Raw genomic sequence first — 144,179 nt, forward strand, 5'->3', positions numbered from 1 at the left:
TTTTCCAATTAGGCTGTGGCTCACCAGGAGATCAGTGCTGGGGTAATCCTCATACTGGATGTGTTTCCAGTATATACGGCCTGACTATGTGATGGAGAGCCAGCCTGAAGATACAAGGCTGACAAATGAGAGTGTCATTGTGAGTGATAGAGAGAGTGTGAAATTAAAAAAGGGGGGAGATGAGATGAAACATAGCGTGAGATAAAGTGTATGTGTAAGAAGAGAATGAAGGCAAGAGGAGAGAGAGAGGTGGGTTTACTAGTATGTGACGTCAGCGCCTCGTTGGATTGAGCTCCTGTGTCCTCCTGATTTTAATCCCGGCTGATTAGGTAACAGAGAGCAAGCGCCTGTGCAACCCCTCTGGGGGAAGAGAGAGAGAGAGGGAAGTCAAGCATTTAGACTGAGGGAGGTTGTTAAAGCAGGGAAATTTTGCGCCTGGAGAGAAGAGAAAGGGGCACACTTCCCCCTCTACCCTCCCCCTCGTTCATCCTTAAGCTTTCCACTCCAGACCTCTGCGTGTGTGTGTGTGTGTCTATGGACAACGGATCGACGATGCCCACGAATGGAATTAACAAAGCCTTGAAGCTGCAGTTTGGTCTCATCAACCACGAGAGCCGTTACCTAACGGCCGAGGCCTTCGGCTTCAAGGTGAACGCCTCGGCCTCCAGCATGAAGAAGAAGCAGATCTGGACTCTGGAGCAAGAGGACCAGGACACCCAGGTAGTGTTCCTTCGCAGCCACCTGGGCCGCTACCTGGCCTCCGACAAGGATGGTAAGGTGAGCTGCGGGGCAGAGCAGCCTGACTCGCCTGGCTGCCGCTTCCTGATCGTGGCCCAGTCGGACGGCCGCTGGGCGCTGCAGTCGGAGACATACCTGCGCTTCTTCGGAGGCTCGGCTGACTACCTGTCCTGCTTCGCCCAGGCCATCGGGGAGCCCGAGCTGTGGGCCGTCCACCTGGCCCTCCACCCGCAAGCTAGCCTGCTCAGCGTGGCGCGCAAACGCTACGCCCACCTGTTCGCCCGGGAAGGAGAGATCTCGGTGGACAGCAACATCCCCTGGGGCTCGGACTCCCTGGTCACCCTGGTCTACCTGGAAGGAAAGTACTTCCTGAAGACGTGCGACAGCCGCTTCCTCAGCAACGATGGGAAGCTGGTCAAAGAGAACACCCCCACCACCAGCTTCACCCTGGAGCTCAAGTCGGGCAAGCTGGCCTTCAAGGACTGCGATGGGAAGTACCTGACGCCCATGGGCCCAACCGGCACGCTACGCTCAGGCAGGTGCTCCAAGCCTGGCAAGGATGAGCTGTTTGATCTAGAGGAGAGCCACCCACAAGTCATTTTCCAGGCAGCCAACAAAAGATTTGTCTCCGTCAAACAAGGTAATTATCCAGCCAATGTATATATTTATTGCTATAATGCCCATTATTTAAGTGTTTTTGTATAGTCTCTACTGAGATGAAAAATGTGAACTAATTTGATGTTTGGACAATATTTTGGGTTGGAAATGTCTTGGCTGATACATTCAATATCCTCTGTGAAGGTGCACATCTAGCTGCAGAAGAATTGAAAAGAATAATGTCAGCAGAACCCCATTAGGCTCACTGTAGTGTTTCCAGGAGATTGCTATCAAATTGACCTGCTATTCTTTCCTTGGAATCCACCCAGAACTGAGGAAACTAATGTTCTACACTGATTTCTATTTTCCATTTAGTCTGGAAATGGACTAACCAGGGAGGTTCTGCCTGCTCTATTTTGAGAAAAGAAAGGGGTGGAGAAAATAGAGTAGGTAGGCCAGCTGTGAACCCATTGGGGAAAAAACAAGTGACATTCTCAGGGAGCTTTAGAATTGCTGAACTTTTGAAAGTATTTTATTTTTTGTTCGACGCTTGTAATTGCTAAAAACCTGACATTACATTAAACACACTGCTCTGAGAAGAGTAGAGTACAAATCCATTTTGTTCAGAAAATAATGTCTTATTGTACTGTGCTCAGCACGATCAACCTCCAGTGTAAATGACCTGCAAATCCACACTTGCGTTATAGTTGACGTCAAGAAATTCAAAGTAGGAAAATGTTCATGTTTGCATAATTTCCCTGTAGAGGTTGGTTGGTTCTATCACAACAAATGGCAGTCCAATATAATCCCCATTAGTTAGCTCAGTGCTGAAGCTCACTTTGTTTTTAGTTACACTCCTTAGCAATTAGATGAAAAGTTAATGCTGTTGAAAGACTCCTCACATCTCAACAATTAGAATCAGAAAATGTGTCTCGGCGCGACAGGATGATGGCATGGTCTTGTGTGCTGCTCTACTCCAGTGGAGACGGCTGAGGAGAGGACGGCTCATAGTAATGGCTGGAATGGAGTCAATGGAATGGTATCAACCACATAGAAACCACGTGTTTGATACCATTCCATTGACTCCATTCCAGACATTATTATGAGCTGTCCTCCCCTCATCGGCAGCGTAGCCTAGTGGTTAGAGTGTTGGACTCGTAACCGAAAGGTTGCAAGATTGAATCCCCGAGCTGACAAGGTACAAATCTGTCATTCTGCCCCTGAACAAGGCAGTTCCATTTAGTCTGAAACTGTTCCTAGGCTGTCATAGAAATAAGAATTTGTTCTTAATTGACTTGCCTAGTTAAATAAAGGTAAAATAAATAAAAATCAGCCTCCACTGCTCTACTCCCTTAGTGAAGCCTGTGGGTCTGTCTGTCAATAGCAGGCAGTATATTGAATTCTAATCACAGGTAGGCTCAGTTCAGTCATATTTGTCATTTTCAGAAACCATTCACTCAATTGAGTGAGCATTGAGACATATCTCAAAATACAGTAAGCATGCAGTGTAGCAGCCCACTAGGAATGCTAGCCCACATTGGGGAAGGTTCTCTACTCAACGAGAATCAGAAATATAGTCATCAATTAGGGGATCCAAAAAGATTGTCAGAGACTCTCTTCTGGAAATGTTCAGAAAGAACATTGTGAAACCATGTGACAAGTGTCAAGTACGGTACAACTGAAGGGCAGCCATGCTTGTCTCCCCTCTCCTCGCTCTGCACGGTGCATATGGTCAGTCAGCCATTGGGCGCCATTACGCGTGTCATCCGGGTCATCATGGTAATGGGCTTTGTCATTTCCACTGTGTGTCCCATAGAAGAGATTAGGGAGAGTGCAGGCCGATGACTCCAGGGAGGCAGAGGGGTCCTGCTGGTGCTATCAACTAATTCCCATCAATGGGCATTTCAGTATCACAACCATTCTATTATCAAACTGAAACTACCAGATGCTTTATCTGTGGAGTGAGAGTGAGGAGAGTGAGTGGTTGTAATTGTAATGGGGGCTGAGGTTGTTTGATTGTGGCAGGTACAGGAAGTCATCTATTAGTCTGGACAGGCAGTGAAAGAGCAGTTAAAATAGGAGAACTGGTCAGACTGATCAGTAACCTACACCCATCAGTAGCTCTCGGCAGAGGCTTTCCCTGAGAGAGGACCGAAGGTGGAGAGATTGCCTCTGCTGACAGTGACATACTCAGAGACAGGCCAGCAGGCATGGAGGACAGGTTACAAAGAGACTGAAGGGACTTTGGCTGTTTCTGGTCACAGGTTTGGATGAAGTTCCAATCAACGACTAGTAAGGTGTCATTCAGTGAGGGTATCACCCTGCCACAGCTACATTCACAATGACATAACCTACAAGTACCAAGATGATTTTTTGTAGGGAGATGCATTCTTCCCTCCCTCCCCTGCACAGGCCTCCCCTGGTATGCTATGTTCTTACGATTTGGTCAAAATACGGATGATTTTACAGATCAACAAAACAAATATGAAATAGTGCAGCGGTCTAAGGCACTGCATCTCAGTGCAAGAGGCGGGCAAGAGGCTAGAGTCCCTGGTAGCCTCTTGCACAGTCCCTGGTTCGAATCCAGGGACTTTGCCTGGGGTGTATTCACTAGGAAACAGACTGAAGCAAACGGGACGAAACTGGGAGAGACTAACCTGAACTTGTCCACTAAGAAAATCTCATTTTCGTTTTGCTACACTAATGAATACACCACTGGTGTCTCCTCTCCCCCGACATTTGCTTTAGGAACGAGGCAGGCACCAGAAAGCTGCTTAGTGGGCCCTGTGGTGCAGATTTGCATTGCACCACCGAGGGAATTACAGCAGGCGAATGAGCAGGATGGGTGGAGGGGTGTGTGTATGGGATTAGGGTGGTAACAGGCTTAAGAGAAAGGTTGAGGGATATTTCTGTGGTATCTAATTTGAACTCCAGCAGACACGATCTGCTATATACAGTGCATTCGGAAAGTATTCAGTCAAAAATTCCCTGTCTTAGGTTAGTTAGGATCACCACTTTATTTTAAGAATGTGAAATGTCAGAATAATAATAAAGTGATTTATTTCAGTTTTTATTTATTTCGTCACATTCCAAGTGGGTCAGAAGTTTGCATACACTCAATTAGTATTTGGTAGCATTGCCTTTAAATTGTTTAACTTGGGTCAAACGTTTTGGGTTAGCCTTCCACAAGCTTCCCACAATAAGTTGGATGAGTTTTGGCCCATTCCTTCAGACAGAGCTGGTGTAACGGAGTCAGGTTTGTAGGCCTCCTTGCTCACACACACCTTTTCAGTTCTGCCCACAAATGATCTATATGATTGAGGTCAAGGCTTTGTGATGGCCACTCCAGTACCTTGACTTTGTTGTCCTTAAGCCCTTTTGCCACAACTTTGGAAGTATGCTTGCGACCAAGCTTGAACTTCCTGACTGATGTCTTGAGATGTTGCTTCAATATATCCACATAATTTTCCTGCCTCATGATGCCATCTATTTTGTGAAGTGCACCAGTCCCTCCTGCAGCAAAGCACTCCCACAACATGATGCTGCCACCCCCGTGCTTCACGGTTGGGATGGTGTTCTTCGGCTTGCAAGCCTCCCCCGTTTTCCTCCAAACATAACAATGGTCATTATGGCCAAATAGTTATATTTTTGTTTCATCAGACCAAAGGACATTTCTCCAAAAAGTATGATCTTTGTCCCCATGTGCAATTGCAAACCGTAGTCTGGCTTTTTTAATGGCAGTTTTGGAGCAATGGCTACTTCCTTGCTGAGTGGCCTTTCGGGTTATGTCGATATAGGACTTGTTTTACTGTGGATATAGATACTTTTGTACCTGTTTCCTCCAGCATCTTCACACGGTCCTTTGCTGTTGTTCTGGGATTGATTTGCACTTTTCGCACCAAAGTACGTTAAACTCTAAGGGGACAGAGTGCGTCTCCTTCCTGACCGGTATGACGGCTACATGGTCCCATGGTGTTTATACTTGCGTGCTATTATTTGTACAGATGAATGTTGTACCTTCAGGCGTTTGGAAATTGCTCCCAAGGATGAACCAGACTTGTGGAGGTCTGCAATTATTTTTCTGAGGTCTTGGCTGATCTTCTGATTTTCCCATGATGTCAAGCAGAGGCACTGAGTTTGAAGGTAGGCCTTGAAATACATCCACAGGTTCACCTCCAATTGACTCAAATGATGTCACTTAGCCTATCAGAAGCTTCTAAAGCCATGACATCATTTTCTGGAATTTTCCAAGCTGTTTAAAGGCAGTCAACTTAGTGTATGTAAACTTCTGACCCACTGGAATTGTGATACAGTGAATTTTAAGTGAAATAATCTGTCTGTAAACAATTCTTGGAAAAATTACTTGTGTCATGCACAAAGTAGATGTCCTAACCGACTTGCCAAAACTATAGTTCGTTAACAAGAAATTTGTGGAGTGGTTGAAAACGAGTTTTAATGACTCCAACCTAAATGTATGTAAACTTCCGTCTTCAACTGTACATTGTGAAATTCGTATGATATGTTATGATTTTATTGTGCTTTAGATCCTGGAGTGCATCTTTAATGATGTCATTGGTGCTTACTTGTTATCTATTCTGAATGCTGTGCTTTTCAAACATATTTGTATCCTCAGTCAATATCTATGCCTTTTGGATGATAGGCCATTCCCAACAGTTATTTGGTCGCATCAGGTTTCTCCAAATATATTTCCAGTCCTTCATTTGAGTATTTCTAGAACTTTTGCAGTAGCTGTGCTTCCCTACAGTACCACATGGGGGAGATAATTATATTACACAGTGATATTACACCACTATGGGTGGAGTGAGGGGTCAGTGGTGAAAAGCAAGAGCTGGATTCAGTATGTATTTTCTATCAAATACTTTGGGCTGCGCTTGATTAAGCTTAAGCAAAAGTACAAACCCTGCCCATCTGGCACTCAAGGCAGACTCAATCAAACACTCAAAGCATTTAAAAGCTTTCAAACAGATATGATTTGAACCCAGGTCTGGAAACATCTGAAGGAACTGAGGGGACACTGGCAAACACATACATACAGTGCCTTCAGAAGGTATTCACTCCCCCTGACTTTTTCCACATTTTGTTGTGTTACAGGCACAATTTAAAATTGATTATATTGAGATTTTTTGTCAGTGACCTACACACAATACCCCATAATGCCAAAGTGGAATTATGTTTTTCGAAATGTTTACAAATTAATAAAAAATTAAACGCTGAAATGTCTTGAGTCAATAAGTATTGAACCCCTTTGTCATGGCAAACCTAAATAAGTTTAGGATTAAAAATATGCTGAACAAGTCACATAACTACACTCTTGTTGCATCCTTTTTGCAACAAGGCACTAAAGTTATACTGCCAAGAAAATATGGCAATACATTTTTTGCCTGAGTACAAAAATATTTGGGGCAAATCCAATACAACACATTACGGAGTATCACTCTCCATATTTTGAAGCATATTGGTGGCTGCATCATGTTATGGGTATGCTTGTAATCGTTAAGAACTGGGGAGTTTTTCAGGATGAAAACAAACGGAATGGAGCTAAGCACAGGCAAAATCCTAGGGGAAAACCTGGCTTAGAGTGCTTTCCACCTGACACTAGGAGATGAACCCCAGTATCTCTTCTTGCACATCATCATCTGCACATATATCACTCCAGTATTAATGCTAAATTGTAGTTATTTTCACCTCTATGGCATATTTATTGCCTACCTCCCTACTCTTCTACATTTGCACACACTGTACATAGATCTTTCTATTTTTATTTTATTTTGTGTTATTGACTGTACATTTGTTGATGTGTAACTCTGTGTTGTTATTTTTGTCGCACTGCTATGCTTTATCTTGGCCAGGTCACAGTTGTAAATGAGAACTTGTTCTCAACTGGCCTACCTGGTTAAATAAAGGTGAAATAAAAAATGTTGCACAATCCAGGTGTGGAAAGCACTTAGAGACTTACTCAGAAAGCCTCACAGCTGTAATCGATGCTTCTACAAAGAATTGACTCAGGGGTGTGAATACTTATGTAAATTAGATATTTCTGTATTTCATTTTCAGTAAATTTTCAAAAATGTCCAAAAATATGTTTTCACTTAGCCATTATGGGGTATTGTGTGTAGATGGGTGAGAAAATGTTTAATGCATTTCAAATTCAGGCTGTAACATAACAAATTGTGGAATATGTTGAGGGATGTGAATAAGTTCTGAAGGCGCTGTACATAGGCCTACAGTACATGTGTTACCCAACATGTCATCTTGGCACCCAGAACCTAATCCCCCATGTGCACTACTTCATCTGTCACAACACAACCAGACATGTTCATTTAATCATTTTTTATCACAATGTAAGTGTCACAACTTGCGGTCACCTCGGGACACGTGTAATCTGCTGTGTGAGATAAACTGGCAGGATAAGACAGGACGTGCAAATGACAGGCTCATCCGAGCAGCGGGATACCTCGGGGCAAGGCGGTGCCAAGGTCAACTCTCACACCACCTCTCCTATGGTCGTGTTCCTTAGGGCATGCAATGCAATGTTTCATTCAGTTTTATCCCGTTTAGTGCCTAATGAACACCACCCTGGTACTCTCACCTCCAGGGACTTCCTCTTTGGTTTGCATGACGTTCAAACTTCAGGGAGATCCCAAATCAGGGGGAAATGCATGCTGTGTATAGAGGCCAGGAGTTTTTCCTGTCCAGATTACCTAATTAGAAGATAACTCTTGGTCCTAGTTTTAGGCTATACCTAGGGCCCAGAGTTTTAGGCTATATCTATGGCCCAGAGTTTTAGGCTATACCTATGGCCCAGAGTTTTGGGCTATTCCTAGGGCCCAGAGTTTTTCCTGGCCAGGTCACATAGTCAGGAAAAACTCCTGCCCCTTTTCTTGCACCAAAACCAATAACACACGATACAGCTGAACCTACAACCAATAACACACGATACAGCTGAACCCCAAACCAATAACACACAATACAGCTGAACCCACAACCAATAACACACAATACAGCTGAACCCAAAACCAATAAGACACAATACAGCTGAACCCAAAACCAATAACACACAATACAGCTGAACCCAAAACCAATAACACACGATACAGCTGAACCCAAAACCAATAACACACAATACAGCTGAACCCAAAACCAATAACAAACTATACAGCTGAACCCAAAACCAATAACACACGATACAGCTGAACCCACAACCAATAACACACAATGCAGCTGAACCCAAAACCAATAACACACTATACAGCTGAACCTACAACCAATAACACACGATACAGCTGAACCCAAAACCAATAACACACGATACAGCTGAACCCAAAACCAATAACACACGATACAGCTGAACCCAAAACCAATAACACACAATACAGCTGAACCCAAAACTAATAACACACGATACAGCTGAACCCAAAACTAATAACACACGATACAGCTGAACCTACAACCAATAACACACGATACAGCTGAACCCAAAACCAATAACACACGATACAGCTGAACCCAAAACCAATAACACACGATACAGCTGAACCAAAAACTAATAACAAACTATACAGCTGAACCCACAACCAATAACAAACTATACAGCTGAACCCACAACCAATAACACACTATACAGCTGAACCCACAACCAATAACACACGATACAGCTGAACCCAAAACCAATAACACATGATACAGCTGAACCCAAAACCAATAACAAACTATACAGCTGAACCCAAAACCTATAAAATATTATACAGCTCAACCCAAAACCAATAACACATGATGCAGCTGAACTCAAAACCAATAACACACTATACAGCTGAACCCTAAACCTATAAAATATTATACAGCTGAACGCTATAGTGATCCAGCCTGGTCTCAGAGCAAAAAGTATTATACAAGTGCATTTGGAAAGTATTCATAACCCTTTACTTTTTCCACATTTTATTATGTTACAACCTTATTACAACCAGTGGGGCTCCCGAGTGGTGCAGCCGTCTAAGGCACTGCATCTCAGTGCTAGAGGTGTCACTACAGACACTGGTTTGATTCCAGGCTGTATCACAACCAGCCATGATTGGGAGTCCCATAGGGCGGCGCACAATTGGCCCAACATTGTCCGGTTTAGGGTTTGGCCTGGGGTAGGCCGTCATTGTAAATAAGAATTTGTTCTTAACTGACTTGCCTAGTTAAATAAAGGTTAAATAAAACATTTAAAAAACATTTCCTAAATGGATTAAATAAATAAAAATCCTCATCAATCTACACACAATAACCCATAATGGCAAGTGGAAACAGGTTTTTAGACATTTTGCAAATGTTTGAAACAACAATATTTGACACCTTATTTACTTAAGTTTTCAGAGCCTTTGCTATGATCCTCAAAATTGAGCTCAGGTGCATCCTGTTACCATTCATCACCCGTGAGATGTTTCTACAACTTGTTTGGAGTCCACCTGTGATAAATTCAACTGATTGGACATGATTTGGAAAGGCACACACCCGCCTATATAAGGTCCCACAGTTGACAGTGCATATCAGAGCAAAAACCAAGCCATGTCAAAGGAATTGTCCATAGAGCTCCAAGACAGGATTGTGTTGAGGCACAGATCTGGGGAAGGGCACCAAAAAATGTCTGCAGCATTGAAGGTCCCCAAGGACACAGTGGCCTCCATCATTCTTAAATGGAAGGAGTTTGGAACCACAAAGACTCTTCCTAGAGCTGGCCGCCTGGCCAAACTGAACAATCATGGGAGAAGGGCCTCGGTCATTGAGCTCCAGAGTTCCTCTGTGGAGATGGGAGAACCTTCCAGAAGGACAACCATCTTTGCAACACTCCACCAATCAGGCCTTTGTGGTAGCCACTCCTCAGTAAAAGGCACATGACAGCCCGCTTGGAGTTTGCCAAAAGGCACCTGAACTCTTTGCCCTGAATATCAAGCGTCACATCTGGAGGAAACCTTGCAAATCCCTAAAGTGAAGTATGGTGGTGGTAGCATCATGCTGTGGGGATGTTTTTCAGCGGCAGGGGTTGGGAGACTATTCAGGGTTGAGGGAAATATGAACAAAGCAAGGTACAGAAAGATCCTTCATTAAAAACCTGCTCCATAGCGCTCAGGATGTCAGACTGGGGTGAAGGTTCACCTTCCAACAGGACCACAACCCTAAGCACACAGCCAAGACAGCGCAGGAGTGGCTTCGGGACAAGTCTCTGACTGTCTTTGAGTGGCCCAGCCAGAGCCCGGACTTGAACTCGATCGAACATCTCTGGAGATACCTGAAAATAGCTGTGCAGCGACGCCTCAAATCCATCCTAACAGAGCTTGAGAGGATCTGCAAAGAAGAATGGGACAAACTCCCAAAATACAGGTTGGCCAAGCTTGTAGCGTCATACCCAAGAAGACTCAAGGCTGTAATCTCTGCCAAAGGTGCTTCAACAAAGTACTGAATAAAGGGTCTGAATACTTATGCAAATGCACTGTATTTGACTAAAATCTGTGCCACTCCATTTAGTATGATATGTTGCTTTACATTAGGTTACATTACATTGGCCCATGTAAATCCGATACACTCATATTAGTATCATATGATACGTTTGTGGTGACAGTAGGTTACTTAAGGCAAAAACGAAAGGAGGGTGATTGGTTGGGGTGGATGGGTGGGTGTATTACACCAACATCTAGCAACCCAAATGTTGTGTGTTTGAATCTTATCACAGACAACTTTAGCATTTTAGCAACTTTGCAACTACTTACAACATTTTAGTTACTTTGTAACTACTTAGCATGTTAACTAACCATAACCCTTAACCCTATAACCCAACTCCTAACCCTAATATCATACTACAGCAGTTGAAGATAATATATCATACTGTACTAAACGGGTTAAAGCAAACTGGTGCGATCAAGACGTAGGATACTATACGTCCTACAATTCATATTATGTTATATTGTATGGCCGCTATTACATTGTAGGCCAATGTAAAGTAACATATCACTCTAAATGGAACGGCTCGGATTTTGGTCAAATTTAATACGTTTTCGTCTGAGACAAGGTTGCAGTGGCTATGCCTCGGTAATTCACATTCAGATTGTTGGTGCAGTGTGTTTATGTCCTCATAATTTTTTATTTAGGTACTGTGTGTGTTTTATGAGCTCACAGTCCTGGAGTAGCGGTGTTTGCATACTGTAATATCCTCCCTGTTCACAACATGAGGGTATACTTGCAGAGTTACACACCGAGAAGCCCAGGACTATTATACTGTTTGACATGACACGTTGGCAATGTTCTGTCCTGACAGTCCTGCACTAAAAAGGAGCAGAGTGCACTTATGAGTGGAAGGGCTAAAAAGATGTGGGCTTGTATCAAGGGAGGAAATGTGGATGATTAGAAGGAGCTCATATTTGGAGTTGGATGATACAGAAGTGCAAGAGATAAAAATTTTTTTAAAAAACCATTAAAATCACAAAATGAAAAGGATCATAAATCTGTTGACTTTGTGTGTGAACCTACCCTGTTTTTTCTGATCCTTTATATCCTATCTATGTCGGTGGAGGTCGGTGCCCTACTCCTTTAAAAAGAGAGAGATATACTCCAGAATAGTCAGCTTTCAGAGAAGCTCTATAAGGAAGAACTCATCATCCTAAATGAATAGGATGTCTAAAGCTTCGGCCTACAAGACATGAACCAGCGTACCTACCCGTAACCACACAGCCCATTTAGACAAGGCCAGGGATATAAGAATAGCACTGTCTTCTGACCAGGTTTTGTGCTGTGAGTCCCTGAGCTGTGTAACACTAGAGGAGAAGAGACGAGAGACAGACAGTTCTTTAATGAGCTGTCACATCACTGCTGTGTCCATGGTTCTCCTACAAATCACCTTTGAGTGTAAATGGCTTGTGAGAAGAGCTTGTAATCATCGTCATTGTAATGCCCTTCGACTCCGAGCCATGGCATTCTATTCTCAACTGTCTTTTTCTCTTTTATTTCCCCTTTGTTGTTGTCTCGGTATAATGGATCAATAAAGTTTTATTTGTTGTCTCTGTATAATGGAGCAATGAAGTTTTGTTGTTGTCTCTGTATAATGGATAAATAAAGTTTTGTTGTCTCTGTATAATGGAGCAATGAAGTTTTGTTGTTGTCTCTGTATAATGGATAAATAAAGTTTTGTTGTCTCTGTATAATGGATCAATAAAGTTTGTTGTGTTGTATCATTATAGGTGTGAGCATCTCAGCCAACCAGGATGTGGAGACAGACATGGAGACCTTCCAGATGGAGATTGATAAGGAGAGCAAGAAGTGCATGTTTAGGACCAACGGCGGTAACTACTGGACACTGGTCTCCCACGGAGGGATCCAGTCCACAGCCACGGAGGTGTAAGTAGATCTATTTTATACTCACTAGTTTGTCATGAGAATGCACACCACAGAGTTGGCAACAGACGGCTTCCCAATTCATTCTTTTGGACATTCTTGCTAACATGCTAACATTATCTGTTGGACATTCAGATGTTGTTTTGCCAGAACAAGCACACCTGATTGAACTTGTCAACGAATAAACCAAATGAATTTAATCTTATTGAGCTTGTTCTGGAATAGAACAAATATGTGCCACAGTTTAGGGTGCCTGAAGAACGGATAGGGAAACACCTCTACTAAAACAGATCTGCTACCAGAGGATATGAACAGTTTTATGTAATGTCGCATATGAGCGCATAAATCAAAACACTTTGGTTTAAACAATTATACTAGATTTAAACAACCTTCCATTAAATTATTTTCAACTTAACCCCCCCTCTTTTCATTCTTCTCTTTCATCCCCTTATCCGGACAACCACAGGGAGGCCAACACAATGTTTGACATTGAGTGGCTCGGCCGCAGTGTAGCACTGAAGGCAAGCAATGGGAAGTACGTGTGCACCAAAAAGAATGGGCAGCTTTCAGCCATCAGCGATTCCGTAGGTAAGTGCTTCGAGATCCAAATCTCTGATGTGATTCAGTTAGCATAGAGATCACGTTGAATGTGTCACATGGAATGTGCTCAACACGACTGAGGGACGAATGAGCACGTCATGTGTAAAGAGAATTGGCATGTGATCAGAGGACAAAAGAGAAGAAGAATAGAAGATCAATGGTGATCAAAGGACAGGGATGGACTGGGACCAGACATCAGCCCAGGAATTTCTCACATTGGCCCATTTTTTTCCCTTTAGGGCCCCATTACAAAAAAGGACTTAGGAAAATTGCAATTGGCTCAGAACAAGGCAGGACGGCTGGACCTTGGATGTACACAGAGCTAATTTTAATAATATGCATGTCAATCTCTCCTGGCTCAAAGTGGAGGAGAGATTGATGTCATCACTACTTTTATTTATGAGAGGTATTGACATGTTGAATGCACCGAGCTGTCTGTCTAAACTACTGGCACACAGCTCGGACACCCATGCATACCCCACAAGACATGGCACAAGAGGACTCTTCACAGTCCCCAAGTTCAGAACAGGCTATGGGAGGCAAACAGTACTACATAGAGCCATGACTGCATGGAACTCTATTCCACATCAAGTAACTGACGCAAGCAGTAAAATTAGATTTCAAAAACAGATTAAAAAACACCTTATGGAACAGCGGGGACTGTGAAGCAACACAAACATTGGCACAGACACACACACGCACACACACGATAACATACGCACTATACATACACATGGATTTAGTACTGTAGATATGTGGTAGTGGTGGAGTAGGGGCCTGAGGGCACACAATGTCTTGTGAAATCTGTGAATGTATTGTAATGTTTTAAAATTGTATAAACTGCCTTAGTTTTGCTGGACCCCAGGAAGAGGAGCTGCTGCTTTGGCAGCAGCTAATGGGGATCCATAATAAATACAAATAAAAAATACTAGCTCAAAAAATATAATTCTGACAGGTCCACTGGGCTAAAATCCAGAGTCCCATCTGGCATTTGGCCCTACTGCCCTATGGCCTTACTGCCCTATGTCCTTACCGCCCTATGTCCGCCCTATGTCTCTACCCCTTTGTCTCTACCGCCCTATGTCTGCTCTATAGCCCTATGTTTCTGCTGCCCTTCGTCCCACCCGCCCTACAGTGAGGGGAAAAAGTATTTGATCCCCTGCTGATTTTGTACTTTTGCCCACTGACAAAGAAATGATCAGTCTATAATTTTAATGGTAGGTTTATTTGAACAGTGAGAGACAGAATAACAACAAAAATCCAGAAAAACGCATGACAAAAATGTTATGAATTGATTTGAATTTTAATGAGGGAAATAAGTATTTGACCCCCTCTCAATCAGAAAGATTTCTGGCTCCCAGGTGTCTTTTATACAGGTAACGAGCTGAGATTAGGAGCACACTTAAAGGGAATGCTCCTAATCTCCGTTTGTTACCTGTATAAAAGACACCTGTCCACAGAAGCAATCAGTCAATCAGATTCCAAACTCTCCACCATGGCCAAGACCAAAGAGCTCTCCAAGGATGTCAGGGACAAGATTGTAGACCTACACAAGGCTGGAATGGGCTACAAGACCATCACCAAGCAGCTTGGTAAGAAGGTGACAACAGTTGGTGCGATTATTCGCAAATGGAAAAAACACAAAAGAACTGTCAATCTCCCTCGGCCTGGGGCTCCATGCAAGATCTCACCTCGTGGAGTTGCAATGATCATGAGAACGGTGAGGAATCAGCCCAGAACTACACTGGAGGATCTTGTCAATGATCTCAAGGCAGCTGGGACCATAGTCACCAAGAAAACAATTGGTAACACACTACGCCGTGAAGGACTGAAATCCTGCAGCGCCCGCAAGGTCCCCCTGCTCAAGAAAGCACATATACATGCCCGTCTGAAGTTTGCCAATGAACATCTGAATGATTCAGAGGACAACTGAGTGAAAGTGTTGTGGTCAGATGAGACCAAAATGGAGCTCTTTGGCATCAACTCAACTCGCCGTGTTTGAAGGAGGAGGAATGCTGCCTATGACCCCAAGAACACCATCCCCACCATCAGACATGGAGGTGGAAACATTATGCTTTGGGGGTGTGTTTCTGCTAAGGGGATAGGACAACTTCACCGCATCAATGGGACAATGGACAGGGCCATGTACCGTCAAATCTTGGGTGAGAACCTCCTTCCCTCAGCCAGGGCATTGAAAATGGGTCGTGGATGGGTATTCCAGCATGACAATGACCCAAAACACACCGCCAAGGCAACAAAGGAGTGGCTCAAGAAGAAGGACATTAAGGTCCTGGAGTGGCCTAGCCAGTCTCCAGACCTTAAACCCATAGAAAATCTGTGGAGGGAGCTGAAGGTTCGAGTTGCCAAACCTCAGTCTCGAAACCTTAATGACTTGGAGAAGATCTGCAAAGAAGAGTGGGACAAAATCCCTCCTGAGATGTGTGCAAACCTGGTGGCCAACTACAAGAAACGTCTGACCTCTGTGATTGCCAACAAGGGTTTTGCCACCAAGTACTAAGTCATGTTTTGCAGAGGGGTCAAATACTTATTTCCCTCATTAAAATGCAAATCAATTTATAACATTTTTGACATGTGTTTTTCTGGATTTTTTTGTTGTTATTCTGTCTCTCACTGTTCAAATAAACCTACCATTAAAATTATAGACTGATCATTTCTTTGTCAGTGCAAATGTACAAAATCAGCAGGGGATCAAATACTTTTTTTCCCTCACTGTATGTCTCTACCGCCCTATGTCTCTACCACCCCATGTCTCTACCCCTTTATGTCTCTACCGCCCTATGTCTCTACCCCTTTATATCTCTACCGCCCTATGTCCGCTCTATAGCCCTATGTCCCACCCGCCCTATGGCTCTACCGCCCTACCCCTTTTTCTCTACCCTCTATATCCGCCCTATAGCCCTATGTCCGCCCTATAGCCCTATGTTTCTACCACCCTATGTCTCTACCGCCCTATGGCCCTACCGCCCTATGTCCCTACCGTACTATGGCCATACCGTACTATGGCCAGTCCGTTTCTGTCAAAAGAATGTGTTATTAAAGCCTAACCTGGCCGTGACCCCACTGTCAGGGGGAGTTGGGGTATGCAAAAACCTAATTTCCCACTGGGCAAAAAACGGCTGAATCAACGTTGTTTGCATTTCATTTCAACAAACAAATTCATGGTGATGACGTTGAATCATCATGGAAAACTGATTGGATTTGCAAAAAGTCATCAACGTAAATGTATTTTGTCATTTTTTTCTCAACTTTTAAACTAAATTCAATGTCATGGTGACATTTTTTGTTGATTTCAAGTTGAATTCATGTTAGTCAACCAAATGTAAATCAAAAATAGATGTTGAACTGACGTCTGTGCCCAGTGGGTTCCAATTCACACATGCGTATTAACACACTTGTAGATGTGTGAAATAGGACAAATATAAGCACCCACCAAATTATTATTAATTTTGTCATTATTATTTCTTGTTATTATTATTATTATTTATTATTATTATTGTCCTTATGATAGTTATTATTATTGTCATTATTATGTATTATTATTGTTATTATTTTATTATTGTTATTTTATTGTCATTATTGTTATTGTCATTATTAATTTTATTGTCATTATTATTATTGTCATTATTGTTATTCTACCTTCCTGTCGTTGTGTTGCAGGTGATGATGAGCTCTTCCTGATGAAGCTTATTAATCGGCCCATGTTGATCCTGCGAGGGGAGAATGGTTTTGTGTGTCATCACAAGAGCTCCAACACGCTGGATGCCAACCGATCCGTCTATGACATCTTCTCACTGCTCTTCAGCGATGGCGCCTACCACATAAAAAGTCAGTGTGTGTGTGTGTGTGCTTGCATGGATGCATGTTTGCAATTGTGTGCATGTCTACATGTACCATGTATGTGTAAATGTTCTATCTGCATGTGTTCTACTGTCTTAGAGTAAAATGCGGCATAGTTCTATCAGTATTATTGTGTTCTACTGTCTTAGAGTAAAAGGTGGTATAGTGCTATCAGTATTACTACAAAGTACACCAAACCAAGTATGTCACTCTTTATCTCTAACTAACAATAACGTTGTCCACTCAGGCGTGGGTGGAAAGTTCTGGTATGTCTCCTGCAGCGGCCTGGTGTGCTCAGACGGAGACAAGCCTGAGGACTTCTTCCTGGAGTTCCTGGAGCACGGGCGGGTGGGCATCAAGGGCAAGAACGGCAAGTACCTGCGCGGGGACAGCGGCACGCTGAAAGGCGACGCTGCAACCGTGGACCCCTCCTGTCTCTGGGAGTACTAACCTGACGCGACCTCCGACGACCCCTGAAGCCCGTGGAGGGGTGGAGGGAGAAGGAGAGAGGGAGGACCTGGTTCCCACCTGGGTTCACAGCTTAACCAACAACGATACAGTACACAGACTGACTCGGGAACATTTTCACTACTCTCTTTTCTACTTTAGCTGCAAAGGAGAGGCCGCTCCCACTTCTTTGTTTTGGCAAAAAGTGAAAATGTATAGAAAGTTATTTCTTTGTGTTTATTTTATTATATTTTATTTGTTTTCCAAAAAAAGCATTGGTTACCTAAATGTAGTTTTTTTCCAAGTGACATTGCCAACATCAACAACAGCGAATACTTAATGAAATCTATTAATTTTGGTCACTCACACAGCCTATACAAAAAAACATCTGATATTGTATACCGGTACTTAAATTATTATCTGGATGCCTGAATAAAGGCAGCTTTTCACGTCAATATGTCTTTGTTGTGATGTTTACTGTTGTCTTTAACAACAGTGTATCAGTACAATGATTGCCCAACACTGCTCCCAAACATACTCACTGCTTCCAAAGAGGACATGAATCAGCTTCCAAAATGCCCAAATTAATGGTGTAGAATACCAGACCCAGAGTAGCCCAAATGGCCCTGTTTGAGTAGCCCAAATGGCCCTGTTTGAGTAGCCCAGAGTAGTCCAAATGGCCCTGTTTGAGTAGCCCAGAGTAGTCCAAATGGCCCTGTTCGAGTAGCCCAAATGGCCCTGTTCGAGTAGCCCAGAGTAGCCCAAATGGCCCTGTTGGAATCATCTTACAATGCAATACGATCCTTCTTCCCTTCCTTGAAGTAATCACTGATTTGACATGACTGATGTAAGCAACCATGCATGTCAGATCAGTGATTACTTGGAGGATGTATTTAAAGAGTAGTCTAGCAGGGCCAATGTCTGGTCCCGCTACAGATTATATAGCTAATTTGAATTAATTATAACAAAGACAGGAAAACATCAGTTGTCCACTATGTGGGAGCATTCAGTAGTATCACAGTACTAGAAAGTTGTAAGATATCAACATGAGGGAAAAGCAAGAGATCAACATTGTTTGCGAGGGGAGCGTACTATAAGGGCCATTTGAAATGTTCTAATCCCGTCAAATTCAACTCTGGACCTCGAAGCCAGTTCCACTGCATTTTTTTCATTGTTCGCCTCTAATCAGGGACTGATTTAGACCTGGGACACCAGGTTTGTGCAATGAATTATCAGGTAGAACAGAAAAGCAGCAGGCTCCGGACCTCGTAGGGTTAGAGTTGACTACACCTGTTCTAACCCTTTCTGACTCTATGTGTGGGTAACTGTATGGGCTGTACTCTATCATGTCAGTCTACAAGTCTGCAGTCACAAGACGATAAAACTAGCGGGAAAAACTGTGTTTCAGGGAATCCGTTTGACCAAGGCAAAGCACAAAATCATAATTATTTAGGATGCTATTTAGATCAGTGATTCTGGCAGACTGACTGCAATGTTGTTAAACTCAAACACGCACGACATTATCAAGTGCTGCTCTGATTTCCTGCCTTGGGACTTTAAAAAAATATTTCATGGTGCACCCATTGAGTTGCAAAGAGGGCCCACCCCCATTTGCCGTTTTACCATCTGTGACAGCATGGATAGCGCCACTGAGGGCTATCTCCATTTTAAAGTGGTCAATTTCTTCTTCTACAAGTGTATCGGTGGTGCGTAGACAAACTGAAAAGGTGCATACCACCTACTAAAGTGCAGTGTGTGTCACGCCCTGACCATAGAGAGCCCTTGGTTCTCTATGGTGTAATATGCCAGGGTGTGACTAGGGGGTGATCTAGTATGTCTATTTCTATGTTGGTGCTAATATGGTTCCCAATTAGAGGCAGCTGTTTATCATTGCCTCTGAGTGGGGAACATATTTATGTACCTGTGTTTTGTGGGATATTGATTGATTGTTTTGTGTTTGTGCATGTGCACCACGTAGTCATGTTTCGGTGTTCGTTTATTGATTTATTTGCTTTTGCTTAAAGTTTCACTTTGTAATAAATATGTGGAACTCAACATCCGCTGCGCCTTGGTCCGCTCATTTCCAAGACCGTGACCGAATATCCCACCAAACCAGGACCAAGCAGCGTGTTCACCAGGTAAAGGAGTTTTGGACATGGGAAGAAGTGATGGGTGGATGCGAAACCCTTCCTTGGCGGCAGATGGAAGGTAATAATGGAGGACAGCGACGACGCCAGGGTTCACGGCCACAGAAAGTCCAAGGACAACCCCAAGATTTTTTTCGGGGGGGGCACAAGGGGTGGCTGGTCGAGCCGAGGAGAGTGCCAGAGCCCGAATGGCAAACTCTGGAGGAGCGTGTTGTCAGACCACGGCCACAGAAACCACAAGATTTTTTGGGGGGGGGCACATGGAGCTGAGCCGCGGGAAGAGCTAGAGACTGTCAGGGAGGCAATGAAGAAGTTGGAAGAGAGAAAGAGATGAGAGAGATGTTGTGCAAGTGTGTTCTGCTCAACATTCGACCAGAAGATCCGGTTAGCAGTCTGGTGAAACCTGTGTCGGCTCCACGCATCTGGCCTCCAGGGCGCCTCCCCAGTCCGGTACGTCCTGTGCCTGCTCCTCACACTCGCCCTGAAGTGCGTGTCCCCAGTCCGGTACGTCCTGTGCCTGCTCCTCGCACTAGCCCTGAAGTGCGTGTGCCCAGTCCGGTACGTCCTGTGCCTGCTCCTCGCACTCGTCCTGAAGTGTGTGTCACCAGTCCGGTGCCCCCTGTACCGACTCCACGCACTAGGCCTCCAGTGCGCATTCACAGTCCAGAGCTTCCGGCGATGTTTCCCAGTCCGGAGCTTCCGGCGACGTTTCCCAGTCCGGAGCTTCCGGCGACGTTTCCCAGTCCGGAACCTCCCGCGACGGTCCACGGTCCGGAACCTCCCGCGACGGTCCACGGTCCGGAACCTCCCGCGACGGTCCACGGTCCGGAACCTCCCGCGACGGTCCACGGTCCGGAACCTCCCGCGACGGTCCACGGTCCGGAACCTCCTGCGACGGTCCATGGTCCGGAACCTCCAGCGACGGTCAACGTTGTCCAGTCCAGCTCCAAGGCCGTAGCCTTCCTCTGCGCCGATGCCCAGCCAGGCACGGCGTCCAGCCTTGCTCCATGGCCAGAGCCTTCTTCTGCGCCGGTGCTCAATCCAGGCGCGGCGTCCAGTCCAGCTCCAGGGCGGGAGCCTTCCTCTGCGCCGGTGCCCAGTCCAGGCACGGCGTCCAGTCCAGCTCCAAGGCCAGAGCCTTCCTCTGCGCTGGTGCCCAGTCCAGGCACGGCGTCCAACCCAGCTCCATGGCCGAAGTCTTCATTTGTGCCGATGCCCAGTCCAGGCACGGCGTTCAGCCCGGCGTGATGGCCGGATCCGTCTGGGCGGGGGCTATGACCTGCACCGGAGCCGGCACCGACACTAATCACCCCCCTACACTCCCCATTAGGTTTCAGGTTTTGCGGCCAGAGTCCGCACCTTTGGGGGGGGTACTGTCACGCCCTGACCATAGAGAGCCCTTGGTTCTCTATGGTGTAGTAGGTCAGGATGTGACTAGGGGGTGATCTAGTATGTCTATTTCTATGTTGGTGCTAATGTGGTTCCCAATTAGAGGCAGCTGTTTATCGTTGCCTCTGATTGGGGAACATTTTTACGTAGCTATTTCCCCACCTGTGTTTTGTGGGATATTGATTGATTGTTTTGTGTTTGTGCATGTGCACCACGTAGTCACGTTTTGTTGTTCGTTTATTGATTTATTTGATTTTGCTTAAAGTTTCACTTTGTAATAAATATGTGGAACTCAACATCCGCTGCACCTTGGTCCGCTCATTTCCAAGACCGTGACAGTGTGTATAGTCTAAACAGGAATAATGCCAAGGTTAGTGATGTTTGCTGAGGAGTATCATTCATTGGCTGATTCCTCCTGCTGCCCTGGATGGAATTCTGTTATCTCCCTTAACCCATTGGAAGTCCCACCCATTTGACTACTTAAAGATTGTTAAAACCTTCAGTGGTGCTACCCATGCTAAACTGGCTTTGTGGCAAGTGTGCCCTCTATCCGTCTCTATGGATGCCCTCAAGTGTGCCCTCTCTCCCATCCTATACCCTCTCCGTCAGCCTCTGTCCTGCAATCAACTCGCCCCAAAGTCTTCCAAATCTACCATTGAGGTACCACATCTGCAACAGTTTACAGTCTGAACCAATGAAGACCAACGGTTCTGTGACGTGTGAGTTGGTGATCAACTGTCTCCAAAGCATACAGCCCTATCAGCTGAAGAGGAGCCACGGATCTAGTTTTAAACACACAACAACAATGATGTAATGTCGGTCAAGAATATTTATTTTTGTCTGTAAAAGTGTTTACGATAATAAAAATCAACAAAGCCCATATACGTTGTTTGTTTAGCTGCTTTAACTGTACAACTCCACAGTCTAGTGACTGACAGACCAGCTGATGTTGTCAGAGTAACCACACCTTCTTAGTGTTGTCGGGCCATAGTGTCTATTGAACTATGACTCATGCTCTCTAATCCAGTCTATCAGTTAGTGTTGATCACCTGAAAAGTGATGCAGCACTTGTTATAAGCCAAAGACTGCAGGTAATTAGGGTAGGATTTACAACTAGGACTAACTGATCCACACTAGCAGCACAGTCCATCCAGTAGGTAGTAGTAGTAGTAGTGTATCACTCCAGCAGCACAGTCCATCCAGTAGGTAGTAGTAGTGTCACACTCTAGCAGCACAGTCCATCCAGTAGGTAGTAGTAGTGTGTCACACTCTAGCAGCACAGTCCATCCAGTAGGATGTAGTAGTGTGTCACACTCTAGCAGCACAGTCCATCCAGTAGGTAGTAGTAGTAGTGTCACACTCTAGCAGCACAGTCCATCCAGTAGGATGTAGTAGTGTGTCACACTCTAGCAGCACAGTCCATCCAGTAGGTAGTAGTAGTGTCACACTCTAGCAGCACAGTCCATCCAGTAGGTAGTAGTAGTAGTGTCACACTCTAGCAGCACAGTCCATCCAGTAGGTAGTAGTAGTAGTGTATCACTCTAGCAGCACAGTCCATCCAGTAGGTAGTAATAGTGTCACACTCTAGCAGCACAGTCCATCCAGTAGGTAGTAGTAGTAGTGTCACACTCTAGCAGCACAGTCCATCCAGTAGGTAGTAGTAGTAGTAGTGTCACACTCTAGCAGCACGGTCCATCCAGTAGGTAGTAGTAGTAGTGTCACACTCTAGCAGCACAGTCCATCCAGTAGGTAGTAGTAGTGTCACACTATAGCAGCACAGTCCATCCAGTAGGTAGTAGTAGTGTCACACTGTATCAGCACAGTCCATCAAGTAGGTAGTAGTAGTAGTGTCACACTCTAGCAGCACAGTCCATCCAGTAGGTAGTAGTAGTAGTGTGTCACTCTAGCAGCACAGTCCATCCAGTAGGTAGTAGTAGTGTAACACTATAGCAGCACAGTCCATCCAGTAGGTAGTAGTAGTAGTGTCACACTATAGCAGCACAGTCCATCCAGTAGGTAGTAGTAGAGTCACACTATAGCAGCACAGTCCATCCAGTAGGTAGTAGTAGTGTCACACTATAGCAGCACAGTCCATCCAGTAGGTAGTAGTAGTAGTGTCACACTATAGCAGCACAGTCCATCCAGTAGGTAGTAGTAGTGTCACACTATAGCAGCACAGTCCATCCAGTAGGTAGTAGTAGTGTCACACTCTAGCAGCACAGTCCATCCAGTAGGTAGTAGTAGTGTCACACTATAGCAGCACAGTCCATCCAGTAGGTAGTAGTAGTAGTGTCACACTCTAGCAGCACAGTCCATCCAGTAGGTAGTAGTAGTGTCACACTATAGCAGCACAGTCCATCCAGTAGGTAGTAGTAGTAGTGTTACACTATAACAGCACAGTCCATCCAGTAGGTAGTAGTAGTGTCACACTCTAGCAGCACAGTCCATGCAGTAGGAAGTAGTAGTGTGTCACACTCTAGCAGCACAGTCCCTCCAGAAGGTAGTAGTAGTGTCACACTCTAGCAGCACAGTCCATCCAGTAGGTAGTAGTAGTAGTGTATCACTCTAGCAGCACAGTCCATCCAGTAGGTAGTAGTAGTGTGTCACACTCTAGCAGCACAGTCCATCCAGTAGGATGTAGTAGTGTGTCACACTCTAGCAGCACAGTCCATCCAGTTGGTAGTAGTAGTGTGTCACACTCTAGCAGCACAGTCCATCCAGTAGGATGTAGTAGTGTGTCACACTCTAGCAGCACAGTCCATCCAGTAGGTAGTAGTAGTAGTGTCACACTCTAGCAGCACAGTCCATCCAGTAGGATGTAGTAGTGTGTCACACTCTAGCAGCACAGTCCATCCAGTAGGTAGTAGTAGTGTCACACTCTAGCAGCACAGTCCATCCAGTAGGTAGTAATAGTGTCACACTCTAGCAGCACAGTCCATCCAGTAGGTAGTAGTAGTGTCACACTCTAGCAGCACAGTCCATCCAGTAGGTAGTAGTAGTAGTGTCACACTCTAGCAGCACAGTCCATCCAGTAGGTAGTAGTAGTAGTGTATCACTCTAGCAGCACAGTCCATCCAGTAGGTAGTAATAGTGTCACACTCTAGCAGCACAGTCCATCCAGTAGGTAGAAGTAGTAGTGTCACACTCTAGCAGCACAGTCCATTCCGGTAGGTAGTAGTAGTGTATCACTCTAGCAGCACAGTCCATCCAGTAGGTACTAGTAGTAGTGTCACACTATAGCAGCACAGTCCATCCAGTAGGTAGTAGTTGTGTCACACTGTATCAGCACAGTCCATCCAGTAGGTAGTAGTAGTAGTAGTGTCACACTCTAGCAGCACCGTCCATCCAGTAGGTAGTAGTAGTGTCACACTATAGCAGCACAGTCCATCCAGTAGGTAGTAGTAGTAGTGTTACACTATAGCAGCATAGTCCATCCAGTAGGTAGTAGTAGTGTGTCACACTCTAGCAGCACAGTCCATCCAGAAGATAGTAGTAGTGTCACACTCTAGCAGCACAGTCCATCCAGTAGGTAGTAGTAGTGTCACACTCTAGCAGCACAGTCCATCCAGTAGGTAGTAGTAGTAGTGTATCACTCTAGCAGCACAGTCCATCCAGTAGGTACTAGTAGTGTATCACTCTAGCAGCACAGTCCATCCAGTAGGTAGTAGTAGTGTGTCACACTCTAGCAGAACAGTCCATCCAGTAGGATGTAGTAGTGTGTCACACTCTAGCAGCACAGTCCATCCAGTTGGTAGTAGTAGTGTGTCACACTCTAGCAGCACAGTCCATCCAGTAGGATGTAGTAGTGTGTCACACTCTAGCAGCACAGTCCATCCAGTAGGTAGTAGTAGTAGTGTCACATTCTAGCAGCACAGTCCATCCAGTAGGATGTAGTAGTGTGTCACACTCTAGCAGCACAGTCCATCCAGTAGGTAGTAGTAGTGTCACACTCTAGCAGCACAGTCCATCCAGTAGGTAGTAATAGTGACACACTCTAGCAGCACAGTCCATCCAGTAGGTAGTAGTAGTGTCACACTCTAGCAGCACAGTCCATCCAGTAGGTAGTAGTAGTAGTGTCACACTCTAGCAGCACAGTCCATCCAGTAGGTAGTAGTAGTAGTGAATCACTCTAGCAGCACAGTCCATCCAGTAGGTAGTAATAGTGTCACACTCTAGCAGCACAGTCCATCCAGTAGGTAGTATTAGTAGTGTCACACTCTAGCAGCACAGTCCATCCAGTAGGTAGTATTAGTAGTGTCACACTCTAGCAGCACAGTCCATCCAGTAGGTAGTATTAGTAGTGTATCACTCTAGCAGCACAGTCCATCCAGTAGGTAGTAGTAGTGTCACACTCTAGCAGCACAGTCCATCCAGTAGGTATGTAGTAGTGTATCACTCTAGCAGCACAGTCCATCCAGTAGGTAGTAGTAGTAGTGTCACACTCTAGCAGCACAGTCCATCCAGTAGGTAGTAGTAGTTGTCACACTCTAGCAGCACAGTCCATCCAGTAGGTAGTAGTAGTGTCACACTATAGCAGCACAGTCCATCCAGTAGGTAGTAGTAGTGTCACACTATAGCAGCACAGTCCATCCAGTAGGTAGTAGTAGTGTGTCACACTCTAGCAGCACAGTCCATCCAGTAGGTAGTAGTAGTGTCACACTCTAGCAGCACAGTCCATCCAGTAGGTAGTAGTAGTGTGTCACACTCTAGCAGCACAGTCCATCCAGTAGGTAGTAGTAGTGTCACACTCTAGCAGCACAGTCCATCCAGTAGGTAGTAGTAGTGTGTCACACTCTAGCAGCACAGTCCATCCAGTAGGTAGTAGTAGTGTATCACTCTAGCAGCACCGTCCATCCAGTAGGTAGTAGTAGTGTCTCACTCTAGCAGCACAGTCCATCCAGTAGGTAGTAGTAGTGTGTCACACTCTAGCAGCACAGTCCATCCAGTAGGTAGTAGTAGTGTCACACTCTAGCAGCACAGTCCATCCAGTAGGTAGTAGTAGTGTGTCACACTCTAGCAGCACAGTCCATCCAGTAGGTAGTAGTAGTAGTCACACTCTAGCAGCACAGTCCATCCAGTAGGTAGTAGTAGTAGTGTCACACTCTAGCAGCACAGTCCATCCAGTAGGTGTAGTAGTAGTGTCACACTCTAGCAGCACAGTCCATCCAGTAGGTAGTAGTAGTGTCACACTCTAGCAGCACAGTCCATCCAGTAGGTAGTAGTAGTGTCACACTCTAGCAGCACAGTCCATCCAGTAGGTAGTAGTAGTGTCACACTCTAGCAGCACAGTCCATCCAGTAGGTAGTAGTAGTAGTGTCACATCTAGCAGCACAGTCCATCCAGTAGGTAGTAGTAGTGTCACACTCTAGCAGCACAGTCCATCCAGTAGGTAGTAGTAGTGTCACACTCTAGCAGCACAGTCCATCCAGTAGGTAGTAGTAGTGTCACACTCTAGCAGCACAGTCCATCCAGTAGGTAGTAGTAGTGTATCACTCTAGCAGCACAGTCCATCCAGTAGGTAGTAGTAGTGTATCACTCTAGCAGCACAGTCCATCCAGTAGGTACTAGTAGTGTCACACTGTATCAGCACAGTCCATCCAGTAGGTGTAGTAGTAGTAGTAGTGTCACACTCTAGCAGCACATTCCATCCAGTAGGTAGTAGTAGTAGTGTCACACTCTAGCAGCACAGTCCATCCTGTAGGTAGTAGTAGTGTCACACTATAGCAGCACAGTCCATCCTGTAGGTAGTAGTAGTGTCACACTCTATCAGCACAGTCCATCCAGTAGGTAGTAGTAGTGTCACACTCTAGCAGCACAGTCCATCCAGTAGGTAGTAGTAGTGGTGTCACACTCTAGCAGCACAGTCCATCCAGTAGGTGTAGTAGTAGTGTATCACTCTAGCAGCACAGTCCATCCAGTAGGATGTAGTAGTAGTGTATCACTCTAGCAGCACAGTCCATCCAGTAGGTACTAGTAGTGTCACACTGTAGCAGCACAGTCCATCCAGTAGGTTGTAGTAGTAGTGTGTCACACTCTAGCACATTCCATCCAGTAGGTAGTAGTAGTGTCACACTCTAGCAGCACAGTCCATCCTGTAGGTAGTAGTAGTGTCACACTATAGCAGCACAGTCCATCCAGTAGGTAGTAATAGTGTCACACTATAGCAGCACAGTCCATCCAGTAGGTTTTAGTAGTAGTAGTGTCACACTCTAGCAGCACAGTCCATCCAGTAGGTAGCAGTAGTGGTGTCACACTCTAGCAGCACAGTCCATCCAGTAGGTAGCAGTAGTGGTGTCACACTCTAGCAGCACAGTCCATCCAGTAGGTACTAGTAGTAGTGTCACACTGTAGCAGCACAGTCCATCCAGTAGGTAGTAGTAGTGTGTCACACTCTAGCAGCACAGTCCATCCAGTAGGATGTAGTAGTGTGTCACACTCTAGCAGCACAGTCCATCCAGTAGGTAGTAGTAGTAGTGTCACATTCTAGCAGCACAGTCCATCCAGTAGGATGTAGTAGTGTGTCACACTCTAGCAGCACAGTCCATCCAGTAGGTAGTAGTAGTGTCACACTCTAGCAGCACAGTCCATCCAGTAGGTAGTAATAGTGACACACTCTAGCAGCACAGTCCATCCAGTAGGTAGTAGTAGTGTCACACTCTAGCAGCACAGTCCATCCAGTAGGTAGTAGTAGTAGTGTCACACTCTAGCAGCACAGTCCATCCAGTAGGTAGTAGTAGTAGTGAATCACTCTAGCAGCACAGTCCATCCAGTAGGTAGTAATAGTGTCACACTTCTAGCAGCACAGTCCATCCAGTAGGTAGTATTAGTAGTGTCACACTCTAGCAGCACAGTCCATCCAGTAGGTAGTATTAGTAGTGTCACACTCTAGCAGCACAGTCCATCCAGTAGGTAGTAAGTAGTGTCACACTCTAGCAGCACAGTCCATTCCGGTAGGTAGTAGTAGTGTCTCACTCTAGCAGCACAGTCCATCCAGTAGGTAGTAGTAGTAGTGTCACACTCTAGCAGCACAGTCCATCCAGTAGGTAGTAGTAGTAGTGAATCACTCTAGCAGCACAGTCCATCCAGTAGGTAGTAATAGTGTCACACTCTAGCAGCACAGTCCATCCAGTAGGTAGTATTAGTAGTGTCACACTCTAGCAGCACAGTCCATCCAGTAGGTAGTATTAGTAGTGTCACACTCTAGCAGCACAGTCCATCCAGTAGGTAGTATTAGTAGTGTCACACTCTAGCAGCACAGTCCATTCCGGTAGGTAGTAGTAGTGTATCACTCTAGCAGCACAGTCCATCCAGTAGGTACTAGTAGTAGTGTCACACTATAGCAGCACAGTCCATCCAGTAGGTAGTAGTAGTGTCACACTGTATCAGCACAGTCCATCCAGTAGGTAGTAGTAGTAGTAGTGTCACACTCTAGCAGCACCGTCCATCCAGTAGGTAGTAGTAGTGTCACACTATAGCAGCACAGTCCATCCAGTAGGTAGTAGTAGTAGTGTTACACTATAGCAGCATAGTCCATCCAGTAGGTAGTAGTAGAGTCACACTCTAGCAGCACAGTCCATCCAGTAGGTAGTAGTAGTGTGTCACACTCTAGCAGCACAGTCCATCCAGAAGATAGTAGTAGTGTCACACTCTAGCAGCACAGTCCATCCAGTAGGTAGTAGTAGTGTCACACTCTAGCAGCACAGTCCATCCAGTAGGTAGTAGTAGTAGTGTATCACTCTAGCAGCACAGTCCATCCAGTAGGTACTAGTAGTGTATCACTCTAGCAGCACAGTCCATCCAGTAGGTAGTAGTAGTGTGTCACACTCTAGCAGCACAGTCCATCCAGTAGGATGTAGTAGTGTGTCACACTCTAGCAGCACAGTCCATCCAGTTGGTAGTAGTAGTGTGTCACACTCTAGCAGCACAGTCCATCCAGTAGTATGTAGTAGTGTGTCACACTCTAGCAGCACAGTCCATCCAGTAGGTAGTAGTAGTAGTGTCACACTCTAGCAGCACAGTCCATCCAGTAGGATGTAGTAGTGTGTCACACTCTAGCAGCACAGTCCATGCAGTAGGTAGTAGTAGTGTCACACTCTAGCAGCACAGTCCATCCAGTAGGTAGTAATAGTGTCACACTCTAGCAGCGCAGTCCATCCAGTAGGTAGTAGTAGTGTCACACTCTAGCAGCACAGTCCATCCAGTAGGTAGTAGTAGTAGTGTCACACTCTAGCAGCACAAATCATCCAGTAGGTAGTAGTAGTAGTGTATCACTCTAGCAGCACAGTCCATCCAGTAGGTAGTAATAGTGTCACACTCTAGCAGCACAGTCCATCCAGTAGGTAGAAGTAGTGTCACACTCTAGCAGCACAGTCCATCCAGTAGGTAGTAGTAGTAGTGTCACACTCGAGCAGCACAGTCCATCCAGTAGGTAGTAGTAGTGTATCACTCTAGCAGCAAAGTCCATCCAGTAGGTACTAGTAGGAGTGTCACACTATAGCAGCACAGTCCATCCAGTAGGTAGTAGTAGTGTCACACTGTATCAGCACAGTCCATCCAGTAGGTAGTAGTAGTAGTAGTGTCACACTCTAGCAGCACAGTCCATCCAGTAGGTAGTAGTAGTAGTGTCACACTCTAGCAGCACAGTCCATCCAGTAGGTAGTAGTAGTGTCACACTATAGCAGCACAGTCCATCCAGTAGGTAGTAGTAGTGTCACACTGTATCAGCACAGTCCATCCAGTAGGTAGTAGTAGTAGTAGTCACACTCTAGCAGCACAGTCCATCCAGTAGGTAGTAGTAGTGTCACACTCTAGCAGCACAGTCCATTCCGTTAGGTAGTAGTAGTGTATCACTCTAGCAGCACAGTCCATCCAGTAGGTACTAGTAGTAGTGTCACACTCTGGCAGCACAGTCCATCCAGTAGGTAGTAGTAATAGTGTGTCACACTCTAGCAGCACAGTCCATCCAGTAGGTAGTAGTAGTGTATCACTCTAGTAGCACAGTCCATCCAGTAGCTAGTAGTAGTGTATCACTCTAGCAGCACAGTCCATCCAGTAGGTAGTAGTAGTGTATCACTCTAGTAGCACAGTCCATCCAGTAGGTAGTAGTAGTGTATCACTCTAGCAGCACAGTCCATCCAGTAGGTGGTGGTAGTGTCAAACTCTAGCAGCACAGTCCATCCAGTAGGTAGTAGTAGTACTGTCATACTCTAGCAGCACAGTCCATCCAGTAGGTAGTAGTAGTAGTGTGTCACACTCTAGCAGCACAGTCCTTCCAGTAGGTAGTAGTAGTGTCACACTCTAGCAGCACAGTCCATCCAGTAGGTAGTAGTAGTGTCACACTATAGCAGCACAGTCCATCCAGGAGGTTGTTGTAGTAGTATGTCACACTCTAGCAGCACAGTCCATCCAGTAGGTAGTAATAGTGTCACACTCTAGCAGCACGGTCCATCCAGTAGGTAGTAGTAGTGTATCACTCTAGCAGCACAGTCCATCCAGTAGGAAGTAGTAGTGGTGTCACACTCCTGCAGCACAGTCCATCCAGTAGGTAGTAGTAGTGTGTCACACTATAGCAGCACAGTCCATCCAGTAGGTAGTAGTAGTGTGTCACACTCTAGCAGCACAGTCCATCCAGTAGGATGTAGTAGTACTGTATCACTCTAGCAGCACAGTCCATCCAGTAGGATGTAGTAGTAGTGTATCACTCTAGCAGCACAGTCCATCCAGTAGGTACTAGTAGTGTCACACTGTAGCAGCACAGTCCATCCAGTAGGTTGTAGTAGTAGTGTGTCACACTCTAGCACATTCCATCCAGTAGGTAGTAGTAGTAGTGTCACACTCTAGCAGCACAGTCCATCCTGTAGGTAGTAGTAGTGTCACACTCTAGCAGCACAGTCCATCCTGTAGGTAGTAGTAGTGTCACACTCTAGCAGCACAGTCCATCCAGTAGGTAGCAGTAGTGGTGTCACACTCTAGCAGCACAGTCCATCCAGTAGGATGTAGTAGTACTGTATCACTCTAGCAGCACAGTCCATCCAGTAGGATGTAGTAGTAGTGTATCACTCTAGCAGCACAGTCCATCCAGTAGGTACTAGTAGTGTCACATTGTAGCAGCACAGTCCATCCAGTAGGTTGTAGTAGTAGTGTGTCACACTCTAGCACATTCCATCCAGTAGGTAGTAGTAGTGTCACACTCTAGCAGCACAGTCCATCCTGTAGGTAGTAGTAGTGTCACACTATAGCAGCACAGTCCATCCAGTAGGTAGTAATAGTGTCACACTATAGCAGCACAGTCCATCCAGTAGGTTTTAGTAGTAGTAGTGTCACACTCTAGCAGCACAGTCCATCCAGTAGGTAGCAGTAGTGGTGTCACACTCTAGCAGCACAGTCCATCCAGTAGGTAGCAGTAGTGGTGTCACACTCTAGCAGCACAGTCCATCCAGTAGGTACTAGTAGTAGTGTCACACTGTAGCAGCACAGTCCATCCAGTAGGTAGCAGTAGTGGTGTCACACTCTAGCAGCACAGTCCATTCAGTAGGTAGTAGTAGTGTCACACTCTAGCAACACAGTCCATCCAGTCGTTAGTAGTAGTAGTGTCACACACTAGCAGCACAGTCCAGGGGGGGTGTAGCACAAGAACCGTCGGTGACGGTGGCCACCCTCCCTTCCCTCCCTTTAGTTTGGGATAATTTTTTTGTTTTGGGGTTTATTTTTTGGTTTGAGATGCATCTGGGGTCTGCACCTTTGGGGGGGGTAAAGGGGTTATTTGTTATTGTAAGTTTGGTCAGGACGTGTCAGGACGTGTTTGTTTTATGTGTTTCGTTTTTTGTTGTTGTTAATGTTCTATGTTAGTCTATTTCTATGTCTGTGTCTAGTTATTCTATTTCTATGTTTAGTTTTTTGGGTTGACCTTCAATTGGAGGCAGCTGTTCCTCGTTGCCTCTAATTGAAGGTCCTATTTAGTAGGGGTGTTTTTCCATGGGTTTTTGTGGGTAGTTGTTCCATGTGTAGCTGTATGTCTCACAGGACTGTTTTTCCGTCGTTGTTTTGATTAAGTGTTTTGTTTCGTTTTCTTCTCAATAAACAAGAAGATGAACATATACATTCCCACTCCGCCTTGTTACCATCTTTACGACGTACGTGACAGTGAGTTGGACCATTTTCCTGTCCTGCTAAGCATTCAAAATGTAACGAGTACTTTTCGGTGTCAGAGAAAATGTAAAAAGTACATTATTTTATTTAGGAATGTAGTGAAGTAAAAGTTGTCAAAAATATAAATAGTAAAGTACAGATACCCCAAAAAACTACTTAAGTAGTACTTTAAAGTAGTTTTACTGAAATACTTTACACCACTGATCTGCAGGCTTGGTTTAAAGTGTCACCGGAGGCACATCTGTCCAGCACGTTCTAGAAGCTCACACTAATGAGTCCAGTTGATTGTGTTTTTAAGGAGAGTGGATTTCCAATATATTTCAACAGATTTAACAACTCAGAGGCTTTGTGGTTAGTGTCCGCCCTGAGATTGGAAGGTTGGTGGTTTGATTTGATACTCAGCATTAAGGAGATGAATTGCGGATAAGGCCTTGCGACAGACGAGCATCCTGGGGGTTGTACATCAAGCTGCATCAACCTACAGAAACAGGTAACAGGCTGCTGCACTAGGGCCATTCTGGCTCAGAGAAGGCTTACTTCTTTCTCCTTAGACAGATATGATTTACAGGGGGATATAGATGAGAATGGAAGGCACAGTAGAAAAAGGTAGACAGGGATTGAACCCTGGTTCATTTTGTGTCAAGAGTGTTATCATTTGACATGGCTCTGCACCAGTTGGTTGTTAATGTAGTTTGAATTGGCTATACACTCTTAGAGAAAGAGGTGGAACCTAAAAGGGTTCTTTGGCTGTCCCCATAGGACCCTCTAACTCAACTCTGGACCTCAAAGCCAGTTCCACAGCTTTTTTTTTATTGTTGCCCTCTAATCAGGGACTGATTTACACCTGGGACAACAGGTGGGTGCAATTAATTACCAGATAGAACAGAAAACCAGCAGGCTCCAGACCTCGTAGGTTAAGAGTTGAATACCCTTGCCATAGGAGAACCCTTTGAAGAACTATTTTTGGTTCCATGTAGAACCCTTTACACAGAGCGGTCTACATGGAACCCAAAATAGTTTTACCTGGAACCAAAGGGGGTTCTACCTGGAACCAAAAAGGGTTGTCCTATGGGGACAGCCGAATGAACCCTTTTGGAATCCTTTATTCTAAGAATGTACTAGTTCATCAAACAAGGCTGTACTGGTACATCTACACTGCTGCGACAGAACTGACCACTGTAGGAGCTATTGAAGTTTCTTCATCCATTATCTGTAGACCAATTGAAATCAACAGGGACTTGTAGTAACACTTGATGTTAAAGCCTAAAGGGTATAATGCATTGTAAGACTTGCCATGGGCACATATGATCCCCTTACAATCATCTCATAATAAATCCTGACTGAATACCTTCCATTTTGAGTCAGTTGACACAAAGGAAGACAAAACATTATTATAAGCCTTGTTATAATGCTCATTCATGTTAATACCATGTTATAAAGCACTATATCTGCAGGCTATATTTAAATTGTTACCAGACTTGCTACTCTTATTTAGTTATTTTTTAAACCTAACATGGCTGTTTGGTTGAGGTTTGTCTTTGAGAGTCACACACCATGTAATTCCTTTTTGATCATGGCCCTGAGCTCTACAATCTCCATTAAACAGAATGTTTCTGCAGATTAGGGTTTTGACCACGCTTCTGTGATCATCAAATGGAACACATTCTGACACTGAAAGTTAATTAAAAATTGTAAGTGAAACATCCTATTGACCTTCTTATTCTTTATGTAGTACTTTAGTATCTATAAATCCAATGCACAGTTGAAGTCAGAGGTTTACATACACCTTAGCCAAATACATTTAAACTCCGTTTTTCACAATTCCTGCCATTTAATCCTAGTAAAAATCCCTGTTTTAGGTCAGTTAGGATCACCACTTCATTTTAAGAATGTGAAATGTCAGAATAATAGTAGAGAGAATGATTTATTTCAGTTTTTATTTCATTCATCACATTCCCAGTGGGTCAGAAGTTTACATACACTTAATTAGTATTTGGTAGCATTGCCTTTAAATTGTTTAACGTGGGTCAAACGTTTCGGGTAGCCTTCCACAAGCTTCTCACAATAAGTTGGGTGAATTTTGGCCCATTCCTCCTGACTGATCTGGTGTAACTGAGTCAGGTTTGTAGGTCTCCTTGCTCACACACGCTTTTTCAGTTCTGCCCACAAATTTTCTATAGGATTGAGGTCAGGGCTTTGTGATGGCCACTCCAATACCTTGACATTGTTGTCCTTAAGCCATTTTGCCACAACTTCGGAAGTATGCATGGGGTCATTGTCCATTTGGAAGACCCAGTTGCGACCAAGCTTGAACTTCCTGACTGATGTCTTGAGATGTTGCTTCAATATATCCACATAATTTTCCTCCCTCATGATGCCATCTATTTTGTGAAGTGCACCAGTCCCTCCTGCAGCAAAGCACCCCCACAACATGATGCTGCCTCCCCCGTGCTTCACGGTTGGGATGGTGTTCTTCGGCTTGCAAGCGTCTCCATTTTTCCTCCAAACATAACGATGGTCATTATGGCCAAACAGTTCTATTTTTGTTTCATCAGACCAGAGGACATTTCTCCAAAAATAATGATCTTTGTCCCCATGTGCAGTTGCAAACCGTAGTCTGGCTTTTTTATGGTGGTTTTGGAGCAGTGGCTTCTTCCTTGCTGAATGGCTTTTCAGGTTATGTCGATATAGGACTCGTTTAACTGTGGATATAGATACTTTTGTACCTGTTTCCTCCAGCATCTTCACAAGGTCCTTTGCTGTTGTTCTGGGATTGAATTTGCACTTTTCGCACCAAAGTACGTTCATCTCTAGGAGACAGAACGCGTCACCTTCCTGAGCGGTATGACGTCTGCGTGGTCCCATGGTGTTTATACTTGCGTACTATTGTCTGTACAGATGAATGTGGTACCTTCAGGTGTTTGGAAATTGCTCCCAAGGAAGAACCAGACTTGTGGGGGTCTACAATTTTATTTCTGAGGTCTAGGCTGATTTCTTTTGATTTTCCCATGATGTCAAGCAAAGAGGCACTGAGTTTGAAGGTAGGCCTTGAAATACATCCACAGGTACACCCCCAATTGACTCAAATGATGTAAATTAGCCTATCAGAAGCTTCTAAAGCCATGGCATCATTTTCTGGAATTTTCCAAGCTGTTTAAAGGCACAGTAAACTTCTGACCCACTGGAATTGTGATACAGTGAATTATAAGGGAAATAATATGTCTGTAAACAATTGTTGGAAAGATTACTTGTGTCATGCACAAAGTAGATGTCCTAACCGACTTGCCAAAACTATAGTTTCTTAACAAGAAATTTGTGGAGTGGTTGAAAAACGAGTTTTAATAACTCCAACCTAAGTGTATGTAAACTTCCGACTTCAACTGTATGTATAAAGCCCTTTTTACATCAGCAGATGTCACAAAGTGCTTATACAGAAACCCAGCCTAAAACCCCCCATCTGGGTGGTAGCTTGACTAGGAAACGTGTTGTCATCTCCCCAATCTAGTGCATAGGCTTTTGCTCAGTGGGCTACAGCCTTGACATGCACAAGAGCCTCATGCAACCCAGGGATCACTCCATGTCAATTAGGGACATGAGGACATGAGAGGGTGCTGAATACAATTTAATCCAATACAATAATTGTGGACCCAGCTGGTTGTTGAAGTAGCCTACTACTAATACAACATTCCTCCATTCCAGGTAACCTGACTGATTTCTTGACTGGCCATTCTAAGAAATTGTCACAATATTATTAAAAGTTCCGAAATGGAGCTCTTCATTCATTAAGTGTTTAGTGTAATGGATCAGCTGTTCCAAAATAGGCTCACTACTGAAATACAACATATATTAGCATTGCCACTCCGCATCAAAAACGTTATAAGACAATTGAGTAGGACTGGGCTGCAGCGTCATAGCCAATGCTACAAGTACCCGGTTAGGTGTAACCCATTGCTTAAATTGAGTACATATTAAGCTAATAGTTTACTAGATTTCAGTTGAGCAAGTAGTTTATCAATACTGCACCTTCCTTTGTTCTATTGGGTTTCCCATTGACAGTCCCGCCCTCTGATTGACAGCTCTCAGATGAGAACCTTCTGTTTAACCTGCTCGAGATGGACAAAATAAGTGCGTTTTGAGTCATCATCAGCATCTGAACAGAAAGTTTCCATTTTGAGTTTGAAGCTAGAAAAGTTTCTCAAAGTAAAGTATTTCTCTATTGTGATTTATCTTCATATTGCTACTAAAGCCGGCTATTTTCTATAAAAATGATTTCCTGGTGTCCTGCTCATTTTACTTATAGGGCCTAATGTTTACTCTCACTACTCCTACGAACTAGCGTTGGTGTACTTACCCAGGAGTGAGGAGTGGGTTACATAAGCAGCGGACCCTCTCAATAGTGTCTAATAATACATCGGTCGGCTACTCTCTCTCCCGTTATTTACTATTTCAAAGCGCAGTTGTCTTTTATGATTCGTTCCATTATATTTGACAATATCACAACAGAACCCTCTTGACCAGATGTTGCCGAGGATAATTTGACAAGTCAGCACTAGATGGCGGGAGAAGAATGGAGAGCATGTTGGAGAGCTTTGCGTATTTATCCATCTCGGGTGCCCGGTCCAGAACGTTGTGTGATACGGATTTCTTTGTGACCATGACGTTCATTTGAATTGCTCACGGATTTGTTTTTAACCAAGTTTAAAAGACAATGAAGTACGGAATGGTTGTTATCACGGCTGGCTTTTCAGGTTTACTCAGCTTCAGCTTTCTTGCAGTGGCTATTGGCAGCGACTATTGGTACATCATCGATGTGAACAAGGCGAACCAGTCGGACTTGGAGGACCTGAGTTCGCATTCCGGTCTCTGGAGGATCCGTGAAGGTATGTCCACGTAATTATTATAATTTTTTAAGCACCCCAAATTAAATGCCATAGCCTAGCACACTTTGTTATTGCGGTTCAATATTGCGCTGTGTTTTCTGGTAGCTTGTCATATAACTTCAAATACATATGCCTAATTTAAACAATGGAGGCCACCTGTTTCAACACCCGTGTCAGCCTGCTTCCACGACCCACTGGCCACAGACGTCCGTTCAACGTCTAATTTTAATGTATATTTGGTTGAGTTGTCAACTAACGTGAATTCAACGTGACCTCAACCAAAAATGTCCTTTAGGTTAAAAGTTGGATGAAAAAAATAAGAAATTCCCATAAATGAATTACTTTTTGCAAATCCAATCATTTTTCAATGTTGATTCAACCTCATCCGATTTTTGCTTTCTTTACTTTATATTAGATTACATTTAATTAAATTCAACTACAAAAACTGAATCGAGTTTCACCTTCAAAATGCTACCCCTTTCAGAATGGACCCAATACTGGTCCATAGCCATCTCTGTTGTATGCCAGCTAATCTCTTCCCCACCCGAGACTCATTTGCATGCACAGGACATTGCAATAAACAGGTGCACTTTAGAAGCATTTTTCCCACATCTGTTTTATTGCACTCCTGCTTATTTACATTTTGCATATACATTATTATTATTGTTATTATTATTAATAATATTATTATGATTGTTATTAATATTATCATTATTATTGTTATTATTATTAATCATGTTATTATTTATTATTATTATTATTATTAATAATAATAATAATAATAGTATTATTGTTATTGTTATTGTTATTATAAAAAATATTAATATTATTATTATTATTCACATAGCTCACCTGTATCTTTCTGGCTGTTTTTTTAACTGCATCTCTGTCAGCCTAGAGCATATTTCCTGTTGCAGACAGCGTGTGTTCCAAATCACACCCTATTCCCTATTCCCATAGAGCTCCGGTCAAAAGTAGTGCACTACATAGGAAATAAGATGCTATTTGGGATGCAGACATAGGGGAGCGACACATTAAGCAGGGAGCGCCTGCAGTGTCTGTTAGTGTATCAAGGCAAGTGCTACACCACACTACTGCAGTACAGTGTGTCAACAGTATCACTGCTATAGATTTGTTGATTTATGGACTGTAAAGATTTCTGTCTGAGAGCTCAGCGGTGAAGCAGCTGTTGATGTTAGGCACACACTTAGTAACCGGATATTAGCAACCATATAGGTCTTATACAGCCATAGGTGTGTTGTGTCATAGGCCTACCTTTTGACTGGTATTTTAACATTGTCATGTATGTCTACCAGTCTGAGCGGTCCAATATAATATGCAATATCTGCCATTTAGCAGAAGCTTTTATCCAAAGCGACGTACAGCCATGCATGCCATTTTACGTATCATCTACCAGTCTGAAAGGTCAGCACATATCTTCTGTTTGCTCTTTTTACAGGGAAAAATGCCACCTCTTGGCCAATCCAGTCCTTCTTTGTGGATACCTCCAACAAAACTGAGATAGAGAAGCACCTTATCAGTGAGTATATGGCCTCTGCTATGTGGCTTCCGACGCCTTCTACATGAAGACTATATTTGAGTCCCAAATGGCACCCTATTCCCTACATAGTGCATAACGTTTAACCAGAGTCCCATGAGCCCTGGTAAAAAGTAGCAGTATTGGAAAAATGAACCAATTGTCATACTTGAGTAAAAGTAAAGATACCTTAATGGAAAATAACTCAAGTTAAAGTATAAATGACAAAAAAAATCTTATTTTAAGCAAACCAGGCAGCACCATTTTCTTGTTATTTTGATATTTACAGATAGCCAGGGGTACACACCAACACTCAGACATCATTTACAGATAGCCAGGGGTACACACCAACACTCAGACATCATTTACAGATAGCCAGGGGTACACACCAACACTCAGACATCATTTACAGATAGCCAGGGGTACACACCAACACTCAGACATCATTTACAGATAGCCAGGGGTACACACCAACACTCAGACATCATTTACAAATGACGCATGTGTGTTTAGTGAGTCTGCCAGATCAGATGCTGTAGGGATGACTCATGATAAGTGTGTGAATTTGACCATTTTGCTGTTCTGCTAAGTATTGAAAATGTAACGGGTACTTTTGGTTGTCAGGGAAAATGTATGGAGTAAAAAGTAAATTATTTTCTTTTGGAATGTAGTGGAGTAAAAATAATCAAAAATATAAATAGTAAAGTACAGATGCCCCAAAAAACGATTTAAGTAGTAATTAAAGTATTTTTACTTAAGTACTTTAAACCATTGAAAAGTAGTGCACTATATGCCATTTAGGGCACAGGTGTAGTTAGTTCTAGCTCTGTCACACCCACATACAACAGCACAGGTTGTTGAGTCTGTACGATGGGATCAGTGTTTACCAAGTGAATCAACATCATTGCACTCCACTTTGACAATACAATATAGACCCCATAAAATGAAAAGGTTCATTACTAAACATGTACAGTTGAAGTTTGAAGTTTACATACACCTTAGCCAAATACATTTAAACTCAGTTTTTCACAATTCCTGACATTTAATCCTAGTAAAAATTCCCTGTCTTAGGTCAGTTAGGATCACCACTTTATTTTAAGAATGTGAAATGTCAGAATGATATTAGAGAGAATGCTTAATTTCAGCTTTTATTTCTTTCATCACATTCCCAGTGGGTCAGAAGTTTACATACACTCAATTAGTATTTGGTAGCATTGCCTTTAAATTGTTTAACTTGGGTCAAATGTTTTGGGTAGCCTTCCACAAGCTTCCCACAATATGTTGGGTGAATTTTGGCCCATTCCTCCTGACAGAGCTGATGTAACTGAATCAGGTTTGTAGGCCTCCTTGCTCGCACACGCTTTTTCAGTTCTGCCCACAAATGCTCTATATGATTGAGGTCAGGGCTTTGTGATGGCCACTCCAATACCTTGACTTTGTTGTCCTTAAGCCATTTTGCCACAACTTCGGAAGTATGCTTGGGGTCATTGTCCATCTGGAAGACCCATTTGCGACCAAGCTTGAACTTCCTGACTGATGTCTTGAGATGTTGCTTCAATATATCCACATCATTTTCCTCCCTCATGATGCCATCTATTTTGTGAAGTGCACCAGTCCCTCCTGCAGCAAAGCACCCCCACAAAATGATGCTGCCACCCCCGTACATCATGGTTGGGATGGTGTTCTTTGGCTCGCAGGCCTCCCCCTTTTTCCTCCAAACATAATGATGGTCATTATGGCCAAACAGTTTAATTTTTGTTTCATCAGACCAGAGGACATTTCTCCAAAAAGTACGATCTTTGTCCCCATGTGCATTTGAAAACCGTGGTCTGGCTTTTTTATGGTGGTTTTGGAGCAGTGTCTTCTTCCTTGCTGAGCGGCCGTTCAGGTTATGTCGATATAGAACTCGTTTTACTGTGGATTTAGATACTTTTGTACCTGTTTCCTCCAGCATCTTCACAAGGTCCTTAGCTGTTATTCTGGGATTGATATGCACTTTTTGCACCAAAGTAAGTTCATCTCTAGGAGACAGAACGTGTCTCCTTCCTGAGCGGTATGACGTCTGCGTGGTCCCATGGTGTTTATACTTGCGTAGTATTGTTTGTACAGATGTTTGGAAATTGCTCCCAAGGATGAACCAGACTTGTGGAGGTCTACAATTGTATTTCTGTTTAAAGGCACAGTCAACTTAGTGTATGTAAACTTCTGACCCACTGGAATTGTGATACAGTGAATTATAAGTGAAATAATCTGTCTGTTGTTGGAAAAATTACTTGCGTCATGCACAAAGTAGATGTCCTAACCGACCTGCCAAATTTCTTGTTAACAAGAAATTTGTGGAGTGGTTGAAAAACGAGTTTTAATGACCCCAACCTAAGTGTATGTAAACTTCCCACTTCAACTGTAGATGGGCTTTTGTTGGCCTGTAGTGGATACTTGACTTAATTAAGGACAAGTAGCATTTCAGGACGACGGTGGTAAAACAGACCCAGCTGACAAAGAAATGGTTTATTTTTTTATGGATCTTTTGGATTTACAGTGTATTCGGAAAATATTCAGATCCGTTAACTTTTTCCACATTTTGTTACATTACAGCCTTATTCTAAAATGTATTAAATCGTTTTTTCCCTTATCAATCTACACACAATACCCCATAATGACGAAGATTTTTTTTTTCTTCAAAAGTATAAAAATAAATCAAATGAAATATCACATTTACAAAAGCATTAAGACCCTTTACTCAGTGCTTTGTTGAAGCACCTTTGGCAGCGATTACAGTCTCAAGTCTTCTTGGGTATGACGCTATAAGCTTGGCATGGGGAGTTTCTCCCATTCTTCTCTGCAGATCCTCTGAAGTTCTGTCAGGTTGGATGGGGAGTGTTGCTGCACGGCTAGTTTCTGGTCTCTCCAGAGATGTTTGACCGGGTTCAAGTCCGGATTCTGGCTGGGCCACTCGATGACATTCAGAGAGTTTTCATTAAGGATCTCTCTGTACTTTGCTCTGTTCATCTTTCCCTCGATCCTGACTAGTCTCTCAGTCCCTGCCGCTGAAAGAAATCCCCACAGCATGATGCTACCACCACCATGCTTCACCGTAGGTATGGTGCCAGGTTTTCTCCAGACATGACGATTGGTATTCAGGCCAAAGGGTTCAATCATGGTTTCATCTGACCAGAGAATCTTGTTTCTCATGGTCTGAGAGTCCTTTAGGTGCCTTCTGGCAAACTCCAAGCAGGCTGTCATTTGCCTTTTACTGAGGAGTGGCTTCCGTGTGGCCACTCTACCATAAAGGCCTCATTGGTGGAGTGCTGCAGAGATGGTTGTCCTTCTGGAAGGTTCTCCCATCTCCACAGAGGAACTCTGGAGCTCTGTCAGAGCAACCATCGGGTTCTTGGTCACCTCCCTGACCAAGGCCCTTCTCCCCCGATTGCTCAGTTTGTCCGGGTGGCCAGCTCTAGGAAGAGTCTTGGTGGTTCAAAACTTCTTCCATTTAAGAATGATGGAGGCCACTGTGTTCTTGTGGACCTTCAATGCTGCAGAAATTTTTTGGTACCCTTCCCCAGATCTGTGCCTCGACACAATCCTGTCTCGGAGCTCTACAGACAATTCTTCGACCGCATTACTTGGTTTTTGCTCTGACCTGCACTGTCAACTGTGGGACCTTATATAGACTCGTGTGTGCCTTTCCAAATCTTGTCCAGTCAATTGAATTTAACACAGGTGGACTCCAATCAAGTTGTAGAAACATCTCAAGGATGATCAATGGAACAGAATGCAGCTGAGCTCAATTTGAGTCTCATAGCAAAGGGTCTGAATACTTATGTAAATAATACATTTGCAACCATTTCTGAAAACCTGTTTTCTTATTGTCATTATGGGGATTTGTGTGTAGATTTATGATGGGAAACAAATCATTTAATCCATTTTAGAATAAAACTGTAACTGTAACGTAATAAAATGTGGAAAAAGTCAAGAGGTCTGAATGCCCCCTCCCACACACACACCTAAGCACACAGTGATGTTTCTAGGCATAAGCGACATAAGTGGCCACTAGGGGGCCCACAACCCGATTTAGTAAGTCAGCCTGGGTCTCAACGTAATGTTGAGAGTTACAGTGGATTTAAAAAGTCTACACACCCCTGTTAAAATGCCAGGTTTTTGTGATGTAAAATAATGAGACAAAGATAAATCATGTCAGAACTGTTTTCACCTTTAATGTGACCTATAACGTGAACAATTCAATTGAAAAACAAACTGAAATCTTTGAGGGGGGGGAAATTAAAAACTCACAATAACCTGGTTGCATAAGTGTGCACACCCTTAAACTAATACTTTGTTGAAGCACCTTTTGATTTTATTACAGCACTCAGTCTTTTTGGGTAGGAGTCTATTAGCATGGCACTTCTTGATGTGGCAATATTTGCCCACTCTTTTTTGCAAAGCGCTCCAAATCTGTCAGATTGCGAGGACATCTCCTGTGCACAGCCCTCTTCAGATCACCCCAGAGATGTTCAATTGGATTAAGGTCTGGGCTCTGGCTGGGCCATTCCAAAACGTTCATCTTCTTCTGGTGAAGCCATGCTTTCGTGGATTTGGATGTGTGCTTTGGGTCGTTGTCGTGCTAAAAGGTGAACTTCCTCTTCATCTTCAGCTTTCAGAAGGTTTTGTGCCAAAATTGCCTGGTATTTGGACCTGTTCATAATTCCCTCCACCCTGACTAAGGCCCCGGTTCCAGCTGAAGAAAAAAAGCCTCAAAGCATGATGCTGCCACCACCATGCTTCACTGTGGGTATGGTGTTCTTTGGGTGATGTGCAGTGTTGTTTTTGCGCCAAACATACCTTTTGGAATTATGGCCAAAAAGTTCAACCTTGGTTTCATCAGACCATAACACATTTTCCCACGTGCTTTTGGGGGACTTGATGTTTATTTTTGCAAACTTCAGCCGGGCTTGGATGTTTTTCATTGTAAGAAAAGGCTTCCGTCTTGCCACCCTACCCCATAGCCCATTCATATGAAGAATACGGGAGATTGTTGTCACATGTACATTTTACATTTACGTCATTTAGCAGACGCTCTTATCCAGAGCGACTTACAAATTGGTGCATTCACCTTATGATATCCAGTGGAACAACCACTTTACAATAGTACATCTATATATATTTTTTTTTTTGGGGGGGGGGGGTTAGAAGGATTACTATATCCTATCCCAGGTATTCCTTAAAGAGGTGGGGTTTCAGGTGTCTCCGGAAGGTGGTGATTGACTCCGCTGTCCTGGCATCGTGAGGGAGCTTGTTCCACCATTGGGGTGCCAGAGCAGCGAACAGTTTTGACTGGGCTGAGCGGGAACTGTGCTTCCGCAGCGGTAGGGGGGCCAGCAGGCCAGAGGTGGATGAACGCAATGCCCTTGTTTGGGTGTAGGGCCTGATCAGAGCCTGAAGGTACGGAGGTGCCGTTCCCCTCACAGCTCCGTAGGCAAGCACCATGGTCTTGTAGCAGATGCGAGCTTCAACTGGAAGCCAGTGGAGTGTGCGGAGGAGCGGGGTGACGTGAGAGAACTTGGGAAGGTTGAACACCAGACGGGCTGCGGTAGCACACAGCCAGTACTTGTCAGAAATTCCTGCAGTTCCTTTAATGTTGCTGTAGGCCTCTTGGAAGCCTCCCTGACCAGTTTTCTTCTCGTCTTTTCATACATTTTAGAGGGACGTCCAGTTCTTGGTAATGTCTCTGTAGTGCCATATTTTCTCCACTTGATGATGACTGTCTTCACTGTGTTCCATGGTATATGTAATGCTTTGGAAATTATTTTGTACCCTTCTCCTGACTGATATCTTTCAACAATGAGATCCCTCTGATGCTTTGGAAGCTCTCTGTGGACCATGGCTTTTGCTCTGAGATGCAACTAAGAAAATGTCAGGAAAATCCTACTAGAACAGCTGAACTTTATTTGTGATTAATCAGAGTCACTTTAAATGATGGCAGGTGTGTAATGACTTCTATTTAACATGAGTTTGAATGTGATTGGTTAATTCTGAACACAGCCACATCCCCAGTTATAAGAGGGTGTGCACACTTATGCAACAAGGTTATTGGAAGTTTTTTATTTTTCATTTCCCCCCCCATTTCAGTTTGTTTTTCAATTGAATTGTTCACGTTATAGGTCACATTAACAGTAGAAAAAGTTCTGACATGATTTATCTTTGTCTCATTCTTTTACATCACAAAAACCTGGCATTTTAACAGGGGTGTGTAGACTTTTTATATCCATTGTAGAATAGTATAATACAATTTAGAAGTTTCTTAGTGCATCTGCACTTTTTCTCTTGTTATGTCAGTCACTGACAATCACTTAATTAGCCCATGTGAGCTAACATTTCTCTACGCAAAATGTGTAGAATTGCAGGACATTAACTTCAAAGCTGCAAATCATTCTCTCTGCCACCAAGAGGGGGGGCATTACTTACTGCTTATGGTCCCCGAAACGCTAGAAACGGACCAGCTCACACACACACACACACACACACACACCATGCGGAAATGTTTTTGTGAGAGGACAATGTACAGTGATATGTATTTCTCCAGCTCACAGTAACCCTGCATTGCATTCTGGGTCTCCCTGCAGACTCCCACAAGGTCATAGTCATCCTGCTGCCTCTCAGTCTGTTGCTGGTGGTGTTGGGAGGGATCTGTGGTCTGGTCAGCTCTCTGGCCAGGAATCCCAGCCTGCTGGCTGGCTCTGCCTCCTACTTCCTCTTCTGCAGTAAGTCATTTCTGGAGCATCCCCTGGTGTTCAGGCCTGGATTGTGTTCATTAGGCACTAATTGGACGAGAACGGACTGAAATGGCAACTACATGGACTTGTCCAATGAGAAACACTCTTTAAATGTTTTGATAGATTTCTTTTAATTCTGTTGTGTGCCCTAATGAACACGACCCTGGTTTTCAGACAAGGGTTAAAATAGTATTTCTGTTTGATTGAGCTTTCCCAGCACAATGGAAACAATAGAATAGTCCAAAAGTGCCAACTCTACCCACCTGCATTTAGTAAAACTAAATGCATGCTCTTCAACCGATTGCTGCCTGCACCTGCCCGCCCGTCCAGCATCACTACTCTGGACGGTTCTGACTTAGAATATGTGGACAACTACAAATACCTAGGTGTCTGGTTAGACTGTAAACTCTCCTTCCAGACTCACATCAAACATCTCCAATCCAAAGTTAAATCTAGAATTGGCTTCCTATTTCACAACAAAGCATCTTTCACTCATGCTGCCAAACATACCCTCGTAAAACTGACCGTCCTACCGATCCTCGACTTCGGCGACGTCATTTACAAAATAGCCTCCAATACCCTACTCAACAAATTGGATGCAGTCTATCATAGTGCCATCCGTTTTGTCACCAAAGCCCCATATACTACCCACCACTGCGACCTGTACACTCTCGTTGGCTGGCCATCGCTTCATACTCGTCGCCAAACCCACTGGCTCCAGGTCATCTACAAGACCCTGCTAGGTAAAGTTCCCCCTTATCTCAGCTCGCTGGTCACCATAGCAGCACCCACCCGTAGCACGCGCTCCAGCAGGTATGTCTCTCTGGTCACCTCCAAAGCCAATTCCTCCTTCGGCCGCCTCTCCTTCCAGTTCTCTGCTGCCAATGACTGGAACGAACTACAAAAATCTCTAAAACTGGAAGCACTTATCTCCCTCACTAGCTTTAAGCACCAGCTGTCAGAGCGGCTCACAGATTACTGCACCTGTACATAGCCCATCTATAATTTAGCCCAAACAACTACCTCTTGCCCTACTGTATTTATTTATTTTGCTCCTTTGCACCCCATTATTTCTATTTGTACTTTGCACTTTCTTCCACTGCAAATCTACCATTCCAGTGTTTTACTTGCTATATTGTATTTACTTCGCCACCATGGCATTTTTTGCCTTTACCTCCCTTATCTCACCTCGTTTGCTCACATTGTACATAGACTTATTTTTGTACTGTATTATTGACTTTTACTCCATGTGTAACTCTGTGTTGTTGTATGTGTCAAACTGCTTTGCTTTATCTTGGCCAGGTCGCAATTGTAAATGAGAACTTGTTCTTGTCACAAGATTCGTAGTGGAGAGAAGACCAAGGCGCAGCGGGAATGTGGATACTCATGTTTATTGATACAAAAAACAAGTAAAGTATCCACTGGAAAACCAAAAAAAACAATACTCACAAAGGCAACAGTGTGGCAGGCTAAAACAAACGCAGTGCACACAAACAACTACCCACAATCCCAAAGAAAAACACACCCTTCTATATAGGATTCCCAATCAAAGGCAACTCAACACACCTGCCTTCAATTGGGAGTCCCATCCCCAACACAAACCCTTAACATACTAACAACCAGTCACATCCTGACCACAACTGATACAATACCTCCCTCTGCTGGTCAGGACGTGACAGTTCTCAACTTGCCTACCTGGTAAAATAAAGGTGAAATAAAACATAAATAAATAAAAAGGTGAACCTTTCTAAAGAAAACAATATGAACCCATGTTTTCATGCTGTTCTGGAGCTTGTGGCAGTGAAATTGTTATTTTATATTGATTCTATGTTGTACTGATATGAATGTCTTGTTCAATTGCTTTAGGCTGAAATTGTACGGTGCATGATACTGAAAGGTTAAAGACCAGTGGGCCTTTTCTAGCTGTCAGTGTGTGTGGGTGTGTGGGAGGATTTGAGTACAAACATTCTCATACTGTTGTCTTTATTCAATTGAAGGTTACTTTCAGCTTTCAAATAAACTCAGTTTTCTCTCTGAAACAGGCTTAAATAACCACATTCAAGGATTTTTAGAGATGACAGCAAATATGTCTTGAAAGGTTGAGATATTGCACTGAATACTTTCAGTCAGGGTCGGTTTAATGCAGGGGCTTCCCGGGGCTGACGCCCCTGAGCCCAAGCCCGTAGATCCAGCCACAGGAGATTAAAATACACCAGAGAGCATCATTTAGCCACAGCAGATGAATAGTCCCCCCCCCCCCCAAAAAAAACAAACAACAACTGTGGATTAAGCGACTGCCTTTTAAAAGGCAACTAATCCTTTTGAGGCATCAATTTGAGTCAGAAACAGTTATTCTAGTGTCATAATGGACTGCAAAGTGTAAATAGAATAATTTTGGTCGTAAAGTCAGTTTTGTCTACAACAGAGTGTGTAACATCTGTGCATCACACTGGGTAAATGAAGGTTGGGTTTTGATTTGACTATGTCCTTTTGCCCACTAACATGTGGTGAACAGCTGTGATGATTGCTCTCTATCCAATAGCATTGACAGTGAGACAGGCCTGCCCAGAAGCTCTGACTTTTTACATAAGACAACACATTGTGCATTTTGTTACTTGAGAAATACTGCACCAAATACCTTAGTTAGATGTAAAATTGTGCAACTACAACATCCTTGGCCAAAAAGTCAACATCTATTACAGATTTCTTGAGTTATTTTAGATTCATTCTTGGGACTTTGAGGAAGGGAAATAGGCTTCCACATCTACAGTGTCTCATGGGGGACAAACATCAATAACCAAATGTAAAATCGGTCAGGGAACTGAAATCTTGTTTATCGAATGAGCAACAGAAAAAACATGTACCAATCTACGTGTTCAGTGGCTCTTTAAGTTTTATCACAAACACATACAGGTAACTGCTAAAATAAAGGAAACACCAACATAAAGTGTCTTAATAGGGTGTCGTGCCACCACATGCTCCCAAAAGAGCTTCAATGCGCCTTGGCACAGATTCTACAAGTGGACCTAAACCAGCACCCCAGGGGCACTACAGTAAGGAACTGAACCCCTAACCTGCCCCAGGGGCACTGCAGCAAGACACTGGACCACTAACCTGCCCCAGGGGCACTGCAGTAAGACACTGAACCCCTAACCTGCCCCAGGGGCACTACAGCAAGTCACTGAACCCCTAATGTGCCCCAGGGACACTGCAGCAAGACACTGAACCCCTAACCTGGCCCAGGGGCACTGCAGCAAGACACTGAACCCCTAACCTGCCCCAGGGGCACTGCAGCAAGACACTGAACCCCTAACCTGCCCCAGGGGCACTGCAGCAAGACACTGAACCCCTAACCTGCCACAGGGACACTGCAGCAAGACACTGAACCCCTAACCTGCCACAGGGACACTGCAGCAAAACACTGAACCCCTAACCTGCCCCAGGGGCACTACAGCAAGACACTGAACCCCTAACCTGCCCCAGGGACACTGCAGCAAGACACTGAACCCCTAACCTGTCCCAGGGGCACTGCAGCAAGACACTGAACCCCTAACCTGCCCCAGGGGCACTGCAGCAAGACACTGAACCCCTAACCTGCCCCAGGGGCACTGCAGCAAGACACTGAACCCCTAACCTGCCACAGGGACACTGCAGCAAGACACTGAACCCCTAACCTGCCCCAGGGACACTGCAGCAAGACACTGAACCCCTAACCTGCCCCAGGGCACTGCAGCAAGACACTGAACCCCTAACCTGCCCCAGGGACACTGCAGCAAGACACTGAACCCCTAATCTGCCCCAGGGACACTGCAGCAAGACACTGAACCCCTAACCTGCCCCAGGGACACTGCAGCAAGACACTGAACGCCTAACCTGCCCCAGGGGCACTGCAGCAAGACACTGAATGCCTAACCTGCCCCAGGGACACTGAACCCCTAACCTGCCCCAGGGGCACTGCAGCAAGACACTGAACCCCTAACCTGCCCCAGGGACACTGCAGCAAGACACTGAACCCCTAACCTGCCCCAGGGACTCTGCAGCAAGACACTGAACCCCTAACCTGCCCCAGGGACACTGCAGCAAGACACTGAACGCCTAACCTGCCCCAGGGGCACTGCAGCAAGACACTGAATGCCTAACCTGCCCCAAGGGCACTGCAGCAAGACACTGAACCCCTAACCTGCCCCAGGGGCACTGCAGCAAGACACTGAATGCCTAACCTGCCCCAAGGGCACTGCAGCAAGACACTGAACCCCTAACCCGCCTGTCCCAGGGGGACAGGGCTGCTCAACTCCGGTCCCGGAGGTCCAAAACACTTCTGTTTCTTGTTTCTACCTGGTAGTTATTAATTGCACTCACCTGGTTTCCCAGGTCTGAACCAGTACCTGATTAACAGGAGGGGATGAAAAACAGGAGTATTTTGTCCCTCCAGGACCAACATTGAACAGCCCTGCTCTAGGGGAATAAAACAGCCTTGAACGGCCCTGCTCTAGGGGAATAAAACAGCCTTGAACAGCCCTGCTCTAGTTGTCAATAACACCTTTTCTGGAAATATAGATGCCTTTGCTGGGAAGGCATGAGTTCCTGTCTAGCCCCTGAAAAAGAGCGTAGTTTCGCAATCTCACACAAAGAAGACATCTTTCATTCATCAGTTTTTTTTCTTTCTTGCAGCAGCAGAATAAACATGGCATTATGAGAGTGTCAGGTCTCGTCATGTCTAACCCTTACATTTTTATCCCTCCAAAAAAACTGCTCTTGGTCTACCTAATGGAGATAGGAACACCTTACGTGTTGCTCACTTGACAAGAAAAAAGCTTTCCTTGTGAATAGCTTCTGATGACAGCACTCAGCACCTCCAGACAGAATAAAATATGAGATCTAATCCAGCTGAGAGTGAGTGAAGTGCTGTGATGAATAAGCAAAATATACACACATTTCAAATTGGCCCCACAGTGAAATAAAATAAAAGCATGAATATTTCTACAACACTTTCTGTGAGGCACACATACTGTATATAAAGCATTATAAGTAGGCTAGTATATTATTTAGTTTTTACTTCTTTACCTAAAAAATATTCCTTGTTTGTTGGGGAAAGAAGGAGCCATGTTATTTATGTTCTTTATCCCAATGCAGGTTTGATTAATCCTCAACCAAGAACGCACATAAAGATAGTATTATGGCATTTCTATATTATTATTGTAGTAGTTTTATTACCTTACATGTAACTTACCTATAGAGTACTTGACTTTGTATCTACTCCCCCAATACCAGTTCTACCTACTTGGGTGATGCCCCGTCAGCTGTTGGCCCAGAAAGCCCACCACTCAGCAGTAGTCCAGAGTAGGATGGTACAGTCCTACTCCAAGCCTCTACCATCACCGTGCACTTCTACCATCACCGCACACCTCTTCCATCACCGCACACCTCTGCCATCACCGCACACCTCTGCCATCACCGTACACCACTTCCATCACCGTACACCTCTTCCATCACCGCACACCTCTGCCATCACCGTACACCTCTGCCATCACCGCACACCTCTGCCATCACCGCACACCTCTGCCATCACCGCACACCTCTTCCATCACCGCACACTTCTGCCATCACCGCACACCTCTGCCATCACCGCACACCTCTTCCATCACCGCACACCTCTGCCATCACCGCACACCTCTGCCATCACCGCACACCTCTTCCATCACCGTACACCTCTGCCATCACCGTACACCTCTTCCATCACCGCACACCTCTTCCATCACCGCACACCTCTGCCATCACCGCACACCTCTGCCATCTCCACTGTCTCCGCTTTTTGACTTCTCAACCTCAACCACTGGCATTTCAAACTCAAAACAACCAACCAACTGACTGCCAGCTTTGCAGTCTTTAAACGCCATTGTGGGTTATGATAATTAAGATCAACGTTATACTAATTATTAAAACAATATGTTTATACTGTATATACACAGAGAGAGAGAGAGAGAGAGAGAGAGAGAGAGTACAGCCTAGACTTCTAGATAAGAAGATGAGAGTTAATTTGCGATTGCCAACTTATGAGAAACGCTAACATAGAGCAGCCAACTGTGGCAGCTGTCAAGAACAGATGTATCTTACTGAAAAAAACACGCCTTTCCTCCCACTGACACTACAACAGATCATTCACTTTCTGAATCCACATTCTGATCAAATCTTATTGTGTTACACAGCTGATATCATTGCTGGTATACAGCTACATTGTCTTGGTTCTGATCAGGAGGAGTGCTAAACAGCAAAACAGCATTTAAATGGATCATTTCAATATTTGATGGAGCATTGATCAGAGGGTGGAGTGATTGCTGATCATGGTATTTGGGGGAAAATACCCTGTGGTAATGGCAAGGAATCAGCCACTTGGCTGTTTTGGCCTGATTGAACCAGGCTATCAGAGTCTTCTGGGATGTTTTGACCTGATTGAACCAGGATATCAGAGTCTTCTGGGCTGTTTTGACCTGATTGAGCCAGGATATTAGTCTTCTGGGCTGTTTTGACCTGATGGAACCAGGATATTATAGGCTACTTGGTGGTTTTGACCTGATTGAACCAGGATATTAGAGTCTACTTGGCTGTTTTGACCTGATTGAACCAGGATATTAGAGTCTTCTGGGCTGTTTTGACCTGATTGAACCAGGATATTAGAGTCTTCTGGGCTGTTTTGACCTGATTGAACCAGGATATCAGAGTCTTCTGGGCTGTTTTGACCTGATTGAACCAGGATATCAGAGTCTTCTGGGATGTTTTGACCTGATTGAACCAGGATATCAGAGTCTTCTGGGCTGTTTTGACCTGATTGAACCAGGATATCAGTCTTCTGGGCTGTTTTGACCTGATTGAACCAGGATATCAGAGTCTTCTGGGCTGTTTTGACCTGATTGAGCCAGGATATTAGTCTTCTGGGCTGTTTTGGCCTGATTGAACCAGGATATTATAGTCTACTTGGCTGTTTTGACCTGATTGAACCAGGATATTAGAGTCTTCTGGGCTGTTTTGATCTGATTGAACCAGGATATTAGAGTCTTCTGGGCTGTTTTGACCTGATTGAAGCAGGATATTAGAGTCTACTTGGTGGTTTTGACCTGATTGAACCAGGATATTAGAGTCTACTTGGCTGTTTTGACCTGATTGAACCAGGATATCAGAGTCTTCTGGGCTGTTTTGATCTGATTGAACCAGGATATTAGAGTCTTCTGGGCTGTTTTGACCTGATTGAACCAGGATATTAGAGTCTACTTGGTGGTTTTGACCTGATTGAACCAGGATATTAGAGTCTACTTGGCTGTTTTGACCTGATTGAACCAGGATATCAGAGTCTTCTGGGCTGTTTGACCTGATTGAACCAGGATATCAGAGTCTTCTGGGCTGTTTTGACCTGATTGAGCCAGGATATTAGTCTTCTGGGCTGTTTTGACCTGATGGAACCAGGATATTATAGGCTACTTGGTGGTTTTGACCTGATTGAAACAGGATATTAGAGTCTACTTGGCTGTTTTGACCTGATTGAACCAGGATATCAGAGTCTTCTGGGCTGTTTTGACCTGATTGAACCAGGATATCAGTCTTCTGGGCTGTTTTGACCTGATTGAACCAGGATATCAGAGTCTTCTGGGCTGTTTTGACCTGATTGAGCCAGGATATTAGTCTTCTGGGCTGTTTTGGCCTGATTGAACCAGGATATTATAGTCTACTTGGCTGTTTTGACCTGATTGAACCAGGATATTAGAGTCTTCTGGGCTGTTTTGATCTGATTGAACCAGGATATTAGAGTCTTCTGGGCTGTTTTGACCTGATTGAACCAGGATATTAGAGTCTACTTGGTGGTTTTGACCTGATTGAACCAGGATATTATAGTCTACTTGGCTGTTTTGACCTGATTGAACCAGGATATCAGAGTCTTCTGGGCTGTTTTGATCTGATTGAACCAGGATATTAGAGTCTTCTGGGCTGTTTTGACCTGATTGAACCAGGATATCAGAGTCTACTTGGTGGTTTTGACCTGATTGAACCAGGATATTAGAGTCTACTTGGCTGTTTTGACCTGATTGAACCAGGATATTAGAGTCTTCTGGGCTGTTTTGACCTGATTGAACCAGGATATTAGAGTCTACTTGGTGGTTTTGACCTGATTGAACCAGGATATTAGAGTCTACTTGGCTGTTTTGACCTGATTGAACCAGGATATTAGAGTCTTCTGGGCTGTTTTGATCTGATTGAACCAGGATATTAGAGTCTACTTGGCTGTTTTGACCTGATTGAACCAGGATATTAGAGTCTTCTGGGCTGTTTTGACCTGATTGAACCAGGATATTAGAGTCTACTTGGTGGTTTTGACCTGATTGAACCAGGATATTAGAGTCTACTTGGCTGTTTTGACCTGATTGAACCAGGATATTAGAGTCTTCTGGGCTGTTTTGATCTGATTGAACCAGGATATTAGAGTCTTCTGGGCTGTTTTGACCTGATTGAACCAGGATATTAGAGTCTTCTGGGCTGTTTTGACCTGATTGAACCAGGATATCAGAGTCTACTTGGTGGTTTTGACCTGATTGAACCAGGATATTAGAGTCTACTTGGCTGTTTTGACCTGATTGAACCAGGATATTAGAGTCTTCTGGGCTGTTTTGACCTGATTGAACCAGGATATTAGAGTCTACTTGGTGGTTTTGACCTGATTGAACCAGGATATTAGAGTCTACTTGGCTGTTTTGACCTGATTGAACCAGGATATCAGAGTCTTCTGGGCTGTTTGACCTGATTGAACCAGGATATCAGAGTCTTCTGGGCTGTTTTGACCTGATTGAGCCAGGATATTAGTCTTCTGGGCTGTTTTGACCTGATGGAACCAGGATATTATAGGCTACTTGGTGGTTTTGACCTGATTGAACCAGGATATTAGAGTCTACTTGGCTGTTTTGACCTGATTGAACCAGGATATTAGAGTCTTCTGGGCTGTTTTGACCTGATTGAACCAGGATATTAGAGTCTTCTGGGCTGTTTTGACCTGATTGAACCAGGATATCAGAGTCTTCTGGGCTGTTTTGACCTGATTGAACCAGGATATCAGAGTCTTCTGGGATGTTTTGACCTGATTGAACCAGGATATCAGAGTCTTCTGGGCTGTTTTGACCTGATTGAACCAGGATATCAGTCTTCTGGGCTGTTTTGACCTGATTGAACCAGGATATCAGAGTCTTCTGGGCTGTTTTGATCTGATTGAACCAGGATATTAGAGTCTTCTGGGCTGTTTTGACCTGATTGAACCAGGATATTAGAGTCTACTTGGTGGTTTTGACCTGATTGAACCAGGATATTATAGTCTACTTGGCTGTTTTGACCTGATTGAACCAGGATATCAGAGTCTTCTGGGCTGTTTTGATCTGATTGAACCAGGATATTAGAGTCTTCTGGGCTGTTTTGACCTGATTGAACCAGGATATCAGAGTCTACTTGGTGGTTTTGACCTGATTGAACCAGGATATTAGAGTCTACTTGGCTGTTTTGACCTGATTGAACCAGGATATTAGAGTCTTCTGGGCTGTTTTGACCTGATTGAACCAGGATATTAGAGTCTACTTGGTGGTTTTGACCTGATTGAACCAGGATATTAGAGTCTACTTGGCTGTTTTGACCTGATTGAACCAGGATATTAGAGTCTTCTGGGCTGTTTTGATCTGATTGAACCAGGATATTAGAGTCTACTTGGCTGTTTTGACCTGATTGAACCAGGATATTAGAGTCTTCTGGGCTGTTTTGACCTGATTGAACCAGGATATTAGGGTCTACTTGGTGGTTTTGACCTGATTGAACCAGGATATTAGAGTCTACTTGGCTGTTTTGACCTGATTGAACCAGGATATTAGAGTCTTCTGGGCTGTTTTGATCTGATTGAACCAGGATATTAGAGTCTTCTGGGCTGTTTTGACCTGATTGAACCAGGATATTAGAGTCTTCTGGGCTGTTTTGACCTGATTGAACCAGGATATCAGAGTCTACTTGGTGGTTTTGACCTGATTGAACCAGGATATTAGAGTCTACTTGGCTGTTTTGACCTGATTGAACCAGGATATTAGAGTCTTCTGGGCTGTTTTGACCTGATTGAACCAGGATATTAGAGTCTACTTGGTGGTTTTGACCTGATTGAACCAGGATATTAGAGTCTACTTGGCTGTTTTGACCTGATTGAACCAGGATATCAGAGTCTTCTGGGCTGTTTGACCTGATTGAACCAGGATATCAGAGTCTTCTGGGCTGTTTTGACCTGATTGAGCCAGGATATTAGTCTTCTGGGCTGTTTTGACCTGATGGAACCAGGATATTATAGGCTACTTGGTGGTTTTGACCTGATTGAACCAGGATATTAGAGTCTACTTGGCTGTTTTGACCTGATTGAACCAGGATATTAGAGTCTTCTGGGCTGTTTTGACCTGATTGAACCAGGATATTAGAGTCTTCTGGGCTGTTTTGACCTGATTGAACCAGGATATCAGAGTCTTCTGGGCTGTTTTGACCTGATTGAACCAGGATATCAGAGTCTTCTGGGATGTTTTGACCTGATTGAACCAGGATATCAGAGTCTTCTGGGCTGTTTTGACCTGATTGAACCAGGATATCAGTCTTCTGGGCTGTTTTGACCTGATTGAACCAGGATATCAGAGTCTTCTGGGCTGTTTTGACCTGATTGAGCCAGGATATTAGTCTTCTGGGCTGTTTTGGCCTGATTGAACCAGGATATTAGAGACTACTTGGTGGTTTTGACCTGATTGAACCAGGATATTATAGTCTACTTGGCTGTTTTGACCTGATTGAACCAGGATATTAGAGTCTTCTGGGCTGTTTTGATCTGATTGAACCAGGATATTAGAGTCTTCTGGGCTGTTTTGACCTGATTGAACCAGGATATTAGAGTCTACTTGGTGGTTTTGACCTGATTGAACCAGGATATTAGAGTCTACTTGGCTGTTTTGACCTGATTGAACCAGGATATCAGAGTCTTCTGGGCTGTTTTGATCTGATTGAACCAGGATATTAGAGTATTCTGGGCTGTTTTGACCTGATTGAACCAGGATATTAGAGTCTACTTGGTGGTTTTGACCTGATTGAACCAGGATATTAGAGTCTACTTGGCTGTTTTGACCTGATTGAACCAGGATATTAGAGTCTACTTGGCTGTTTTGGCCTGATTGAACCAGGCTATCAGAGTCTTCTGGGATGTTTTGACCTGATTGAACCAGGATATCAGAGTCTTCTGGGCTGTTTTGACCTGATTGAGCCAGGATATTAGTCTTCTGGGCTGTTTTGACCTGATGGAACCAGGATATTATAGGCTACTTGGTGGTTTTGACCTGATTGAACCAGGATATTAGAGTCTACTTGGCTGTTTTGACCTGATTGAACCAGGATATTAGAGTCTTCTGGGCTGTTTTGACCTGATTGAACCAGGATATTAGAGTCTTCTGGGCTGTTTTGACCTGATTGAACCAGGATATCAGAGTCTTCTGGGCTGTTTTGACCTGATTGAACCAGGATATCAGAGTCTTCTGGGATGTTTTGACCTGATTGAACCAGGATATCAGAGTCTTCTGGGCTGTTTTGACCTGATTGAACCAGGATATCAGTCTTCTGGGCTGTTTTGACCTGATTGAACCAGGATATCAGAGTCTTCTGGGCTGTTTTGACCTGATTGAGCCAGGATATTAGTCTTCTGGGCTGTTTTGGCCTGATTGAACCAGGATATTATAGTCTACTTGGCTGTTTTGACCTGATTGAACCAGGATATTAGAGTCTTCTGGGCTGTTTTGATCTGATTGAACCAGGATATTAGAGTCTTCTGGGCTGTTTTGACCTGATTGAAGCAGGATATTAGAGTCTACTTGGTGGTTTTGACCTGATTGAACCAGGATATTAGAGTCTACTTGGCTGTTTTGACCTGATTGAACCAGGATATAAGAGTCTTCTGGGCTGTTTTGATCTGATTGAACCAGGATATTAGAGTCTTCTGGGCTGTTTTGACCTGATTGAACCAGGATATTAGAGTCTACTTGGTGGTTTTGACCTGATTGAACCAGGATATTAGAGTCTACTTGGCTGTTTTGACCTGATTGAACCAGGATATCAGAGTCTTCTGGGCTGTTTGACCTGATTGAACCAGGATATCAGAGTCTTCTGGGCTGTTTTGACCTGATTGAGCCAGGATATTAGTCTTCTGGGCTGTTTTGACCTGATGGAACCAGGATATTATAGGCTACTTGGTGGTTTTGACCTGATTGAAACAGGATATTAGAGTCTACTTGGCTGTTTTGACCTGATTGAACCAGGATATCAGAGTCTTCTGGGCTGTTTTGACCTGATTGAACCAGGATATCAGTCTTCTGGGCTTTTTTGACCTGATTGAACCAGGATATCAGAGTCTTCTGGGCTGTTTTGACCTGATTGAGCCAGGATATTAATCTTCTGGGCTGTTTTGGCCTGATTGAACCAGGATATTATAGTCTACTTGGCTGTTTTGACCTGATTGAACCAGGATATTAGAGTCTTCTGGGCTGTTTTGATCTGATTGAACCAGGATATTAGAGTCTTCTGGGCTGTTTTGACCTGATTGAACCAGGATATTAGAGTATTCTGGGCTGTTTTGACCTGATTGAACCAGGATATTAGAGTCTACTTGGTGGTTTTGACCTGATTGAACCAGGATATTAGAGTCTACTTGGCTGTTTTGACCTGATTGAACCAGGATATTAGAGTCTACTTGGCTGTTTTGGCCTGATTGAACCAGGCTATCAGAGTCTTCTGGGATGTTTTGACCTGATTGAACCAGGATATCAGAGTCTTCTGGGCTGTTTTGACCTGATTGAGCCAGGATATTAGTCTTCTGGGCTGTTTTGACCTGATGGAACCAGGATATTATAGGCTACTTGGTGGTTTTGACCTGATTGAACCAGGATATTAGAGTCTACTTGGCTGTTTTGACCTGATTGAACCAGGATATTAGAGTCTTCTGGGCTGTTTTGACCTGATTGAACCAGGATATTAGAGTCTTCTGGGCTGTTTTGACCTGATTGAACCAGGATATCAGAGTCTTCTAAGCTGTTTTGACCTGATTGAACCAGGATATCAGAGTCTTCTGGGATGTTTTGACCTGATTGAACCAGGATATCAGAGTCTTCTGGGCTGTTTTGACCTGATTGAACCAGGATATCAGTCTTCTGGGCTGTTTTGACCTGATTGAACCAGGATATCAGAGTCTTCTGGGCTGTTTTGACCTGATTGAGCCAGGATATTAGTCTTCTGGGCTGTTTTGGCCTGATTGAACCAGGATATTAGAGTCTACTTGTCTGTTTTGACCTGATTGAACCAGGATATTAGAGTCTTCTGGGCTGTTTTGATCTGATTGAACCAGGATATTAGAGTCTTCTGGGCTGTTTTGACCTGATTGAAGCAGGATATTAGAGTCTACTTGGTGGTTTTGACCTGATTGAACCAGGATATTAGAGTCTACTTGGCTGTTTTGACCTGATTGAACCAGGATATAAGAGTCTTCTGGGCTGTTTTGATCTGATTGAACCAGGATATTAGAGTCTTCTGGGCTGTTTTGACCTGATTGAACCAGGATATTAGAGTCTACTTGGTGGTTTTGACCTGATTGAACCAGGATATTAGAGTCTACTTGGCTGTTTTGACCTGATTGAACCAGGATATCAGAGTCTTCTGGGCTGTTTGACCTGATTGAACCAGGATATCAGAGTCTTCTGGGCTGTTTTGACCTGATTGAGCCAGGATATTAGTCTTCTGGGCTGTTTTGACCTGATGGAACCAGGATATTATAGGCTACTTGGTGGTTTTGACCTGATTGAAACAGGATATTAGAGTCTACTTGGCTGTTTTGACCTGATTGAACCAGGATATCAGAGTCTTCTGGGCTGTTTTGACCTGATTGAACCAGGATATCAGTCTTCTGGGCTGTTTTGACCTGATTGAACCAGGATATCAGAGTCTTCTGGGCTGTTTTGACCTGATTGAGCCAGGATATTAGTCTTCTGGGCTGTTTTGGCCTGATTGAACCAGGATATTATAGTCTACTTGGCTGTTTTGACCTGATTGAACCAGGATATTAGAGTCTTCTGGGCTGTTTTGATCTGATTGAACCAGGATATTAGAGTCTTCTGGGCTGTTTTGACCTGATTGAACCAGGATATTAGAGTCTACTTGGTGGTTTTGACCTGATTGAACCAGGATATTATAGTCTACTTGGCTGTTTTGACCTGATTGAACCAGGATATCAGTCTTCTGGGCTGTTTTGATCTGATTGAACCAGGATATTAGAGTCTTCTGGGCTGTTTTGACCTGATTGAACCAGGATATCAGAGTCTACTTGGTGGTTTTGACCTGATTGAACCAGGATATTAGAGTCTACTTGGCTGTTTTGACCTGATTGAACCAGGATATTAGAGTCTTCTGGGCTGTTTTGACCTGATTGAACCAGGATATTAGAGTCTACTTGGCTGTTTTGACCTGATTGAACCAGGATATTAGAGTCTACTTGGCTGTTTTGGCCTGATTGAACCAGGATATCAGAGTCTTCTGGGCTGTTTGACCTGATTGAACCAGGATATCAGAGTCTTCTGGGCTGTTTTGACCTGATTGAGCCAGGATATTAGTCTTCTGGGCTGTTTTGACCTGATGGAACCAGGATATTATAGGCTACTTGGTGGTTTTGACCTGATTGAACCAGGATATTAGAGTCTACTTGGCTGTTTTGACCTGATTGAACCAGGATATTAGAGTCTTCTGGGCTGTTTTGACCTGATTGAACCAGGATATTAGAGTCTTCTGGGCTGTTTTGACCTGATTGAACCAGGATATCAGAGTCTTCTGGGCTGTTTTGACCTGATTGAACCAGGATATCTGAGTCTTCTGGGATGTTTTGACCTGATTGAACCAGGATATCAGAGTCTTCTGGGCTGTTTTGACCTGATTGAACCAGGATATCAGTCTTCTGGGCTGTTTTGACCTGATTGAACCAGGATATCAGAGTCTTCTGGGCTGTTTTGACCTGATTGAGCCAGGATATTAGTCTTCTGGGCTGTTTTGGCCTGATTGAACCAGGATATTAGAGTCTACTTGGCTGTTTTGACCTGATTGAACCAGGATATTATAGTCTACTGGGCTGTTTTGACCTGATTGAACCAGGATATTAGAGTCTTCTGGGCTGTTTTGACCTGATTGAACCAGGATATTAGAGTCTTCTTGGCGGTTTTGACCTGATTGAACCAGGATATTAGAGTCTACTTGGTGGTTTTGACCTGATTGAACCAGGATATTAGAGTCTACTTGGCTGTTTTGACCTGATTGAACCAGGATATCAGAGTCTTCTGGGCTGTTTTGACCTGATTGAACCAGGATATTAGAGTCTTCTGGGCTGTTTTGACCTGATTGAACCAGGATATTAGAGTCTACTTGGCGGTTTTGACCTGATTGAACCAGGATATTAGAGTCTACTTGGCCGTTTTGACCTGATTGAACCAGGATATCAGAGTCTTCTTGGCTGTTTTGACCTGATTGAACCAGGATATCAGAGTCTTCTGGGCTGTTTGACCTTATTGAACCAGGATATCAGAGTCTTCTGGGCTGTTTTGACCTGATTGAGCCAGGATATTAGTCTTCTGGGCTGTTTTGACCTGATTGAACCAGGATATTAGAGGCTACTTGGTTGTTTTGACCTGATTGAACCAGGATATTAGAGTCTTCTTGGCTGTTTTGACCTGATTGAACCAGGATATTAGAGTCTACTGGGCTGTTTTGACCTGATTGAACCAGGATATTAGAGTCTACTTGGCTGTTTTGACCTGATTGAACCAGGATATAAGAGTCTTCTGGGCTGTTTTGACCTGATTGAACCAGGATATCAGAGTCTTCTGGGCTGTTTTGACCTGATTGAACCAGGATATTAGAGTCTTCTTGGTTGTTTTGACCTGATTGAACCAGGATATTAGAGTCTACTTGGCTGTTTTGACCTGATTGAACCAGGATATCAGAGTCTTCTGGGCTGTTTTGACCTGATTGAGCCAGGATATCAGAGTCTTCTGGGCTGTTTTGACCTGATTGAGCCAGGATATAAGTCTTCTGGGCTGTTTTGACCTGATGGAACCAGGATATTATAGGCTACTTGGTGGTTTTGACCTGATTGAAACAGGATATTAGAGTCTACTTGGCTGTTTTGACCTGATTGAACCAGGATATCAGAGTCTTCTGGGCTGTTTTGACCTGATTGAACCAGGATATCAGTCTTCTGGGCTGTTTTGACCTGATTGAACCAGGATATCAGAGTCTTCTGGGCTGTTTTGACCTGATTGAGCCAGGATATTAGTCTTCTGGGCTGTTTTGGCCTGATTGAACCAGGATATTATAGTCTACTTGGCTGTTTTGACCTGATTGAACCAGGATATTAGAGTCTTCTGGGCTGTTTTGATCTGATTGAACCAGGATATTAGAGTCTTCTGGGCTGTTTTGACCTGATTGAACCAGGATATTAGAGTCTACTTGGTGGTTTTGACCTGATTGAACCAGGATATTATAGTCTACTTGGCTGTTTTGACCTGATTGAACCAGGATATCAGTCTTCTGGGCTGTTTTGATCTGATTGAACCAGGATATTAGAGTCTTCTGGGCTGTTTTGACCTGATTGAACCAGGATATCAGAGTCTACTTGGTGGTTTTGACCTGATTGAACCAGGATATTAGAGTCTACTTGGCTGTTTTGACCTGATTGAACCAGGATATTAGAGTCTTCTGGGCTGTTTTGACCTGATTGAACCAGGATATTAGAGTCTACTTGGTGGTTTTGACCTGATTGAACCAGGATATTAGAGTCTACTTGGCTGTTTTGACCTGATTGAACCAGGATATCAGAGTCTTCTGGGCTGTTTGACCTGATTGAACCAGGATATCAGAGTCTTCTGGGCTGTTTTGACCTGATTGAGCCAGGATATTAGTCTTCTGGGCTGTTTTGACCTGATGGAACCAGGATATTATAGGCTACTTGGTGGTTTTGACCTGATTGAACCAGGATATTAGAGTCTACTTGGCTGTTTTGACCTGATTGAACCAGGATATTAGAGTCTTCTGGGCTGTTTTGACCTGATTGAACCAGGATATTAGAGTCTTCTGGGCTGTTTTGACCTGATTGAACCAGGATATCAGAGTCTTCTGGGCTGTTTTGACCTGATTGAACCAGGATATCTGAGTCTTCTGGGATGTTTTGACCTGATTGAACCAGGATATCAGAGTCTTCTGGGCTGTTTTGACCTGATTGAACCAGGATATCAGTCTTCTGGGCTGTTTTGACCTGATTGAACCAGGATATCAGAGTCTTCTGGGCTGTTTTGACCTGATTGAGCCAGGATATTAGTCTTCTGGGCTGTTTTGGCCTGATTGAACCAGGATATTAGAGACTACTTGGTGGTTTTGACCTGATTGAACCAGGATATTATAGTCTACTTGGCTGTTTTGACCTGATTGAACCAGGATATTAGAGTCTTCTGGGCTGTTTTGACCTGATTGAACCAGGATATTAGAGTCTACTTGGTGGTTTTGACCTGATTGAACCAGGATATTAGAGTCTACTTGGCTGTTTTGACCTGATTGAACCAGGATATCAGAGTCTTCTGGGCTGTTTTGATCTGATTGAACCAGGATATTAGAGTATTCTGGGCTGTTTTGACCTGATTGAACCAGGATATTAGAGTCTACTTGGTGGTTTTGACCTGATTGAACCAGGATATTAGAGTCTACTTGGCCGATTTGACCTGATTGAACCAGGATATTAGAGTCTACTTGGCTGTTTTGACCTGATTGAACCAGGATATCAGAGTCTTCTGGGCTGTTTGACCTTATTGAACCAGGATATCAGAGTCTTCTGGGCTGTTTTGACCTGATTGAGCCAGGATATTAGTCTTCTGGGCTGTTTTGACCTGATGGAACCAGGATATTAGAGGCTACTTGGTGGTTTTGACCTGATTGAACCAGGATATTAGAGTCTACTTGGCTGTTTTGACCTGATTGAACCAGGATATTAGATTCTTCTGGGCTGTTTTGACCTGATTGAACCAGGATATTAGAGTCTTCTGGGCTGTTTTGACCTGATTGAACCAGGATATCAGAGTCTTCTGGGCTGTTTTGACCTGATTGAACCAGGATATCAGAGTCTTCTGGGATGTTTTGACCTGATTGAACCAGGATATCAGAGTCTTCTGGGCTGTTTTGACCTGATTGAACCAGGATATCAGTCTTCTGGGCTGTTTTGACCTGATTGAACCAGGATATCAGAGTCTTCTGGGCTGTTTTGACCTGATTGAGCCAGGATATTAGTCTTCTGGTCTGTTTTGGCCTGATTGAACCAGGATATTATAGTCTACTTGGCTGTTTTGACCTGATTGAACCAGGATATTAGAGTCTTCTGGGCTGTTTTGATCTGATTGAACCAGGATATTAGAGTCTTCTGGGCTGTTTTGACCTGATTGAACCAGGATATTAGAGTCTACTTGGTGGTTTTGACCTGATTGAACCAGGATATTATAGTCTACTTGGCTGTTTTGACCTGATTGAACCAGGATATCAGAGTCTTCTGGGCTGTTTTGATCTGATTGAACCAGGATATTAGAGTCTTCTGGGCTGTTTTGACCTGATTGAACCAGGATATTAGAGTCTACTTGGTGGTTTTGACCTGATTGAACCAGGATATTAGAGTCTACTTGGCTGTTTTGACCTGATTGAACCAGGATATCAGAGTCTTCTGGGCTGTTTGACCTGATTGAACCAGGATATCAGAGTCTTCTGGGCTGTTTTGACCTGATTGAGCCAGGATATTAGTCTTCTGGGCTGTTTTGACCTGATGGAACCAGGATATTATAGGCTACTTGGTGGTTTTGACCTGATTGAACCAGGATATTAGAGTCTACTTGGCTGTTTTGACCTGATTGAACCAGGATATTAGAGTCTTCTGGGCTGTTTTGACCTGATTGAACCAGGATATTAGAGTCTTCTGGGCTGTTTTGACCTGATTGAACCAGGATATCAGAGTCTTCTGGGCTGTTTTGACCTGATTGAACCAGGATATCAGAGTCTTCTGGGATGTTTTGACCTGATTGAACCAGGATATCAGAGTCTTCTGGGCTGTTTTGACCTGATTGAACCAGGATATCAGTCTTCTGGGCTGTTTTGACCTGATTGAACCAGGATATCAGAGTCTTCTGGGCTGTTTTGACCTGATTGAGCCAGGATATTAGTCTTCTGGGCTGTTTTGGCCTGATTGAACCAGGATATTAGAGACTACTTGGTGGTTTTGACCTGATTGAACCAGGATATTATAGTCTACTTGGCTGTTTTGACCTGATTGAACCATGATATTAGAGTCTTCTGGGCTGTTTTGATCTGATTGAACCAGGATATTAGAGTCTTCTGGGCTGTTTTGACCTGATTGAACCAGGATATTAGAGTCTACTTGGTGGTTTTGACCTGATTGAACCAGGATATTAGAGTCTACTTGGCTGTTTTGACCTGATTGAACCAGGATATCAGAGTCTTCTGGGCTGTTTTGATCTGATTGAACCAGGATATTAGAGTCTTCTGGGCTGTTTTGACCTGATTGAACCAGGATATTAGAGTCTACTTGGTGGTTTTGACCTGATTGAACCAGGATATTAGAGTCTACTTGGCTGTTTTGACCTGATTGAACCAGGATATTAGAGTCTACTTGGCTGTTTTGACCTGATTGAACCAGGATATCAGAGTCTTCTGGGCTGTTTGACCTGATTGAACCAGGATATCAGAGTCTTCTGGGCTGTTTTGACCTGATTGAGCCAGGATATTAGTCTTCTGGGCTGTTTTGACCTGATGGAACCAGGATATTAGAGGCTACTTGGTGGTTTTGACCTGATTGAACCAGGATATTAGAGTCTACTTGGCTGTTTTGACCTGATTGAACCAGGATATTAGAGTCTTCTGGGCTGTTTTGACCTGATTGAACCAGGATATTAGAGTCTTCTGGGCTGTTTTGACCTGATTGAACCAGGATATCAGAGTCTTCTGGGCTGTTTTGACCTGATTGAACCAGGATATCAGAGTCTTCTGGGATGTTTTGACCTGATTGAACCAGGATATCAGAGTCTTCTGGGCTGTTTTGACCTGATTGAACCAGGATATCAGTCTTCTGGGCTGTTTTGACCTGATTGAACCAGGATATCAGAGTCTTCTGGGCTGTTTTGACCTGATTGAGCCAGGATATTAGTCTTCTGGTCTGTTTTGGCCTGATTGAACCAGGATATTAGAGACTACTTGGTGGTTTTGACCTGATTGAACCAGGATATTATAGTCTACTTGGCTGTTTTGACCTGATTGAACCAGGATATTAGAGTCTTCTGGGCTGTTTTGATCTGATTGAACCAGGATATTAGAGTCTTCTGGGCTGTTTTGACCTGATTGAACCAGGATATTAGAGTCTACTTGGTGGTTTTGACCTGATTGAACCAGGATATTAGAGTCTACTTGGCTGTTTTGACCTGATTGAACCAGGATATTAGAGTCTTCTGGGCTGTTTTGACCTGATTGAACCAGGATATTAGAGTCTACTTGGTGGTTTTGACCTGATTGAACCAGGATATCAGTCTACTTGGTGGTTTTGGCCTGATTGAACCAGGATATTAGAGTCTACTTAGTGGTTTTGACCTGATTGAACCAGGATATTAGAGTCTACTTGGTGGTTTTGACCTGATTGAACCAGGATATTAGAGTCTACTTGGTGGTTTTGACCTGATTGAACCAGGATATCAGAGTCTACTTGGTGGTTTTGACCTGATTGAACCAGGATATCAAAGTCTACTTGGTGGTTTTGGCCTGATTGAACCAGGATATTAGAGTCTACTTGGTGGTTTTGACCTGATTGAACCAGGATATTAGAGTCTACTTGGTGGTTTTGACTTGATTGAACCAGGATATTACAGTCTGCTTGGTGGTTTTGGCATGATTGAACCAGGATATCAGAGGCTACTTGGCTGTTTTGGCATGATTGAAACAGGATATCAGAGTCTACTTGGCTATTTTGGCATGATTGAACCAGGCTATCAGAGGCTACTTGGCTGTTTTGGCCTGATTGCAGCAGGATATCAGATTCTTCTGGGCTGTTTTGACCTGATTGAACCAGGATATCTGAGTCTTCTGGGATGCTTTGACCTGATTGAACCAGGATATTAGAGTCTTCTGGGCTGTTTTGACCTGATTGAACCAGGATATTAGAGTCTACTTGGTGGTTTTGACCTGATTGAACCAGGATATTAGAGTCTACTTGGCTGTGTTGACCTGATTGAACCAGGATATCAGAGTCTACTTGTTTGTTTTGACCTGATTGAACCAGGATATTAGAGTCTACTTGGTGGTTTTCGCATGATTGAACCAGGATATCAGAGGCTACTTGGCTGTTTTGGCATGATTGAACCAGGATATCAGAGTCTTCTGGGCTGTTTTGACCTGATTGAACCAGGATATTATAGACTACTTGGTGGTTTTGACCTGATTGAACCAGGATATTAGAGTCTACTTGGCTGTTTTGACCTGATTGAACCAGGATATCAGAGTCTACTTGGATGTTTTGACCTGATTGAACCAGGATATTAGAGTCTACTTGGTGGTTTTGGCCTGATTGAACCAGGATATTAGAGGCTACTTGTCTGTTTTTGCCTGATTGAACCAGGATATTAGAGACTACTTGGTGGTTTTGACTTGATTGAACCAGGATATTACAGTCTGCTTGGTGGTTTTGGCATGATTGAACCAGGATATCAGAGGCTACTTGGCTGTTTTGGCATGATTGAAACAGGATATCAGAGTCTACTTGGCTATTTTGGCATGATTGAACCAGGCTATCAGAGGCTACTTGGCTGTTTTGGCCTGATTGCAGCAGGATATCAGATTCTTCTGGGCTGTTTTGACCTGATTGAACCAGGATATCTGAGTCTTCTGGGATGCTTTGACCTGATTGAACCAGGATATTAGAGTCTTCTGGGCTGTTTTGACCTGATTGAACCAGGATATTAGAGTCTACTTGGTGGTTTTGACCTGATTGAACCAGGATATTAGAGTCTACTTGGCTGTTTTGACCTGATTGAACCAGGATATCAAAGTCTACTTGGATGTTTTGACCTGATTGAACCAGGATATTAGAGTCTACTTGGTGGTTTTGGCCTGATTGAACCAGGATATTAGAGGCTACTTGTCTGTTTTTGCCTGATTGAACCAGGATATTAGAGTCTACTTGGTGCTTTTGACTTGATTGAACCAGGATATTACAGTCTGCTTGGTGGTTTTGGCATGATTGAACCAGGATATCAGTCTACTTGGTGGTTTTGGCCTGATTGAACCAGGATATTAGAGTCTACTTAGTGGTTTTGACCTGATTGAACCAGGATATTAGAGTCTACTTGGTGGTTTTGACCTGATTGAACCAGGATATTAGAGTCTACTTGGTGGTTTTGACCTGATTGAACCAGGATATCAGAGTCTACTTGGTGGTTTTGACCTGATTGAACCAGGATATCAAAGTCTACTTGGTGGTTTTGGCCTGATTGAACCAGGATATTAGAGTCTACTTGGTGGTTTTGACCTGATTGAACCAGGATATTAGAGTCTACTTGGTGGTTTTGACTTGATTGAACCAGGATATTACAGTCTGCTTGGTGGTTTTGGCATGATTGAACCAGGATATCAGAGGCTACTTGGCTGTTTTGGCATGATTGAAACAGGATATCAGAGTCTACTTGGCTATTTTGGCATGATTGAACCAGGCTATCAGAGGCTACTTGGCTGTTTTGGCCTGATTGCAGCAGGATATCAGATTCTTCTGGGCTGTTTTGACCTGATTGAACCAGGATATCTGAGTCTTCTGGGATGCTTTGACCTGATTGAACCAGGATATTAGAGTCTTCTGGGCTGTTTTGACCTGATTGAACCAGGATATTAGAGTCTACTTGGTGGTTTTGACCTGATTGAACCAGGATATTAGAGTCTACTTGGCTGTGTTGACCTGATTGAACCAGGATATCAGAGTCTACTTGTTTGTTTTGACCTGATTGAACCAGGATATTAGAGTCTACTTGGTGGTTTTCGCATGATTGAACCAGGATATCAGAGGCTACTTGGCTGTTTTGGCATGATTGAACCAGGATATCAGAGTCTTCTGGGCTGTTTTGACCTGATTGAACCAGGATATTATAGACTACTTGGTGGTTTTGACCTGATTGAACCAGGATATTAGAGTCTACTTGGCTGTTTTGACCTGATTGAACCAGGATATCAGAGTCTACTTGGATGTTTTGACCTGATTGAACCAGGATATTAGAGTCTACTTGGTGGTTTTGGCCTGATTGAACCAGGATATTAGAGGCTACTTGTCTGTTTTTGCCTGATTGAACCAGGATATTAGAGACTACTTGGTGGTTTTGACTTGATTGAACCAGGATATTACAGTCTGCTTGGTGGTTTTGGCATGATTGAACCAGGATATCAGAGGCTACTTGGCTGTTTTGGCATGATTGAAACAGGATATCAGAGTCTACTTGGCTATTTTGGCATGATTGAACCAGGCTATCAGAGGCTACTTGGCTGTTTTGGCCTGATTGCAGCAGGATATCAGATTCTTCTGGGCTGTTTTGACCTGATTGAACCAGGATATCTGAGTCTTCTGGGATGCTTTGACCTGATTGAACCAGGATATTAGAGTCTTCTGGGCTGTTTTGACCTGATTGAACCAGGATATTAGAGTCTACTTGGTGGTTTTGACCTGATTGAACCAGGATATTAGAGTCTACTTGGCTGTTTTGACCTGATTGAACCAGGATATCAGAGTCTACTTGTTTGTTTTGACCTGATTGAACCAGGATATTAGAGTCTACTTGGTGGTTTTCGCATGATTGAACCAGGATATCAGAGGCTACTTGGCTGTTTTGGCATGATTGAACCAGGATATTATAGACTACTTGGTGGTTTTGACCTGATTGAACCAGGATATTAGAGTCTACTTGGCTGTTTTGACCTGATTGAACCAGGATATCAGAGTCTACTTGGATGTTTTGACCTGATTGAACCAGGATATTAGAGTCTACTTGGTGGTTTTGGCCTGATTGAACCAGGATATTAGAGGCTACTTGTCTGTTTTTGCCTGATTGAACCAGGATATTAGAGTCTACTTGGTGCTTTTGACTTGATTGAACCAGGATATTACAGTCTGCTTGGTGGTTTTGGCATGATTGAACCAGGATATCAGAGGCTACTTGGCTGTTTTGGCATGATTGAAACAGGATATCAGAGTCTACTTGGCTATTTTGGCATGATTGAACCAGGCTATCAGAGCCTACTTGGCTGTTTTGACCTGATTGAACCAGGATATTAGAGTCTTCTGGGCTGTTTTGACCTGATTGAACCAGGATATTAGAGTCTACTTGGTGGTTTTGACCTGATTGAACCAGGATATCAAAGTCTACTTGGTGGTTTTGGCCTGATTGAACCAGGATATTAGAGTCTACTTAGTGGTTTTGACCTGATTGAACCAGGATATTAGAGTCTACTTGGTGGTTTTGACCTGATTGAACCAGGATATCAGTCTTCTGGGCTGTTTTGACCTGATTGAACCAGGATATCAGAGTCTTCTGGGCTGTTTTGACCTGATTGAGCCAGGATATTAGTCTTCTGGTCTGTTTTGGCCTGATTGAACCAGGATATTAGAGACTACTTTGTGGTTTTGACCTGATTGAACCAGGATATTATCGTCTACTTGGCTGTTTTGACCTGATTGAACCAGGATATTAGAGTCTTCTGGGCTGTTTTGACCTGATTGAACCAGGATATTAGAGTCTACTTGGTGGTTTTGACCTGATTGAACCAGGATATTAGAGTCTACTTGGCTGTTTTGACCTGATTGAACCAGGATATTAGAGTCTTCTGGGCTGTTTTGACCTGATTGAACCAGGATATTAGAGTCTACTTGGTGGTTTTGACCTGATTGAACCAGGATATCAAAGTCTACTTGGTGGTTTTGGCCTGATTGAACCAGGATATTAGAGTCTACTTAGTGGTTTTGACCTGATTGAACCAGGATATTAGAGTCTACTTGGTGGTTTTGACCTGATTGAACCAGGATATTAGAGTCTACTTGGTGGTTTTGACCTGATTGAACCAGGATATCAGAGTCTTCTGGGCTGTTTTGACCTGATTGAACCAGGATATCAGAGTCTTCTGGGCTGTTTTGACCTGATTGAACCAGGATATCAGTCTTCTGGGCTGTTTTGACCTGATTGAACCAGGATATCAGAGTCTTCTGGGCTGTTTTGACCTGATTGAGCCAGGATATTAGTCTTCTGGGCTGTTTTGGCCTGATTGAACCAGGATATTAGAGACTACTTGGTGGTTTTGACCTGATTGAACCAGGATATTATAGTCTACTTGGCTGTTTTGACCTGATTGAACCATGATATTAGAGTCTTCTGGGCTGTTTTGATCTGATTGAACCAGGATATTAGAGTCTTCTGGGCTGTTTTGACCTGATTGAACCAGGATATTAGAGTCTACTTGGTGGTTTTGACCTGATTGAACCAGGATATTAGAGTCTACTTGGCTGTTTTGACCTGATTGAACCAGGATATCAGAGTCTTCTGGGCTGTTTTGATCTGATTGAACCAGGATATTAGAGTCTTCTGGGCTGTTTTGACCTGATTGAACCAGGATATTAGAGTCTACTTGGTGGTTTTGACCTGATTGAACCAGGATATTAGAGTCTACTTGGCTGTTTTGACCTGATTGAACCAGGATATTAGAGTCTACTTGGCTGTTTTGACCTGATTGAACCAGGATATCAGAGTCTTCTGGGCTGTTTGACCTGATTGAACCAGGATATCAGAGTCTTCTGGGCTGTTTTGACCTGATTGAGCCAGGATATTAGTCTTCTGGGCTGTTTTGACCTGATGGAACCAGGATATTAGAGGCTACTTGGTGGTTTTGACCTGATTGAACCAGGATATTAGAGTCTACTTGGCTGTTTTGACCTGATTGAACCAGGATATTAGAGTCTTCTGGGCTGTTTTGATCTGATTGAACCAGGATATTAGAGTCTTCTGGGCTGTTTTGACCTGATTGAACCAGGATATCAGAGTCTTCTGGGCTGTTTTGACCTGATTGAACCAGGATATCAGAGTCTTCTGGGATGTTTTGACCTGATTGAACCAGGATATCAGAGTCTTCTGGGCTGTTTTGACCTGATTGAACCAGGATATCAGTCTTCTGGGCTGTTTTGACCTGATTGAACCAGGATATCAGAGTCTTCTGGGCTGTTTTGACCTGATTGAGCCAGGATATTAGTCTTCTGGTCTGTTTTGGCCTGATTGAACCAGGATATTAGAGACTACTTGGTGGTTTTGACCTGATTGAACCAGGATATTATAGTCTACTTGGCTGTTTTGACCTGATTGAACCAGGATATTAGAGTCTTCTGGGCTGTTTTGATCTGATTGAACCAGGATATTAGAGTCTTCTGGGCTGTTTTGACCTGATTGAACCAGGATATTAGAGTCTACTTGGTGGTTTTGACCTGATTGAACCAGGATATTAGAGTCTACTTGGCTGTTTTGACCTGATTGAACCAGGATATTAGAGTCTTCTGGGCTGTTTTGACCTGATTGAACCAGGATATTAGAGTCTACTTGGTGGTTTTGACCTGATTGAACCAGGATATCAGTCTACTTGGTGGTTTTGGCCTGATTGAACCAGGATATTAGAGTCTACTTAGTGGTTTTGACCTGATTGAACCAGGATATTAGAGTCTACTTGGTGGTTTTGACCTGATTGAACCAGGATATTAGAGTCTACTTGGTGGTTTTGACCTGATTGAACCAGGATATCAGAGTCTACTTGGTGGTTTTGACCTGATTGAACCAGGATATCAAAGTCTACTTGGTGGTTTTGGCCTGATTGAACCAGGATATTAGAGTCTACTTGGTGGTTTTGACCTGATTGAACCAGGATATTAGAGTCTACTTGGTGGTTTTGACTTGATTGAACCAGGATATTACAGTCTGCTTGGTGGTTTTGGCATGATTGAACCGGGATATCAGAGGCTACTTGGCTGTTTTGGCATGATTGAAACAGGATATCAGAGTCTACTTGGCTATTTTGGCATGATTGAACCAGGCTATCAGAGGCTACTTGGCTGTTTTGGCCTGATTGCAGCAGGATATCAGATTCTTCTGGGCTGTTTTGACCTGATTGAACCAGGATATCTGAGTCTTCTGGGATGCTTTGACCTGATTGAACCAGGATATTAGAGTCTTCTGGGCTGTTTTGACCTGATTGAACCAGGATATTAGAGTCTACTTGGTGGTTTTGACCTGATTGAACCAGGATATTAGAGTCTACTTGGCTGTGTTGACCTGATTGAACCAGGATATCAGAGTCTACTTGTTTGTTTTGACCTGATTGAACCAGGATATTAGAGTCTACTTGGTGGTTTTCGCATGATTGAACCAGGATATCAGAGGCTACTTGGCTGTTTTGGCATGATTGAACCAGGATATCAGAGTCTTCTGGGCTGTTTTGACCTGATTGAACCAGGATATTATAGACTACTTGGTGGTTTTGACCTGATTGAACCAGGATATTAGAGTCTACTTGGCTGTTTTGACCTGATTGAACCAGGATATCAGAGTCTACTTGGATGTTTTGACCTGATTGAACCAGGATATTAGAGTCTACTTGGTGGTTTTGGCCTGATTGAACCAGGATATTAGAGGCTACTTGTCTGTTTTTGCCTGATTGAACCAGGATATTAGAGACTACTTGGTGGTTTTGACTTGATTGAACCAGGATATTACAGTCTGCTTGGCTGTTTTGGCATGATTGAACCAGGATATCAGAGGCTACTTGGCTGTTTTGGCATGATTGAAACAGGATATCAGAGTCTACTTGGCTATTTTGGCATGATTGAACCAGGCTATCAGAGGCTACTTGGCTGTTCTGGCCTGATTGCAGCAGGATATCAGATTCTTCTGGGCTGTTTTGACCTGATTGAACCAGGATATCTGAGTCTTCTGGGATGCTTTGACCTGATTGAACCAGGATATTAGAGTCTTCTGGGCTGTTTTGACCTGATTGAACCACGATATTAGAGTCTACTTGGTGGTTTTGACCTGATTGAACCAGGATATTAGAGTCTACTTGGCTGTTTTGACCTGATTGAACCAGGATATCAGAGTCTTCTGGGCTGTTTTGACCTGATTGAGCCAGGATATTAGTCTTCTGGGCTGTTTTGACCTGATGGAACCAGGATATTAGAGGCTACTTGGTGGTTTTGACCTGATTGAACCAGGATATTAGAGTCTACTTGGCTGTTTTGACCTGATTGAACCAGGATATTAGAGTCTTCTGGGCTGTTTTGACCTGATTGAACCAGGATATTAGAGTCTTCTGGGCTGTTTTGACCTGATTGAACCAGGATATCAGAGTCTTCTGGGCTGTTTTGACCTGATTGAACCAGGATATCAGAGTCTTCTGGGATGTTTTGACCTGATTGAACCAGGATATCAGAGTCTTCTGGGCTGTTTTGACCTGATTGAACCAGGATATCAGTCTTCTGGGCTGTTTTGACCTGATTGAACCAGGATATCAGAGTCTTCTGGGCTGTTTTGACCTGATTGAGCCAGGATATTAGTCTTCTGGTCTGTTTTGGCCTGATTGAACCAGGATATTAGAGACTACTTGGTGGTTTTGACCTGATTGAACCAGGATATTATTGTCTACTTGGCTGTTTTGACCTGATTGAACCAGGATATTAGAGTCTTCTGGGCTGTTTTGATCTGATTGAACCAGGATATTAGAGTCTTCTGGGCTGTTTTGACCTGATTGAACCAGGATATTAGAGTCTACTTGGTGGTTTTGACCTGATTGAACCAGGATATTAGAGTCTACTTGGCTGTTTTGACCTGATTGAACCAGGATATTAGAGTCTTCTGGGCTGTTTTGACCTGATTGAACCAGGATATTAGAGTCTACTTGGTGGTTTTGACCTGATTGAACCAGGATATCAGTCTACTTGGTGGTTTTGGCCTGATTGAACCAGGATATTAGAGTCTACTTAGTGGTTTTGACCTGATTGAACCAGGATATTAGAGTCTACTTGGTGGTTTTGACCTGATTGAACCAGGATATTAGAGTCTACTTGGTGGTTTTGACCTGATTGAACCAGGATATCAGAGTCTACTTGGTGGTTTTGACCTGATTGAACCAGGATATCAAAGTCTACTTGGTGGTTTTGGCCTGATTGAACCAGGATATTAGAGTCTACTTGGTTCTTTTGACCTGATTGAACCAGGATATTAGAGTCTACTTGGTGGTTTTGACTTGATTGAACCAGGATATTACAGTCTGCTTGGTGGTTTTGGCATGATTGAACCAGGATATCAGAGGCTACTTGGCTGTTTTGGCATGATTGAAACAGGATATCAGAGTCTACTTGGCTATTTTGGCATGATTGAACCAGGCTATCAGAGGCTACTTGGCTGTTTTGGCCTGATTGCAGCAGGATATCAGATTCTTCTGGGCTGTTTTGACCTGATTGAACCAGGATATCTGAGTCTTCTGGGATGCTTTGACCTGATTGAACCAGGATATTAGAGTCTTCTGGGCTGTTTTGACCTGATTGAACCAGGATATTAGAGTCTACTTGGTGGTTTTGACCTGATTGAACCAGGATATTAGAGTCTACTTGGCTGTGTTGACCTGATTGAACCAGGATATCAGAGTCTACTTGTTTGTTTTGACCTGATTGAACCAGGATATTAGAGTCTACTTGGTGGTTTTCGCATGATTGAACCAGGATATCAGAGGCTACTTGGCTGTTTTGGCATGATTGAACCAGGATATCAGAGTCTTCTGGGCTGTTTTGACCTGATTGAACCAGGATATTATAGACTACTTGGTGGTTTTGACCTGATTGAACCAGGATATTAGAGTCTACTTGGCTGTTTTGACCTGATTGAACCAGGATATCAGAGTCTACTTGGATGTTTTGACCTGATTGAACCAGGATATTAGAGTCTACTTGGTGGTTTTGGCCTGATTGAACCAGGATATTAGAGGCTACTTGTCTGTTTTTGCCTGATTGAACCAGGATATTAGAGACTACTTGGTGGTTTTGACTTGATTGAACCAGGATATTACAGTCTGCTTGGTGGTTTTGGCATGATTGAACCAGGATATCAGAGGCTACTTGGCTGTTTTGGCATGATTGAAACAGGATATCAGAGTCTACTTGGCTATTTTGGCATGATTGAACCAGGCTATCAGAGGCTACTTGGCTGTTTTGGCCTGATTGCAGCAGGATATCAGATTCTTCTGGGCTGTTTTGACCTGATTGAACCAGGATATCTGAGTCTTCTGGGATGCTTTGACCTGATTGAACCAGGATATTAGAGTCTTCTGGGCTGTTTTGACCTGATTGAACCACGATATTAGAGTCTACTTGGTGGTTTTGACCTGATTGAACCAGGATATTAGAGTCTACTTGGCTGTTTTGACCTGATTGAACCAGGATATCAGAGTCTACTTGTTTGTTTTGACCTGATTGAACCAGGATATTAGAGTCTACTTGGTGGTTTTCGCATGATTGAACCAGGATATCAGAGGCTACTTGGCTGTTTTGGCATGATTGAACCAGGATATTATAGACTACTTGGTGGTTTTGACCTGATTGAACCAGGATATTAGAGACTACTTGGCTGTTTTGACCTGATTGAACCAGGATATCAGAGTCTACTTGGATGTTTTGACCTGATTGAACCAGGATATTAGAGTCTACTTGGTGGTTTTGGCCTGATTGAACCAGGATATTAGAGGCTACTTGTCTGTTTTTGCCTGATTGAACCAGGATATTAGAGTCTACTTGGTGCTTTTGACTTGATTGAACCAGGATATTACAGTCTGCTTGGTGGTTTTGGCATGATTGAACCAGGATATCAGAGGCTACTTGGCTGTTTTGGCATGATTGAAACAGGATATCAGAGTCTACTTGGCTATTTTGGCATGATTGAACCAGGCTATCAGAGCCTACTTGGCTGTTTTGACCTGATTGAACCAGGATATTAGAGTCTTCTGGGCTGTTTTGACCTGATTGAACCAGGATATTAGAGTCTACTTGGTGGTTTTGACCTGATTGAACCAGGATATCAAAGTCTACTTGGTGGTTTTGGCCTGATTGAACCAGGATATTAGAGTCTACTTAGTGGTTTTGACCTGATTGAACCAGGATATTAGAGTCTACTTGGTGGTTTTGACCTGATTGAACCAGGATATCAGTCTTCTGGGCTGTTTTGACCTGATTGAACCAGGATATCAGAGTCTTCTGGGCTGTTTTGACCTGATTGAGCCAGGATATTAGTCTTCTGGTCTGTTTTGGCCTGATTGAACCAGGATATTAGAGACTACTTTGTGGTTTTGACCTGATTGAACCAGGATATTATAGTCTACTTGGCTGTTTTGACCTGATTGAACCAGGATATTAGAGTCTTCTGGGCTGTTTTGATCTGATTGAACCAGGATATTAGAGTCTTCTGGGCTGTTTTGACCTGATTGAACCAGGATATTAGAGTCTACTTGGTGGTTTTGACCTGATTGAACCAGGATATTAGAGTCTACTTGGCTGTTTTGACCTGATTGAACCAGGATATTAGAGTCTTCTGGGCTGTTTTGACCTGATTGAACCAGGATATTAGAGTCTACTTGGTGGTTTTGACCTGATTGAACCAGGATATCAAAGTCTACTTGGTGGTTTTGGCCTGATTGAACCAGGATATTAGAGTCTACTTAGTGGTTTTGACCTGATTGAACCAGGATATTAGAGTCTACTTGGTGGTTTTGACCTGATTGAACCAGGATATTAGAGTCTACTTGGTGGTTTTGACCTGATTGAACCAGGATATCAGAGTCTACTTGGTGGTTTTGACCTGATTGAACCAGGATATCAAAGTCTACTTGGTGGTTTTGGCCTGATTGAACCAGGATATTAGAGTCTACTTGGTGGTTTTGACCTGATTGAACCAGGATATTAGAGTCTACTTGGTGGTTTTGACTTGATTGAACCAGGATATTACAGTCTGCTTGGTGGTTTTGGCATGATTGAACCAGGATATCAGAGGCTACTTGGCTGTTTTGGCATGATTGAAACAGGATATCAGAGTCTACTTGGCTATTTTGGCATGATTGAACCAGGCTATCAGAGGCTACTTGGCTGTTTTGGCCTGATTGCAGCAGGATATCAGATTCTTCTGGGCTGTTTTGACCTGATTGAACCAGGATATCTGAGTCTTCTGGGATGCTTTGACCTGATTGAACCCGGATATTAGAGTCTTCTGGGCTGTTTTGACCTGATTGAACCAGGATATTAGAGTCTACTTGGTGGTTTTGACCTGATTGAACCAGGATATTAGAGTCTACTTGGCTGTTTTGACCTGATTGAACCAGGATATCAGAGTCTACTTGTTTGTTTTGACCTGATTGAACCAGGATATTAGAGTCTACTTGGTGGTTTTCGCATGATTGAACCAGGATATCAGAGGCTACTTGGCTGTTTTGGCATGATTGAACCAGGATATCAGAGTCTTCTGGGCTGTTTTGACCTGATTGAACCAGGATATTATAGACTACTTGGTGGTTTTGACCTGATTGAACCAGGATATTAGAGTCTACTTGGCTGTTTTGACCTGATTGAACCAGGATATCAGAGTCTACTTGGATGTTTTGACCTGATTGAACCAGGATATTAGAGTCTACTTGGTGGTTTTGGCCTGATTGAACCAGGATATTAGAGGCTACTTGTCTGTTTTTGCCTGATTGAACCAGGATATTAGAGACTACTTGGTGGTTTTGACTTGATTGAACCAGGATATTACAGTCTGCTTGGTGGTTTTGGCATGATTGAACCAGGATATCAGAGGCTACTTGGCTGTTTTGGCATGATTGAAACAGGATATCAGAGTCTACTTGGCTATTTTGACCTGATTGAACCAGGATATCTGAGTCTTCTGGGATGCTTTGACCTGATTGAACCAGGATATTAGAGTCTTCTGGGCTGTTTTGACCTGATTGAACCAGGATATTAGAGTCTACTTGGTGGTTTTGACCTGATTGAACCAGGATATTAGAGTCTACTTGGCTGTTTTGACCTGATTGAACCAGGATATCAGAGTCTACTTGTTTGTTTTGACCTGATTGAACCAGGATATTAGAGTCTACTTGGTGGTTTTCGCATGATTGAACCAGGATATCAGAGGCTACTTGGCTGTTTTGGCATGATTGAACCAGGATATCAGAGTCTTCTGGGCTGTTTTGACCTGATTGAACCAGGATATTATAGACTACTTGGTGGTTTTGACCTGATTGAACCAGGATATTAGAGTCTACTTGGCTGTTTTGACCTGATTGAACCAGGATATCAGAGTCTACTTGGATGTTTTGACCTGATTGAACCAGGATATTAGAGTCTACTTGGTGGTTTTGGCCTGAGTGAACCAGGATATTAGAGGCTACTTGTCTGTTTTTGCCTGATTGAACCAGGATATTAGAGTCTACTTGGTGGTTTTGACTTGATTGAACCAGGATATTACAGTCTGCTTGGTGGTTTTGGCATGATTGAACCAGGATATCAGAGGCTACTTGGCTGTTTTGGCATGATTGAAACAGGATATCAGAGTCTACTTGGCTATTTTGGCATGATTGAACCAGGCTATCAGAGTCTACTTGGCTGTTTTGACCTGATTGAACCAGGATATTAGAGTCTTCTGGGCTGTTTTGACCTGATTGAACCAGGATATTAGAGTCTACTTGGTGGTTTTGACCTGATTGAACCAGGATATCAAAGTCTACTTGGTGGTTTTGGCCTGATTGAACCAGGATATTAGAGTCTACTTAGTGGTTTTGACCTGATTGAACCAGGATATTATAATCTACTTGGTGGTTTTGACCTGATTGAACCAGGATATTATAGTCTACTTGGTGGTTTTGACCTGATTGAACCAGGATATCAGAGTCTACTTGGTGGTTTTGACCTGATTGAACCAGGATATCAAAGTCTACTTGGTGGTTTTGGCCTGATTGAACCAGGATATTAGAGTCTACTTGGTGGTTTTGACCTGATTGAACCAGGATATTAGAGTCTACTTGGTGGTTTTGACTTGATTGAACCAGGATATTACAGTCTGCTTGGTGGTTTTGGCATGATTGAACCAGGATATCAGAGGCTACTTGGCTGTTTTGGCATGATTGAAACAGGATATCAGAGTCTACTTGGCTATTTTGGCATGATTGAACCAGGCTATCAGAGGCTACTTGGCTGTTTTGGCCTGATTGCAGCAGGATATCAGAGTCTTCTGAGCTGTTTTGACCTGATTGAACCAGGATATTAGAGTCTACTTGGTGGTTTTGACCTGATTGAACCAGGATATTAGAGTCTACTTGGCTGTTTTGACCTGATTGAACCAGGATATCAGAGTCTACTTGTTTGTTTTGACCTGATTGAACCAGGATATTAGAGTCTACTTGGTGGTTTTGGCATGATTGAACCAGTATATCAGAGGCTACTTGGCTGTTTTGGCATGATTGAACCAGGATATCAGAGTCTTCTGGGCTGTTTTGACCTGATTGAACCAGGATATTAGAGTCTACTTGGTGGTTTTGACCTGATTGAACCAGGATATTAGAGTCTACTTGGCTGTTTTGACCTGATTGAACCAGGATATCAGAGTCTACTTGGATGTTTTGACCTGATTGAACCAGGATATTAGAGTGTACTTGGTGGTTTTGGCCTGATTGAACCAGGATATTAGAGGCTACTTGTCTGTTTTTGCCTGATTGAACCAGGATATTAGAGTCTACTTGGCTGTTTTGACCTGATTGAACCAGGATATTAGAGTGTACTTGGTGGTTTTGGCCTGATTGAACCAGGATACTAGAGTCTACTTGGTGGTTTTGGCCTGATTGAACCAGGATATTAGAGCCTACTTGGTGGCTTTCCACACAGTTGATAAGCAACCTTGTTTTTATGTCTGCTTTTCCGATATTTGTTTTCCTGTGCTATTACTTAGTCTGGGCCTGTTTGAACTAGGCCTTCAGAGTTCTACTGGGCTATGCTATTACTTAGTCTGGGCCTGTTTGAACTAGGCCTTCGGAGTTCTACTGGGCTATGGTATCACTTAGTCTGGGCCTGTTTGAACTAGGCCTTCGGAGTTCTACTGGGCTGTGCTATTACTTAGTCTGGGCCTGTTTGAACTAGGCCTTCGGAGTTCTACTGGGCTATGGTATTACTTGGTCTGGGCCTGTTTGAACTAGGCCTTCGGAGTTCTACTGGGCTATGGTATCACTTAGTCTGGGCCTGTTTGAACTAGGCCTTCAGAGTTCTACTGGGCTATGGTATTACTTAGTCTGGGCCTGTTTGAACTAGGCCTTCGGAGTTCTACTGGGCTATGGTATCACTTAGTCTGGGCCTGTTTGAACTAGGCCTTCAGAGTTCTACTGGGCTATGGTATCACTTAGTCTGGGCCTGTTTGAACTAGGCCTTCGGAGTTATACTGGGCTATGGTATCACTTAGTCTGGGCCTGTTTGAACTAGGCCTTTGGAGTTCTACTGGGCTATGCTATTACTTAGTCTGGGCCTGTTTGAACTAGGCCTTCCGAGTGCTACTTATTTTTCACTCTGGTCTTCAGGCAGCAGGCTGGTTTGAATGAATGTTGTGATGAAAACACAAAGCACTATATTTTCCAGTATTTTTCTCCTACCCGTCCAATATTACAGACAGTACAGAGATCCATCTGTTCTGTTTTTGTACTGGATGTGCACACCTTGTACTTGAGACAAAGATAGACTCACTCAAACAAAACACACGCACACACAAAAACTCACACAGACACACACCTCATACACACACAGACTCCTGTACTCACACACATGCGTACGCCCATACTCACAAACACACGCACATACACACACTCACAGACACACACACACACACACACACACACACACACACACACACACAGACAAGGCTGCTGTCCCATGTACTGCTACACTGTTTATTAATACACTGGATTCTCAACAGAGCTCACTGTAATATATCTGCTGCTGTACATATCATTATTCATATATATTTTTGTGTATATACTCATAGATTACGTTTGGATTAACGATAGTGTTATTTGGGTTGTTAACTAGATTAGTCCTAACATTCATGATTTATTACTTAGATTAGTCCTAACATTCAGAATTTAACTAGATTAGTCCTAACATTCATCATTAACTAGATTAGTCCTAACATTCATGATTTATTACTTAGATTAGTCCTAACATTCATAATTTAACTAGATTAGTCCTAACATTCATCATTAACTAGATTAATCCTAACATTCATAATTTAACTAGATTAGTCCTAACATTCATCATTAACTAGATTTGTCCTAACATTCATGATTTTTACTTAGATTAGTCCTAACATTCATAATTTAACTAGATTAGTCCTAACATTCATGATTTAACTAGATTAGTCCTAACATTCATCATTTAACTAGATTAGTCCTAACATTCATCATTAACTAGATTAGTCCTAACATTCATAATTTAACTAGATTAGTCCTAACATTCATCATTAACTAGATTAGTCCTAACATTCATAATTTAACTAGATTAGTCCTAACATTCATAATTTAACTAGATTAGTCCTAACATTCATCATTTAACTAGATTAGTCCTAATATTCATAATTTAACTAGATTAGTCCTAACATTCATGATTTAACTAGATTAGTCCTAACATTCATGATTTAACTAGATTAGTCCTAACATTCATAATTTAACTAGATTAGTCCTAACATTCATGATTTAACTAGATTAGTCCTAACATTCATGATTTAACTAGATTAGTCCTAACATTCATCATTTAACTAGATTAGTCCTAATATTCATAATTTAACTAGATTAGTCCTAACATTCATGATTTAACTAGATTAGTCCTAACATTCATGATTTAACTACATTAGTCCTAACATTCATCATTTAACTAGATTAGTCCTAACATTCATCATTTAACTAGATTAGTCCTAACATTCATCATTTCACTAGATTAGTCCTAACATTCATCATTAACTAGATTAGTCCTAACATTCATGATTTAACTAGATTAGTCCTAACATTCATGATTTCTTGTTCCCAGTGTTTTATTATTATTTGTGTACTTGTTTGACATTTTTGCTCCTCTGTTAGGAGCCAGTAAAACAAGGATTTCATTAGAACCACTATAACATCTGATAAACTGTGTACGACAACAATTGATTTGATCCTAGAATATAACATTCGATAGGTCTACATTGGTGTCACAGACATAACGATGCTGACTGTTGTCAATCCAAATTCCAATGCATGACACCATACCTTGCCAAGGCATGTTTTTTTTGTCCTGCTTAATTCAATGATATCAGCAAGCTAAATTAGAAGGGCTTATTCTATCTACAGGATCCATATTCGAACTACTGAGATAGTTTGAACTACTGACATAGTTTGGGCTAGCAGGTTCATAAAAATGCTGCAAGCTAAGACACATGATCATGGACAATGCCACCCACCCACTCTACAGCAGGGTATGAAGCACAGGAGCAGCTTCAGTAGCAGGTTCATCCTGCCCAGAAGCTCCACAGAGAGGTTTAGACGATCATTCTTACCCACAGCCATGAGGCTTTTCAATGATTAACTGATTTACGATGTCTTCTTATTATTCATGTTGTTGGTGCTTGTTTCCCCAGAGGAGGATAAACAACAACATTTCGTAACTCCTTGAATTGGATTGTATCTTTTATGGCTACTAAGGTGCAGGTGCCTTCATATCTGTCTTAATGTGTGTTTTTGATCATATGTTTGTCATTGTTATGTATTGATGATGTTGACTGGTAAAACAATTTCCCAAATAGGGAGCAATACAGTACTACTCTACTCTCACAACTGAGGGAGTTTGGTCAGACAACTGAGGGAGTTTGGTCTGACAACTGAGGGAGTTTGGTCTGACAACTGAGGGAGTTTGGTCTGTCAACTGAGGGAGTTTGGTCTGACAACTGAGGGAGTTTGGTCTGTCAACTGAGGGAGTTTGGTCTGACAACTGAGGGAGTTTGGTCTGTCAACTGAGGGAGTTTGGTCTGACAACTGAGGGAGTTTGGTCTGACAACTGAGGGAGTTTGGTCAGACAACTGAGGGAGTTTGGTCTAACAACTGAGGGAGTTTGGTCTGACAACTGAGGGAGTTTGGTCTGACAACTGAGGGAGTTTGGTCTAACAACTGAGGGAGTTTGGACAGACAACTGAGGGAGTTTGGACAGACAACTGACAATGTCCTAATATAGATGCCATGAATGGGATGGATGTTTATGTCTTCTACGTGGTAGGAGGTATAGCTCTATTCAATCAGATTCACTTTAGCATTAAGACAATCCCTGGAGCCTTGTTTACAAGTTCCAACACTGGAATGTGAGATGTAATCTACACCTCAGTTAGGATGAGAAAAATCCTCATTATTTCATTGATTTGACTTTAACATTATTTCTATATAGACTACCCTTTCTCCTTCTCAACTTTTAATTTGACAGCTCCAACGGAGTTCTATCTTCGACACCAGTCTATAAGGAACATAGACCATTGACAAATGTCCCCCACCTCACTCTGAGGAACAGTTTCCTTGAGAAGTCTGGCAGGTTCCGTAATTATTGCTGTAGGCTAGCTTGTCCATAGTTCAGCTGGAGAGCAGCCAGCAGTAGTAAACCAGTAAACACAAAATCCGTCACATAATTTATAAGATTAGCTGAATGCCACAAACCTAAAGGAATATAATTTAATCCTGGTTCAAGTGGAACATCATACTTGTGGATGAAGCATGCAAACTAAAAAGGAAGATGTTTACTCTGGGATAGTAATAACTGTTGAAATCCTCCTCCTTATATTGGGATGATAATTTCCTCTAAAGCACCCATTCCAATTACAGCTTTGTAAAATGGAATCTATATCTTTGTATCTAGGTAACTCTTGGGTCACACCTGGACATTATTATAGGTAGCTAAGAGTACGGCGGCTATAAGAACACCCCTGAAAAGCCCTACCAGCCTACCATTAAATGGAGGTAAGCAGCTGGTTAATGGGATGAAAGGAACACTGCATCACCACCACAGTAGCTAATGGCTCTGCCTAAGTAACAGAGTTTGAAATGTGGTGGTTGGAGCCATCCATTTGGTATCCCCGGGTGGCTCAAACCGTTGGAACGAATCAAGGGGAAGTGGTACTCGCTATGAAAGCAATGTGACATCCGTAACACCTGCACTGGGCCTATTTTAAGGCTGTCAATGTGGAGAAGGTGAATGAAGAGTATCCATGCAAAAGGAAATAGATTAAATAGGTTTAATTGAGCTTGAGGACCGAGCTTTCTGAAAATTCCTACATTTGGCTTTAGAGTGGGAAGTAATGACAAGCTAGAGAAAGGCAGGGTCATAATATAATATACTGCTCAAAAAAATAAAGGGAACACTTAAACAACACATCCTAGATCTGAATGAAAGAAATAATCTTATTAAATACTTTTTTCTTTACATAGTTGAATGTGCTGACAACAATATCACACAAAAATAATAAATGGAAATCCAATTTATCAACCCATGGAGGTCTGGATTTCGACTCACACTCAAAATTAAAGTGGAAAACCACACTACAGGCTGATCCAACTTTGATGTAATGTCCTTAAAACAAGTCAAAATGAGGCTCAGTAGTGTGTGTGGCCTCCACGTGCCTGTATGACCTCCCTACAATGCCTGGGCATGCTCCTGATGAGGTGGCGGATGGTCTCCTGAGGGATCTCCTCCCAGACCTGGACTAAAGCATCCGCCAACTCCTGGACAGTCTGTGGTGCAACGTGGCGTTGGTGGATGGAGCGAGACATGATGTCCCAGATGTGCTCAATTGGATTCAGGTCTGGGGAACGGGCAGGCCAGTCCATAGCATCAATGCCTTCCTCTTGCAGGAACTGCTGACACACTCCAGCCACATGAGGTCTAGCATTGTCTTGCATTATGAGGAACCCAGGGCCAACCGCACCAGCATATGGTCTCACAAGGGGTCTGAGGATCTCATCTCGGTACCTAATGGCAGTCAGGCTACCTCTGGCGAGCACATGGAGGGCTGTGCGGCCCCCCAAAGAAATGCCACCCCACACCATGACTGACCCACCACCAAACCGGTCATGCTGGAGGATGTTGCAGGCAGCAGAACGTTCTCCACGGCGTCTCCAGACTCTGTCACGTCTGTCACGTGCTCAGTGTGAACCTGCTTTCATCTGTGAAGAGCACAGGGCGCCAGTGGCGAATTTGCCAATCTTGGTGTTCTCTGGCAAATGCCAAACGTCCTGCACGGTGTTGGGCTGTAAGCACAACCTCCACCTGTGGACGTCGGGCCCTCATACCACCCTCATGGAGTCTGTTTCTGACCATTTGAGCAGACACATGTACATTTGTGGCCTGCTGGAGGTCATTTTGCAGGGCTCTGGCAGTGCTTCTCCTGCTCCTCCTTGCACAAAGGCGGAGGTAGCGGTCCTGCTGCTGGGTTGTTGCCCTCCTACGGCCTCCTCCACGTCTCCTGATGTACTGGCCTGTCTCCTGGCAGCGCCTCCATGCTCTGGACACTACGCTGACAGTCACAGCAAACCTTCTTGCCACAGCTCGCATTGATGTGCCATCCTGGATGAGCTGCACTACCTGAGCCACTTGTGTGGGTTGTAGACTCCGTCTCATGGTACCACTAGAGTGAAAGCACCGCCAGCATTCAAAAGTGACCAAAACATCAGCCAGGAAGCATAGGAACTGAGAAGTGGTCTGTGGTCCCCACCTGCAGAACCACTCCTTTATTGGGGGTGTCTTGCTAATTGCCTATAATTTCCAACTGTTGTCTATTCCATTTGCACAACAGCATGTGAAATTTATTGTCAATCAGTGTTGCTTCCTAAGTGGACAGTTTGATTTCACAGAAGTGTGATTGACTTGGAGTTACATTGTGTTGTTTAAGTGTTCCCTTTATTTTTTTGAGCAGTGTATATAATATATTAATATAATAATATGACAATATATGCCATTTAGCAGACACTTTTATCCAAAGCGACTTACAGTCATGCGTGGATACATTTTACGTACAGTATGGTAAATGTGTCCCAATTTGAAGCGGGTACTGTATTCCAAGACTATAAAACACAGAGGCTGTTCACTCATAGTGTACCTCTCTCCTTCTGTTTGTTCCTCTGAGATTCGGTAGCTGTTTTTATTTTTTATCACTAAAACAATTATAATCCCCTTTGAAACCAGTAACAACAATCCACAGCTGAAATAGAAGCTACAGAGGCACTTAATGTGACACATTAGTCTTCATTTGCAGGCCTAACGTGTTGTTATTGTCCATGCAGGAGTCTACCTGCAGGGGAAAACTGGTTGCCCATTGTGGATATACATGTGGATTTGTTTTTCAGTGTACATCAATCAACATTTGTTTTCCTGCTTGTGGCTACGGTGTCCACCACAACAACCTCCCGTCCTCCAGAGGGAGAGGCTGTTCAGTATGAGCACCACGTACTGTAGTTATCTCCGTCCTGTTTACCGTAGTAATAGCCCTACCATCTCCTGAGCCCACACCTGTGCTCACATCTGACTTTACTCAAATTCTCATTATGCCAGTCTCCCAACAGACCCTAAAACAGTCTGGCTCAGTGGGAAGCTAGGGTGCATATTAGAACAGAGGACACTGGACATTAGAAGTGATCTAGAGCCAGATCTGTTCGAGAGTTAGTTCTAGAGCTAGATCTGTTCTAGAGCCAGATATGTTTTAGAGTCCGTTCTAGAGCTGGATCTATTCTAGTCAGATCTGTTTTAGAGTCAGTTCTAGAGCTAGATCTGTTCTAGAGACAGATATGTTTTAGAGTCAGTTCTAGAGCTAGATCTGTTCTAGAGCCAGATATGTTTTAGAGTCAGTTCTAGAGCTGGATCTATTCTAGTCAGATCTGTTCTAGAGTCAGTTCTAGAGCTAGATCTGTTCTAGAGTCAGATATGTTTTAGAGTCAGTTCTAGAGCTGGATCTATTCTAGTCAGATCTGTTCTAGAGTCAGTTCTAGAGCTAGATCTGTTCTAGAGACAGATATGTTTTAGAGTCAGTTCTAGAGCTAGATCTGTTCTAGAGCCAGATATGTTTTAGAGTCAGTTCTAGAGCTGGATCTATTCTAGTCAGATCTGTTCTAGAGTCAGTTCTAGAGCTAGATCTGTTCTAGAGACAGATACGTTTTAGAGTCAGTTCTAGAGCTAGATTTGTTCTAGAGCCAGATATGTCTCTGTTCTAATATCCACACTAGCTTCCCACTTAGTATTCATAGTTCATGAACTATGACGCAATGTATTGGGCATCCATTGTAAGTGTTGTGCTAGTATGGACGTGAGAACATCACCCTCAGGACATGGAGTTGTTGCTTTTCTCAGTCACAAATGATTATTACCATAGGTCCTGGTCATTGGCTAACATGCCCAAACACATACATTACAAGACATTGTTTCCAATCAATCAGATCTTTGGTCTTGTATGTTTTTGTGTCTGTCCAGTCTCTCATGGGAACGTTTGTGACAAACTTTTGAGGTGTGCTACAAATACTCTTACCCACAATGAAACAGTGTCTAAAACCCACAAACACTCTTACCCACAATGAAACGGTGTCTAAAACCCACAAACACTCTTACCCACAAGGAAATTATATTTAAAAAAATCTTCAAGATCTGTCAAATTGGTTGTTGATCATTGCTAGACAACCATTTTCATTTTATTTTTTCATTTTCATTTTCAAGCTTCAATGCCATACAACTCTCCTTCCGTGGCCTCCAAGTGCTCTTAAATGCAAGTAAAACTAAATGCATGCTCTTCAACCGATTGCTGCCCGCAACCTGCCCGCCCGTCCAGCATCACTACTCTGGACGGGTCTGACTTAGAATATGTGGACAACTACAAATACCTAGGTGTCTGGTTAGACTGTAAACTCTCCTTCCAGACTCGCATTAAACATCTCCAATCCAAAATTAAATCTAGAATCAGCTTCCTATTTCGCAACAAAGCATCCTTCACTCATGCTGCCAAACATACCCTCGTAAAACGGACCATCCTACCGATCCTCGACTTCGGCAATGTCATTTACAAAATAACCTCCAACACTCTACTCAACAAATTGGATGCAGTCTATCACAGTGCCATCCGTTTTGTCACCAAAGCCCCATATACTACCCACCACTGCGACCTGTATGCTCTTGTTGGCTGGCCCTCGCTTCATACTCATCGCCAAACCCATTGGCTCCAGGTCATCTACAAGTCTCTGCTAGGTAAAGCCCCACCTTATCTCAGGTCACTGGTCACCATAGCAGCACCCACCCCTAGCACGCGCTCCAGCAGGCATATCTCACTGGTCACCCCCAAAGCCAATTCTTCCTTTGGCCGCCTCTCCTTCCAGTTCTCTGCTGCCAATGACTGGAATCTCTGAAGCTGGAGACTCTTACCTCCCTCACTAGCTTTAAGCACCAGCTGTCAGAGCAACTCACAGATCACTGCACCTGTACATAGCTCATCTGTAAATAGCCCATCCAATCTACCTCATCCCCATACTGTATTTATTTATTTATCTTGCTCCTTTGCACCCTAGTATCTCTACTTGCACATTCATCTTCTGCACATCCTACCATTCCAGTGTTTAATAGCTATATTGTAATTACTTCGCCACCATGGCCTATTTATTGCCTTACCTCTCTTATCCTACCTCATTTGCACATGCTGTATATAGATTTTTCTACTATATTATTGATTGTATGTTTGTTTATTCCATGTGAAACTCTGTGTTGTTGTATGTGTCGAACTGCTTTGCTTTATCTTGGCCAGGTCGCAGTTGCAAATGAGAACTTGTTCTCAACTAGCCTACCTGGTTAAATAAAGGTGACTTTTTTTTTTTTAAGATATGAGTCAAAACTGTAACTCGGCCACATGAACATGAACATTCACTATCTTCTTGGTAAGCAACTCCAGTGTAGATTTCTCCTCACGTTTTAGGTTATTGTTCTGCTGAAAGGGGTATTCATCTCCCAGTGTGGTGGAAAGCAGACTTGACCAGGTTTTCCTCTAGGATTGTTCCTGCACTTAGCTCCATCCTGTTTCTTTTTATCCTGAAAAACTCCCCAGTCCTAAGCAATTACAAGCATACCCATAACATGATGCAACCACCACTATGCTTTAAAATATGGAGAGTGGTACTCAGTAATGTGTTGTATTGGATTTGTCCCAAACATAGCACTTTGCATTCAGGACAAAAAGTTAATTGCTTGGGCACATTTTTTGCAGCATTTACTTTAGTGCCTTGTATTTATTCTGTACATGCTTCCGTCTTTTCACTCTGTCAATTAGGTTAGTATTGTGAAGTAACTACAATGTTGTTGATCAATTCTCAGTTTTCTCCTATCACAGCCATTAAACTATGCAACTGTTTTAATGTCACCATTGGCCTCATGGTGAAATCCCAGAACGGTTTCCTTCCTCTCTGGCAACTGAGTTAGGAAGGAAGCCTGTATCTTTGTAATGACTGAGTGCATTGATACACCATCCAAAGTGTATTTTTTATCCATCTACCAATAGGTGTCCTAGTTTGCTAGGGATTGGAAAATCTCTGTGGTCTTTGTAGTTGAAGCTGTGTTTGAAATTCATGTTAAACACCCTTATTGCACACAGAGTGAGTCCATGGAACTTATTATGTGACTTCTAAAGAACATTTTTACTTCAGAACGTATTTAGGCTTGCCATAACAAAGGGGTTGAATACTTATTGACTGAATACATTTAAGCTTTTCATTTTTAATTAATTGGTAAACATGTAGAAAAACATATTTCCATTTTGAAATTATGGGGTATTGTGTGTAGGCCAGTGAGCAAAAATCTCAAATTAATCAATTTTAAATTCAGGCTGCAACATAACAAAATTTGGAAACAGTAAAAGGGTGTAAATACTTTCTGAAGGCACTGTAAATATACATTTAACATTACCCCCAGGACAGTGAGGACACTTCACATAATGACTTTCCCAGAATCAAAGAAAAAGAAGCACTCGGATCTCTGCAATGACCCTTGAGGTTTATTACGGATAAACAGACAGGCTTACATCTGTTAGGGACACACAGGCAAGCTCATGTTTCTGTGTGTCAGACTTCTCCCTCAGGGCCATGACATTCTCTTGTGACTGACAAGTATATCTATTTGACAAGTATATCTAAGTATATCTAATGTTTTTCGTAATCTGAAGAGTTTGAATCTTGAGAAGTGTCATGTCTAAATCTAAATCTAATTACGCTTCAATAAAATAGAAAGATTACTTTATCCTATCCCAGGTATTCCTTAAAGAGGTGGGGTTTCAGGGGTTTCAGGTGTCTCCGGAAGGTGGTGATTGACTCCGCTGTCCTGGTGTCATGAGGGAGCTTGTTCCACCATTGGAGTGCCAGAGCAGCGAACAGTTTTGACTGGGCTGAGCACGAACTGAGCTTCTGCAGAGGTAGGGGGGCCAGCAGGCCAGAGGTGGATGAACGCAGTGCCCTTGTTTGGGTGTAGGGACGGATCAGAGTCTGAAGGTACGGAGGTGCCGTTCCCCTCACAGCTCCGTAGGCAAGCACCATGGTCTTGTAGCAGATGCGAGCTTCAACTGGAAGCCAGTGGAGTGTGCGGAGGAGCGGGGTGAACCTGAGAGAACAAGGGAAGGTTGAACACCAGACGGGCTGCGGCGTTCTGGATGAGTTGTAGGGGTTTAATGGCACAGGCAGGGAGCCCAGCCAACAGCGAGTTGCAGTAATCCAGACGGGAGATGACAAGTGCCTGGATTAGGACCTGCGCCGCTTCCTGTGTAAGGCAGGGTCGTACTCTGCGAATGTTGTAGAGCATGAACCTACAGGATCGGGTCACCGCCTTGATGTTAGCGGAGAACGACAGGGTGTTGTCCAGGGTCACGCCAAGGCTCTTAGCGCTCTGGGAGGAGGACACAATGGAGTCAACCGTGATGGCGAGATCATGGAGGAAGAGCAGCTCCGTCTTGCCGAGGTTCAGCTTGAGGTGGTGATCCATCATCCACACTGATATGTCTGCCAGACATGCAGAGATGCGATTCGCCACCTGGTTATCAGAAGGGGGAAAGGAGAAGATTAATTGTGTGTCGTCTGCGTAGCAATGATAGGAGAGACCATGTGAGGATATGACAGAGCCAAGTGACTTGGTGTATAGCGAGAATATGAGAGGGCCTAGAACTGAGCCCTGGGAGACACCAGTGGTGAGAGCACGTGGTGCGGAGACAGATTCTCACCACGCCACCTGGTAGGAGCAACCTGTCAGGTAGGACGCAATCCAAGAGTGAGCCGCGCCGGAGATGCCCAACTCGGAAAGGGTGGAGAGGAGGATCAGATGGTTCACAGTATCAAAGGCAGCAGATAGGTCTAGAAGGATGAGAGCAGAGGAGAGAGAGTTAGCTTTAGCAGTGCGGAGAGCCTCCGTGACACAGAGAAGAGCAGTCTCAGTTGAATGACCAGTCTTGAAACCTGACTGATTTGGATCAAGAAGGTCATTCTGAGAGAGATAGCAAGAGAGCTGGCCAAGGACAGCACGCTCAAGAGGTTTGGAGAGAAAAGAAAGAAGGAATACTGGTCTGTAGTTGTTGACATCGGGGGGATCGAGTGTAGGTCAGAATCAGAATCACCTTAATTCGCCAGGCACATTTAGATTCACATGCTCAAAATTGTACTTGGTGATATGGTGCTGCTAGAGACAGACAGTTTACACAAAGTTGACATATATTATATTCAAGTAGGTTAAATAAAAATAAATAAAGAAAAGGTAGAGTGAACATAGACTATAAGAGAGCTATATGAGGTAAGTTCATCAATGTCTATACAGTCTATCATAAATACAAAAATCTTTTTGTTTCCATGTTGTATTTGTATGTATTTTGTATGTGTATTATAATTCAACTACTGTTTGCACTGTAACTGTGGAAAAAAACGATACAAATACTTTTGAAAAATAAAAAAGTCAAAATCATGGATGTACCAATCACGGATTGCCCCTTTAACACCTTGTGACATGTTCAGGTTATGATCTGTTGTAAAGTTAGACGTTTTCAGAAAACACCTCCCTCTACTTGATTATTCAGCTCATAGTCCAGGTAATTAGGGCTATGAGCTGAGCGTGAAATTAGATCAAGTCTGGAATTTAGATGGGCATTTAAAAAGCCAGGCTTTTCTAATAAGGGGCACAGATGTTTGTAAATGGACAATCATTCTAGCTTTTTGTACCCCTTGAATGTCTGTTCTTTGTTCGTGTGTAAATGCTATTTTGTCTGTGTGTTAAAGTCATTATGACATTGGACTAGTTGTTTCATGTATTGCATTTACAGCTGCACCATCGAGAGCATCCTGACCAGTTGCATCACTGCCTGGTATGGCAACTTCTCGGCATTTGACCATAAGGCGCTACAGAGGGTAGTGCGTACGGCCCAGTACATCACTGGGGCCAAGCTTCCAGCCATCCAGGACCTCTATAATAGGCGGTGTCAGAGGAAAGCCCAAAAAATTGGCAGAGACTCCAGTCACCCAAGTCATAGACTGTTCTCTCTGCTACTGTACGGCAAGCAGTACCGGAGCGCCAAGTCTAGGACTAAAAGGCTCCTTAACAGCTTCTACCCCCAGCCATAAGACTGCTGAACAATTAATCAAATGGCCACCAGACTATTTACGTTGACCCCCCCCCCATTTGTTTTGTACACTTCTGCTACTCACTGTTTATTATCTATGCATAGTCACTTCACCCCTACCTACATGTACAAATGACCTCTAACCTGTACCCCCGCACTATGACTCAGTACCGGTACCCCCTGTGTATAGCCACGTTATTGTTATTTTATTGTGTTACTTTTAATTATTTTTTACTTTAGTATATTTGGTAAATATTTTCTTAACTCTTCTTGAACTGCACTGTTGGTTAAGGGCTTGTAAGTAAGCATTTCATGGTGTTAGGTTCTTATTTTCCAGAGTAAATAACTCACGGACACTAGAGAAGCTTTAACCAAGTTTAATTCTTCCCAAAGGTTCTGTACAGCTGGATTCAGACAACCCAACACTTCTCCCATCCAGATATATATATCCCAGTTAAGACACTCCTCCTTCTCTCCAATCTTTATATCTTACGGTTTAACAGGAAAAGAGTAACAAGATCCCAAACCCTTATTACTCCCTTCAGGTGACCTGTCCTCACCTCCTGACCTCAACCCCTCCTTCATCTAATCCATAGATGTCCATCTGTCTTTCCTGTATCAACACGGTGCTCTGCTCCCGTCCCCAACACATTCCAACACATTCCACAGCTATCTGTCTTTCTACAGATATTCTATGCTTCTTCTCTATCATTTATTTTATATCTCAATGTTCAAAATGTCGAATCCAACAACGGTAAGGTCTACACTTGCTGTATTCGGCACATGTGACAAATAAAGTTTGATTTGATTTGAACTGAAGATAAAGAACATGATGAGGATGTATACAGACTGTGTACCAGAAGGCACCCTATTCCCTACATAGTACACTACTTTTGACCAGAGGTCTATTGGTCCTTGTCAAAAAGTAGTGCACTATATAGGGAATAGGATGCCATTTGGGACACTGACAGAGAGATTGAGAGGACGTTGAGATGTTTGCAAACATTTTCCTCATAACTAGATTATAATAATGTTGACACAGCGTGAAAAGCCCATCTAGCTGGGATTACATCATCTCCATCAGATCGTTATACTTTAACTAAATGCATCAATTATGTATTATACCTCACAGGGTATAGTTAAAAACGGATTGGGTAAATAGGTTGAATTCCATGGATAGTAGTAGTGGGTTTCTGTGGACAACAAGCTTGAACAAGATAGCTCTATGATGGTAATCCTGACCTCGGTGGTCTCCATTGGAAAATGGAGGAAACAACGAACAAAGCCTGCGGTTGTCATAGTGCCTGTTTGTCTTTTGTTTATGGGAAAACAACTAGACTGTGGGTATACTGTGGAATTGAGTGTTGAGATGTCTGAGATATTAGCTCAGCGGTCGAGAGATTGTCTCATGAATCATTTGCTTTTGCCCTCACAGCTATAACAGGTCTTATACTGTAGTAACAGATGGGGATTTGTAACCTCACTCCCCAGCTTGAAGTGCATCTAGCCATGCTGCTGAATTTATAGCTGTTCACTAGTGTAGTTGGCTAAGACGTTATCAAGGAAGGCGGTCAGGTGTGTTTGTGAGGCAGTGGTCCAGGGTTCTAGTCTTGAGCTGAGCTTGTTAGGGATGAAGTGGTTTAGCTAAGTAAGCACAGTGATATCCGTCACACTTACTATGACTGCGGTATGTGGTTTTCTTACCAACCTTAGTTGAATGCACTGACCAGAAGGTCAGAATACTGATAATTACAACTCTGAGGTCAAGACTAGATAACTGTTAGAATAATTTGATATCTTGATGATAATAATCAATAATCAATTTGCCTTGACTAATGCCCAAGGTTTGTAAGACAATGGGTTAAATAATTAGGCAAGGACTCAGCTTTCTGCAAAAGGTTTCTGTAGCTTTATTCAGAGAACGTTCTGAGGTCAGGATAACAAAACAGTCATTTTATAGTTCTTGCTTACTTACGCACATGCATTTACACACAAACTGTTGGTGACCTGCATCCCCCATTGACTTCCCACACTGTTTATCACTATCTAGCTCAGCCTGTTCCTTTCCCTCAAGGTTAGGAACCCCTTGAAGTTTTACTCCCTTTACCATCTGGCTCCTGCCCTCTTGGGCCCACTAAATACTCACACACATTTATTTCCCTCTACAGCCTCTACTAGATTTTCTGGGACTAATCGGACTAATCGATCACTACATTGATCATTACATTGATTATTCATTAACCATGCTGTATGACTAATAATTCATCATGGTTTATTGATTCATTTACCTTTATTAGATAATTCTCTTATCAATAACCTTGTACATTTTGTTGCATGACAGCTGTGTGCTAATACCTCTAGCAGATCTCAAATGTCTTTTCCCACAATCCTCTCACCTCACCTCCTCTTGAAACCTATTGGAAGAGATGGTCCGAGGGGAGGGACCTCAGATCTTCTCCAATGCTTTGTTATGCATCCAACATAATCATGATAAATGATAAATACATATCAAATCCGGAAACTCCCAAGAGTCAATCTATAATTAGAACAATGAAGGAAGTACTTGATCATTCACTGTATTTGAGTAACTTGGATTCAATCCAATGCACGTTCTAGAGCAGCGAACTAGGCAGCTTTTGGCGGAGATCGCATTCATGGTAAATACTGCAGATGATGGCAAAAACGTGAATTAACTTTAAAAAGTGCATTGTCAGCTGTCTAGTGTGCTGCTCTATAATGTGCCTTTGATTGAATCCCGGCCAAACTTTGACTATCTGTCTGTATCCATCCAGGTCTCTTCACCCTTTCCGGGTTGAGCGTTTACGTCAACTACTGCCAACGGGCTCGGGAGCTGTTGGAACCTGAGATTCTGGCCAGCGTCCATGTGTCCTATGGCTGGTCGTTGGGTTTGGCCTGTCTCTCCTTCAGCCTGGAGGTGACCGCAGGCCTGCTGCTGATGCTGGCTGCACGTATGGCCCATCTCATGGGACATGACCATGGAGTCACCATTATCGCCATGGCCTGAAGAGGGAAAGAGAAAGGACTGAAACTGGAAGGGACTTCTGGAAGGGTCCATTCAGAATCAGTCATTTTCATTCTCTGTTGCCAAACATTTTAAAATGTTTTCTGTTGCGTGCCCTAATGAACACAACCCCTGACTGTGACCACTGATCAAACTCCCCAGTGCATTGCAACTCCAAAGGACTGACTTGGATGTTGCATGTTCTAGCTTTCTCCTCTGAGCTACTGGTCCATATTAGGACAGTCTCAGAGGCAAAAGAACTTGGCTCCACAATTCATCCCTCTCTGGACACATGGTCTCATTATTGGTGGCAGCAGCTCTATTTTGCTAATTGAAAGATATTTGCAAGGCTCCAATCATACACACGGACACACAACAATACACTCTTTCTGGCAATATTACATAGCAAATCACTAGATTCGAATGCTGAAAAAGAGAAATGCTTTCGCATCCTCAATGGCTGGAGGGCAACAGCAGTTAATAATGCTTCAATTACTTAGCACCTCTATTTCCTCTTTGGTTTCCTCAGGGTGCACAGCCCAGAAGCTACTTTCAGCACATTCCATACATTGTCACAATCTACTAATTTATTAATGTTGTGGCTCTTTGCTAATCAATGAGTTGTTGTGAGATGAAAAAAGACACAACGTTAATCACTAGGACATTATTGCAGTAGGGAAGTTTGGTTTTGGTTTCTCAATCCACTTGTCTCTATAATTGTGTATCGTAATGATAATAGGCATTGTAGAATTTAATTTTGAAAAAAGGAAATTATCCAAGTTTCAAAATGCTTTAAGCTAATTATTGTCTAGTAGGCAGATGCCTGCCTTGTACTTGCATCATGGCAGTCTTATGTGTGTTTGTGTTATGTTCCAACTCCTTTCAAACCTTGCTACAGTAACATTAAATCATACTGACTATGAGGGCTAACAAAGGAAATTGGTTTGTTGTGTATGCCGCACCACATTCTAAATGACCCTAACATATACGCAACTCCTCACCCTCACAATGTAGAACAATGATCATTAGTCTGAAATACTGGCTCAGTGGGCTATTTTAGTCCCACACACAGTAGCTGCCCTCACTCACAAGTTCCCCTGGGTTTTCCACCTGCCAATAGTGCCAAAGGTCAATTGCATACCAGTAGTAATAAAGGACTAAAAACAGGTTCATAAAACCAACCAATCTGCAGAGAGAGATCAGCTACTGTATGTACCAGAAACAAAAACCTTCCTAAAGAGAGAGATCAGCTACTGTATGTACCAGAAACAAAAACCTTCCTAAAGAGAGTGATCAGCTACTGTAAGTACCAGAAACAAAAACCTTCCTAAAGAGAGAGATCAGCTACTGTATGTACCAGAAACAAAAACCTTCCTAAAGAGAGAGATCAGCTACTGTAAGTACCAGAAACAAAAACCTTCCTAAAGAGAGAGATCAGCTACTGTAAGTACCAGAAACAAAAACCTTCCTAAAGAGAGAGATCAGCTACTGTATGTACCAGAAACAAAAACCTTCCTAAAGAGAGAGATCAGCTACTGTATGTACCAGAAACAAAAACCTTCCTAAAGAGAGAGATCAGCTACTGTATGTACCAGAAACAAAAACCTTCCTAAAGAGAGAGATCAGCTACTGTATGTACCAGAAACAAAAACCTTCCTAAAGAGAGAGATCAGCTACTGTATGTACCAGAAACAAAAACCTTCCTAAAGAGAGAGATCAGCTACTGTATGTACCAGAAACAAAAACCTTCCTAAAGAGAGAGATCAGCTACTGTATGTACCAGAAACAAAAACCTTCCTAAAGAGAGAGATCAGCTACTGTAAGTACCAGAAACAAAAACCTTCCTAAAGAGAGAGATCAGCTACTGTAAGTACCAGAAACAAAAACCTTCCTAAAGAGAGAGATCAGCTACTGTAAGTACCAGAAACAAAAACCTTCCTAAAGAGAGAGATCAGCTACTGTATGTACCAGAAACAAAAACCTTCCTAAAGAGAGAGATCAGCTACTGTATGTACCAGAAACAAAAACCTTCCTAAAGAGAGAGATCAGCTACTGTATGTACCAGAAACAAAAACCTTCCTAAAGAGAGAGATCAGCTACTGTATGTACCAGAAACAAAAACCTTCCTAAAGAGAGAGATCAGCTACTGTATGTACCAGAAACAAAAACCTTCCTAAAGAGAGAGATCAGCTACTGTATGTACCAGAAACAAAAACCTTCCTAAAGAGAGAGATCAGCAACTGTAAGTACCAGAAACAAAAACCTTCCTAAAGAGAGAGATCAGCTACTGTAAGTACCAGAAACAAAAACCTTCCTAAAGAGAGAGATCAGCTACTGTATGTACCAGAAACAAAAACCTTCCTAAAGAGAGAGATCAGCTACTGTATGTACCAGAAACAAAAACCTTCCTAAAGAGATAGATCAGCTACTGTAAGTACCAGAAACAAAAACCTTCCTAAAGAGAGAGATCAGCTACTGTATGTACCAGAAACAAAAACCTTCCTAAAGAGAGAGATCAGCTACTGTATGTACCAGAAACAAAAACCTTCCTAAAGAGAGAGATCAGCTACTGTATGTACCAGAAACAAAAGCCTTCCTAAAGAGAGAGATCAGCTACTGTATGTACCAGAAACAAAAACCTTCCTAAAGAGAGAGATCAGCTACTGTATGTACCAGAAACAAAAGCCTTCCTAAAGAGAGAGATCAGCTACTGTAAGTACCAGAAACAAAAACCTTCCTAAAGAGAGAGATCAGCTACTGTAAGTACCAGAAACAAAAACCTTCCTAAAGAGAGAGATCAGCTACTGTAAGTACCAGAAACAAAAACCTTCCTAAAGAGAGAGATCAGCTACTGTATGTACCAGAAACAAAAACCTTCCTAAAGAGAGAGATCAGCTACTGTATGTACCAGAAACAAAAACCTTCCTAAAGAGAGAGATCAGCTACTGTATGTACCAGAAACAAAAACCTTCCTAAAGAGAGAGATCAGCTACTGTATGTACCAGAAACAAAAACCTTCCTAAAGAGAGAGATCAGCTACTGTATGTACCAGAAACAAAAACCTTCCTAAAGAGAGAGATCAGCTACTGTATGTACCAGAAACAAAAACCTTCCTAAAGAGAGAGATCAGCAACTGTAAGTACCAGAAACAAAAACCTTCCTAAAGAGAGAGATCAGCTACTGTAAGTACCAGAAACAAAAACCTTCCTAAAGAGAGAGATCAGCTACTGTATGTACCAGAAACAAAAACCTTCCTAAAGAGAGAGATCAGCTACTGTATGTACCAGAAACAAAAACCTTCCTAAAGAGATAGATCAGCTACTGTAAGTACCAGAAACAAAAACCTTCCTAAAGAGAGAGATCAGCTACTGTATGTACCAGAAACAAAAACCTTCCTAAAGAGAGAGATCAGCTACTGTATGTACCAGAAACAAAAACCTTCCTAAAGAGAGAGATCAGCTACTGTATGTACCAGAAACAAAAGCCTTCCTAAAGAGAGAGATCAGCTACTGTATGTACCAGAAACAAAAACCTTCCTAAAGAGAGAGATCAGCTACTGTATGTACCAGAAACAAAAGCCTTCCTAAAGAGAGAGATCAGCTACTGTATGTACCAGAAACAAAAGCCTTCCTAAAGAGAGAGATCAGCTACTGTATGTACCAGAAACAAAAACCTTCCTAAAGAGAGAGATCAGCTACTGTATGTACCAGAAACAAAAGCCTTCCTAAAGAGAGAGATCAGCTACTGTATGTACCAGAAACAAAAGCCTTCCTAAAGAGAGAGATCAGCTACTGTATGTACCAGAAACAAAAACCTTCCTAAAGAGAGAGATCAGCTACTGTATGTACCAGAAACAAAAGCCTTCCTAAAGAGAGAGATCAGCTACTGTATGTACCAGAAACAAAAACCTTCCTAAAGAGAGAGATCAGCTACTGTATGTACCAGAAACAAAAGCCTTCCTAAAGAGAGAGAGCAGATGCAGGTTGAGAGAGATGACCAGACAAGCTCTCTGTGCTAGGTGAGTTATAAACCCTGAGAAATTAGTTAAATGTCATAAAAGTTGTGTCCATGTGGGTGTTTTCTCATCAACAGATCAACCTTCTCAACAGGGACGGAGTAATTTGGAATCCAGTTTGTACTTCATCTCTATTGAGGTGAAATCCTGGGATGAGAGCAGACAGGACTATCTGAGGAGAGATGCAGACCTGGTGATCATAAACAGCTGAGAGGAACAGGTGAGAGAGACAGAGAGAGACAGAGAGGAGAGGGGAGATGAGAGGAAAGGAGAGAGAGAGAGAGCTGAAGTATCATATGTGAGTGGGCAGAGTAGAAAGTCAGTGAATTATGTTCCTGATTTTTCTCTGCTATTATCAGGTATTTATCCATGCATTACACAGGCATGAATTCTAACTTTACAAAAATTACCCGGTTATCCAGAAATCCTGGTTAGAACATTGCCGGAATCATGGGGTAATTAGGGAATTTCCGGATTTTTGCAACGCTATAACGATGTCTGCTGATTTCTTCCAGTGTGTCCAGGTCCAGGAGTGAAGAACAGTGTTATCGCCTAAATAAAGCGTTAATCATTAAAAGCTACTGGACATTGGAGGTTCTCTGTATTGTTACAAGGGGAGCGGACAGTCTAATAACTATCATGGCAGGGAGGACTGTGCTGAACGATGGTCATATTCTTCTAGCCCAGAGGAAAGCTTTAGTGATACACTGTGCAGTGAATCGCACTTCTGGATCTGTGAGAAAGTATCCATCACTCAAACACCAATCCCACACAGTTCAACTGAAGTTCAACCGAAGTGAACTACATCTTACCTGGGTTTTTATTATGCTCAAACTCCTTTCAAACACTCATGTTGCAAACATTAAATTGTGTTGACTCTTGGGGCTGAAAATGGTTTCTCATACTAATTAATCACACCTTACTCACGTATCACCATGTGGAATGGCAATATGTGTGAGACTATACACTCAAAGTGACATGATAAGTGAAAACACGTTGTGGAGTATGGCTGAATCAAATGTTTATCACATGGTATACCTATAGCTATGTAGTCAGTGTGACTCATAAACCAACATAGCTATAGGCCTACAATATACTGTATGTAGTCAGTGTGACTCAGGGGCGGAAATCGCGGGGGGGACGGGGGGGACACGACCCCCCCATCCTGGGAAAAATATGATTTGTCCCCCCCAATATATCACTGAAACATAACTATGTAATTTAAATAATATTAATAATACGCAATGAAAGCAATTGTGCTGATTATAGACACTTAACAGCGCGTTTTTAAGTTTCAAAAGATTGCGACCCCCCCACCCTTTTCCTCACAATGGTTTGATCCACTGGCAAGGTAACAGAGGGGTCGTAGCCACTGTCTGAAAGGCGCTCAATGAACGTAACTGACGTGAGGTTAATCCAGTCAATCGCGCACACACACTAGCTGAATATGCACAGCTAGCGCGCAAATATTAACTATTAAGCTAGCTAGTACCTATTCCATTTATGTGGCCTCGTCAAAGATGGAATCTTTGCTATGGTCAATTTATTCCGAGATCAGCATGCAGATGACGTAAATTAGTGCTTCAAAGTCCCTGTGATAAGGTTAGCGATAAACTGATTTAACCCAGGTAGCAAAGATTATAGCAAACACCACTGAAACTGAATTGGTGTTCGCAAGCTTTGCAAATTCAGCTATTGTTGGAAGCCAGCCAATATGAAACAAACTATTAAAATTACAAAAGGTTGCAGCATATGTTGTGTAAATGGTGAACTCATACAGCTGTCAACTCTTGTCATTTTAATCCGTTTCACATTTGCTAGCTACCTTTTAGATCGAAGCCCAAATAGAATGATAAAAGATAAGATGATAGAAGCCCATCTCCTACTGTAAATAACCAACACACTGTGTGTGTGTGTGTAGCCAGCCAGCCAGGTAGAAAAATGGCAGAAAAATAAAAGACGGACATCAGAGTATTTTTCAGTACACCAAAACGCAAAGTAAGAACCCTAGTAGCCTAATATCTCAAAGACTAGTTGATAAAATGTTCATAAGAAAGAAATGAAATTCTAATGGAAATGTTTCACAATGATGTCATTAGGCAGAGCAGGCAACAGATTGCACACAGACAGCAGAGTTGGGGACAGATATGCAGGGACAGACTGGCAGAGACAGGGAGTCTCAGGTAAGTTTCTTGAGTCTTTGTTTGGCAACATTATGAAAGGTTCTCCATTTTTTTTACTTGTAAAATAGGAACATAATTGGAAAATGCCATGGATACCCCCACTCTGAACTTAAACTGGTGACTGAACTAAGATTTGTTAAAGGCAATGGTATTGCTGTTGTGAATAGTTGTGTAGTTTTGGGTACCGGTAGTTAGGAGTACGGCAAACACCTTATTTCTTTGGTTCCTCAATATACATTTACCATATTACAATGTAGGCTATGTGTTACAGCACTACTTTTGGTGTCCCCCTCAGGAATTGCTCTTGAGAAAATGTAATGTAATTGTCCCCCCCAAAGTTGATATCAGATTTTCGCCCTGGTGTGACTCATAAACCAACATAGCTATAGGCCTACCATACACTGTATGTAGTCAGTGTGACTCATAAACCTACCATATATGTAGTCAGTGTGACTCATAGACCTTCTGTACCATATATGTAGTCAGTGTGACTCATAGACGTACTATACCAAAAAATGGCATCAGTGTGACTCATAGACCTACTGTACCATATACAGTATCTGGTTAATAAATATGCTACAGCTGCAGCATTTGGCCCTGAAATTCTGTGTAAAGACCTTAATCGAATAATATGAATAAAAGTGTTTACATCCCACCAGGCAAAAATACATTGAAGCAACATTCTGTGAATGTCATCTGTCAACTCACTGACATTGAACATCAATTTGGTTAAAAACGCACAAAGTGGTCAACATACACTAATTCTCACCCGATTTTCAACAGGATTTTAAGGGTTAGTTTATTTCAAGTATTATTCATGTTTCTTGCCAACACAATTAAATATCAACCAAATGTTGAGGTTGATTCTTATGATTCTCTTTGTGTATGATAGTTTGTGGTGAATCAATTAATTAATATAAGATGTTGGTGTCTCTCAGCTTCTGTTGTTGTTTGCTGCAATGTCATGTCAGTGTAAATGCTGTCAATAGTCATGTATGTATCAATATTGTTCAGTGTCCATGTGTTAACCTAATTGTAGCATCAATGTATTCTTCTTTGAGCAGACAATCTGCCAATTGAGCAATTTTCTAATAGGGTTTTTGTCTTTGTAAATAGCAGGTGCAAACTTGGCAGAGGGAAATGTTACTCAAATCAGCAAAGCTATAAGAAAACAAAGAATCCCTCTAAGGCCGGGATTCAAACAAACATCAGAGAGCTGGTAGAACACCTCAGTTGACAATTCATAAAGGCAGTTTTCTGTGGAGATATTGGCTCCATTCAATTGTAAATTATGCCGAGTTCACGTGCTAGTCGGAACTAGGAAACTAGAAAATGTCTGCCTTGCTAACTGGTTATAGTTATACATGTGCAGCATTCAACCAGTAAGCAAGTCAGACATTTCTGAGTTTCCTAGTTCTGTCTAACACGTGAACGTGGCATATTCTGAAGTGCAGTGTGATGTCTGCACATTGTGGTTTGTTTGAATCCCGGCCTTAGTTTTTAGCCGGCATTTTACATCTGTAAAATACACTGACATTATACCCACAGTATGGCATTGGAAAAATCTTGTAAACTCTCCTTTAAAATGTTGTGAGAAGTCAGTGCAGGTTAGCATAGCGCATAAAATGCAAATATCAGCATACTATTAAGTACAAACTGGTTCTAAAGTTTGATAAATCTGACCATATAATTATGTTCAAAATGATGTACAATTACCACAGTATAAAAAGCCTAAGCTCTTGACCTTACGAGGTGGCTGGCACAAAGACAGACAGACTAATGACGCTGTAAGTTTCAACTGAATTGTAGCCAACTGTTTTAAGCCTTCTTTGGTTCTGCTCACTGGGCAAATGAAGCTTTATGCAAATAAACAATGCCTTACAACATCACAACCACAGCTTTTAAAACCCCAATTTGTTCCAAGCTCACTTAAATTAGAGAATTAAGCTTTTTTCAATATACAATGCCTTACAACAACACAACAGTATGTGTGCATTGTGCTGGTGAAACCAGATGAGGCTTATGTATAGCAATGTTTCTCCAGCCATTCCTATGGAGACACTCCTATGGTGGGCACATTTTTGGTTTAATTGAGCACCAACACATCAGATTTTACTAATCAAGGGCTAGTGCTGAGTGCTGTTAGTGCTTGGCTGTTAGTGCTGGGCTGTTAATGCTGGGATAGATCAAGAATATGCACCATCTAAGTCCCCCGGGAATGGATTAAGAAACAGGGAACCTAAGTCTTTTCACACTAGTGAGCCAAACCAAGCTGAGACAAACCAAGCTGAGACAAACCAAGCTGGTCTATGCTAAGCGGTCTGGTTACACATCCACCACAGTTGCTGGAACTGTGCTTAAAAGGACCAATGTGAAAAGAAAATAACCGACCCAGCACGGTTTGGTTTGGATCGGCACGCGTGGTAGTATGAAAAGGGTACAAGTGAGTCATCAGGCAGTGGGGTCTGCAGGACTGTCAGGGGAGTCACCAGGCAGTGGGCTCTGCAGGACTGTCAGGGGAGTCACCAGGCAGCGGGGTCTGCAGGACTGTCAGGGGAGTCACCAGGCAGTGGGCTCTGCAGGACTGTCAGGTGAGTCACCAGGCAGCGGGGTCTGCAGGACTGTCAGGGGAGTCACCAGGCAGCGGGGTCTGCAGGACTGTCAGGGGAGTCACCAGGCAGCGGGGTCTGCAGGACTGTCAGGGGAGTCACCAGGCAGCGGGGTCTGCAGGACTGTCAGGGGAGTCACCAGGCAGCGGGGTCTGCAGGACTGTCAGGGGAGTCACCAGGCAGCGGGGTCTGCAGGACTGTCAGGGGAGTCACCAGGCAGCGGGGTCTGCAGGACTGTCAGGGGAGTCACCAGGCAGCGGGGTCTGCAGGACTGTCAGGGGAGTCACCAGGCAGCGGGGTCTGCAGGACTGTCAGGGGAGTCACCAGGCAGCGGGGTCTGCAGGACTGTCAGGTGAGTCACCAGGCAGCGGGGTCTGCAGGACTGTCAGGGGAGTCACCAGGCAGCGGGGTCTGCAGGACTGTCAGGTGAGTCACCAGGCAGCGGGGTCTGCAGGACTGTCAGGTGAGTCACCAGGCAGCGGGGTCTGCAGGACTGTCAGGCGAGTCACCAGGCAGCGGGGTCTGCAGGACTGTCAGGGGAGTCACCAGGCAGCGGGGTCTGCAGGACTGTCAGGTGAGAACAGTTAAGTTGTGTTTGGTCATATCTCTGAATGTCATTGTTTGGACAGATCAGTGTTTGACAGATTATTTCCCATCTAATTGTTTGATCATCATCAGCTCTACCTGTGTATGATTGGCCGGGCTTCAGGGAGGCCCTGCATCGCCGCAGTAGCCACCACCTCAAACCATCACATGGAATTCCAACAGGAACTAAGCCCTTATGATCCCCCTGGAAGTGGGAGGACACTGTTTGTTTGTTTGCAGCAATGGTATTGGTACAAGATCCCGAGGACTTGAACTCGAAGGTTTGGCCTACACACTAGTGTGATTCCAAGCCATTCAATATGCAGAGGACGGGGTAAGTCTAGCTATCGCTGTGAAAAAACTATGGGTAGTCATTGATATAATAGGGCTCCATGGGACATAAAAAATTCATAAGAGATTCTGCAATGATGGCCTGCACCACTGGTGTGAACATTTACAGTTCCTTGCAAAATACTGCACATGTACAGTGAGTCTGAATCCCCCCATTTATGAAGCACTCCAATTCAATGTCCAGTCAGCTCTTTGGCTGCAGGCACCCGCAGTCTTCTTAGTGTTAAAGGGCCAATCAGCAGCTGCTACATCCATTTTTGGACTTATAAATGAGTTATATGTACCCATTGATTCCTGAAGAATATAACTTATAAATGAGTTATATGTACCCATTGATTCCTGAATAATATAACTTATAAATGAGTTATATGTACCCATTGATTCCTGAAGAATATAACTTATAAATGAGTTATATGTACCCATTGATTCCTGAAGAATATAACTTATAAATGCCTCATGAGCTTAATTCAACTGCCGTACCCCATCAGAACCCAAAACATAAGCTTGTTTTATTCCAATGTTTGTAAAAAAATGTATATGTATAAAAATGTTGTATGGACACATACTATATCAAGGATGGTCAGTCCTTGCATCTATACTTCTGTCTATGAATTTGAATGGTTACATTTCTCCAGCCCCATCCCTCGGCTTTTTACTGAACCAGGGCCACTTTGTTATTGTTTCTACTGCTGGTTGCCGCTTTAATTAAGGTGTCAGGTGTTGACTAGAGTGGTTGCTGTGAATGAATGACCAGAGCATGGCAATGGGGCTCTGGCAGCCATGCAACTATAGATTAGGGCAGTCCAAATCACATTCAACTATAATGGAGCCTGTGTAATATTTCAGCCCTCTCTCTCGCCGCATAATAATACCAAGGCTGACAGGGAGACATCGCTCTCTTTCGGCAGCGGCACTCACAGAGTTTTGGCAGTGCTGCTATTTTAACTTCGATATCTGCCATTCTACTATCAGTGGGGAAACAAAATTGCCTTACAAACTTGTGTTGCGGATACACACACCTGTGTTGCGGATAGCCACTGACCCCTCTCCACAGGCCTGTTGCCGGGTAGGAACACATGACCTCCAGGGCTGTATCTAACCACGCTCCACAGGCCTGTTGCCGGGTACGAACACATTACCTCCAGGGCTGTATCTAACCACGCTCCACAGGCCTGTTGCCGGGTAGGAACACATTACCTCCAGGGCTGTATCTAACCACGCTCCACAGGCCTGTTGCTGGGTAGGAACACATTACCTCCAGGGCTGTATCTAACCACCTTCCACAGGCCTGTTGCTGGGTAGGAACACATTACCTCCAGGGCTCCATCTAACCACCTTCCACAGGCCTGTTGCTGGGTAGGAACACATTACCTCCAGAGCTCCATCTTCCTATTGCATGTACTTTCCAGCGCCATTACTGAGCCACTGACCTGATTACCTGTTCCGTTACAATACAGAATTGTCTTGAAATTGACTACTGCAATATTTAGTCTACCTAACACATCACATTCAACAGACAGGCATGCAGGGAGACACTGCATGTCTTATACATTGTTTGTGTTTCACCTCAGAAGACCTCTGCTATTCTCTGCTGGTTTAATAGCTGTGGAGGTGTCCTGTAGTTGACAGGTATGAAAGGGTACAGTACATGTAGAATTGGAATTCAGTGAAACCCTTACTGCACAAATATGAATTGAAAAGCAAAATTCTTCCTGCTTAATTATAATATGAATTATTCAAATTAGTTTTGATTTGCCTCCTTTTGTTCCCCAGGCCTTGTCATATCAATCACAATTTTAAAATAAGCATTTCTAGGTTTAGTACAGAGCAGCTTTGATTTAGTACAAAACAACCTTTTTAAGCTCTGCCTCCCTGTCACAGGATTGGTGTCACGTTGCAGAAGGATGGGAACCAGGCACAGCAATAAGTAATAGGGGTTTGAATTCACTACCCAAAACAAAAGAGCGAGGTGTAAAACTCAAAATAATTCACGGGACGAGACCCGTAATAACAAGTGCACAAAAATACACGTAGCACCAAAAACCGAATAAAACAGAGCACAGGTACTCACAAGACCAGCGGACATAGGACAATGATCGACAAGGACAATGAGGAACAGAGGGCACATATATAACAACACTAATCAGGGGGAATGGGAACCAGGTGTGTGTAATGAGACAGTACAGTCAGTTGACATAGACCTCCGGAGCTTGTGAACAGAATGAGCAGCAGAACCGGGGGGGGGGGTCCCTGAAAATTGGAGGCAGTTCCATTGGAGGCTAATTTGCACTCCGCCATATTTGTCACACACTGTAATAATTGTGATAAAGGCTCAATGACTCACACTGACTTACTGTAAGTCTTCTGATACACCGCATTAAACACACCACTCTCTCAAACCATTCACAGAAATTGTCTCGTGGTTCATCAGCTAAATGAAATCTGCTTCAGATGTGCAATGAGACGGGCTTGAAGTAATGTGGCCCTTTAAAATAAACAGACTACATTACCGGAGTATCTGTAAAATCAGTGGAATTACTGGTTTTCTCATCCAGTTTTCAAATGTAATATTTGCATCGTAGAGGAAGTAGTTTGTTGGCATTATAAGTGATTGGTTGGATTTTCTTGTTTAATCAAAATTAGCTTCCATCTGTGCAGCAGTGGAATTCTGCTCTATACCCAAAGAGCTTCCATCTGTGGAGCTGTGGAATTCTGATGTAGGTGTTTAGTGGATCTATTCAACCATCACTGCTCATCTGAGGTAAAGATCATATAGGGCAGGCAATGAATACATTCTCCACACCTCTTCTTATACATCCCTTCTTCCTGACACGACATCTTCTTCCTTATCCCCTATCTTTATGCATTTCATACCACTTCCAGATCCATGCTGGCTGGCTGGGCGCTTCAGTGAGTCACATGGGCTCACTGTCTCCCGTGCTGATTCAGAGTGGGGTCTAACTCACGTCTCAAGATGGATTGGTCTCATAAAGCGCAGAGGGACATGATCCCTGGAGGGGCATGAATAAGCTGTGTTTTGTTTTATAACCACTCCACTTGAAGAGTTAATTAGCAAAGAAGGCCCTGGAACGCTCAGTTAGACCCAACACTATGCAAGTGTTATATAATCGAAAATCGTAGTCTCAGATTGCTTTTCCCCCTCTAATAGCTTTCCTTGAATCACACGGGAGGGGGAAGAAAATGGCTACGGGCTAAACTTGTATAGAATAGCTCATCCACAAACCAAAGTGAACTTTACCCATTCAGCAAAATGATTATGGCCCAAATCCGGCCCATATCTACAATAGCCTAGTTTGGACCAGGTGAGGCCGGGCTACTTTTAATGTGTCCTGATAGGCTTGTAACTGTGCCTGATTCAGGTGTTTCAACTGGTCAGGGCTTGAGGACAACATCACTTCATACTCCACCCAACCCCAGGATCTACCCCGCTGCACCCATCCACTTTCACCCATGTTGTTCATTTAGAAATTGCATGTGCAAATCTCTCTCTGCTGATCTTGGCTTCACACTTTTCTCGGCTTGGCCTGATGAAGGACTGTAGGAGTTGGCCGGGCTATTAGGCAGATGTTTAAACATAGATTCATGCGTGCACCAATTACCAATAATTACCATACCAAAGACTGTATAAATGGTACCCGATGCTCATCTGCTTGGCGCTCAGCATTAAGGAGATAGACTATAGTGTTCTGTCCAGGGGGTGTCCAAGGCTAATTACGTACCTTTTCAGGTACTGAGAAAACAGTGAAAAGGGAAAACCACTAGCGCTCACTGGCTCACCTGGAGATACATGTAACTTGCAGTGGTGGAAAAAGTATCCAATTGTTATACTTGAGTAAAAGTAAAGATGCCTTAATAGAAAATGACTCAAGTAAAAGTGAAAGTCACCCAGTAAAATACTACTAAAAGTATTTGGTTTTAAATATACAGCTATCAAAAGTAAATTGAATTGCTAAAATATACTTAAGTATCAAAAGTAAAAGTATAAATCATTTCAAATTCCTTATATTAAGCAAACCAGATGGCACCATTTTCTTGTTTTTTTATCTACAGAAAGCCAGGGGCACGCTCCAACACTCAGACATCATTTACAAACGAATCATATGTTTAGTGAGTCCGCCAGATCAGAGGCAGTAGGGATGACCAGGGATGTTCTCTTGATAAGTGTGTGAATTAGACAATTTTCCTGTCCTGCTCAGCATTAAAAATGTAATGAGTACTTTTCGGTGTCAGGGAAAACGCATGGAGTATAAAGTACATCATTGTCTTTAGGAATGTAGTGAAGTAAAAGTAAAACTTGTCAAAAATATAAACAGTAAAGTACAGATACCCCAAAAAACGACTTAAGTAGTACTTTAAAGTATTTTTACTTAAGTACTTTACACCACTTGTGTTGTGGTGTTGGAAACCAGGCTATTTACCACTTACCACCTGGCCCAGTTTCCACTTACAAGTGATTTGATTCCAGAAAACTCCTGAACTTAATCTATTTGTTATCCTGTTACTATTACATTTTCTGTGGGGGTCATTTTTATTGCCAAGGTTATGTTGAAAGTGTTTCTTGAATCTCCATGATAAAAAAAAGCATTGTGAACAGAATCACCACTACTTATGTTCTTATTTATACATCCTCCCTGTAGTCCTCATGTCCCCTGACCTCTATGACCCTCCCTGTAGTCCTCATGTCCCCTGACCTCTATGACCCTCCCTGTAGTCCTCATGTCCCCTGACCTCTATGACCCTCCCTGTAGTCCTCATGTCCCCTGACCCCTATGACCCTCCCTGTAGTCCTCATGTCCCCTGACCCCTATGACCCTCCCTGTAGTCCTCATGTCCCCTGACCCCTATGACCCTCCCTGTAGTCCTCATGTCCCCTGACCCCTATGACCCTCCCCTAACCCCATTACCCTCCCCTAACCCCTATGACCCTCCCTTAACCCCTATAACCCTCCCCTAACCCCTATAACCCTCCCCTAACCCCTATAACCCTCCCTTAACCGCATTACCCTCCCCTAACCCCTATAACCCTCCCTTAACCCCTATAACACTCCTACTCTTTCACCCTCAGGCCGCATGTAGTCCTCATGTCCCCTAACCCCTACAACCCTCCCCTAACCCCTATAACCCTCCCCTAACCCCTATAACACTCCCCTAACCCCTATAACCCTCCTGCTCTTTCACCCTCAGGCCCCATGTAGTCCTCATGTCCCCTAACCCCTATAACCCTCCCCTAACCCCTATAGCCCTCCTGCTCTCTCACCCTCAGCCCTCCATACAGAACTGGAGCAGAGGAACAATTCAATGGTCTGGCAACCGCCTCTTCCTGTATGTTATAGTAATAACAATAATAACATGGCATCATTGTGAAAGCACTGTAGAACAGGACTTGATGCCGCAACATATTTCATTTCAATCCACCGTGTGTGTGTGCCGAGCCCGTGGTCTGCTCTAACAATCCTCCACTGCAGACCAGGGTTCAATTCCTGTATCTTCCCTTCTGACCGTCTCTCATCTAACAGCTTACAATTGTCTCATTCCTCCCCCCTCCTCTCCGCTGTAACTATTCCACAGGTTGTTGCTGTTAATTGGAGAATGTTCTCAGTCAACTTACCTGGTAAAATAAGGGTTAAATAAATAAAAAATGCTCCTCCACTGCCGACCAGGGTTCAAGCCATGTCTTCCCTTCTGACTGTCTCTCCTCTAACAATATGCTCCTCCACTGCCGACCAGGGTTCAATTCCTGTATCTTCCTTCTGACTGTCTCTCCCACTTAACTACAGTATCTCTCCTCTGTTTCATTACTGTCTGATGAAATAACCAAAAGGTGTTCCTTTGTGACAGGTTTTCTAGGCCCACCTATAGAGCCTAGACTACTGTATATGTTTGGCCTGAGGGGCATAAGGCTAGAGTAATAGAGGTCAAGGGTTAATTATGCCAGTGTTAGGAATTAATATGTTTCCCTGTCGCCACAGCCTGCAAAGTGTATATACATTTATTTTTTATTTTATGGGTTTTTGCTAGATGATGGCTAATGAACTTGGTGCCAACAAGAGAGTTTGTTACACCAACGATGTACAGTTGCTGGCTGCAGCGCAGTCATTTAGAAAAGTAAGTGTTGAACACATGCATCTGTAGTGTAGGATTGTTACTATTTATTCTCAGAGAAGTAAAGTATCTTTTTAAATATAATGGTTTAAACAATTACATTTCTGAAATCCTAGTCAATCAAATTCAATGTCAATTTCACAAATGCTGAAATACTGCCTCTGCCCTAGACAATGTTATTGCCACTAGGTGTCATGGTAACACTGTTTATTCAATCCTATGTTCATGCTTCTTTGGCCTCAACCAGCTGTCTGCATTCACCAAGATGTATCAGCGATCATCTGGGTCATTCAGACAGACTATGTACAATGGTAGACTTATTCACAGTTCTATTTTAAATGAGAATGGGGTCAGAAATGAAGATCAGGGACAGAAATTATTGCATGCCATATTTTTTACATAGGAGACATTTTTGTATTAGAAGACATTTTTGTGTTAGAAGGCCTTATTATTTGATCCATGTATAAGGCCCGAGGAAGTGGGGTGTATGGCCAATATACCATGGCTATGGGCTGCTCTTACTCACGACACAACGCAGAGTGCCTGGATACAGCCCTTAGCCGTGGTTTATGACTAGAACAAATTTTAAAAATCACTGAAGCTGGAGTCTTATATCTCCCTCTCTAACTTTAAGCATCAGCTGTCAGAGCAGTTTATTGATCACTGTACCTGTACACAGCCAATCTGTAAATAGCACACCCAACTACCTCATCCCCAAATTATTACTTACCCACTTGCACTTTTGCACCCCAGTATCTCTACTTGCACGTCATCATCTGCACATCTATCACTCCAGTGTTAATGCTAAATTGTAATCATTTCACCTCTATGGCCTATTTATTGCCTTACCTCCCTACTCTTCTACATTTGCACACACTGTATATAGATTTATCTATTGTGTTATTGACTGTACGTCTGTTTATGTGTAACTCTGTGTTGTTGTTTTTGTCGCACTGCTTTGCTTTATCTTGGCCAGGTCGCAGTTGTAAATGAGAACTTGTTCTCAACTGGCCTACCTGGTTAAATAAAGGTGAAATAAAAAATAAATAAATGATTGGCCATATATCACAAACCCCAGAGGTGCCCTATTGCTATTATAAAATGGTTACCAACGTAATTATAGCAGTAAAAATAAATACTTTGTCATACCCGTAGTATACGGTCTGTTATAAACTGGGTGTTTCGAGACCTGAATGCTGATTGGCTGACAGCTGTGGTATATCAGACCGTATACCACGGGTATGACAAAACATGTATTTTCACTGCTCTAATTATGTTGGTGGTCTGATATACCACGGCTGTCAGCCAGTCAGCATTCAGGGCTTGAACCACCCAGTTTATAAATATAGATAGTCCCTGTTTTATACTTAGGTTATTACAGTGGTATTCATAGTTAATCAACCTTTTAAAATCTGTAGAAGCAGAGCATTTCTTCTCTTAAACTACTCCTATAGTGTAATCTCTACAGCATTACTGTGAATGCCTGTGAACTCCTAATTTGAGTAAGATTGTGATTTATTAATGTATGTTTCTTATGTGTTTCCAAACTCCAAAAGGATACCATCTGAGCTTTTGGTTACACTTCCTTTAAAAACCCTGTTCATATTTTATCATATAATTAAGCAAAAAGGCCCGAGGAGGTGTGGTATATGGCCAATGTACCACGGCTAAAGGCTGTTCTTAAGACCGACGCATATTGGCTACATATCACAAACCCCTGAGGTGTCTTATTGCTATTATAAACTGGTTACCAACATAAATAGAGCAGTAAAAATGTATGTTTTGTCATCCCCATGGTATACGCTCTGATATACCACGGCTGTCAGCCAATCAGCATTCAGGGCTCAAACCTCCCAGTTTATAAATGTGCTAATAATGCATTATGAAGAAGTTATTCATGTTATGTTTTCTCTTTTTTGTCTCCGTTATTGTTCTCTATCCCAGAGTGACCGCTGTGTTTGAGATGAGTGACCACATCTTTTGTCTTCCTGATGGCCTATAAAGGGGCGGTTCTATCCACATGTTCCTGACCATCCTTACTGTACGAGCGTCGTCCCAGATCTTACCAACTCCTAGCCTGGTCGCAAATCTGTTTGCGCTGTCTTGCCAACTCGTATGGTCATTGTCTTTGCCTGACATTATCAAGACAGCACCAACATATCAGGGACCAGGCATCCTCTGAATGTGTCAGGGAAGGGAAGCCAGAGGGCACAGCTGGCTTGGTGCTCCCAGTAAAGGCTGGCAGCAGGGTGTGCCCACATTGTAGTCAGTCACCCCCTCCCTGCCCCTGGCTCTGACCCCTCTCCTGGCTAGCCTCCCCCTGAGTTGTTGCAGGCAGGCAGGCCAGGCACTACTGCTGCTGCTATCCTGTTACTGTTTGGTGTGGGCACGTCTCAAGGAATATTTTCGATACATTTCAATTCCAACTGCTGCTGCTATCTTTGGCTAAGAATGCGTTAATTGTCACGTCACCCCTACGTAGCAGATGCCACACGGTCGGGCATGTCCTTCAGAACCCACTATGTGATCACACTTGAGTGTAATGCTCTGATGTCCTGATGCCAAGTTAGGATCATCAGAGAGGGTTTTGTGGTAGTGTGGTGTGTCCTCTCAAGTTCAGGGCCTGTATTAATAAAGCGTCTCAGAGTAGCTGGCCTGATCCAGGATAGGGTCCCCTCTTGTCTATATAATCTTATTCATCATGCTCTAAAAGGCAAAACTGATCACACTCGGAGACGTTTTATGAATGCCCAGATTCCAGAAGAATCCCTGATAACCTCCAAAGCGGTATTATATTTCCCAGTGTTTACCGTTACTTGACTTTGTAGACTCAATGACCCTTCTGAACTTTCCCTGCACTCTGGAGTTGCTCTGAAATGGCTTTTTGTTTTGCTCCATTTGTCGTTTTGTTCATAGAGGTTGGAAGGGACAGGGGGAAGTCAGCTGGCTACATGTCTCTTTCCAAGTCTCTCTCTTCTCCTTCTCATTCTTTCTTTCTTTCTCTAAGGGCAGAGGAGAGGGAGCATCTCTGTCACTCTTTGGCCCTGTTGGAATACTCTTAAAATGTTTCCTTCCTTCCTCTCTTTCTTGAAGTTATTGCTGATCTGACATGGTCAATCTGGTGGAGCAAGATTTCCATTGCATTTCATTCAACAACTATGTCATGTCAGACCAGTGTCGTGACGTGACTTTCATTAATGTGATGAATGTTATTTATCGAATAATTACCTACTATGTTTAATTGTTACCAGATTAAATTCATCATGTAACAATAAACTCATTAGGAATTTTGGGCACCACGGAAAAAGTTGTTTAACGAGTTACCATCTCCCGAATCAAGAATATATGTATAATTGATGTATCGATAACAGTCACTTATTAATCATTACCTCATTTCAGTCTCATTCTAAATGTCTTACTGATCATGCCGTACCACACAAATTGATTTTATTATTTATTTACTAACAAACTAAATGATAACACATGGTTACACATACACACATACGGTATAGGTTATTGATTAGAAACTTAATACAATGAAAACAGTTCCCTAGCGGACTTACACAATATGACACTTGTTACAAAAGATGGAGAGTTAAAGAGAGAGAGAGAGAAAACGAGACAACACTTGAATACATTTGGGAACTATGCTCACAGTAATCCTAATACCTTGCCCTGAACTGCAGCCCGTTTGTGTAAGAAGTAATGCATGTATTTACGTGTTGAAGGTCTGTGTTGTGTATCTCTGTTGGACCCAGGCCTTCGTGAAAAGGGTTCTGCTTTGTGAAAAGGGTATGATTGGGCCTTCTTTTTAGTTCGTAAGTGTAAGGCACTGATTGTCCACAAGAGGTCACAATGTCCTTCTCCTTAGTTGTCTGTGTTAACTTTCACTCATTCTGGAAGAGAGGTCTTCTGGGGACAGCTAATCAGCCGTGTCGATGATCCCCAGAGTTGTGATGAGGGCAGTGTAGTCGATAATGATTTGAAGAGAATAACCAGATGGTCCTACTTAAATTCACTTTCTTAGATACAATACTTAGAACAGCTACTCAACTTTAACATCGATTGTTAGAGGCTACTTCGTCGTCTTCAACTCGTGTTGATTTTCGTTGAGCTCCCTCGGGCGTGTCTAGTTACGGGGTAAAACATCATCAAAAACTATGATCTCGTTAAAAAAATAAAATCACATTCCTATCTTAACAAAACTACTCTCTTCATCCTTGATATTTCGGACACAACGTAAAGAATGTAAACCTGATATACACAGTGTAAAGCTATTCAAAGTGACAATATTTTCATTATATCACTTCGATAAAAAAAAATTATATCAGAAAATAGACATTAATTTCCCATATTCCATCTCTCATCATTCCCAACATTCGGATGTTTAAATATATTGTCCCAATGTTCACTGTTTGGGCGGCAAAATGTCTCTGTAACAATGGGATTCCATTCACCAATACTAGAGACCAAAAGGAGTCGTCTGCTGCCTACAATTTACAATTGGGGTTGAGGTGTCATAAAACACCCACACAAATCCTTCTTCCCCTCTGTGGGTGAGAGGCCTCTGTAGAAGCTGATCCATTGTAACCTGATCTTTGGATTCTCACAGGAGAGTCATGACACCAGTGATTACTTCAAGGAAGCGAGGAAGGGAAGGCGCTTGAAATGAAATGCATCCTGGGAGGGATATCACTACTCCACCCATTCATCACACTTCAGCCCAGTGTAAGCTCTCGGTCGAATTTATTAGACGCCAAACGGAACAGACTGAAACGGGCATGCACTACCTGGATTTTTCCAATAAGACATGCTAATATTTCAGTTTCCATTGCTAAACATTTTGCTATGGTGTAACCTAATGAACAGGAACCTGATCTGTGCCCCCAGAGAGATGGGAACTAAAGTTAAGCCATGAAGGGTGGGAAGAGCCAAACAGCCATGAGCTCATTGTTGCTGTTCCTGCCAGCGCTGAGCTGAAGGGGTGGGGCGGGCAGACTTTACACTGAGGCTCCATACCCGGAGCCAGGCCAAGTGTTACGGTAAACAGAGGCTCTGCACTGTAATGTTATTAAACACAGAGTTGGTCCAACCTCTGGATTTTCACACCCTAGGCCTCGCTCTCTTTCTGTTTCTCTTTCTGTTTCTCTATTTTCACTTTCATTTTCACCGCCTGCCTGCCTCTATCTCTCTCTCTCTCTGTCTCTCTCTCGCTCTCTCTCTCAATTCAATTTCAATTTAAGGGTTTTATTGGCATGGGAAACATATGTTAACGTTGCCAAAGCAAGTGAAATAGATAATAAACAAAAGGGAAATAAACAATAAAAATGAACATTAAACATTACACTCACAAAAGTTCCAAAATAATAAAGACATTTCAAATGTCATATTATCTCTCTCTCTCTCTCTCTCTCTCTCTCTCTCTCTCTCTCTCTCTCTCTCTCTCTCTCTCTCTCTCTCTCTCTCTCTCTCTCTCTCTCTCTCTCTCTCTCTCTCTCTGCAGGACCATTCTGTGGTGTAACGGTGAGAACTGAAGGGAGTTGCTGGGTTGGAGTAGAGGGTAGTTTCCACAGACTGGGAAGCTGATGGATAGAGGAGAGGTGAGACAGCTGACAGTTTGGTCAGATGTGGAGGAGGAGAAAGTGTAATGGAGATGAATTAAAGGAGAGTGATGGAGAAGAGGGGACAGAGGAATGGAACAGACATAACATTGATATGATTTCCATTACTGACAGGAGAGCTGTGAGGTTATTAGCAGTGTGAGATCAGTCACTGATATAGTATATGACAGAAGGTGTGTGAGGGGGGCATAAAGTTGTAGTTCCCTGAAGATCCCCTTTATGGAACAAAAAAGTTATTATATTTTATAACGGAAAAATAAAAGTATGCTTTCAAAGCCCAGAGGTTGTCAACAAGGCAGAACTATAGTATGGTTGTGTCCCAGATGGCATCATATTACCTATGTAGTGCACTGCTGTCCCTATGGGCCCTGGTCAAAGGTAGTGCACTATAAAGAGAATAGGGTGTTTTTTTCGAACGCAGCATATATCTCTAGTGCTGATCACACAGTGAGTCACCACATCCCATTCAAGCTCCTGCTCCATTCACAAACCATCTGTACGGTGTCCATATTAGGACAGCCTCAATCTCAGCTATTTCAGCTTGAAAAAAAAAGTCCAGATAAAATTGAGGCTATCCTAATATGGGCACCTTAATACAATGTTGTCACAGTACAACACAGCCGTCATTCTATATGCTCTGTTGAAGGTTGATGATTGACTATGGTCCTGTCTTATCTGTTATACAGTGACAGCATAGCAGTTATTGGGTAACATGAATCATGACCTCTGTTCCTGGCAGAAGTGTGTCAGGTGAGTTAACAAGGAAAATGTCATTACAGTCACTGTTCAAACAAAGACATTACATTTTATTTTCCCACTGTTATAACAATCTGAATTTCCTGGTTGCCTTTCCTGATCAACTAGGTGATTCCAGGCAGTCCAGTCAGGTTCTTCTCTACACAAAGAGAAGTCTGGTGTGAGATTAAAGTAGTGTGTGTGTGTGTGTGTGTGTGTGTGTGTGTGTGTGTGTGTGTGTGTGTGTGTGTGTGTGTGTGTGTGTGTGTGTGTGTGTGTGTGTGTGTGTGTGTGTGTGTGTGTGTGTGTGTTCTAAGTTCGGTCTTCTCTGTTGGGAGTCATCTACACAGTTTTCTTGGGAAACACCACATCAGATATGAATGAATGACTCACAAAGAGCTGTGTATTCCAGTAAGACATGACAGGCAGGTCTGGTACATTTAAAATAGGTGTGTGTGTGGGCGCAGGTGTGTGTGTGTGTACAGTACCCTACTCTGTGTATAGCCTACTTGTTAGATTGTTTTGAGTCACTTTATTTTTTAAATTAGTTTTAAACATAAATGTTTATCAAAGAGCACATAAAGAACATGTACCATACACAACATATCTTTGTTGTCTTTACTAAGGAAGAATTACATTCACATGTTAAGGTTACATTTTGGCTGTATAGAGCAAATATTTCAAGAGTCTGAATAAGTATACAATTTGGACTAATCCACACAAAAACAACAGAAACAAACAAAAAGCCCATAAATGACAGAATAAGATCCGTACGATATGTCAGGAACTCTGACCAGACACCTTCATACCCATGCTGTCTATGTTGCAAGATTGAACATTTGCCTATTGCTGCATTTAGGCAAGTAAAGGTTTTAGCAGGGATTTTAACAGGAAGCATTGAGAACAGATAGAGCAGTCTTGGTAAGACATTCCTTTTCACTGAAGCAACCCGACCTGCTAGAGATATAGGGAGGGGCATCCAACGGTCGAGATCTTCAGTGATTTTACTAATCACAGGGGGGGAGTTTAAAGCTGATAGTTTCTCATAGTCTGACAAAATATTAACACCCAAGTAACGCATGCTTGTATCAGTCCACTTAAATGCGTAGTTGTCTTTGATACTTGAGGGTGCATCACCAAATGTCACCATAACAGTAGTTTTACCAATGTTCATTTTATAGCCTGATGTAGCACCATATTCACCTAAACTCAGCAAAAAAAGAAATGTCCTCTCATTGTCAACTGCATTTATTTTCAGGAAACTTAACATGTGTAAATATTTATATGAACATAACAAGGTTCAAAACTGAGACATAAACTGAACAAGTTCCACAGACATGTGACTAACAGAAATTGAATAATGTGTCCCTGAACAAAGGGGGGGGGGTCAAAATCAAAAGTAACAGTCAGTATCTGGTGTGGCTATCAGCTGCATTATGTACTGCAGTGAATCTCCTTCTCATGGAGGGTTATGTCAGGATGTGCCTGCAGGAAGGGTACCACATGAGGGAGGAGGATGTCTTCCCTGTAACGCACAGCGTTGAGATTGCCTGCAATTTTTTATTTTACCTTAATTTAACTAGGCAAGTCCGTTAAGAACAAATTCTTATTTTCAATGACGGCCTAGGAACAGTGGGTTAACTGCCTTGTTCAGGGGCAGAACGACAGATTTTTACCTTGTCAGCTCGGGGATTCGATCTTGCAACCTTCGGTTACTAGTCCAATGCTCTAACCACTAGGCTACCTGCCGCCCAAGAAGAGCACTTTTTGCCAGTCCTGTCTGGTCCATTGACGGTGGGTTTGTGCCCATAGGCGATGTTGTTTCCAGTAATGTCTGGTGAGGACCTGCCTTATAACAGGCCTACAAGCCCTCAGTCCAGCTTCTCTCAGCCTATTGCGGACAGTCTGAGCACTGATTGAGGGATTGTGCATTCCTGGTGTAACTCGGGCAGTTGTTGTTGCCATCCTGTACATGTGCCGCAGGTGTGATGTTCGGATGTACCGATCCTGTGCAGGTGTTGCTACACGTGGTCTGCCACTGCGAGGATAATCAGCTGTCCGTCCTGTCTCAATGTAGCGCTGTCTTAGGCATCTCACAGTACGGACATTGCAATTTATTGCCCTGGCACGTTCACGCAGATGAGCAGGGACCCTGGGCATCTTTCTTTTTGTGTTTTTCAGAGTCAGTAGAAAGGCCTCTTTAGTGTCCTAAGTTTTCATAACTGTGACCTTAATTGCCTACCGTCTGTAAGCTGTAAGTGTCTTAACGACCGTTCCACAGGTGCATGTTCATTAATTGCTTATGGTTCATTGAACAAGCATGGGAAACAGTGTATAACCTCTTGACGGTCGCCTAGGATAGGGGGCGCCACAGCGCATTTTGAAAAAAATTCGCGCCCATTTTAAACGGCCTACTACTCAAACTCAGAAGCTAGGATATGCATATAATTAATATTTGTGGATAGAAAACACCCTAATGTTTCTAAAACTGTTTGAATGGTGTCTGTGAGTATAACAGAACTCATATGGCAGTCAAAACCCCGAGACAGATCGAAACAGGAAGTGGAATTCTGAATTGCGGACTCAACTTCATCACGTTGCCTATTAAACCCTTTACAATGAAGATCTGCGAAGTTATTTGGATTTTTACGAATTATCTTTGATAGACAGAGTCCTGAAAAAGGGATGTTTCTTTTTTTGCTGAGTTTAATCATTTGAATATATTTGGAATCGTTGTCTCAGCCTCTGTTATGTACAGGATGACATCGTCTGATTATAGAGTTATCTTGTGTTTGTTTGGCCCCACCTGCAGACCATGAAAGTTTATGGCACTTCGAATAGCTTCCACCAGAGGTTCTATACTAAGGGCAAATAACAGGGCCGGGAGACAATCTCCTTGACGATTTCCTAGTTGTAGCATGTGAATGTGACATATTCCCATTAGTTCTAACAGATGATTTGGGACTTGAAGATATCAGCTCTATCCATTTCAAAAAGCGCTCCCCAAAATCAAACTTCTTTAATGTTGCTAAAAGAAAGACCCAGTCGACGCAGTCAAATGCCTTTTCAGCTGTTTGTTTGAGTTGGGTCTTAGAGTAATTGATAATATTCAGAAGTCATCTTATATTCAACGTTGAGTGACGTCCTTTAATGAACCCGAGTTTGATATGGGTTGATTCATTTTTTTACTACCTCTGCAAATATTAGTAAGGATTTTATTGTCACAATTTAATCATCTTACTGGTCTATGGGAACCACAGTCTAGCAGGTCTTTACTTGGCTTCTTTAACACGGGATGATTGCTTCACACCAAGTATCTGGATATTTATTGAGCTCTATAACCTCATGAAGAACCCCTCTAATCAGCGGTATTAGTTCTTTACTGAAGTTTTATAGAACTTATAGGGGAACCCATCGGAACCTGGACACTTCTCATTTTGCATGCTTCTGATGGCTGCTTCTATCTCTGCGTCAGTAATGGGGGCGTCTATCACTTCCTTATCTTCATGGGATAGCTCTGGCAGCTTCAAATGTGTGAAAGTCCTCCGGAGAGGAAACATCTTTAGGTTTCTTATATAGGGTCTCATAGTACTCAGCAAATGTGTTATTCATTTCTTTGGGGCAAGAAGTAACTTTTCCCTGCACAGTTCTGATATTGGGAATGCATCCTTTTCAAGTTGCAGTGCAAGAAGTTTTCCTGGTTTGTCTCCCTGAGTATAGTATTTATTTCAGGCAAATCATATAGAACCCTCCGCTTTATAAGTAAGAAGCATATTAAGCTCCCCTTTCGCTGCTGTCAGCTGAATTACAGTATCCCCATCCCCTTGTTTCTCATGTCTTTCTTCTAATTGGGAGATTTCTCTCTCAGTCTTCTCTTGTTTTTGAATACATATTTTTTCCCCCAGAGATTAATAGGCTATGATTTGACCCTACTCTCCCATAAAAGGGTTGGGCTGATACCTTCTGTTGAGTTAAATTCCAAAAATGTATGTTCAGCTTGAATGACCTTTTGAAAATAAGTTTCTCCAAGAAGAGAAGCGTTTAGTCTCCACCTGTATGTATCAGGTTGTCGATCTTTTAACTTTAGTTTTAAGGATACCGGACTATGATCTGAGATGGTGATGTTATTAATAATAATACAGTTTTCTACCTGATGAGCTAAGGTCTGAGTGATAAGAAAAAAGTATATTCTAGAGTAAGTGTCATGAGGATTTTAAAAGAAAGTATAATATTTTGTTGTTGGGTTTAACGTTCTCCTAATATCAATAAGCCCTTGTTCTTCACAGTGAAATTGAACTGCTCTAGACATTTTTAATGTGGGACCATCTGGTCGTGACTTGTCCAGATGTGGAGATAATGTGCAATTAAAGTCACCTCCAACTACACAATGTGTATTTGAATGCTTAGCAATCTCTAAGAAACATCTATTAATAAATTGTGGGAAATCGTAACTTGGTGCATACAAATTAGCAAAAGTTAAATTTATGCCAAATAATAGGCCCTGAACAATAACAAACCGACCCTCTGAATCAGTTACCTGATTTTTGAATAGAAAAGACAGCCTCTTATTAACCAGTATACAAACACCATTTATTTTTGTGAAGGAGGAGAGGAGAAAAAGGTCTGACCTACCCATTCCCGTTTAAGCTTTTTGTGCTCCTCGTCTGATAAGTGGGTCTCCTGGAGGAGGGCAGAGTCACTTTCTATTTATCCTCGTTTACAGAAAGGGTCAGGGAATGACATTCACAGTCACAGACAGTGTAACACCTGTAGACTTTCTATAGTACCCACACGTATCATTCCTCACTCCAGACCTGAGTTCAAATACTTTATCTGAGCTTGATTGAGATTATCTGGAGCAATGGAACCAATAGAATAGTTGCAAAAGTTAAATGTCTGCCCATATGGCACTCCAGGCTTGCCTAAGCAAACGCTGAAAGGATTTGAAAGATTTAAAATACTATTTGAAGCCAGCTCTGCCTCACTCATACCTGGCGGCAGCGTGAGTGTGTGCTGAGCAATGGAGGAACACCTGATCACAGGTTCTATGTTAATGGCACTTACAGTGTAGCTGGAGGTGCAGTAGGTTTACTGTGAGGGTGTTTGTCTAGCCTTGTTCTTCTGCTCAGAAAGAGTGTGTTCTTATGTATGTGTGTGTTTAAGTGCGAGCGCCTGTGTGTCTGTTTGTGCATGCCAACAAGCTGCATGCGTGTATGTTTGTATGTACAGTATGTACAGCATGTGTGTATGTATCTATGTGTGTCTGTAGGAGCAAGACAGAGAGGATGTGTGTCACAGCAGAGAGGTTATTAAAGATGAAGTAGTTCAGGGCATAGTTTCCTTGTCTGTTATCTGATCTGCACTACACAGAGGTCTGGAGAGAACTGTTATCTGATCTGCACTACACAGAGGTCTGGAGATAACTGTTATCTGATCTACACTACACAGAGGTCTGGAGAGATAACTGTTATCTGATCTACACTACACAGAGGTCTGGAGAGAGAACTGTTATCTGATCTGCACTACACAGAGGTCTGGAGAGATAACTGTTATCTGATCTACACTACACAGAGGTCTGGAGAGAGAACTGTTATCTGATCTGCACTACACAGAGGTCTGGAGAGATAACTGTTATCTGATCTACTCTACACAGAGGTCTGGAGAGATAACTGCTATCTGATCTACACTACACAGAGGTCTGGAGAGATAACTGTTATCTGACCTACACTACCCAGAGGTCTGGAGAGATAACAGTTATCTGATCTACACTACACAGAGGTCTGGAGAGAACTGTTATCTGATCTACACTACACAGTGGTCTGGAGAGAACTGTTATCTGATCTACACTACACAGAGGTCTGGAGAAAACTGTTATCTGATCTACACTACACAGAGGTCTGGATAAATAACTGTTAACTGATCTACACTACACAGTGGTCTGGAGAAAACTGTTATCTGATCTACACTACACAGAGGTCTGGATAAATAACTGTTAACTGATCTACACTACACAGAGGTCTGGAGAAAACTGTTATCTGATCTACACTACACAGAGGTCTGGAGAAATAACTGTTAACTGATCTACACTACACAGAGTTCTGGAGAGAACTGTTATCTGATCTACACTACACAGTGGTCTGGAGAGAATTGTTATCTGATCGACACTACACAGTGGTCTTGAGAGAACTGTTATCTGATATACACTACACAGAGGTGTGGAGAGAACTGTTATCTGATCTACACTACACAGAGGTCTGGAGAGATAACTGTTATCTGATCTACACTACACAGAGGTCTGGAGAGAACTGTTATCTGATCTGCACTACACAGAGGTCTGGGGAGAACGATTATCTGATCGACTCTACGCAGAGGTCTGGAGAGATAACTGTTGTCTGATCTACTCTACACAGAGGTCTGGAGAGATAACTGTTATCTGATCTACTCTACACGGAGGTCTGGAGAGATAACTGTTATCTGATCTACTCTACACAGAGGTCTGGAGAGATAACTGTTATCTGATCTACTCTACACAGAGGTCTGGAGAGATAACTGTTGTCTGATCTACTCTACACAGAGGTCTGGAGAGCTGCTTCTATTACCACAGACTGGAGGAGCTAGAGTTTCTCACAGTCAGTGGGAAATGTATATATATATTTTTTTTTATAACAGATCAGATGAAGTTAAAGTTTGGGAGATAACCATAGAGAGGGTCAGAAAGGATGTAGACACACTCTGGGGGCATGTGTGGTCTAGAGTCAGGAGCTTGGACCGCTTCACCAGACTCTGGCACTGCCATGTATCTCTAATATAGTGTGGATATAATGGAACAGAGCAGTTATCTGAATTTATGCATTTCCTTTTATTAGCACAAGACTAAAAAACAGCATATAGCATATACTATATCATAAGGCAGGTCAAGAAATACATAAATACGTGATAAAAGTTGCCTCAACAGCAACCAAAACATAAACTGATAAAGCAAAATAAAAACATAAAACAACAAACTACTAAATAAAGTGTCACAGTGTGTACAGTCCTTGGTCAGCTCAGTTTAAGTAATGATGACTTCACTGTTCAGGATGTGGTGGAAGGGAGACAGCAGGTTTGATACAGAGAGTGACATGATCGTTGTGAATGAGCTCATAGAGACGACTGTCATTCACAGACTGGCCTAAAACCATGGTGAAGTTGCTGAGTAGAGCGGTTCAACTAGATCACCAGTTTCACGGGAAGTTGAAAACGCCAGCGGGACGCCTATCCAAGAGAGTATGGGAGAAGGAACAATTTATTGCCCGTATCACTTAACTTCCTGCCTAGCAATAAAGATTTAATGTTTAGAGAGAAGGAGGACGTCAGCCAAATTGGGGTATATATACTACCATTGATGGAGCCATGTCTTTGTCTTATGCAGCTGTATGACCCAATGGGTGAATAAACTTGGTTAAAGTTTTACTAATCGTCCGTGAGTTTTACTAGGTTCTTTTAGAACCTAACAATATGCATATTTCTCACATATCCAGGGTAGCCCTGCAGCGCACGAGGAATCATTCCAGGCATCATACTGCATCCAAAACATTCCACAGTTCTCCTCTCTTCCACCATTAGGTTCACCAGGATGCCAGTACCTACAAAGGCAAGACAAGACACAAAACAAGTTTGCTCACTCTACAGAAGTGTTTAAAAATCTGAAAATCCATTGTCTGCCATGATTGAATTCAGGACCATATGGACACAACTCTCACTCTGCTGTAGTCAGCTGTGTGTTGTCCACCCATGTCCAGTTCCCCTCACTATCTTCATCTTAGACCTATCCAGGACATCTCCTTAAACGTTTTTATGTCGCCCTGTTTTAATGGTAAAAGAGCATTTCCTTAATGAATGGTTCAGATTCAGTTTAATATAACATTGTGTATATATATGAAAACCAATAAATAAAATGGATTATAAAACCCCATAAATAATGTGGTATCATACATCACTTAAACTGGCTAAACCATCAAAATAAACCATAGATTTGCACTCTAGTGGTGTAGCTTCAACTGAATATTGCCTAGAACTGCACAGGTCATATAGATTTTAAAGAAAATGTTTTGAAACCCCAAAACTGGTTGCAATTGAGTCAAAACTCCTTTTTGTAACACTTTACAGTAGGTGTCCTTATTCACGCATTCATTAAGCCTTCATACATTTTAAAAAGTGTCATAAGCTGTCGTAAGTAATTTTAAATAGTTTAAAGTGTGTTATAGATGACCAGTTATAAAGGGTATTATAGATGACTGTTCATCCTGTTGGCAAATGCTATTACACCGTCTGCATGACAACTAATGTCATTATTACATGCTACATAATATGTTATAACAGGGCGTTATATAATTAACCAACCTCTCTGTCACATTACTAAATTAAATGGTATGATGGGCGTCATAACCATGTCATATGCCTTTATAGAGTGTGTACAGACACCTTTAGTAACATTACATTAATCTGAGGTGTTATAAAATTCTTCTACAAACCTGTTGGATGCGTTTGCTGTTTGTTTTGCTTTGGTTGTGTTTCAGATTATTTTGTGCCCAATGGAAATGAATGGTAAATAATGTATTGTGTCATTTTATTGCAAATAAGAATATAATATGTTTCTAAACACTTCTCCAGTAATGTGGATGCTACCATGATTATGGATAGTCCTGAATTATATTTATGCCTTTGTAACTTGCTCATTCATCAATATTCACGATTCACTCAGGACTATCCGTAATCCTGGTAGCATCCACATTAATGGAGAAGTGTTTAGAAACATATTATATTCTTATTTACAATAAAAGTGACACAATACATTTTTTCCCATTCATTTCGATGGCACAAAATAATCTGAAACACAACCAAAACAAACAGCAAACGCATCCAACAAGTTTGTAGAGTCACAAGCTTGATGTAATCATTGATGGCTAAGAATATGGGACCAAAAATGTTCGTTTCTAGTACTTTAATACACATAAGTGAATTTGTCCCAATACTTTTGGTTGCCTAAAATGTCTATGTACAAAAAGTGCTGTAATTTCTAAACGGTCTCATGTCAAATCCAAAGTGCTGGAGTACAAAGCCAAAACAACAACAAATGTGTCACTGTCGCAGTACTTTTGGAGCTCACTGTATGTGTGGTCTCAATGAAATAGAGTAGGCTGCCTATGCATGGGAGGAGAATCACGTGGCAGTTATCTTTCCAAGTAAATTAACTTAAATATGGTTAGGCTATAGTTTACTACAGTGTCTGTCAAATAATTATGGAAAGAAATGGAGGGAGCTCAACCAACGTAAGACGAGGTGCAATTAAAAATGTGAGTATCATTGAAAAGCAAAAGGCGCAATGCGTGCATAGGCTACCATGGTGAGCAAGCGTTCAGCCTTTTCATTTCAACACACATTTCACGACCTCACATAATGGTAGCCTAGCTTTTGGTCTTAATTTTGGATTTGCAATTTCTTCATGGTTCTAGGTCGATTTTTAAGCATTTGGAACAAAGAGCCTTTTGGGAGCCAAATGAACCGGCTCACTGAAAAGACTCGGAATGCCCATCACTAATGTGCTTTGTCAGTGGCTGTGATGTAGGGTTCAGCCAGGAGTTGAAGGACAGACGGAAGAGCGAATGAAATGGTAGGAGGGACATCCAAGCTTTAAGTGATGTTAGATTTAACATCCTACGTCGCACATTCAAGAAATATGTAGTGCTGTGTTCGTGAAAACCAGGGCTATCGCTCAATGCAAGCCATTTCGACGGTGTCCACAGATCGATTTGTATGTGAACATGAGTGTCGGAACCGGTACCAGAACCCTAAGCAGGGGACTTTACATCTTACCTTGCAGCACATCACACAACACATTGTCTTTCATTTACACTTTAAACGTAATTCCATTTTCATCTTAATACACGTTGCACAACACATTCTAACTAGCTAATGTTATTACCCATGTACAGTGCATTCGGAAAGTATTCAGACCCCTTCTCTGTTTCCACATTTTGTAACATTACAGCCGTATTCTAAAATTGATTAAATTACTTTTTTTCCTCATCAATCGGCACACAATACCACATAATGAAAAAGCAAAAAGAGGTTTTTAGACATTTTTGCAAATGTATTAAAAATAAAAAACATACCTTATTTACATAACTATTCAGACCCTTTGTATGAGACTCGAAATTGAGCTCAGGTGCATCCTGTTTCTGTTGATCATCCTTGAGATATTTTTACAACTTGATTGGAGTCTGTGGTAAATTCAATTGATTGGACATTTATTTATTTATTTTTATTTCACCTTTATTTAACCAGGTAGGCAAGTTGAGAACAAGTTCTCATTTACAATTGCGACCTGGCAAAGATAAAGCAAAGCAGTTCGACAACATACAACAACACAGAGTTACACATGGAGTAAAACAAACATACAGTCAATAATACAGTAGAAAAAATAAGTCTATGTACAATGTGAGCAAATGAGGTGAGATAAGGGAGGTAAAGGCAAAAAAAGGCCATGGTGGCAAAGTAAATACAATATAGCAAGTAAAACACTGGAATGGTAGATTTGTAGTAGAAGAAAGTGCAAAGTAGAAATAGAAATAATGGGGTGCAAAGGAGCAAAATAAATTAAATAAATAAATACAGTAGGGGAAGAGGTAGTTGTTTGGGCTAAATTATAGATGGGCTATGTACAGGTGCAGTGATCTGTGAGCTGCTCTGACAGCTGGTGCTTAAAGCTAGTGAGGGAGATAAGTGTTTCCAGTTTCAGAGATTTTTGTAGTTTGTTCCAATCATTGGCAGCAGAGAACTGGAAGGAGAGACGGCCAAAGGAGGAATTGGCTTTGGGGGTGACCAGAGAGATATACCTGCTGGAGCGCGTGCTACAGGTGGGTGCTGCTATGGTGACCAGTGAGCGGAGATAAGGGGGGACTTTACCTAGCAGGGTCTTGTAGATGACCTGGAGCCAGTGGGTTTGGCGACGATTATGAAGCGAAGGCCAGCCAACGAGAGCGTACAGGTCGCAGCGGTGGGTAGTATATGGGGCTTTGGTGACAAAACGGATGGCACTGTGATAGACTGCATCCAGTTTGTTGAGTAGGGTATTGGAGGCTATTTTGTAAATGACATCGCCGAAGTCGAGGATCGGTAGGATGGTCAGTTTTACGAGGGTATGTTTAGCAGCATGAGTGAAGGATGCTTTGTTGCGAAATAGGAAGCCAATTCTAGATTTAACTTTGGATTAGAGATGTTTGATGTGAGTCTGGAAGGAGAGTTTACAGTCTAACCAGACACCTAGGTATTTGTAGTTGTCCACATATTCTAAGTCAGAACCTTCCAGAGTAGTGATGCTGGACAGGCGGGCAGGTGCAGGCAGCGATCGGTTGAAGAGCATGCATTTAGTTTTACTTGTATTTAGGAGCAGTTGGAGGCCACGGAAGGAAGGGCATGATTTGTAAAGGGAAACACATGTCTATATCAGTTCCAACAGTTGACAGTGAATGTCAGAGCAAAACCCAAGCTATGCGGTCAAAGGAATTGTCCATAGAGCTCCGAGACAGGATTGTGTCGAGGCACAGATCTGGGGAAGGGTACCAAATAATGTCTGCAGCATTGAAGGTCCCCAAGAACACAGTGGCCTTCATCATTCTTAAATGGAAGAAGTTTGGAACCACCAAGACTCTTTTTAAAGCTGGCAGCCGGCCAAACTCAGCAATCGGGGAAGAAGGGCCTTGGTCAGGGAGGTGACCAAGAACTCGATGGTCACTCTGACAGAGCTTCATAGTTCCTCTGTGGAAATGAGAGTACCTTCCAGAAGGCAAACCCTCTATGCAGCACTCGACCAATTAGGCCTTCATGGTAGAGTGGCCAGACGGTAGCCACTCCTCAGTAAAAGGCACATGACAGCATGCTTGGAGTTTGCCAAAGGCACATAAAGGACTCTCAGACCATGAGAAACAAGATTCCTTGGTCTGATGAAACCAAGATTGAACTCTTTGGCTTGAATGCCAAGCGCCACGTCTGGAGGAAACCTGGCACCATCCCTACGGTGAAGCATGGTGGTGGCAGCATCATGCTGTGGGGATTTTTTTCAGTGGCAGGGAATGGGAGACTAGTCAGGATCGCCGGAAAGATGAACAGAGCAAAGTACAGTGATCCTTGATGAAAACCTGCTCCAGAGTGCTCAGGACCTCAGACTGGGGCTTAGGTTCACCTTCCAATAGGACAATGACCCTAAGCACACAGCCAAGACAATGCAGGAGTGTCTTGTCGGGACAAGTTCTGAATGTCCTTGAGTGGCCCAGCCAGAGCCCGGACTTGAACCCAATCAAACATCTCTGGTGAAGCCTGAAAAAAGCTGTCCAGCGACACTCCCCATCCAACCTGACAGAGCTTGAGAAGATCTGCAGAGAAGAATGAGAGAAACTTCCCAAATACAGGTGTGCCGAGCTTGTAGTGTCATATCCAAGAAGACTTAAGGCTACCAAAGGTGCTTCAACAAAGTACTAAGTAAAGGGTCTGAATACTTATGTAAATATGATATTTCAGTTTTGTCTTTTATACATTTGCACAAAAAAAAGAAATGTATCTAAATTTATGAGGGAAATTAAAAAAGTATATATCTTAGAATGAAGCTGTACCAACAAAATGTTGGAAAAGTCAAGGGGTCTGAATATTTCTGAATGAACTGTACTTCTATTTTTGTTTGCCATGAGCTAACCTAAGTTAGCAGGCCAAAGAGGAGTTCCCACATCCAGATATCAGTAATTTCTGGGAACATAGGCTAACCATGAGAAGATCACAGTTCTCCCTTCTAATGTGTTGTTGTGTTAGTATGTCCAACCCTACTTCAGATTTCATTGAATCTCAGTACATTTTCATTGGAGCTCCAAAATGTCTATGAAATTATAGCTATATGATTCGCTGACACAAGTGGACAGATCCAATGAAAAGGTATTGAGAGCTCTTGTGTCAGCGAATCATAAATAGGAAGAAGGGGGTAACTTACTAAAACAACAACACATTAGAACCGAGATGATATGTTCATGGCAAACCAACAACATGTATAGCTAATAACGTTAGCTAGTTAGAATGAGTTAAACAATGTGTTTTAAGATGAAAACATATTTGCTAATAAAGTGTATTTGAAAGATAATGTATTGTGTGATGTGCTGGAAGGAAAACTTAATCATTTGAATTCCTCCTGTAGCTAGCTAACTAGCTAACAATACCTAGATCTAGATATGATCTAATATAGATCTGGTATTATAACTTTCTTGCTGGTGTTTGGAAACATATTTTTTTTGTGTTTTGACCTGAATGATTTGAGGTGGAGCCTACTGAAGCACCCATTTTACCAACAACCATATCAACAACAGGTACAATACATCCAACCACTAACATAATGAATTATATTAGAAAATGTGATTTTCATGAATCTTTCTGGAGTATAATCAATGTACTAACAACATTCAGACACTGAAACAAACAGCAATCTAGAAATGGACCTGCAACAGAGCATCTCACCTGTTCCTCTCTGCTTTGGATGATCACCAGGTTTCCTCCTCTATTCAGACAGTCCTGTCTGCTCTCCTCCCAGGTTTTAGACTCAATGGAGAGGAAGTAACAGCTGCAGTCAAACTTCCTCCATCCATCAGGACAACTGCTTCTCTCTGTTTCACAACACAACACAATAATAATAAATAATAATAACAATAACATCAATAATAATAAAAATAACATAAATAATAATAATTATTATTATTATAAGACTAATACTACTACTACTACTATCACTAATAATAATACTAAGAAAAGCACTAATAATAATAGCAATAATAAAATGAACATCAATAATAATAATAATAGCTAAACATGTCACATGTTACACACGACGATTCACTGGACTAGATTTGAATGAGCAATTTAATTATTTGGCAGAAATAAAATTAATACCGGTTCACTGACCACAAGTCAAATAAGGAACCAACTGGTCTCTCCCCCTCTGCAACTGGTCTCTCTCCCTCTGTAACTGGTTTCTCTCTGCAGTCAGATTGTTGAAACTGGACTGTATCTGGTTTCTCTCTGCAGTCAGGTTGTTGAAACTGGACAGTAACAGGTCTCTCTCCCCATGTATCTGGTTTCTCTCTGCAGTCAGATTGTTGAACCTGGACTGTAACTGGTCTCTCTCTGCAGTCAGATTGTTGAAACTGGACTATAACTGATCTCTCTCTGCAGTCAAATTATTGTAACTTGTCTGTAACTGGTCTCTCTCTACAGTCAGATTGTTGTAACTGCTCTGTAACTGGTATCTTTCTGCAGTTAGATTTTTTTAAACTGGTCTGTAGCGTGTTTCTCGCTTCAGTCAGATTGTTGAAACTAGTCTGTAACTGGTCTCTCTCTGCAGTCAAATTATTGTAACTGGTCTGTAACTGGTCTCTCTACAGTCAGATTAATGTAACTGCTCTGTAACTGGTATCTCTCTGCAGTTAGATTTTGTAAACTGGTCTGTAGCGTGTTTCTCGCTTCAGTCAGATTGTTGAAACTGGTCTGTAACTGGTCTCTCTCTGCAGTCAAATTATTGTAACTGGTCTGTAACTGGTCTCTCTCTACAGTCAGATTGTTGTAACTGCTCTGTAACTGGTATCTCTCTGCAGTTAGATTTTATAAACTGGTCTGTAGCGTGTTTCTCGCTTCAGTCAGATTGTTGTATCTGGTCTGTAACTGGTCTCTCTCAGCAGTCAGATTTTTGTAACTTGTCTGTAACTGGTATCTCTCTATCGTCAGATTATTGTAACTGGTCTGTAACTGGTTTCTCGCTTCCATCAGATTGTTGTAACTGGTCTGTAACTGGTATCTCTCTGCAGTCAGAATGTTGTAACTGGTCTGTAGCTAGTCTCTCTCCTCAGTCAGATTGTTGTATCTGGTCTGTAACTGGTCTCTGCAGTCAGATTGTTGTAACTGGTCTGTAAATTGTTTCTCACTTTAGTCATATTGTTGTAACTGGTCTGTAACTTGTCTCTCTCAGCAGTCAGATTTTTGTAACTTGTCTTTAACTGGTCTTTCTCTGCAGTCAGATTTTTGTAACTGGACTGTAAATTGTTTCTCGCTTTAGTCATGTTGTTGTAACTGGTCTGTAACTGCTCTCTCTCAGCAGTCAGATTGTTGTAACTGGTCTGTAACTGGTCTCTCTACTCAGTCAGATTTTTGAAACTGGACTGTAACTTATCTCTCTCTGCAGTCAAATTATTGTAACTGGTCTGTAACTGGTCTCTCTCTACAGTCAGATTGTTGTAACTGCTCTGTAACTGGTATCTCTCTGCAGTTCGATTTTTTTTAACTGGTCTGTAGCGTGTTTCTCGCTTCAGTCAGATTGTTGAAACTGGTCTGTAACTGGTCTCTCACTGCAGTCAAATTATTGTAACTGGTCTGTAACTGGTCTCTCGCTTCAGTCAGATTGTTGTAACTGCTCTGTAACTGGTATCTCTCTGCAGTTAGATTTTTTAAACTGGTCTGTAGCGTGTTTCTCGCTTCAGTCAGATTGTTGAAACTGGTCTGTAACTGGTCTCTCTCTGCAGTCAAATTATTGTAACTGGTCTGTAACTGGTCTCTCTCTACAGTCATATTGTTGTAACTGCTCTGTAACTGGTATCTCTCTGCAGTTAGATATTTTAAACTGGTCTGTAGCGTCTTTCTCGCTTCAATCAGATTGTTGAAACTGGTCTGTAACTGGTCTCTCTCTGCAGTCAAATTATTGTAACTGGTCTGTAACTGGTCTCTCTCTACAGTCAGATTGTTGTAACTGCTCTGTAACTGGTATCTCTCTGCAGTTAGATTTTTTAAACTGGTCTGTAGCGTGTTTCTCGCTTCAGTCAGATTGTTGTATCTGGTCTGTAGCTGGTCTCTCTCAGCAGTCAGATTTTTGTAATTTGTCTGTAACTGGTATCTCTCTACAGTCATATTGTTGTAACTGGTCTGTAACTGGTTTCTCGCTTCAATCAGATTGTTGTAACTGGTCTGTAACTGGTATCTCTCTGCAGTCAGAATGTTGTAACTGGTCTGTAGCTGGTCTCTCTCCTCAGTCAGATTGTTGTATCTGGTCTGTAGCTGGTCTCTGCAGTCAGATTGTTGTAACTGGTCTGTAAATTGTTTCTCGCTTTAGTCATGTTGTTGTAACTGGTCTATAACTGGTCTCTCGCTGCAGTCAGATTTTTGTAACTGGTCTGTAAATTGTTTCTCACTTTAGTCATACTGTTGTAACTGGTCTGTAACTGGTCTCTCTCAGCAGTCAGATTTTTGTAACTTGTCTTTAACTGGTCTTTCTCTGCAGTCAGATTTTTGTAACTGGACTGTAAATTGTTTCTCGCTTTAGTCATGTTGTTGTAACTGGTCTGTAACTGCTCTCTCTCAGCAGTCAGATTGTTGTAACTGGTCTGTAACTGGTCTCTCTCTACAGTCAGATTGTTGTAACTGCTCTGTAACTGGTATCTCTCTGCAGTTAAATTTTTTTAACTGGTCTGTAGCGTGTTTCTCGCTTCAGTCAGATTGTTGAAACTGGTCTGTAACTGGTCTCTCTCTGCAGTCAAATTATTGTAACTGGTCTGTAACTGGTCTCTCTCTACAGTCAGATTGTTGTAACTGCTCTGTAACTGGTATCTCTCTGCAGTTAGATTTTATAAGCTGGTCTGTAGCGTGTTTCTCGCTTCAGTCAGATTGTTGTATCTGGTCTGTAACTGGTCTCTCTCAGCAGTCAGATTTTTGTAACTTGTCTGTAACTGGTATCTCTCTACAGTCAGATTGTTGTAACTGGTTTCTCGCTTCAATCAGATTGTTGTAACTGGTCTGTAACTGGTATCTCTCTGCAGTCAGAATGTTGTAACTGGTCTGTAGCTGGTCTCTCTCCTCAGTCAGATTGTTGCATCTGGTCTGTAACTGGTCTCTGCAGTCAGATTGTTGTAACTGGTCTGTAAATTGTTTCTCACTTTAGTCATATTGTTGTAACTGGTCTGTAACTGTTCCTGCAGTCAATTTTACTTCTTAAATTGTTTCTCACTTTAGTCATATTGTTGTAACTGGTCTGTAACTGGTCTCTCTCAGCAGTCAGATTTTTGTAACTTGTCTTTAACTTGTCTTTCTCTGCAGTCAGATTGTTGTAACTGGTCTGTAAATTGTTTCTCGCTTTAGTCATGTTGTTGTAACTGGTCTGTAACTGCTCTCTCTCAGCAGTCAGATTGTTGTAACTGGTCTGTAACTGGTCTCTCTACTCAGTCAGATTTTTGTATCAGGTCTGTAATTGGTCTCTCTCTGCAGTCAGATTGTTGTACCTGTTCTGTAACTGGTCTCTCTCTGCAGTCATATTGTTGTAACTGATCTGTAAATTGTTTCTCACTTTAGTCATGTTGCTGTAGCTGGTCTGTAACTGGTCTCGCTCAGCAGTCAGATTTTGTAACTTGCCTGTAACTGGTCTTTCTCTGCAGTCATATTGTTGTAACTGATCTGTAAATTGTTTCTCGCTTTAGTCATGCTGTTGTAACTGGTCTGTAACTGGTCTCTCTCAGCAGTCAGATTGTTGTAACGGGTCTGTAAATTGTTTCTCGCTTCAATCAGATTGTTGTAACTGGTCTGTAATTGGTCTTTCTCTGCAGTCAGATTGTTGTAACTGGTATGTAAATTGTTTCGCGCTTTAGTCATATTGTTGTAACTGGTCTGTAACTGGTCTCTCTCTGCAGTCAGATTGTTGTAACTGGTCTCTAACTGGTATCTCTCTGCAGTCAGATTGTTACAACTGGTCTGTAACTGGTCTTTTCTGCAGTCAGATTGTTGTAACTGGTCTGTAACTGGTCTCTCTCTTCAGTCAGATTGTTGTAACTGGTCTGTAAATGGTCTCTCTCTGCAGTCATATTGTTGTAACTGGTCTGTAACTTGTCTCTCTCAGCAGTCAGATTTTTGTAACTTGTCTTTAACTGGTCTTTCTCTGCAGTCAGATTTTTGTAACTGGACTGTAAATTGTTTCTCGCTTTAGTCATGTTGTTGTAACTGGTCTGTAACTGGTCTCTCTCAGCAGTCAGATTGTTGTAACGGGTCTGTAACTGGTTTCTCACTTCAATCAGATTGTTGTAACCTGTCTGTAATTGGTCTTTCTCTGCAGTCAGATTGTTGTAACTGGTATGTAAATTGTTTCGCGCTTTAGTCATATTGTTGTAACTGGTCTGTAACTGGTCTCTCTCTGCAGTCATATTGTTGTAACTGGTCTGTAACTGGTCTCTCTCAGCAGTCAGGTTGTTGTAACTTGTCTTTAACTGGTCTTTCTCTGCAGTCAGATTTTTGTAACTGGACTGTAAATTGTTTCTCGCTTTAGTCATGTTGTTGTAAATTGTCTGTAACTGGTCTCTCTCAGCAGTCAGATTTTTGTAACTTGTCTGTAACTGGTATCTCTCTGCAGTCAGATTGTTGTAACTGGTCTGTAACTGGTCTCTCTCCTCAGTCAGATTGTTATAACTGGTCTGTAACTGGTCTTTCTCTGCAGTCAGATTGTTGTAACTGGTCTGTAATTGGTCTCTCTCAGCAGTCAGATTGTTGTACCTGTTCTGTAACTGGTCTCTCTCTGCAGTCATATTGTTGTAACTGATCTGTAAATTGTTTCTCACTTTAGTCATATTGCTGTAGCTGGTCTGTAACTGGTCTCTCTCTGCAGTCATATTGTTGTAACTGATCTGTAAATTGTTTCTCACTTTAGTCATATTGCTGTAGGAGGTCTCTAACTGGTCTCTCTCCGCAGTCAGATTGTTGTAACGGGTCTGTAACTGGTTTCTCGCTTCAATCAGATTGTTGTAACTGGTCTGTAATTGGTCTTTCTCTGCAGTCAGATTGTTGTAACTGGTATGTAAATTGTTTTGCGCTTTAGTCATATTGTTGTAACTGGTCTGTAACTGGTCTCTCTCTGCAGTCAGATGATGTAACTGGTCTCTAACTGCTATCTCTCTGCAGTCAGATTGTTATAACTGGTCTGTAACTGGTCTCTTTCTGCAGTCAGATTGTTGTAACTGGTCTGTAACTGGTCTCTCTCTTCAGTCAGATTGGTGCAACTGGTCTGTAACTGGTCTCTCTCTGCAGTCATATTGTTGTAAATGGTCTGTAACTGGTCTCTCTCTGCAGTCAGATTGTTGTAACTGGTCTGTAACTGGTCTCTCTCCTAAGTCAGATTGTTATAACTGGTCTGTAACTGGTCTTTCTCTGCAGTCAGATTGTTGTAACTGGTCTGTAATTGGTCTCTCTCTGCAGTCAGACTGTTGTACCTGTTCTGTAACTGGTCTCTCTCTGCAGTCATATTGTTGTAACTGATCTGTAAATTGTTTCTCACTTTAGTCATATTGCTGTAGCTGGTCTGTAACTGGTCTCTCTCTGCAGTCATATTGTTGTAACTGATCTGTCAATTGTTTCTCACTTTAGTCATATTGCTGTAGCTGGTCTCTAACTGGTCTCTCTCAGCAGTCAGATTTTGTAACTTGTCTGTAACTGGTCTTTCTCTGCAGTCAGATTGTTGTAACTGGACTGTAAATTGTTTCTCGCTTTAGTCATGTTGTTGTAACTGGTCTGTAACTGGTCTCTCTCAGCAGTCAGATTGTTGTAATGGGTCTGTAACTGGTTTCTCGCTTCAATCAGATTGTTGTAACTGGTCTGTAATTGGTCTTTCTCTGCAGTCAGGTTGTTGTAACTGGTATGTAAATTGTTTCGCGCTTTAGTCATATTGTTGTAACTGGTCTGTAACTGCTCTCTCTCTGCAGTCACATGATGTAATCGATCTCTAACTGGTATCTCTCTGCAGTCAGCTTGTTATAACTGGTCTGTAACTGGTCTCTTTCTGCAGTCAGATTGTTGTAACTGGTCTGTAACTGGTCTCTCTCTTCAGTCAGATGGTTATAACTGGTCTGTAACTGGTCTTTCTCTGCAGTCAGATTGTTGTAACTTTTCTGTAATTGGTCTCTCTCAGCAGTCAGATTGTTGTACCTGTTCTGTAACTGGTCTCTCTCTGCAGTCATATTGTTGTAACTGATCTGTAAATTGTTTCTCACTTTAGTCATATTGCTGTAGCTGGTCTGTAACTGGTCTCTCTCTGCAGTCATATTGTTGTAACTGATCTGTAAATTGTTTCTCACTTTAGTCATATTGCTGTAGCAGGTCTCTAACTGGTCTCTCTCCGCAGTCAGATTGTTGTAACGGGTCTGTAACTGGTTTCTCGCTTCAATCAGATTGTTGTAACTGGTCTGTAATTGGTCTTTCTCTGCAGTAAGATTTTTGAAATTGGTCTGTAACTGGTTTCTCGCTTCAGTCAGATTGTTGTAACTGGTCTGTAAGTGGTCTCTCTCTGCAGTTAGATTGTTGTAACTGGTCTGTAACTGGTCTCTCTCTGCAGTCAGATTGTTGTAACTGGTCTGTAGCTGGTCTCTCTCTGCAGTAAGATTTTTGAAACTGGTCTGTAACTGGTTTCTCGCTTCAGTCAGATTGTTGTAACTGGTCTGTAGCTGGTCTCTCTCTGCAGTAAGATTTTTGAAACTGGTCTGTAACTGGTTTCTCGCTTCAGTCAGATTGTTGTAACTGGCCTGTAGCTGTTCCCTCTCCTCAGTCAGGTTGTAAAATGCTCTGTCATCTGTAAAGGATCAAAACATCTGAAAGTTACTGAGTAAAACACCAGGTCTTTAGTAGCCAACACTTATAACAAGATGATAAGCAATTAACATATGAACTCACAGCAGAGGTACAGTCCTATGATTCAAGCCAGTAACATATGAACTCACAGTAGAGGTACAGTCCTATGATCCCAGCCAGTAGGAGAACACTCAGCAGCCCCAGACACACTGGAGCAGCTCTTAAAGGTCTCTTCTCTGGTTGCGAAGACTCTGTGGACACATAAAGGAGGTGTGTGTGTGTCTGTGTGTGTGTGTGTGTGTGTGTGTGTGTGTGTGTGTGTGTGTGTGTGTGTGTGTGTGTGTGTGTGTGTGTGTGTGTGTGTGTGTGTGTGTGTGTGTGTGTGTGTGTGTGTGTGTGTGTGTGTGTGTGTGTGTTTGGACATTACCTGAGTGTTCAGCTCCTGGTCTTCTTGGGGTAACATCCTCAGTCATGTTTCTCAAGTCAGGAAACTCAATGGTGTCTGGAGTTTCATAGATGTTTTCTTCATGGATGTCATCTCTTCCGTTAAAAAACTGGTCACCTGAAACACTTTGTTTTCCCCTAATGTCTGCATTGGCATAAACAATGTCCCCAGACATCTCCATGGTCTACCACCGTTTCAACTTGAGAGCCGTCCAGTCAGTCTGGGGCTTACTATATGTGATACCCACTGGGCACAAACTGGTTGTATCAACGTTGTTTCCAAGTCAGTTCAATGAACCAGGAGGCTGTCATACCAGTAAGAGAAGGAAGAAAACAAGGTTATCTGGAAAAGCCACAAACAAATTCATCCTCCCTTTCCTATCATATTTCCATTTTGGACCATTCATTTACTTTTCTGATGCCTCGAAGGTGTTGCCAATGGCTCTCCTCCTCGCTCCAGTGATGTCCAGCACTGTAGCTGTTCAGTCATCTGCAAAGGATCAAAACTTCCAAAAGTTACTGATTACAAGACCAGGAAATGACTAGTCAACATTTCTAACATGATGATAAGAAATTAAATATGAACTCACAGTAGTGGTACAGTCCTATGATCCCAGCCAGTAACATATGAACTCACAGTAGAGGTACAGTCCTATGATCCCAGCCAGTAACATGAACTCACAGTAGAGGTACAGTCCTATGATCCCAGCCAGTAACATATGAACTCACAGTAGAGGTACAGTCCTATGATCCCAGCCAGTAACATATGAACTCACAGTAGAGGTACAGCCCTATGATCCCAGCCAGTAACATATGAACTCACAGTAGAGGTACAGTCCTATGATCCCAGCCAGTAACATATGAACTCACAGTAGTGGTACAGTCCTATGATCTCAGCCAGTAACATATGAACTCACAGTAGAGGTACAGTCCTATGATCCCAGCCAGTAACATATGAACTCACAGTAGAGGTACAGTCCTATGATCCCAGCCAGTAACATATGAACTCACAGTTGAGGTACAGCCCTATGATCCCAGCCAGTAACATATGAACTCACAGTAGAGGTACAGTCCTATGATCCCAGCCAGTAACATATGAACTCACAGTAGAGGTACAGTACTATGATCCCAGCCAGTAACATATGAACTCACAGTAGAGGTACAGTCCTATGATCCCAGCCAGTAACATATGAACTCACAGTAGAGGTACAGTCCTATGATCCCAGCCAGTAACATATGAACTCACAGTAGAGGTACAGTACTAGGATCCCAGCCAGTAGGAGAACACTCAGCAGCCCCAGACACACTGCAGCAGCTCTTAAAAGTCTCTTCTCTGGTTGCTCAGACTATGGATACATACAAGAGGTGTGTGTGTGTGTATGTGTGTGTGTATGTGTCTCCGTGTGTCTCCGTGTGTGTCTCCGTATGTGTCTCCGTGTGTGTCTCCGTGTGTCTCCATGTGTGTCTCCATGTGTGTCTCCGTGTGTGTCTCCGTGTGTCTCCATGTGTGTCTCCGTGTGTGTCTCCGTGTGTCTCCATGTGTGTCTCCGTGTGTGTCTCCGTGTGTCTCCATGTGTGTCTCCGTGTGTGTCTCCGTATGTGTCTCCGTGTGTGTCTCCGTGTGTCTCCATGTGTGTCTCCATGTGTGTCTCCGTGTGTGTCTCCGTGTGTCTCCGTGTGTGTCTCCGTATGTGTCTCCGTGTGTGTCTCCGTGTGTCTCCATGTGTGTCTCCATGTGTGTCTCCGTGTGTGTCTCCGTGTGTCTCCATGTGTGTCTCTGTGTGTGTCTCCGTGTGTCTCCATGTGTGTCTCCGTGTGTGTCTCCGTATGTGTCTCCGTGTGTGTCTCCATGTGTGTCTCCGTGTGTGTCTCCGTGTGTGTCTCCATGTGTGTCTCCGTGTGTGTCTCCGTGTGTCTCCATGTGTCTCCGTGTGTGTCTCCGTGTGTCTCCATGCGTGTCTCCGTATGTGTCTCCGTGTGTGTCTCCGTGTGTCTCCATGTTTGTCTCCGTTTGTGTCTCCATGTGTGTCTCCGTGTGTGTCTCCGTGTGTGTCTCCGTGTGTGTCTCCGTGTGTGTCTCCGTGTGTGTCTCCGTGTGTCTCCATGTGTCTCCATGTGTGTCTCCGTGTGTCTCCATGTGTGTCTCCATGTGTGTCTCCGTGTGTGTCTCCGTGTGTCTCCATGTGTGTCTCCGTGTGTGTCTCCGTGTGTCTCCATGTGTGTCTCCGTGTGTGTCTCCGTATGTGTCTCCGTGTGTGTCTCCATGTAAGTCTCCGTGTGTGTCTCCGTGTGTGTCTACATGTGTGTCTACGTGTGTGTCTCCGTGTGTCTCCATGTGTGTCTCCGTGTGTGTCTCCGTATGTGTCTCCGTGTGTGTCTCCATGTGTGTCTCCGTGTGTCTCCATGTGTGTCTCCATGTGTGTCTCCGTGTGTGTCTCCGTGTGTGTCTCCGTGTGTGTCTCCGTGTGTCTCCATGTGTGTCTCCGTGTGTCTCCATGTGTGTCTCCGTGTGTCTCCATGTGTGTCTCCGTGTGTCTCCATGTGTATCTCCGTGTGTCTCCATGTGTGTCTCCATGTGTGTCTCCATGTGTGTCTCCGTGTGTCTCCATGTGTGTCTCCGTGTGTGTCTCCGTGTGTGTCTCCGTGTGTCTCCATGTTTGTCTCCGTTTGTGTCTCCATGTGTGTCTCCGTGTGTGTCTCCGTGTGTGTCTCCGTGTGTGTCTCCGTGTGTCTCCATGTGTGTCTCCGTGTGTCTCCGTGTGTGTCTCCGTGTGTGTCTCCATGTGTGTCTCCGTGTGTCTCCATGTGTGTCTCCGTATGTGTCTCCATGTGTGTCTCCATGTGTGTCTCCGTGTGTGTCTCCATGTGTGTCTCCGTGTGTCTCCATGTGTGTCTCCGTGTGTGTCTCCATGTGTGTCTCCGTGTGTCTCCATGTGTGTCTCCGTGTGTCTCCATGTGTGTCTCCGTGTGTGTCTCCATGTGTGTCTCCGTGTGTGTCTCCATGTGTGTCTCCGGGTGTGTCTCCATGTGTGTCTCCGTGTGTGTCTCCGTGTGTCTCCATGTGTGTCTCCGTGTGTGTCTCCGTATGTGTCTCCGTGTGTGTCTCCATGTGTGTCTCCGTGTGTGTCTCCGTGTGTCTCCATGTGTGTCTCCATGTGTGTCTCCGTGTGTGTCTCCGTGTGTGTCTCCGTGTGTGTCTCCGTGTGTCTCCCTGTGTGTCTCCATGTGTGTCTCCGTGTGTCTCCGTGTGTGTCTCCGTGTGTGTCTCCATGTGTGTCTCCGTGTGTCTCCATGTGTCTCCGTGTGTGTCTCCGTGTGTCTCCATGCGTGTCTCCGTATGTGTCTCTGTGTGTGTCTCCGTGTGTCTCCATGTTTGTCTCCGTTTGTGTCTCCATGTGTGTCTCCGTGTGTGTCTCCGTGTGTGTCTCCGTGTGTGTCTCCGTGTGTCTCCATGTGTGTCTCCGTGTGTCTCCGTGTGTGTCTCCGTGTGTGTCTCCATGTGTGTCTCCGTGTGTCTCCATGTGTGTCTCCGTATGTGTCTCCATGTGTGTCTCCATGTGTGTCTCCGTGTGTGTCTCCGTGTGTGTCTCCGTGTGTCTCCATGTGTGTCTCCGTGTGTCTCCATGTGTGTCTCCGTGTGTGTCTCCGTGTGTGTCTCCGTGTGTGTCTCCCTGTGTCTCCATGTGTGTCTCCATGTGTGTGTCCGTGTGTCTCCGTGTGTGTCTCCGTGTGTGTCTCCATGTGTGTCTCCGTGTGTCTCCATGTGTGTCTCCGTGTGTGTCTCCGTGTGTGTCTCCATGTGTGTCTCCGTGTGTGTCTCCGTGTGTCTCCATGTGTGTCTCCGTGTGTCTCCATGTGTGTCTCCGTGTGTCTCCATGTGTGTCTCCGTGTGTCTCCATGTGTGTCTCCGTGTGTGTCTCCGTGTGTCTCCATGTGTGTCTCCGTGTGTCTCCATGTGTGTCTCCGTGTGTCTCCATGTGTGTCTCCGTATGTGTCTCCGTGTGTGTCTCCGTGTGTCTCCATGTTTGTCTCCGTTTGTGTCTCCATGTGTGTCTCCGTGTGTGTCTCCGTGTGTGTCTCCGTGTGTGTCTCCGTGTGTGTCTCCGTGTGTGTCTCCATGTGTGTCTCCGTGTGTCTCCATGTGTGTCTCCGTATGTGTCTCCATGTGTGTCTCCATGTGTGTCTCCGTGTGTGTCTCCGTGTGTGTCTCCGTGTGTCTCCATGTGTGTCTCCGTGTGTCTCCGTGTGTGTCTCCGTGTGTGTCTCCATGTGTGTCTCCGTGTGTCTCCATGTGTGTCTCCGTGTGTCTCCATGTGTGTCTCCGTGTGTGTCTCCATGTGTGTCTCCGTGTGTGTCTCCATGTGTGTCTCCGGGTGTGTCTCCATGTGTGTCTCCGTGTGTGTCTCCGTGTGTCTCCATGTGTGTCTCCGTGTG

The 144,179-nt window shown here is 43.0% G+C and overlaps 2 protein-coding genes across 2 annotated transcripts; both read left to right on the plus strand.

Moving 5' to 3' along the window:
- Window positions 1-268: 268 nt before the first annotated feature.
- LOC106606202 (fascin-2) lies at window positions 269-20,283 on the plus strand. The gene is made up of 5 exons (XM_045719825.1): window positions 269-1,378; window positions 12,567-12,723; window positions 13,187-13,308; window positions 16,999-17,166; window positions 17,426-20,283. Exons 1-5 carry the CDS (start codon window positions 535-537, stop codon window positions 17,626-17,628), a joined length of 1,494 nt encoding a protein of 497 aa, XP_045575781.1. The 5' UTR covers window positions 269-534; the 3' UTR covers window positions 17,629-20,283.
- Window positions 20,284-36,716: 16,433 nt separating this feature from the next.
- Window positions 36,717-97,345, plus strand: LOC106591327 (transmembrane protein 235). The gene is made up of 4 exons (XM_045719826.1): window positions 36,717-37,189; window positions 38,649-38,729; window positions 45,347-45,484; window positions 96,195-97,345. The coding sequence occupies exons 1-4, from the start codon at window positions 37,018-37,020 to the stop codon at window positions 96,425-96,427; spliced, it is 624 nt and encodes a 207-aa protein (XP_045575782.1). The 5' UTR covers window positions 36,717-37,017; the 3' UTR covers window positions 96,428-97,345.
- The last annotated feature ends 46,834 nt before the right edge of the window (window positions 97,346-144,179 follow it).

This window comes from Salmo salar, chromosome ssa06, assembly GCF_905237065.1.
Source record: "Salmo salar chromosome ssa06, Ssal_v3.1, whole genome shotgun sequence".
Lineage (NCBI taxonomy): Eukaryota > Metazoa > Chordata > Actinopteri > Salmoniformes > Salmonidae > Salmo > Salmo salar.

What these genes read in the sequence shown, in the direction of transcription:
- LOC106606202 (XM_045719825.1), top strand. Translation starts at nt 535, where the DNA reads ATGGACAACGGATCGACGATGCCCACGAATGGAATTAACAAAGCCTTG. An exon ending in ATTTGTCTCCGTCAAACAAG is followed by an intron (nt 1,379 to 12,566) that starts GTAATTATCCAG and finishes GTATCATTATAG; the next exon opens with GTGTGAGCATCTCAGCCAAC. An exon ending in CAGTCCACAGCCACGGAGGT is followed by an intron (nt 12,724 to 13,186) that starts GTAAGTAGATCT and finishes GGACAACCACAG; the next exon opens with GGAGGCCAACACAATGTTTG.
- LOC106591327 (XM_045719826.1), top strand. Translation starts at nt 37,018, where the DNA reads ATGAAGTACGGAATGGTTGTTATCACGGCTGGCTTTTCAGGTTTACTC. An exon ending in GATAGAGAAGCACCTTATCA is followed by an intron (nt 38,730 to 45,346) that starts GTGAGTATATGG and finishes GTCTCCCTGCAG; the next exon opens with ACTCCCACAAGGTCATAGTC. An exon ending in CTCCTACTTCCTCTTCTGCA is followed by an intron (nt 45,485 to 96,194) that starts GTAAGTCATTTC and finishes GTATCCATCCAG; the next exon opens with GTCTCTTCACCCTTTCCGGG.